A 144,179-nucleotide genomic window follows, 5' to 3' on the forward strand; every position below is an offset into this window, starting at 1 on the left:
CCATTCCTGTTTCCCTCCCCTACCACTGTGCCTGTAAGACTGGCTTGGTAAAGTGGATGCATTAAAAAAAAAAATTGCCTCTTGGAAGCTCATAAAATTATACTAGAAAAAAGTTTTCTGACATTTGATCCACACAGACTGCAGTCATTAGACAACTGGAACCGATAGAATAGAGAGCCCTATCACAGAGCCATGGATAAATAGAAAGAAATAGCTACTTCACATATCTCAATGCTGTTTCTGGAAATCAACAAAGGCAACATATTAAGAGTCTTTATCACTGTCCACGCTGCCGTACATATCCGCCAGCTTTTTAAATCGAGGCCCCCAGTCACTGAGGTAATCGTAGTCCTGATCTCCATCCGTAGTCACCGACTCTAAGGAGCTGAGGGATTCTGCCACAGAGCCATTACCTTCATACGCGTAGGTCGCTAACGAGTCATATGGGGGCGCGGTAGGATCGGTATCATTTTCCTTTAACCTTTGGTTAATGAAATCTCTGACATCGGTGTTATCTCGTACCGCTGGAGTCCGGCGCGGCATAAAAAGTGCTTCTGGCACAATGTCTCTGCGTAATTTATTGTCTTCTATGGCTTCAGGATTTCTCAGTGTGCCAATATCAAAAGCCTGGGTGTCTTCCTCTCCACCGCCTTCATCATTGTAACTGACAATGTTGTCTCTGATGTCCTCTTTGGAAATTATCAAAGGTTCTTTCTTCCGCTGCCGTTTCAGAGCTGCAAACAGCACCACTGTAACTGGAAACAAAAATAAAATGGAGAGACGGGGGTGCGGGTGGGAGAGTTAATTTGGCACCCAATTAAAGCCAGAAAGAAATATTGTGCTGCTTGAACTCTAACTTTCAGAAGTTGCACTGCAAAATTGCAAACCGGAATTTGGGGGTTTTCTGATTGTTGCCTGTGATCACTCTGGGAGTTGAGAGTGGGATAAATATTAGAAGAAAGAGGATTTCAAGCTAGCGGGAAGAGCCATATTTTGTCAGTGGTTGCATTTTCCCTTAGACGTGTAGCAACTTTGCTCCTTTGAAATTGCCAGCCTAGTCTCAAGGCAAACCCCTTCCCAAAAATATTGTAATAGAGAGTGCAAATTAGGCTGAACACCTAAAATGCTGCAAAACTTGCTCGAAGGATAAGGCTTGTATCTATTGGGGTGTGATGAAAGGTTAGCAAAGCTGCATATCAAAACTATTTGTTTCAGTAGTTTTTTTTCTTTTCCTGGAAAGAAGTGCAGAACATGGGGAAGGTCCTCAGCTAGTGTAAATAGTCATAGCTCTGTTGACTTCATGGAACATTGACGATTTACATGAGCTGTGGCTCTGTACCCAGAGAACAAGTATTTTTCTTTTTTTATTATTTAATCACCAAAAACCCCCACATAATTTCTCAAACAGCTTTTCCACTTTTTAATGCTTAGGTGTATAATCTTTTTTTGGTTTGTGCCTAAGGCCTTGATACTGCAACAATCTCTAGGTGGGCAGAGTTTTGTACCTGCATACTGTCTCACTAGCATTATTGCAGTTCTGTGGCAGCACGGAGGTCCATTTGCACAGAACTCAGTGCAGCACTGGGGTGTAAGACAAACTTTCCTATTACCTTGTGAAGCCAAACTTTAGTTACTTAGCTTGTCTCTACTTTTCATTTTTTTTTAAATGACATATGAATGTTTATCACTGAAAACCTATCAACAGCAACAATGTGGCACTGGTATTCTTCTTATTTGTATTCTAGGATGCTATCATGGACCAGGGCCCCATTGTGTTAGGTGCTATACAAACACACTACAGAAAGATGGTTCTTGCTACAGTGCTCATAGTGATCTGTTCAAATAACAGATTTTTCAGGTTGTTGGTACTTCTGAAAAATTGGGAAATAATTGTTTGGGTTTGAACAGAACCATTTTTAATTTTAGCAAATCGAAAAATAAAAATAAATTGTTTTGGATCAAATGTTTCATTCAACGCCAAATGAAACTTTTTGATTTCAAGCTTTTTTTTTTTTTTTAAGGTGTTTAATTTTTTTAAAAACAGAATTAAAGGAAATTTGTAAATGGTCATTTTGAATTGAAAAATCAAAACGTGTCAGAAAATGTTAGAACAAAATGTTAGTTTTTTAATTTATCTTTTAATAAATGAACAGTTCAGTGAAATCAACATGAATTTGTGAAATGTTTTGGTGTCACTGAAACAGCTGAAAAAAAATTCTGTTGAAAATTTTTGCCCAGCTCTATTAAATACTACTCCATACAGTCTTCTGGGCCTGGCCCTGAAAACATTTATTGACTCCCAATAGTGTATGCAAGCATTTCAGGGATTCAGCCCTTATTTTGTAGATCATCTCTCAGGCCAGCTGTATTCCAAGATTCTTTACATAGCTAAAGGACATAGTACCAGTGTCTGCTTCTGCAGCCCCTGTGCTAAACTCCCACCAAAGTCAGTGGCAACTCTATCCACAGAACAGGTGCAAATTCCCATTTTTAAAAAATCGCTGTTATGTCTTTGCTGCTTGGGTAACAGAGGATAGCGTCAGCTATGATTTGAAAAGAAATGGGTTAGTTGATGAAGCTGGGAGAAGTGGTGGTGATGGACACTGGTCTAGATGGCAGGAATTACAGGTTCTCACACATGATGATGATGATGATGACTTATTATTTATATTATGGTAGCCCGTGGAGGTCCTAATCCACTTGGAGGGCCCCTCTGTATGTGCCCTAGAAACACCGCCTGAAGGACAGTTCCTGTCCTATAGAATATACAATCTAAGAGACTATGTGGAAGGCTGATGTTTGATGAAAGAGGCAATGCAGGTCTGTGAGGTAGTCTAGAGAAAGCCATGAAGGATTTGAAAAACAAGAAGGTCAGTTTTTTAATGGGATTCAGAAATTCCACTGGCTTTCATTTCAGAAGAGAGGGATAACGTGATCTTGCTTCTTTGTATTTTATGCATGTAATTATTGTTGGGGCATCCTGCTAACAACAATGTTACTCCACAAAGGGATAGCAGAATGATAAATTCATGAACAATAACTAATACTAGGTACTTGATACTCCAAGAATTTTCTTCTATGCTGAACTTTCAAATAAAAATCTCAGGACCAGTTAGATGCAAAAATCAAAGTACAGTCAAGCTATCCAAATCAATCTTATCCAAATCAATTTTCAACATTAACTGGGAGTTTCTAGGAAGTAATATGAGCTTTCTCAAGCTGCAAATAAAATCACCAATCTGGAGGCACCTTTAGTTACTATAAACATTGAAATTGTGATTTGCATCTGCCCAAGTCATTGCATCACGTGGAGTAATGTTTGCACCTACAAACCCTGCAGCTAGATGGAAAACAGAAAATGATATAGTCTAGTTAATTGAAAATCTGCTTATGCTGCATGGTGACATGCGCAATAATTGACACAAAGTGCTGCTGAGAGGAGGAAATCAATTATTTTCAATTGACATTAAACTGGAGATCGTTTAATGTCAGATTGATATTACTGAGCACAGTTATACTAAATGTATGCAAAATGGTTTGCAGCATAGGACAATTTTTTCCTGTTCCATGAGCTGATATTAAGTGGGCTCCCACCCTTAAAAGTAATGACATAAAAAAACCCTGTAATTGCAAATTAAGGGCAAGACTGTCATTTAACAATCTGCCCTGAGTAAGGGGCAGTGCATGTCTGGAGCCACCATGTGGTCTGTGGGTTTCCTCCCATCCTCTTGCTCCAGAAGGGAGTCATTTGCTACTGGTAAACATCATTAGCAGATTACTTCCTTGGCTAAGGTGATTCAGCTGTGCTGCCCAGCATATGTGTGTGTGGGGGGCGGTCCAGCACTGGTGCCACCTACTTCCCACCAACCCCTGCCCATTTTCAGCCCACGTGCATAGGAGTGGGGGTTGCAATACTGCAGAGGCTGCTCTATCCCCTTTTCTGTCCCGTCCCATGCTATTTCCAGGGCATGGGTAGTTGGCTCATGCGAGTGAGGGGGTACTTCATGCCCCCCTTTACTTCCCTGGGCAGGTAGGTAGAGCATCTGACAATGTCTCCCTAAGAGTCAACTTTTTCAAATCGTACCAATTTTCAAAATTCCTCATATTCCCAAAGTGGGCACTGAGTGCAGCGAAAGGCTAAGGGCCAGACTGGGTTTGCATGGGCGTGTACAAGGAAAGGAAAGGGTATGAGGGAAGGTTTTTTTTCTCCCAGCTCTACTGTTTTGCTGGGGGCAGCCAGAATACCAGTCCTCATCTACCCCGAATGGAAGGGAGAGGGGCTGGAGCTTGCCCTGAGGGCTGCATACCCCAAAAGGGCCCCACCCCATTTGTATCTTCTGGTGCTGGAAGGAGAGCTGGAAGGAGAGACCTTTTAAAGGGTGTTGTAGTTGTCCCAACTCAATATGCTTCTCCAGCACCCCCACAGGTGTCTACTTCAGCTAGGGTGACCAGATGTCCTGATTTTATAGGGCCAGTCCTGATATTTGAGGCTTTGTGTTATATAGGCGCCTATAACCTCCCCCCTGCCCCCTCCATCCCGAGTTTTCACACTTGCTGTCTGGTCACCCAAACTTCAGCATGCCTCATAATCTGCAACGTAGCACTGTAAATGCAGCATGACACATCTGGTGGCTTTGGTTTTTATATATTGCCTTGCACCTTGTTTAGTCATTTGCATCTGCCCAAAGTGGGTGTAAAATGCTGCTGCCTATGTGAGTGGAGAATTGTGATCTGGGAGTGTCTTCCACACACTAGGCACTGATTTTATAGACTTCTCCTTTGTTACAGAATAATGCAGGAGAGATCTCTCCAATGTGTCTTTTATGTGTAATGCCCCCTCTTCCTTCCAGCAACCCTGTCACTCCCCCAAGAAAGAAACTCATGTGGGTCTATTACCTAGCAATATAATGATGCAGAGAAGAATGGCAATCAAAGCCCCTGTGCTAAGGCCAGTTGGATGGATTAGGGCTTCTGCATTACAAGACTGCATCTTCCCCCGACGGTCACAGGCGCACACTCGGATTGTCACTGTTTCAGTACTGCTCTGGACTGGGTAGTCACTGTCCGATATCACCACAGGCAGGAGATAAGTACTCATTTCATGTCGGTTATATCTGTTTTTTCTGGTGAAGATCCCTGCTGTGTTGTCTGAAAACACAAAGCAAATGGTACAGGAGTTCTCAACTGAGTGCTGAAAAAAACAAAGAATAAACAACAAAATAAAGTCTTCCTAGGAATTCACCTCTGTTGTCCTGGATTGTAAAGTTTGAGCCACTGGTTGCTTCTGGAGCCAAGGAGAATGAAAACTGGTGTCCACTGAAAGAATCATCTTTATCAACTGCACTTAGAGTCTGTATCAGCTGAAATGATAACAGCAAAATTACCCTTCGATGACTTTGGGCCTGATTCTCATTTACATTAAGGCTGTCGGCTCTAGAACTGTTAAATTGTCTTAAAAAGGGGATAGATATAATTTTTTTCCGCTTTAAGGCCCTTGATGCTGCCAGAGGGGCCTTACCATGAATGAAAATTGGGCCTGTGTGTGTGTGTCACCAAGCTGTCATGCTGCAGCCCTTCAGCCCAATAACTTAATGACTTTGGGCAGTGGCTTGAGAATTCTGCGGAGTTCTGGGGACTGCATGGATTGGTGCCATCCCAAATGGGTGGGAAATCCCCAGTGGGAACAAGCTGCAGAAACGAAGGCTGAGATAACAAAGCTGACTAGGCTATTTAACCACACAAATCCTATTAATTTTAAACAGGAGTTGTGTGGCTGAATCTTCTGGGATATCTGCTGTTTTGAACCATCAAGCAACAGGTCTTGCAGAGCAATGTGAACTAGGAACTAGGCAATGTGGCAGCCTGCAGCTAATTTACAAGGCAGGACTTTTGTTTAGACCTGTAACCGTTCTTCAAGAGAGATGATGGAAGCACCCGGACATACAGATGCAGAATCCCATATTCAAGGGAAGAGAGACGGAACTGAATTGTAGATAGCACGACACACTACAAGAAGCAACCACATTTAACTATGTAAAACACACTGTCACTTCGGATACAAGAATGCTAAATATAATCAGATATGACACAGTCACTGTTTAATTTAATTTAATTTTGCACGGTGACAGCTTGTGGCAACACAAAGCACACCTCCTGATGAGGTGACGCAAGAGTAATGCCTAAACAGAATTCATTTTTAATAGGTTTTTTTTTATTGTGGAGTACAAACAATCAACACACCTGTTCTGCCTTTGCATTTTCACAGACGAAGGTCTCGTAAAACATAGCAAATTCTGGGGCATTGTCATTTACATCCAGAACCTTAATAAACACGGGGACCCGGCTGCTTTGTTTTGGGTTGTCTGTAATGATAAAAATAGAAAGAAAGGGAAAGCTGTATAGTGCGCATAGGACTCAGTGCTGGGGAAGAAAAGGATAGAATAGGGCCCGAATAATTCAAATCTTTATTTATACATGGAGATTTTATTCATGTTCATGCAATCTATTGATGTCAATGGGACTAATTGTGAGGCCACTCCTCATATCTTTATGCATTCCTCATATCTTTATTCACATTTGCATATGTGTAAATGTTTGCAGGATCAGGTCCTATATGTGGATAAATTACTTGGATGAGAAGTGGGTGGTGGGAATGGGCCCAATGTTTATAAAGTGCTTTCATATGAAATGCTACATAAACACCAACTGTTGTTATGACAGATGCTTTCTGACCTTTTGTGGATTGATCTTTGTTTGCTGCTATTCCAGAGTTGACACTAAAACACATCAGCTGAGGAATCTGTAGTGCATTGCTTACTTCTCTCATAGAAGCTGTATAAAGCAGCAAGAGTGATGTACTCTTTTTAAAAAAAATTCTTGAGTTTAAAATTTTTATGGAAATACTGTTTACTTCATAAAAAAGAAGCAATTTGGAAAATTCTCATAAATCCAAATCAACTTCAATGATATAAAAATAAAAGCAAGCAATGAATTTGGCATTTTGAGTTTAAAAAAAAAAACAAAAAAACAAAAAAAACCTTTGTTTTAGTGAGAGCATCATCACAACCAAAATAAAAATCTGCAAATACGGGTTGTCATTTATTTTATTGGGATTTCTCCATTTCCTGGATTGGTTTAAATTGCTCCAAAGAACCATACCCTCCATAATACTGATTCTACAGATTATTAATGAATCTTAAACAAGGGTCAAAGGCAAAAATATTGTAATAAAACAGATGAATAAAATACAGCAATTCTCGAGACTTTTATATATCTAAATGAATTCACTGGAGTGTTTTTGGTAGAATTTGGTTTTAATACTCACCTATTATTTTATTACTTTATATTCACAAAATTGGAACTGCCTGCTCTGTACTGTATTAAAGAACTTAGTGGTTTGGGCCAAATATTGTGCTTTAAACCTCTACAGTTGCATTGAAGTGAATATGATTGAATTGGATATAAAGCATTTTTTTATTTGGGCCATTGGTCTAAATTGATCCCATGTGTAAAATAATACTAAGAGTCTAAGAATAATATAGACCAAGCTGAAATCTACACTAAAAGGTAGATACAAATTTTGAATCTTTATAATGGGCAAAATCCCAGCTGCTAATTTTAGTTTGCATGGCTATGAAGGTTTCACACCTATATGTATTTTCTAGGAATTCACTCAAATATGTGCGAGGGTTTTCCTATCAAGCTTAATTATACTTATTCTGCATGCTGCTTTGTACAAGTAACTACACCTTTTTATTTATTTCTAGCTGGCTCTGAGTCTAAAAAAATTTCAAAACAACAATATAGTAACTAGGAGAACTTCCATGAAAAATATATAATTCCAAGTCTCTCTCTCTCACTTTTTTTCTTCGGAGAGATATAACAGGTATGTAGATCCAATGTACTTATACAAGCTTCACTGCTCTTTCTTTTCTCCTTCCAAACCCTTTTACATTAATGAATAAGAGATGCTTAACTTCTCCTTGTTCACAATCACTTAATTGTTATTAGACTGTCCAGCAAAAAGTGCTACTGTATGGATCTTGGTACATAATGTTAACACATCTCCTTAGTTTTGGATGTAGCTTCTGTCAATCCACAGACTGAAATCCTAAAATTTATCTGATTCTGGTTGTCGAGTGTCTTCTGCAGTACAACATCTACTGTACCTTTCCCAATTTAAATGTAAAGATTTAAACCACCCTCAGAATTTCACTAGGGAGGCAGTATGGTCCAGTGACAGTGAATTGGAAGCATCTGAAGTTCCCATTGACTTCACTTAGAGTTGGAGGTGCTGTGCATCTGTGAACAAGAGGCCCAAAGGCCCAGATCCTCAGAAGTATATAGGTACCTAACTTCCATTGATTTAAATTGGAATTAGGTGCCTAAATACCTTTGAGGATCTGGGTCAAAGTGTTTCCAGGGGAACACCCAAAAACTGAGGCACCCAAACTTACTAGATATTTTAGAAAATGTTGGCCATAACCATTCTGTATCTCCATGGTTTTCCCCCTCTGTAAAATGAGGATAACTATACTCACCATTGTAAAGTGCTTCTCTTTATGAGTTTACAAATGTACTGGTAATTAATGTGAAGGGAGTACACTTCAGTGGGAATGTACTTGCTTACTCTTAATTTGTCTCAATATTTCTTTAGCTTCATTTAGCTTTATTTAGTTCAATGAAATGCATCTGCAATTTGATGGAATAGTCCACGACTAACTCCAATTGCCGAATGGCTTTAGTGGGGGCCGGGCTAAGAAACTATAAAGCTTGCCCATCTTTGAAAGAGCTAGTCCGGCCTTGTAGCCTGGCTTGCACATAGGTTATTTTCAGCTATATATCTACTTATGTACAATATATGAGAAAGTAGGGCCTATAGTTGCTTTATACCAAGTTAAAAAATAAGTGTTCTGAAGCTTCCCAACAGCATCCAAACTTTTGTACATTTATACAGCCAGTGATCCATCCATTCCATCGTGCTTCAATCAAATCCAGCCCTAGCATAAGGGTATGCAACTCCACAGAAATAAATAGCGTGTGCACCCACTGATGCCAGCATTTGCAGCATGCCTCAGGACAGAAAGGAGACATGTGATTAAAATATTAGTATCAAGGGAATGTTTTTATTGAGACTGCCTGTCTCACACAGACCCGGTCTACCTCTCTGGCTGTCTAGCTCGCAAAACAATTAACACACATGGTGTCATCACAGAGAGAGACTCCCTACATCTGGGCCTAAAATAATGGAATGGGTTAGTATCTATGGATGGGAATTTCAAAGGTGCCTAGGGGAGTTAGATGCCTAATTTTCATTGCATGTTAATGGGATTTGGGGACCTTTTGGCTCACTTGAAAATTCCCAGGCTATGCTACAGAATTGATTTTGGCCACACTGTGTGGCCTATTTTCCTACTATCTTGTTTGCTGTATACAATTTTTCAGAAGTCGGCAAATCCTACTGTAATTAAAGAATGGCTATGAGCATTTTTCCAGGCAGGTTGATTCAGAAACACCTAAGCATTAACTTTCCGCCTGTTCAGATACAGAAGTTGTCTCTTCATAAGCTGTAATCCTAGGAAAAAGAAAAGGAAGTGCAGAGCATCTTTTTCAGCCTTTCCCTTGCTTGATTAGTATCGAGCGGGCCCATCCATACAGCCTGACATCTTCCCAGCAGTGGTTTACACACACTCAGCTAGAAGGCTAAATTCATTACATCAGGGACAGCGGTGGTATTTAGGTTTGACTTACTGATCTCTGCTGCTATTACTGTAATGTTGTGCCATAGCAATGTTTCCCGGTCAAGGGGTTTTGAAGTAAATATTGAACCATTTCCGGAATTGATGTTGAATACTCTGTCCATATCAGTGTGCCGATCTACGGAATATCTGAAAATACAGAGACCATGGTTAGAAAAAATGCCTTTACTTTAATTTCTGTTTTGAAACTGTTTCCTAAGACTAGACATCAAATACCTAGTAAATGAGCTGCCTTTTTGTTTTCAGTGCAGACTTCGGCATCTTGATATATTCATACAAAGAGTCTGTTCTGAGCTGTTGGATAATGACATATTGGAGGGTTTGATTTAGAAGGTGGGGCATTGTCACTGAATAAATGAATTACTGTAGAATTTACATACTTCTGAGAAGCATCAAAGGTTTGCCTTTTAGTGAGAAATGTGGAGTCTGTATCTTGAAAGATATGACATTCATTTATTTTAAGGCTTAATTGGCTTTCCCATTATAAATCCCTCTTTTCATAGTTTGATATCTCAACTGTTTCAAATCACTTTTGATACAAAATTTGTCAGATGGGGTGCAATTTTTGCCTTCACTCCCTCCCAAAATTGTATTGGTTAAAAAAAAAAATAACAAAAAGATACAGAGATCAGTGTAGTTGATGATTCATTCCATGGTAAATGCCATGTAAATGTATGTTCTAGCACATTAAAGGATAATCCAACTTGTTTCCTTGGTAATATGTACAGATGGATCTGAACTTTGGGAGCATTCAGAATCTGAATATGGATTTGAAATTCTTATCTAGCCTCTCTCCTTTTTCATACTGAGCTGAATTTAAGCCTTGGAGATGAATGTCCCTGATTCCTGTGAGGGAGTTCTGACATCCAGATCCAAATGTTGCTGCTCAGGTCCATCTCTTGTTAAAATGAAATTGCCACAGAACAAAGGTGTGGCGAAAAAACGCCACTCATATCACTCTTGCAGAACTAGACTATTATTCTGCTCCTGCTCTGGGCTCAGTCATGAGCTGACCTATATGCCTGTGCAGGTGAGTGAAGAGGTCTAAAGTGCTTCCTTACTCTCCTGTGTGGGCTACTTGCATCACAGGTCATCATAATCCAAGGAGAGCAGCCATTGCGGTATCTCCTGTGCGGCTTGGTGGGTAGAAGTGGGGAGTGGGCAGAGCCTAGTTGAGCCAGCATGTTGAGGGAAGTAAGTTATGGCTGGTGAAGTTTACTTCCCCCAGAGATTCAGAATTTCCATCCCACAGAAAATGTTGACTCTTTCATGCTGATTTGGAATGAAAAGAAATTTCAAAAGATTGGAATTTCACACAGAATAGAAACTCCCTTTTCTTACCAGCTCTAGTAACATGGCGCTGGTTCAGTAAGATTCTTAAGCATGTGCCTAGCTTTAAGCAGTTTGTAGTGCATTTATTTCCTACCTCACCCCCCACGATTACTCATGCTTAAAGTTTGGCATGTTCTTAAATACCTTGCCCAATTGGGGCTTTAGTGTTGTGGGACACTGAGATTGTAGTCCTTACTCTAGCAAAACTCCCAGGATTTAGCCCTACATGTGATAACAGTGTCTGGGAACAATGGAGAAACCTTTTGTATCCAATTTTTGAGCTTTTCTGAGTTTATCACAGCCATACCATTGAGGCTTCCTTCAATATATTAATATTTATTATTTCAAAATATGAGCTGTCACAAGTCTCTATGCACATTAGGTCATTTGTACAGCAGGATGTTGAACTCAATAAAGCAATAATAGAGAACAGTGTCTTGATGAAATACTAATTTTATTTCTTCATATTCAAGCGAAAATACATACAAGATCAGTGCAGTTACAATTGTATTCTAATTATACCATTAACCCTGACCTAGAAGGATGCTTTTAATAAGCTAGACTGTCATTTCTGTCTCAGTTTATATAATCCTGGGTCTCTTTAGATCAAGGACTGCTAATTATGTGGAATTGGTGGTGATTCTAATTTATGGATCATAGCCTACTACGAATTAAGCAGACAACATCAAACTTGTTTTTACATTTCTTTAATGAAATTACTGGTGCGTATATGTCAGATTTCAGGACTTTATACCCTTCAAACCCTGGGTAATTGACAAGCTAGAAAGTTAATGAATATATGTATATTCCACTGTGCCCTTAAACATAACTATAAGGGGGGAGGGGAAGGAGAGAGAAGTAAGTTGTCAGTAAAATACACAAACAAAATAAAGTCTTGCATTTATTTGCAGATTATTTTCATCTGGGATACTTTAGATAAATCAGCCACAGCAGGGAGGCAGTTCCAATAAATGATGAACTACAGTATGCCTCTGAGGAGTTACAATAGCAAAAAACTCAACTAGAGATTTAAAGAAGGATCTGATAATGCCAGAAGCAGCACAATTTATTTTTTTACATGGGAAGAATTCAGAGGTTCAGCATATTATCTGTTTACTCTGAATGTCAGCATTGTGCAAACAACACATTTTCACTAACAACTGGATGGTGGAGTGTTATTTAACACTCTAGTGATATTGGCTGTGTATCAGCATTTGTATATCCATGCATACATTAATTGTACAATTTTGTCCTTTCTTAAGGTTGTTCTGCAGCTAGGAGACCTATTGGTCAGGTCTAGGCTGATGAAATGTGGTTCCACTGATATTGTGTACATGGTGATCAGTTTATTTCTGGCTATGGCAGATATTTCTGCAAAGTTCACTTCTTAGTCTTCTTTTGCTTCATTGTCTTCTGATACTCATCAGCTTGCTGTCTAATGCAAGCACAAGTCAAACAGATTTGTGGGTCAGGAAGGGATGTGCATGTGAATTTTTCATAATGCATTTTCATAATGATATTATGAAGGATTCTGTAATGGAAGATCAAAGGGTCTTTCAGCTAACTGAGTTAGGGCTCATTTTATTAAAAAGGAAAAATCTGCACTTAAGTGGGAAAAAATAGAAGATTTTCACTGTAACGTCAAGTGTCTAAAGATTTTATTTCTGACTGTCAAGGGCAATTGACAAGTAAGTGACAAATCATACACATACAGTCTAATTGCATCCTCCCCCAAGCTCAAAGTGGAAGTCAGATTTAGCATCTACACTTGTCATGGGAAAAAAAATCACCCTGTCAAGAATATGGAACCTCATACTGTTCGCCCACATCCTGGGAGATCCCACAAGATACCGGCACCATAAAAGCCCCATTAGGATCACAATTTATTGGCAGGCCCACATCTCATAGGCTAGTGGTTCCTTGGTTTCCTCTTTCCCCTTGCTCTTCTTCCTGTTCCCCTGTCACTTCCTTCCAGTGTCTCAATCTCTTCCTCGTTTCTCTCTTTTTCCTCTTTTGGTTTTCATTTTGGACAAATCAATAAGATGTTAATTGATTTTTATTACCCTGTTCTCAAATAAGGGGATTTCCCTCACCATGCAAATTAAATGCTGTTTCCTCTAAATAATAGCAACCACCTTGGACTGCCCTGTAACTATAAATATTTCCCTTTGATGTTTTCAATCCATTGTTATGTTTGCACATAGTATTAGTGAGTCAGATCCTCTGCTGGTATGAGTCAATTCCCTTTGTATGGGCTCTGTCCCATCCGATCTTTCTGGGGCAAATCATGGCCTGGCTTGCATGGCTGTACAAGGAAGTAAGGAGGTGTCTGATGCCTCCTTATGTAGATTACTCATACCATGGTGTTACAAGAATGTGTTATAGATAGATAGTTATAGATAAGGTAGATAGGGCTCAAAACTATACAGCATAGTTCCTGGTTTTTGAAGGGCAAATAAAACTTGTTGGTGTGTGCTGCATGTGGCTTCTTGTGTACAGCTTTTAACGTACAGGAAGCAGGATCCACAGAGGCACTACATTCCCTGCCCCTCCTGTGCCACTGGGTGGGAGATGGTTGGAGGAGATGGGGACTGGGTGGGGCCTTCCACGAGCCAGCATGTCTGTGTGCTGACATGCTGGAGAATATACACTGTGCCAGGTATAGACACAGTGAAGTTTATTTTCTCACAGGGTTCCTCCAGGACCAGCACAAGTGCGTGCTGCCCCCTTACAACAGGCAGATTAGATAGTTACACTCTAGTCTTCTGGAAACTTGTATACTGTAAGATTTTGTAAAAACAAAATAAAACCTTTATTTAAAAAAAAATTGGATCTGCCAACATGGCACTAGAGGCCATGGCACAACATGGCGATAGAGGACAAACAGCCTATGCGGTACCATTCTTTCATCATGAGGTTGTGCTGATGAGAGATTTTTTTCTCTAGTAAATTTTTATTTTTTTCTTCTTTTACTTTGTCATTTTATTCTCCTTGGACAAAATTCAGGAAAAAAGAAAGATATATTAGAATTGTAGAAGATACCGAGAAGGGTAACAAATATGATATGGGGTATGGAACAGCTTCCATATGAGGAGAGATTAAAAAAACTGTGACTGTTCAGCTTGGAAAAGAGAGAACTAAGGTGGGATATGATAGTGATCTATAAAATCATGACTGGTGTGGAGAAAGTGAATAAGAGAATTGTTATTTACCCCCTCATGTAACACAAGAACCAGGGGGTCACCCAATTAAATTAATAGTAAGAGAGTTTAAAACAAACATAAGGAAGTACTTCTTCACACAATGCACAGTCAATCTGTGGAACTCATTGCCAAGGGATGTTGTGAAGGCCAAAAGTATAAGTGGGTTCAAAAAAGAATTAGATAGTTTCATGGAGGATAGGTCCATCAATGGCTATTAGCTAAGATGGTCAGGGATGTAATTCCATGTTCTGGGTGTCCCTAAGCCTCTGACTGCCAGATGCTGGGACTTGATGACAGGGGCTTGATCACTCGATAATTGCCCTGCTATGTTCACTCTCTCTGAAGCATCTGGCATTGGCCACTGTCTTAAGACAGGATACTGGGCTAGATGGACCATTGGTCTGACCCAGTATGGCCATTCTTATGTTCTTATGTAAAATTTGTCATATGACAGAAAGATTGTTTGGGAGGCTAAAACAAAAGTGTGGGAAGCAGCCTCAGACACAGGATTATTATTTTACTTATTATTATTTATTTGTATTGCAGTAGCACCTAGGGACTCCAACACAAAGCAGGATCCCCTTGTGCTAGGTGCTGTACAAATACAGAACAAAAAGATCTTACAATCTTTTTTGCCTTAGGTAAATATTATCTCCATTTTACTGATGAGGAAACTATCTCACAAGGTGGGTTGAAACTTATTAATGTTTTAACAGCACTTTGAGATGTGTTGATGGATGGTACTTTGTAGAAGTGCAGTGTATTACCAATAAACCTTAATTTTATGACCTCTGATTTTATCAAACTCCCTTTTCTCCTTTGTATTTCCCCCTCCCGCACCCCCTGCTTTAGGAAAGCTTTGAGTGCTCCCACCCATGACTGCTATAAAATCAAGATGCACCTGTATTTTAAATGCTGGTGGCAATGTACCTTGCTATTGCATGTAACTACACTGCATATTTTCCATGTCCCATTCTGACTGGTGACCTGTTATAATGCATTAACAAGAGGGTGTCACACTGTAAGATTCTTCTCCTGTTCAGTGTAAAAGAAGAGTCTCATACATTTAAAAAAACAACACCACTTTTTGATCACTTTTCTTAGAAAGACCTTCATAGTCTAAACCACACTGTAGTTGTGTTCTTGCTCATATCATTTGCTAGTTCATGAAAAACAGGGGCTCAACTTTAATGACTCTGAATTTCAAAATTTCCTCTAAAAAATAATTGCCTAGTGACTTACATAATTTACAACGTCTGTGGGGCTGATTGTAAACTTGCTTTCACCACTGAATAACTTCACTGAAGTGAATGGAATTGCACTAATATAAATGAGCTCACATTCTGTGACTGTGTGTGTGAATCTGAGTTTGTACCCATAGTGTACCAGAACTATTCAGTTTTGCCTTTCTGCAACTAGAAAATGTAACTGTGGTATTCTTTAAGATTCTCTTCTTGTTAGTTAGTGTAGCTAATGCCTAAGGAGTAGTGAGTAGTTACAAAAGCAACTGAAATGCAAATCGAGTTATATGTAATGAGCATGCGCACACACACTCATGTATGTACAATGTGTACATGTGTATATGTTTATACCATATACAGTATATAACATACACTTCAATATTAAAAGGGAATTTTTTTTGCATGCAGATGTTCAAATAGAAACAAATATAAAGTAGAGTGGTAGAGGTGAGCTGAAATAGTCTATGCTTACTTGACAGGATTTTTCGCAACATCAGGGTCCTGGGCTGTTACAGTTCCTATAATACTGTTTATGGGCACATCTTCTTTCACTTCTAGTATGTATGCTGGTCTGCTGAACACCGGGGGCTCATCCACATCCTCCACCAGAATTCTGACCGTAGTGGAGTCCTTGAATGGCCCCAAGTAGAGGAATCGGGGATCCACATGAGTGTTGGTAGCCTCCACTTTCAGAGTATACAGCTTTTTCTTTTCAAAATCCAAAGCCTTGGAAAATAAATAAGAGTCATGTAACAAAACAAAACAAAAAATAATGAGAGGTTTCTGGGGGCCGACCATTTAAAGCCACTTCAGGCAGCATTTTCATGTACCGAATGAACTGATGATGTACTGAAGGGGGCTTGGAGAGCTAATGGACCCCCCTTCTTAATAATCTATTACTAGGGAATGGTATGGGGTTTTTACTCCCTGCTACTTCTGGAGTGTACTACAAAAACGTCACGGGCCAGAGAGGCATACTATGCCTGAGACTCATACAAACTTATGCTGAGCCAATACAAAACACTGGCATCGTACTAGATTGAGCCAGCTGTCACAGGTATTTTCAAATCAATTCCAGGAGGATGCCCCGAGTCTCATGTCTGATTAATGGTCTCTCTCTGTCTCTCCTACGCACACCCCTTTTCAAATTAAGCTCTTTGCGGCAGTGACTGCGTCTTCTTGTATGTTTGTATAAGACCCAACAGAAGGGAGCCATGATCCTGACTGGGACCTCTGAGTGCTGCCACCAGAAAATAAGTTATAACATGATAATAGTACTGCACTGCATATAGTTATACCTCAATATTTTTTTATTGTGGTAGCTCCCAAAAGCCCCAGTCAGGTTGTGGCACATTGTGTTAGAAGCTGGGAGTAGACACAGTCTTGCCCTGAAGCACGTACTATCTAAGATTCAGATTCTCAGCTGGTGTAAATAGGTGTAGTTCCATTGAAATCAACAGGAGTAATCAGTGGAAGCAACAGAGTAATGCTGATTTACACTAGCTGAGAATCTAGCCCTTAATATTTGTCAGGAAGAGTGCACTTAACATACACCTTTTTGCCAAAATGAATTTGCCTCCTTGGACCGTTCTCGTTATGAGACATAATTATTGGAAAACAAATTCCTCACTCTGGAACTGCCTCAACACCTTTACTGTCTTTCCCCTCCTGTCCCTGCTCCCTAAGTACCACAGGCTCAGGGGAAAAGTCTTTGTGAGAGCCCTGTGCTAAAATATTGGCTGCCCATTACTGAAATGTAACATTGTGTCATGTGGTGTCAAAAGTGATTTAGGGTGACTCATCAAATAGGGTATCATGCTATGATAGGTTGTGACTACATCATACAGTTCTAATACCCTCTTAAAAATACAGAAGAAACAACATTTGGGGGACTGTGCGCATACACACATACTTATAGTAACATAGGCAGAGAGTAGTCACCCCATTTTTTTTTTTTCATTTTGTTGAACAAGACTAACAGGAACAAAGTTGCTGTTAGAAGCAGACAGGAACATGAACAGAATTAGACTGATGTCAATGATCATACCCTACAAGGCGTTTCTTAAGGAACAAGTAATGACGGGTGTCGTACTGATATCAACAAGCAAAGTGTATGTTTTGAAAATCCACACAATGTCTGTTTCATGTTGACTAAACTTGAACTGATGGAAGTTGATATCTATAACCTTATCACGCTTGCTTGATAACTCACTATTAACAAGATTATCCAAATCCTTTCCGACAGCCAAAGTGCAATCTATTAGATGATGCACATTCTGATCTAATAAGGCACAGTGATTTTTTTTTTTTAAAAGTGAATGTACACTAATGGGTTTATTAATTACATTATATGGAAAATGTACATCAATAAATCGTGTGCTTTGATTTACTAGAGCATATATAATTCCACACCTTCTGAGAGGTCAAAGGTAATTTAAATAGGCAAAATGGTACAGGGACACTGATTATTTCTGTTGACTAACCTAGCACTTTCCTAATAAGTACAGCAAATCTTTTTTTTATTTTTTTACTCACATTAGGGACAAAAAGCACAGCTGAAGGGCACTTCTCCAGCCTTTGCGATGAATCTTCTGAGGCAGTAGAACTTTCTCTCAGACCTGTCCCTCTTTATGGGCTAAATGCTGTTCCTTCCCATTCAAAGTCTGTGCAAGCAGGTTTTATGAAGTGGTTCTAAGAGGGAACAGGATTGGGGAGGGTGGGAAGGGGAAGGAATCCTAACTGATTTGGTAAAAGGGCTTTGTACAGAGGATTTGGAGGAGATTCCTAATAAATAATGTGTAAATCACTGAACAGTGTCAACTGTATGACAAATTAAATGTACATTATGTAAGGCTCTTAAAGGACTCTAAACGTTGGAATTAAGTTTATTAAAATGTGTACCTTTTTGACTGTTATAATTCCTTCCTGTGTGTCCTTGTCAGTGATAACCCCAAACATGTCTGATCCATCTCCTTCAGTGATGCTGTATTCGATCTCGGCGTTTTCACCCACATCGGCATCATTCGCTTTTATCCTGCCAATCGGTGATTCAGGTGGAGCAGATTCAGGTGTTTTGAACTGGTATGTACCTACAGTAAATGAGAGAGCAGTTTTGGTCAGCCAGGACCATGGTATTTTGGAGTCTGAATATAAAAGCTGTATTTGCTTGCCAGACATAGATGCACCAATATTCTGATCAGTAGATTTAAGAAGTTGCTGATCTCCAGGTCTTTAGCAAGAAATAAACCTCACCCCATGCCTTAGTTTCGTAACAACAGAAGTCAGTGATTCCCTGACAAGACCCTAGTATGACCATGAACTTTTTTTTTCTTTCTACCTGCAAGTGATGTCAGACAACATCTTGGGTCCCTTTTGGCCAGCTGAAGATGGAATAGGAAAAGAAAAAACAACCTCTAGATGTTAAAAGATGCCCAAAATATAGAGAACTGCCAGTAGCCTGTGTGATATAATGACATTAAAACCAAATCTAGGCCAGTCTTTAGCGCAAATGTGCTGCACTGCAAACTGCTCCCAACACCCCCAAGAAAAGTTACTTGGGGAATGTTGGCATTGTGTTGATGCATCGTTGATTCAGGCAATAAGAGATGCTCATGCGCAAAGGTGTATAATAGACTTTATGGGGCAGAGAGTTACATTTCAATTTAAATCCACCAATTTAAATGGGAGCTGTTGGCCCACAGCCAAGGGCAGACTTTGGACCTAAATGACAAGTTGCTTTCAATAACATTTTTGGTGATTTAACAGTCAAAGCTTTCATATTTGTCTGATAGTATCTAGAATCTCAAACAGCTGCTACTGTTCTTGGCTCAAATGGCAAGGGTTAGATAAAGCAAAAAAATGGTGTGGGAGATTTTTAATCAGTTTACGCCCAGAATCAGTCAATAATGCAAAGGACTGTTGCTTCTAAGGGCTTGTCTACACAGATGGGTAATGCGCTTTATCGTGGTGTAATTTCTAAAGCGCACTACCATCTTGCACATTAATTGGTTCGTGTAGACCTTGCTGGTGCACGCTAAACATTTCCTAGTGCATTTTCACATAGTGCTATTTCAAACAGCACTATGTTGAAGCACACCAGCAGGGAAATTCCATTGATTTCAATGGAATTACTCCAGGGACAGATCTGACTCATTTAAATTAGTATATTTCAAAACACAGACATTAGAACAAAGCAGAAATTGTTCTAAAAATAATTGCAGACACATGCTAACACAAAGAGTGTGATAGGAGGTCCCCAGCAGTACCATTTAATGAGAAGAAAAAATAAAGATGCTTTCTGTTTAGTAATGTTCATCTCAGACTAACTCTAGCAAAGCAGTGAAAACATTACAAAAAATGTACATTTCCATCCACTGGAGTTAAGCACTAGTATCAAGCTACTGCTCACTCACTCTGTGGAAGCCTGATACGCATGACAGCAGAAATAACTGGGGAGAAAAAATATTAATTTCTATCTAGACTTCCTTAAAGACTTTCAAAGAAACAAACATGTTCCGCACTCTGTGGGAATCGTGGTGGATTGTCATTGACGTCAGTCAGTGTGATGTTCACCGTGGTGGTTCCTGAGAGTCCACCCATCTGTCCACCCATGTCCTTGGCCTGGATGACCACTTGGTACTGCTCCCTGTTTTCTCGGTCCATGTTGAGCAAAGCAGTTTTGATAATACCTGGGAAGGTGAGAATTAAGGAGGGGAACATAGTTGGTAGTGTACTGACAGAAATGCTTATTTTTTTTAAAAAAAGACAGTCTCTCTGTAATCAGTAAACTTTGCCCAGTATAAATATTTACTGTTATAAGATGGCATATTAAATTGCAGACTTGTCATATTGTATCTCAGGCTGCTGCCTGTGTGACAGACACAATATTAACGACATCCCCAGAAAAACGTTAAAGCGATTTGCATGCATTGTTATTTTATATGACTATTTATCCCCCTTTAACTCTGTGTGAAAGTCTCTTGTTGAACTGGAAGAAGGGTTGTCTCTCATTATAAGGTACTTCAGTTATTTTCCCCATCCCATCAACTTTTTATTTTGACAGACATGGCAAAAACAAGCAAACTTCAGCAAGGCATCATTAAGAGGCAGTACAGCAACATTAAATGGCAGGGAAATTAATTAAGAAAGCAGCAAGCACCCAAGCATATGATATCTATTTCTATTTATACAGTGATTGAAATTCTCCTCCTAAATACTTTCTTATTCAAAGGCATAAATGTCAGTTAGGCACCTAACTCCCACTGAAATTCAATAATTTATATTTATAATAAAGCAAAATGTTTATATTTATCTATATGCAGACACACCAACTCAAAGCAGCACCAGATCCTGCCAGAACAACAGATGGAAAACCTGCAGGCAGATCTCCACTGCTACAATGATCAATGCCCCACACAACACACCTTTCAAGATCCATGGATCCTACATATGCCTATCACAATGTGTGGTGTACCTCATCCAGTGCACTAATAATGACTATGTAGGTGAGACCAGACAATCACTATGCTCTCGAATCAACTCACACAGGATAATGATGAAAGACAAAAACATCCTATCACCTGTGGGTGAACGCTTTTCACAAAGTGACCACTCTATATCTGACCTATCAGTTCTCATCCTCAAAGGAAACTTGCACAACATTTTCAAAAGATGAGCCTGGGAGCTTAAATTCATAACTCTGCTAGACACTGAAAATCATGGACAGAACAGAGACACTGGATTTATGAGTTATTACAAGAATCTGTAACCCACTAACTCCCTCTTTTTGTCCTATTACTGCAGAGGTGTTAATGGGCCACTCTACCTTGAATGGCCCCTATAATATGTGCTAACTACTTATGCTAAACAATCTGTCCCACCTTGCATTTAGCTGGGACCAGGGGTCAGCAACGTGTCCGCGGTAAAAATGTTGAGGTCTGTGATCAATTTTTCAAAAAATTGAATGACTGAATGACATAACCCCCTCCCCCCCCAGGTCCGTCACTAAGTGTGGTAATTTTGTCAAGTGTCCATCGCGCAACATGGTGGTGCCAACCCCTGGCTGGGACACTGGGAGTTCCTTTCCCAGACCTGAAGGGGAGCTCTGTGTGGCTTGAAAGTTTGTGCTCTCATCAAAAGAAGTTGGTCCAATAAAAGATATTACCTCACCAACCTTGTGTCGCTATATTTATCTGGTCTCTTAAGTGGTCAGTAGGAATGAAATTCTGGTCCCACTGAAATCCCTAGTTTTGCTGCTGAGTTCAGTGGGACCAGGATCAAACCTTTGCTGTATCTATTTTTTTATCCCAAACACTCTCTGCTAAGAAACCATTGCACTACCAGCTACAGCATATGATCCCTCATCCTTATTATCCCTTTGGATAGAAGAATGTAAGATGTACTCTGCCAGACCAGAACCGTTGGTCCATCAAGAGAAGAATCCTACCTCCTTCAGTAGCCAGTACCTTATGCTTCAGAGGAAGGTGAACCCACACCCTCCTATAACCTATAACAGAAGCTATTGGACATATGATTATCCAAACCTCAACAACAACAAAATCAGCCATGTTACAGGGGTATAGACAACTTTTTTTTTAATTTTTGTGTGTCTAGAGTTAAAAATAATAAACAAGCTGTTGAATATCACTTTAATGAGTAATTTTGTACCATGAGTAAACTCATCCACTTTTCATAAAGTGAGATTAAACGAGTTTTTGTTCCAAACTCGGTGTTTCCTTTATTTATTAATGCAATCCCTAAATCCTCCCCTCCCCCCAGTCCTATGTGATTTACCCCCATGCACTATCTGACTTGATGCCCTTCTGAGGACAGAATTAGGGCTGGCCAGAAAACAAGAATTCCATTTTATGAACAGTTTTGAGGCTTCAAAATTTGTTTGTGTTACACATTGGAATGATACCAAAACCTTTCAGAAAACGAGAAAGACCCTTGCTAGAATATCCAATAGCCCACTGGTTACAGCACTCACTTGGGTCTCCCACTAACCCCGGGCTACTCTGTGTGTGTGTGTGTGTGTTTGTGTCTCTCGCGCTCTCCTGAAATTCCATCTTGGACCTGAGAAACCTTCCTAACAAAAGTTTCATTGATACAGATACATTGCCACAAAAAGTTTCAGTTTTGAGAAATCAATATTTTCTGATGAAAATCTCCCCAACAGCCCTAGACAGAACTCAAAAAGGTTGGATCCTGAGAGATGTTATATTGAGTGGGGCAGAGCCAAATGCACCTCTTCTATCATGATTCGAAATGAAGATTTCCCCCCAGAAGATTAACATAAAAATATCTCTCTACATTGCAGATGTACAGAAAAATAATTTTAATCATTTTATTGGCACAAGTTTTAAATAAACACCAAGAAGAAGAAAAGAAAACTCAGCTTAATTCAGCTGTTATGATGATCCATGAGTAATCTTTCCACCCGCCTTCCCGTCTCCTTTCCTCACTGGAGCCAAACTACTGAACTGAGCAACACTTGGTTTAACTTAAGGCTCTGCAAAAGGTCCGCGCCCACTGCTTGTTGAAAATGATTGAAAACTAGTTCACATCCAGTTCTAATTATATTTATTAGGCTTTGATGTTAAGCTTAAAATAATGTAGGTGTCATGTTTACAGATGTATCGCTCGATTGGGTTTGTCAGATTTTGCACTGAGTAAAATGTAATCTCTTTGAAGTTTTTGTTTAATATGTCCTAGCTTGGCTTAACATGTCATTTTAAATTACAGACACTGTCAGAGAATGACAGATATAAGGTCTCCTGACCTGACTCAGACTCCACTGAGAAATACGGTTGTCCCTGGAGAATGCTGTACAGAACTTTAGCACTGTTTCCATAGGTAGGATCATCGGCATCGGTCGCAGTGACTTGCACAACAAATGTACCTGCAATAATAAATAAAAACCTGTACTCTTTTGTCGGTGGACAGAGCAATTTATAGTATAGTTGCTTGTGCATTTATCCAGCTGGACGTGCTTTAATGTTCCTGCTCTTTTCGTAGTTAGATCGCTACTCTGACGGGGCCAAAAATGCTTTTAAATGATTTCAACAAACAGCAGTTTGTGTGGGTGAAAAATATTCTTTCCTTGTACTTGCCGTTTGCTTGCTTATTTATAGAAAACATTTGGTTTGAATAAAGTATGGTTACTGCAATTCACAAACAAGAACAGTACTGTGATATTGGCCTTTCAGAAATCCGTCTCCCTGCCCACGCGCGCGTTAACAGACAGTTAAAGTAATTTGTCTCTTCCATTAAGGAGATGGGGTACTGTGCATATAAATCTTGTCTTTCCAAGTTGGACTGGAATAATCAGTCACTTCTGTGGCTCCCCTGTGTGTGAAGAGGACTTGGGAGTGGGTGCGGGAAGACCTCTGTGGCTAATCTTCTAAAACTAATTCAGCTTTATTCTGTATTATTATTATTATTTTTCTGTGCAAGGGAAATTCCCTTCACGGGAATCCCAGGAGTAGCTTGTAGCTGACCAATTCCTAGTGCTATATTGCCAGGGAGCCATGGAGGGCCCTGATTTGGATGGGTTTGCACAAATGGCCCTGTGCCTCAGGGGAAACCTGTGAGATCTACAAAGCTTAGGGACTGGAGTGCTGGTGACAAATGCTATGTCCTCAATGAAATAATTTTGGGAAACTGAATAAGGCCTTTTAAATACCCGCTTGTGGGTATTTTAATTGGTAGCCAAAATATCAAGCCCCACTGCATTTAATCTATTAATCATGAAGCACTGAACAGCTCCGTCTTTATTGACAACACATCTGCGATCCAGAATAGACTGTTTAATTTAGTCCTGGAGGAATCTCATCAAGTCCAGAGTTTGGATGTTTATTATAACTAGCTGGGTATCTTAGGTTTGGAAAACTGCTCTGGGAATTCAAGAACCAGCCTCTATTTGTGGCAGTTCTCCTTTCAGTCCTAGTGGGAACCTGGGAGTGCGGCAATTTGGAAAGAAAAAAAAAAGGAAAGACAAAAAGTAAATTTTTAAACACAGCTGAAGCTTTTTGGATTTAAAGAAAATGCAGTTCTGGTTAAATTCAAGTTTTGGGCAAAGCTTAAGCTACATTCTTATTTCATCTAAGCTGCTTTGCCCATTCCTCTCTTTAAAGGACACCAGCCCAATACTGTAGGGAAAGACAAACTCCAGCTGCTGTTGGAGCAAAAAAAAGGTCAATAGTCTAGACTCTAGAGGAAAGTTAAATTCTGTTTCATATTTTCTATAAAATGTATAGTTGTACCAAAACCCAAGGATCGGAACACCCCCATGCTGGTGGGTATTTAAAATCTGAACCCAAGTCAAGAACTGAATTTTTCAGTGTCTCATCTTTGTAATGGGTCAAATCGAAACCTTGGATCTGAACAAGCCTGGAATTTGAGGGCTGTATCCAAATTTGAAATCTTGAATCCATCTAAAAAAAATCAGGGCCGCCCAGAGGATTCAGGGGGCCTGGGGCAAAGCAATTTCAGGGGCCCCTTCCATATAAAAAGGTTGCAATACTATAGAATACTATATTCTCGTGGGGGCCTGGGGCAAATTGCCCCACTTGCCCCCCCCTCTGGGCAGCCCTGAGAAAAATAACCCCTGTTCAGTTCTGAATTAAGTGTTTGTTGTACCAAAAACAGTGTTGGTTTGGGGACTGAGAAGAGATTTTTTTGAACAAAGTATCCACTCCACAGATTAAATAACGCCGTGTCCTAATGTAAAATGTTAGGGGGATGCTCTGACTTTGATGGGGGTAAGGTTTCATTCAAATGACAAACCCCATGAATGAGCTGAGAGAAGATGCCTATTAGTCCTTTTTTGCATATTGCTTGAGGTTTATTTTAATCCTTTACTTGGTGCTGTTTAATTAATGCTTCTCTCACTGGACATTGTTTCAGATTACAAATGAGCTGTGTTGCTATTCAATCTCCCAGCTCTCTCTAAAAAGAAACAAGGGACAAAGAAATGTGAACCTGTGAAACCCTCTAAACAGGGGCCCTCTAAATCTCCAAAGGTGAATTTTTAATCCATTCATTTCAAATCTGATTTTTATGTTTTTTTATTGATTCTGAGGGCCTTATCCAAAGCCCAGTGAAGTGAGTGGAAAGATATGGCTTCACTTCAATGGGCAATGGAGAACTCCCTTTGTCCTCAATGAAAAACAAAAGATTATGGAGGGACAAAGGAAATTTAACAATGTATCCCAAAATCAGGGAAGAGCTGAGAGATACGCTGACTTTCTCTTGTGGGCGGTTCATGCTCCCTCCCCCACCTTTTTCCAGTTTGTTTCTGTCCTAAACCATAAACAAGCAGAGCTGAACAGCATTAGGACTTCTGTTCCAGGTCCAGCCCATATGCTAGGGATCTGATTTTCAGAGATGCTGAATGCTCCACAACTCCAAATGAACTCAATGGCAGGTATCTGCCCCGCACCTCTGAATAATGGATGCTGATGCAAATCCCCCAAAAGAACCCAGATCAGACAGTGAATTACTGAGCTGACACCTACCGACATCCGACATTTCCGGAACACTGGCGTTGTAAACATCCTTTGTAAACATTGGCTCATTGTCATTGATGTCATGGATCTTAATGATGAACTCAGACTCTGGTTCCACTGGTCGTCCAGTCCTCCTGTTTATAGCCTGGGCACGAAGTATATAAACAGGCTTCTCTTCCCTGTCTAGTCTCTTTGTAGCCTGTATGTCTCCAGTGTTTTCATTGATAATGAAGAGGTCTCCTGCTCCATCTCCAGAAAGGATGTACTTAAGTGAGCCATCTCCTCTGTCCTGGTCTGAATGCAGCTAGTAGTGAAATGGGAATAATAAAAAAAGGAAAAATAAAATTGAGACGCCGTTCTAAGGTCTATATCTGTCGTCATGATGCATGATTTACTGATATTCATTCCAAGTCATAATGGTCTACCTGACTTTTGTATTGTATTATTCATTTGTATCCCCTCTAGTCCTTTCTCCATAAAGCAATAAGCAGTGTCTCAGATCAGCCAACTTTCAGTAGGGTGATCTTTATTTTGAAGAGAATTATCCTAAAAAGAAGGTGGCCAGTGCACCTTCCAAGGAAATGCATAACTGCTGAAAAGCAGGACAACGTCACAGAAACGTCACATGGAAACAAACTAGCTTCCCTTTAGCTGAAGGTGAGCGATACAAATTCAGGGAGTTTTCACTGTGCAGGTTACAGCATGACCAAGCAAGCTGCAGTAATGCACCATCAGTGCACACGGTGCAAGGAGACTCCAGCTTCAGATGGGAATTAGGGAGCCAGATGCACTGCTGCTTTGAATTCAACTGGGTTGAATAGAATTTAACACAGCAGTGAATTTGGCCCAATTTCTTAACTATCGTTATCTGTATACAGTGACACCACTAAGCACCTGGGACCAAACTGTACTTTTCCCGAAGAAATACCCACGGCAGGATGACAATTGGCCAAGGAACTCTCCTGTAGTTTGAAAAGATTCCTTCCAGCCTTCCCATCAAAGAATGTTGGAGGGCTGCGGAAGAGGCAAGAAATCCTCTGGGAAGGAAATTCCCCAACCTCTGACACTCAGCCCTGCTTCCCCCCCCCTTTGGTACCAGGATATCTCTGCTGCTCCTGTGGTCCTTCTCTCAGAAGCCATGCTGCTATTGGCCCTCCAACCCATGCCATTGCAAGATCCTCTCTTTCTGAGGGATGTTCAGGTGCAGAATCTAATTTAACAGTGTTTTTAATGTCATAGCATTAACTGGGGATTTCCTAACCAGTGCTAGTGGAAAGAAAGAATACTCTGTGGTATTGCAGGAGGATCAGAGGAGTAGGATGATGCAACAGTGGAAGAACGATCATACATTGCTGCCTACTTATTTCTCAGCATCTTCAGATTTGTACAGCCTACAGCACTATAGGAAACTTTCTGGGGAAGCCCCAGAACTTGAAGCCACAGCTCCATCACCAAAAGGCTTCAAAACAATGGCAAGCTAAGCACAGGTCAAACTGAATTGTGTCCTTGCTGGTAAGTGGACCTAGAGTCCAAACAAACAAACAAAAAACATTCACTGCACCATCTCTTTGAAGAGGAATACCTTAATGCAAACTAGGAACCTTTTAGTTCATGCCCACAGCATCCAAACAGGGGTGTTATCGCACAGCACCTTGGTGTGCACTGCTATTTGCATTCCCCTAGGCCAAAGCGCGGGGCATTGTAGACGAGCCCTAAGACCATACATAATGCACAGCAAAGCAGTATGCTAAATTCAACAAGGAGAAGCAACAAATAACAAGAAATCAGCACACATGGCAGTCCGAGCACCAAGGCAGCTGGGGTCATTGGAGGATGCCAATATAAGAGGCCAGCAGTGGCAATTCCAACATCTTTACCTGAAGAGAAATAAGACCTCTAGACCCTCGGAGGATCATGGGGTGATGGCAGATGGTCAGTGCACATAGCATGAACTACTATTGTCTAAACCCTCCTCTTTTTTTCCCTAGAGTCTCCTCCTACCTTTCCAGTCAGATGATGAACACTACAAACCTTCTCCCCTCCCCAGTGCTACCACCAGTTCAGCTGAATCGTTGATAGTGCTAGGAGGAGCCTTAAAGCAGACAAGGCTCCCTGAACCAGTCTCATTTTTATTATCGTGTTAATTAAGCCTGGTTTCAGCTAATATCATGGTAAAAATAAGTCCAGTCATGGAAAACTTGTCTACACTTGGGCTCCCACCATTCCAGTGGGAATTTTTTCATAACATTCCCTAGTATGGATATAGCCTATAATGACTGAAGAACTAATGGAAGTAGGATATTCCCAATAACTAAGAGAGTGAAAATTAGCAGGTAACAAGATTGATGGATTTTTTTTATCACAGTTTAATTTTTTTATTTGTGTGTGGGTTTTTGTTGTTGTTAATACTTATAATGATATGCTCATTTTGAGTATGTTATTCACCTACTAGATATCTTGGTTTACTGTAAAGAGATCCAGATCAGATGCAGTCCCTACTGCACAAGAGAAGATAAAGCAAACTTATTTTTTGTTCTTGTCACTGGTTGTTTAGTTTTCTTAAATAAATGTCTCCTGTTTAAGATGGACTGTGATTCCATACATTGGAACAACACATATTTGACTTCAATAATTAATTAACATCTTTGCATGTTTTAGTTAAAGATTCAGTACCTCCACCCCTTCAGCTAAAGGATTAAAGCTCAAAATGAACATGTTCTGAAACTGCCAACAGGTTGTCCAGCAAAGCTAGGGAAGATAAGACCAGCTGTGACATTCCTGTTACTTCCAAGGTAACAAAACAAGTGTGAAAAAGAAAAATCTTTGATCATGTAAATAACAGACATTCTATTCTATTCAGGCTTTTGTGCAGTAAGCAAACTGACCAACATAAGTTAAAGATGAAATATTTCAAAAGTCTTGTTTTTTTTTTTTTTAAACACACATTTATAGCTAAACCAGATTTGTAATTGCATCCAGTCTTACAACTTTACCAAAGACCTGAGCGAATATATTAAGTGACACCAGTTTGTTGGAAAAGCAGTAAGTAAATTATTTATTTATTACATGACTGAGAAGTGCAGCAGATCACTGTCCATGCAACAACACATATTGCATAGACCTGAGACTAGCTGTTATCCTTATCTTGCATGCAACTACTGAAGATAGAGCTTGCTATTATGAGTAGTCTCCTTGAATCTGAATCATAAAAATTCTAAAAAGGTTCTATAGGAGTCTGTTTAATTCAGTACATTGGGATATTTCCCCAAAACCTTGATAATAGGAATTTGAGGGATGTGTCTGTAAAATAAGTCTTGCATCAATTTTCTCACATCTGTCAGGATCCTGGGTGAAGGAAGACAGGACTAGTGGCAGGATTTTGGGAGTCAGGAACTGAAGCCAGGGGTCAGACCCAGTATCAGGGTCAGAGCCAAGCTGAGGATCAAGCCAGAATCAGAATCAGGTATCAAGCTGAGTGTTAGAGATGGAGATAGAGTCAGGAATCAGGTTGAGGGTCAATACCAGGTATCAGATTCGGTATTGAGATCCCAGGGGTTGATCAGGAGTCAGAATCCAAGTCAGAGCCAAAGTCAATATTGGGGGTTCAGAAACAGAGAAGCGGGACAGTCATGGCAGCTAGCTAAGGATCTACATTGTTGCCTGGGCACTTTGTACTATGCCCCATGAGCTTCTATAGGATCAAGGAGCTAATCAGGGATTGCTAAAACAACTGCCAATCAGATCACTCAAGAAGGGATGTCTCGTGGCATGCATCCACTGTAGATTGTGGGTTGCATAGAGCAGCCAGGTTATGGCAGTGTGGGGCTGTCAACTGCCTGGTAGCCATGCAAACCTGGCTTCAAGATCTGACGATCCTTAGTGCATCAGAACAGAATCTTAAATATGTAGTTTTGAGTTTGTTCCTTTTTTTTTAATAACATACACTTGTATACATTAGAAAAAAATCAGAAATTAACTATCTCTGCAGAGGATAAATTTGTAACATTCTCCTGTGAGGAGAATGTCTGAAAACCTGATCTGTTATTCTAGATTCTATTATCTACATTTGTCCTTGACTATTTTTTTGCCTGAATAAAACTTCTGTACCAAACAATCTGTTTCTTTTTTTTCTTATGTGTCAAGATGTCCTAGCAGCGATATGCTGTTTATGTGACCTATATGAGGAGGGAAATTGCCACTGTAACCACATAGAAGAGTTGTAAAAATAAAACTTAAAGGAAAACCAAAGTATTAGTCCTGAAGATAGTTAAAAATAAACAGATAGTGTTGTATTCTGTGCCCGCATGGTGCCTAGCACAATGGCTGGTATGTCGAATAAAATCAATAAATAGTAATAATAAAATATCCCTCTTAATGTGAAGTCATTTCCCCCATATAGAAGCCTCATTATAGGAGGAAGTTCACTATAACCAGATGTGCCCATTCATCATCATCAAACACACATTGTACCAGCATCGTACCAGGCATCAGAGAGTGAAGTTCCCAGTTCTGGCTTAATCCTGAGAATCCATGAATCTCTGGGGTGCTCCTACCAATGCCTCCAGATATGATCCAAGCATGCACCACTTTGTGTGTTGATGGAGAGTTTGAGGTATGGCATGCTGGGGTGTTTTTGTCCATCCTGGCAACATGGCTAAAGCGAATGCAAAGCTGCTTTTGAATGTAGTGAGTGATTGGATGAAGGCCAGATCTCTGTGACGTTGTGTCATTTTGCACAAAACTGAAACACTTTATGTTCAGAATTTGGCACCTATAGCACATAGAGAGGTGCTGCTGGAGTGACCAATTGGGGTCCAGAAAGGCCACATAAAAGGAAGCAGCAGCGGCAGAGCAGTCAGTTGCTGCCTGGAGCTTGAAGAAGAAGTGGGTGCCTGGAAGAGCAGCAGGACCATGGACAGGTCAGTGCAGGCAGGCTGAGACCAGGGGACTGAGCCCAGAACCTAGCCAGACTGGGTGAGGATAGCGGGATGGGCCCTGCTGGTCTGGTTGAAGACTGAGCCCAGGAAAGGCTGCTGAAAGGACACCAACTGAGGGTACCAAGATGGACCCCTGTTGGACTGTTAAAGAAGGCAGTATTTCCAGGAAGGAAACCTTGGTGCTACAGCCCCAAGCAGGGCTGTGAGAAAGAACTAGAGACTGTATATCCTGGAAGAGGGAACAGTGTGTGTCACTTGGCCGGAGGGCTGATTCGCTGAACACCTGAACAGAAAGGGGGCACCCACAGGAAGTAGGTGCTACCCCTGTTCAAAACTGAGTGATTGCAGGCACACATCGGCCAAAAGGGGGGCGCTCATGAGAGGTGGGTGCTGACCCTGTTATACTGCCCTTTTCAGAACAGTTGATGCAGGCCAGTGCTCATTGGTTCCTAGGCACTCTTGAGCAGCTAAAGTGGAATATCCTCAGGACCAGTAGCATATCCATTCCATAACTTTTGGATGTCTTTTTGTACTTCCACTAGTAATGGAAGATCAGTGTCCATCCCTGGGTCTGCAAAGTCATGTAGCTCTAGACCCTCATCAGCAGGTGCATGGTTCATTACACTTTCATAATGTGTTTTCTATCTGTTCAGGACCTCATCCATTGATGAGCAGGGAGAGAATGTTAGAAGGCTGCTCATGGCTGCCAGGCAGGCACATGATCGTTCTGGAGGAAGTGCACAGATTGTTGCGCTTTAGGCTGTCATCTGCTTCATTGACCACAGAGTTGATGTAGATCACATGATCACATTTTGCCATGGCCTGGGAAATGCCTTTCAACTGTTTGTTCTTGGACATATCCCTGCATCTGTCTTTTTTGCTAATATATCAAAGGGTCTTCAGAAAGCCAGTGTTTCTTGTGCGACCATCTGAAGCTGATTGTTTCAGTAGCCGTGTGTGATATAGCGTTATGTATACCACTCCATGCAATCTCTGTCATCAGAGTGGGTACCAAAGTTATATATGAGATCCTCGATAGCTTGTGTATATTTCAACAGGATCCACAGAAAGACGCTGCACACTGTACTGCCGATGACCATCTGGCTTGTGAGGAGTTGGAAGATGCCGTGAGAACTGAGTGGCAACTAGTCTATGGTCTGAGTTTCCTGGAGCTACTGCGCCACCAGAGACCCAGTGAGATTTCACTATAGAGCGATTTTTGATAAGAATGTGGACAGTTTTTTTCATGGCACATCCATTATTTGAAATCCAGGTCCAACGATGGCTATTGAGGCACCTGAACCAGAAGCCCATGACAGACAAACTGTCAGTGACACACAATGTCAAAAGCTGAGTGGTGGTGTCATTTGGGGAACGCAAACCAAAGGGGCCTATCATGGTTTCATACACAGTTCAATCAGAGCTGGTCACGGCATTGAAATCTCTGAGCACTAGCAATGTGGCTAGCTGGTGGTATAACTAGCACTGCAGTGCACTATAGCATTCTCGCAAGAAGACAGATCCTCGGCTGGTGCAAATTGCCATAGCTCCATTCAATGTGATGACTTCAATGGAGCTGGGACAATTTATACCCACCAAAGATCTGCCCCTAGAAGAGAATGTGCATCAGCAGTTGTGCACGTTACGGTACACTAGAAGAATTTGGGAAGAATTTTGCTTCACTATGAATTGGACTGTGTGAAGTGCTGAGTGCCCCCTGGGAGCTGCTGTTCAGCACGTTCAATGAAGTCAGTAGGAGTTGAGGTTGCTCAGCTCCTCCCAAAGCTGGGCCTTATAAATGCAATTTTACCATATCCAGGTTCATTTTAAGGGTTATGCTGTATTAGCTTACTCTAAAGTTTCCTAGGTAAGTGGAAAAGAACCCAGAATTTGTCATCATCTCACTGCACGGTTTATCACTGCATGGTTAATCCTTCTCATTTCAGCTTAATATTCTGTCATCTCTTATGTCCACTGGTCCAGTTTCTAAGAGGACATGTATATCTATGTAAGCCCAAACACAATGGAAAAACTTCTGTTGGTCCCATACAAGATATTACCTCACCCAGCTTGTCTCTCTAATATCCTGGGTCCAACATTATTTCAACAACATTGAATATTTCTGTTGTGTCAGACAGCCCTGCATATAAGGCTGCTTGGGATGTTCTAGGCTCTGTCCTTAGCTAGCAGTCTGGTTTATACTGACTGCTCTGTGGGATTCTATGCCTCCATGCATGTCATGGTGGACTCTCTGGCACACTGGGGAGGGGAGGGTGTGAAAGTTAGGGGTGGGATGGCAAAGGAGTTGTGGAGTCATGCATCACATGAAGAGCTAAGTCACACGTTGGAAGAGTGTGTTCATTATTTCCCCCAGACCCTTCTCAGCTATGCTGTATCTCATTATTGTTTCTTTAGTGCACAGCCATTTCAGTCCAAGCCCTTCGTAACTTCTCTTCCTCTACAGGACGAATATACCTTTTTTACAGGAACTCAATGTTATTCAACAGTATTCACTTCTCAGGTCAAATGAACTGAATATGACAAAGGAAGCCAAGGGGGGAGAAGCCGAGTGCTGTTGCTATGGAAAGTGAATGCAGAAGCAATTATATCATACTCCTATTACAGTAAATTAATTTGCTTAATATTAAAAAAATTAATTGGAATTGTTTCTGCTAAATCATCAGTCACTGGAAAAGACTGAGGCTGAACAACAAATAAAAGATTTTAGGCATACTTTTACCTAATTTCACTTTACTACCATGGTTAAATTTAACCATCTGGTTCACTTTTAATGATTCACTGTCAAATAAAAACTATTCAGTTGTTCCTTTCATCTTCCCCAGAATTGTCCAGGGCCAAAAAGTTCAAATGTGGGTGCTTAAAGTGAGGCTCTTAGATCCAGATTTAGCCACCCCAATTAGAGAATTCTATAGTTGGTTAAATATGGATTTAGGAGCCTAAGTTTAAGCACCTACATTTGACTTTTTTTCCTTGTGAGATGAATAACTATTTAAAAAGTAGTACCGCTTCAAAACTGCCTGCAATCTGAGATAACTTAATAGCTTCCTCCTTAGAAATGTCATTGGCAATATTGCCCTAAAGCAAAAGTAATGACAGTGACATATGCACAGAGATACAAAGAATGCAAGAAAGAAAAAGACATAAGGAAAAGTTTTGGCCAAAGTATCTGTACTTTTTTTTTTTCAGGTGCATGAATATATTTACAGCTTGTCTATTTATCTTGAATAAATAATTTCACTTAACACAAAAATGCCAGCAAATTTTTACTGAGATTTTAAAAACAAAAAAATTAATCCATAGAGCACAAATGGAAAATATTCCAGCAAAGTATGCAGAAAGAGTTTAAATGTGCCTTTCACATACTTTCGGGAATAAGATAATACTAATCTAATATGTAAAACTGCTCTTCATGTGGCTCTGTGGAAGTGCATTTCAGTAGTGCCAACCCTAAACATTCAACAGCCATGTGACAAACCCCCCAAAATCATGAGACTAGCCTGAGCTGCCAGGATCTTTCTGCTCCCTCCCCCCACCTGTGAGAATGGTGTTGGCTGCTCCCTATTCCCCCATCTCCTGCTTAAAAACTCTTCTGTCTCTTGCAAGTAAGGGGGAAAACTCTGCCTGGCCCCTGCAGCAGCTCTGATTGGCTGCTCTTTCTGAGGAGGCAGGGGAGTGGGGAAGGCAGCCAATCAAAGGGTGGTTACCCCCTTCATGAGAGGGTTGTAGCATCTATCATCATCATGAGACTAGCTGCAGTCCTGTCTGAAATCACACGACTCACCAGGAAATTGTGAGAAATGGAAACACTGACACTTTCTTTAAAATGTCATTTTGATGGGCAATGGCAATAATTTTTAAGGGCAACCTCTCTAATTAGGAGAAAATGTTCAGTGAAAGTGAGAACCTCATCTAGAACACCAGTGAATTCAAGGAGAATATTCTCACTTATTTCAATGGGAATTAGATCAGGCTCTACGTGTTTGGCATATATTTTATAGGACTATGTAATAAAGAGCACTTATTTGCAGTAGGGAGCTAGAGAGTGTGGGCTTTACATAACATTTTGTTAAGTATTATTATTAGTATTTGTATTATTAGGGTAGCCCCTAGGAGCCCCAGACATGGACCCAGACACTATTGTGCTTGCTGCTGTATGAACACAAAACAAAAGGACGGTCCTTGCCCCAAAGAGCTTAAATCCCATGCTAATGGCATATTCAGACATGGAGCAGCAAACAACTTTTGCCACACTCTGTTCTGAACAGTGTAACTAAGCACATTTTTAAAATGGCTTTGGATTGCATGGCAGCTTCCTGTTTAGTTGTCACTATTGCCATAGACCTCTTTACATTGCCTGAGAACTTTATGGGTAATGTTGTTTCCCACCCAACAGTCTAAATTCCATTTCATATTACAAATAGAACAGTCTATTCATTGAATTTCAGAGCAGTTACTGCACTTCTTGACAAGCCAAAATCAGTCTCTCTTGGATAACACCACCTTATAATAAGCCAGAAATATATATTGCTGATTATGTCTTATTACTTACTTGTATTTATGAGGTATAGTTATTATTGTAGTTCTGCTGTGATCTAATTTTTTGTCTTTCTACTAACTTGATAGTGAAGATGTGCCCAACTGTTTGAAATATTAAATAGACAATAAGTAGGCAGATGGCAGATAGAAGCATTGGTTCACTCCTGGCAGGACCTGGAGTCACTTGTGCACTTGCTTTTCCAGCTAATACCTTCATTTCAAACTGGATATTCACAGACCAACAGACTGCTGACTAGCTATGAACTGATTCAGTCCTTTGTGTAACCTGAGGTTAAGTGGTACTCAGAAAATTCCAAACACTCAAAGTGAGATCTGCCAGCACTATAGAATTATACCTGCTTTCTATTTAAAAAACATAAACCCTTCCCAACATTCCCTTGGCCCATTGAGGCTTGGCACTCCAGACAGCATTAACTCATCCCTTCCATAAATCGCCCCAGCCAGCATCAGTCCTTTCCCTCCAACTGGCAGTGCCAGATTTAGGGGAGAAAAAGGATCTACTAAATCCATGAAGTCCCAAATATGCTTCTGTATTGCCTGCCAAACACATGCAAAAACTTATATAAAAATCCTGCATCAGCACTGCAAAAACACACACAAATATTTGATTCCAAACCATATAAGATTAATTCCACCTACTAAAGTGGGGTTTTCCCCTTTTCAGAGCATAGGGCCACTAGGCTCCTGTGTTCTGGGTAATCTTGACCCAACTGTTACTGGAGTCAGGAAATAAGCTCATGCTCTTTTCATCACATAGTTACTGGAAAAAAACTATGGCCAATATTTAAAAAAAACAGGTGCTTACAGATTGGGGGGCTAAGAAGCTGCTGAGTATTCAGCAGTTTTGAAAATCAGGCTATATATTTAGGTGACTATATATAAACTTAGGAGTCTATCTGCAGGCACACAGTTTTGAAAATTTTGGCTTAAATCTTCAGCAAAAATAGAATGGCTGGCATGGATCCTGGCAAAGAATGGGAGGAAGTGGCTGCTCTGCTTCCAAATTTTCCTGGAAGCAAATAGCATTGCAGAGAAGCCACACTGGGGTGTCCCCCACGCTGCAATATGTGGCAGGTGCTGAAGCATTAGACAGCTGCAGTGCATTCCCATGGGAGCTGCAGGAACAGGGGTTTGAAGTAAACAGGACTCAAGTACTACCCATTTCCACATTAATTTTTGTTTTTTGACAAGCTCAAATGAGAAACGCAAAATGACACAACCTTATAAGAGCTTGAGAAAGTAATTTTAGATGGATGGTCATCAGAAAAAGCTCAGGTACTTCCAAACATAAAAATGGGACTATAGAGATGAGATTTCTGCATATGATGGGTGTGACAGGGTGGCTGGCCCCTTTTAAGAGGATGTTGGGTCCCGTGCACCTGTGACTAGTCAGCTACTTCCTAACTGGGTTTTAAGAGAGGGCATCTGGGCCATATAGATGGGAAAGCGTGACAACAGAATAGATCAGTCAGGAGACTGACAGGTGAGAGCCAGAGATCTGGGAACTGGAAAAGGTCTTGGCGGGAAGCTGCAGCGACAAGAAAACTCCACAGGTTTGTAACCTGTCCTTTAAATCGGCTTCGGTACCCAATGACTGGAAGTTAGCTAATGTAACGCCAATATTTAAAAAGGGCTCTAGGGGTGATCCCGGCAATTACAGACCGGTAAGTCTAACGTCGGTACCGGGCAAATTAGTTGAAACAATAGTAAAGAACAAAATTGTCAGACACATAGAAAAACATAAACTCTTGAGCAATAGTCAACATGGTTTCTGTAAAGGGAAATCGTGTCTTACTAATCTATTAGAGTTCTTTGAAGGGGTCAACAAACATGTGGACAAGGGGGATCCGGTGGACATAGTGTACTTAGATTTCCAGAAAGCCTTTGACAAGGTCCCTCACCAAAGGCTCTTACGTAAATTAAGCTGTCATGGGATAAAAGGGAAGGTCCTTTCATGGATTGAGAACTGGTTAAAGGACAGGGAACAAAGGGTAGGAATTAATGGTAAATTCTCAGAATGGAGAGGGGTAACTAGTGGTGTTCCCCAAGGGTCAGTCCTAGGACCTATCCTATTCAATTTATTCATAAATGATCTGGAGAAAGGGGTAAACAGTGAGGTGGCAAAGTTTGCAGATGATACTAAACTACTCAAGATAGTTAAGACCAAAGCAGATTGTGAAGAACTTCAAAAAGATCTCACAAAACTAAGTGATTGGGCAACAAAATGGCAAATGAAATTTAATGTGGATAAATGTAAAGTAATGCACATTGGAAAAAATAACCCCAACTATACATACAACATGATGGGGGCTAATTTAGCTACAACGAGTCAGGAAAAAGATCTTGGCGTCATCGTGGATAGTTCTCTAAAGATGTCCACGCAGTGTGCAGAGGCGGTCAAAAAAGCAAACAGGATGTTAGGAATCATTAAAAAGGGGATAGAGAATAAGACTGAGAATATATTATTGCCCTTATATAAATCCATGGTTCGCCCACATCTCGAATACTGTGTACAGATGTGGTCTCCTCACCTCAAAAAAGATATTCTAGCACTAGAAAAGGTTCAGAAAAGAGCAACTAAAATGATTAAGGGTTTAGAGAGGGTCCCATATGAGGAAAGATTAAAGAGGCTAGGACTCTTCAGTTTGGAAAAGAGAAGACTAAGGGGGGACATGATAGAGGTATATAAAATCATGAGTGATGTTGAGAAAGTGGATAAGGAAAAGTTATTTACTTATTCCCATAATACAAGAACTAGGGGTCACCAAAAGAAATTAATAGGCAGCAGGTTTAAAACAAATAAAAGGAAGTTCTTCTTCACGCAGCGCACAGTCAACTTGTGGAACTCCTTACCTGAGGAGGTTGTGAAGGCTAGGACTATAACAATGTTTAAAAGGGGACTGGATAAATTCATGGTGGCTAAGTCCATAAATGGCTATTAGCCAGGATGGGTAAGAATGGTGTCCCTAGCCTCTGTTCGTCAGAGGATGGAGATGGATGGCAGGAGAGAGATCACTTGATCATTGCCTGTTAGTTTCACTCCCTCTGGGGCACCTGGCATTGGCCACTGTCGGTAGACAGATACTGGGCTAGATGGACCTTTGGTCTGACCCAGTACGGCCTTTCTTATGTTCTTATGTTCTCACTGAGGGAGAAATTGTCAGGAAGCCAGTGGGCCTTCCTGAGCAGGAGAGCCAATGCTGGAGGCTGAAAAGGACTGAGTTGTTGGACTGTGTTTGGGTAGAAGAGTCATGAAACTGGTCACTCTCAGTGGCTTGAATGGCTTGGAGAGTGGTGCCCTGGAACAAGGGCAGAAAGGAACTGGGCACCACATGCTGATGGATTCCTGGGTGGTTGACATAGAAGTGAAGTCTCTGGAGAGAGGAACAGAAAATTTCTGTATTTTGAAATGTTTTTACTGTGAAATAGAAAATCACCTTTTATCATGATGGTTCAGTAGATTATTGCATCTGTACATGAATAAATCATGTCCAGAGGCAGGCCTTTGAATTGGACAGTAAGAGAATACTCTTTTTATAGCTGGACCAAAGGGAAACTGAGGCAGGCACACCTGTTGTGCGACAGCCTGCTGCAGGAGGGCTCTCGGGGGGAGGGGAGACTGCTCTATGACAATGGGCTTCTGTACCCTCTCCCCCCCCAAAAAAAGCCATCTTGTCATAATACCACACGGCATGATGTCAGAAAGGTTAAAGGTATTTGACAGTGCTCATGTGGGTATTGAGATGTATAAAAACTGAGCCCAAAATGTACTATTCTGGCCAGGTCTGAATATTACTATTGAGAATAAGGGTTGTATTTGTGAATTCTGTAATAAATAAAATAAACGGAATGCAAAGAAAACAATGAGACCATATAATACTCCTGTTCGCTCTTGGTGCAAGTTTGACATGGATCTGTTTGAAGTTAACAGAAAAGATTATGTCTTATTTGTGAACTAGTGCTCAATTTTGTTGTGTTTAAACTGACCTGCTGCCCAGCAAATCAAGTAGTAAGATTAACAACTCACTGTAACTCTCAGATTGTTCACCAGTGGATGCCAAGTGAATTCCATTAACAGAGAATGACCCACCATTCATAAGTGGCTCATTCTGGCAAGTCTGAAGCACACCACATCAAACTCTGACTTTGTAGAGTCAGGTAGGTTAACAGAAAAATCAGTGCAAAAACTAAACTAAAGAAAACAAACAGCAGGGAAAGAAAAGAAGTTCTCTATAATTCAATATATAGCACTGTTGGAATATTACAATACAACTCAAAATGCTTTAGTAGGATCACCACTTCAGAGAGCAATAGTCTGAGGGAAAAAAATTACCAAGAAGTAAGAAGCAAAAAATGACAGAACAACCTCAGCGATTGAACAGTCCAGAGCAGAAAGATAGCCACTTCTGAGTCTCAAAACTATGTGATCAGAAGGCAAACTGAGGATCAAAGATGGTGGCATTTGATTTTCAAAAGAAAGAAAGTGGAAGAAAAACAGGGAGTTGTAATAATAGCCATTTGGTGTCAGAAGTGCTCATGACTTCTGCCATGTGCTAGGGATAGTAGTTCTGTCATGTGATTGGGGCCAGGAAATAAAGATCAGTCTCTCAGAGCCCAGATTTGTTATATCTTCTGGGCACACTGCAAAGCCTATCTTCTTTACCTCTTTGTTAAGGCCACTGAGGAGGTTGAGGACTGAGATAGAAAAGGGTAAGGGCAGTTCTTTTGTTTATAATGTGATTTGTAGGGTTACCAACTTTCTAATCGCAGAAAACCAAACACCCTTGCCCTGCCACCTGCCCCGCCCCTTCCCCAAGGTGATGCCCCTACCCCACCGCTTCTCAAAGGCCCTGCCCTCCACTTACTCCATCCCCCCTTCTTCTGTCACTCGCTCTCCCCCACCCTTGCTCATTTGCTCATTTTCACCAGGCTGGGGCAGGGGGTTGCGGTGTGGGAGGGGGTGAGGGCTCTGGCTGGGGGTGCAGGCTCTGGGGTGGGGCTGGGGATGAGCGGTTTGGGGTGCAGGAGGCTGGAGCTGAGGGGTTCAGAGAGCAGGAGGGGGGTCAGAGCTGGGGCAGGGGGTTGGGGTGAGGGAGGGGCTGAGATGAGCAGGCTCCAGGAGGTGCTTACCTCAGGCGACTCTTGGGAAGCAGGGACATGTCCCTCTGGCTCCTAGGCAGAGGCGCGGCCAGGGGGCTCTGCGTACTGCCCCCGCCCACAGGCGTCGCCCCCACAGTTCCCATTGGCTGCGGTTCCCAGCCAATGGGAGCTGCGGAGCCAGTGCTTGGGGTGGGGGAAGTGCGCGGAGCCTAGGGACTGCAGGGATATGCCAGCTGCTTCCAGGAGCCATGTGGAGTCAGGGCAGGCAGGGAGCCTACTTTAGCTCCACTGCGCTGCCAACCAGACTTTTTACGGCCTGGTCAGCGGTGCTGATCAGAACTGCCAGGATCCCTTTTCGACTGGTGTTCCATTCAAAAAGTGGAGACTTGGCAATCCTATGCGATTGACAATTTATGGGATAGGTCCACAGAGCACTGGATGGGCACCTATACGTCTGCTTAAAAATTTGAATCAATCAATAAATATCAGTACTGTGGTGTGTCACACCTTTATCAGACCCATCCTTCACAATCACAGCAGCAAATGGGCCTCAACCCTCTTCCTATCCATGGATATGTGAAATCAAACCCATACATGCATTTCAGTGTGAATTTTGCCATTCATATTTCTAAAAATTATAAAACTTCAACTTACTGTGTCAAAGTCATCCCTAGTGTTACTGAGTTTAATGGAACTATACCCAGAATGAATCTGACCAATTTTGTTTCCCTTGAGTTTACGCTTCCTTTTCTTTTCTATTTTCCCTTCCTTCTGCTGTATATGTTCGGGGATTGCTCCTGGCTTTTTCAGTGTGTTTTTCTTCAGTCAATAATCTTTTCAAGGTAAAATAACAATACTTAGCTCTTAAATAATGCTTTATATCTTCAGCCTCAAAGTGCAGTGCAAACATTAACTAATCCTCACATCTCCCACACAAAGGAGGCAGGTATTATTCAGACAAGTTTGTTTTCTCCTTAAGACCATTCTTCCTTCATGTTGCCTTTCTCTCCAAATGCTCTTCTCTTTTACGATTCTGCCCACCCCCAGCACAACCCCCAGGTTCCTTGTTTCCCACTATCTATCTTTCAATATTTTGTTTTTTCCTATTGGATATCACTTTCATTTTCTTCTCTTTATCACACTTCTTCCTTTGGCATTACATTTCACTCCCCTTGCACCATCTTCCTTTCCTTTTTTTGCTTTCCCTTTCTGTGCCACCCTAAATCTTTCCCTTTGTCACATCACATCCCTTTCCATTCGTGCCTCTACCTTCATCCTGTCTTCCTCCTCTCTCCCCTACTCATCTCTTTCTCTCTCCCCTACTATGTTTCCTCTCTTATCACCATGCAGCCTCCTTTGTTCACCCTATGACCCTGGAATGCTCTGTCCTGATAGGTATTAAATTGCGAAGCAGGATGGTCTGGTGGTTAGGGTTCAATTCCCTGCTCTGCCACAGACTTCATGTGTCACCTTGGGCAAGTCACTTAATCCCCTGTACCTCAGGTCCCTTACCTCACAGAGTATTGTTAGGATACATACATTAGGTGTTCCAATACAGTGGTAATGGGTGTGTGTGTGTGTGTTATTATATAAGTACCTTAGATAGATTATTTTTCTCTTGGGGATACTGTTCTTGATTTGATGGGCAACTGTTGTTCTTTCAACCCCTCCACCCAATTAGTGGTAGTTGCAGGTGTTTTCATCCCTTCTCCCATGGAGGGTTGTGCGTAGGTGAGGAGGAGCTACCTGCCTCCCAATTCTTCCTGGTTATTTCCTATGCAGAGAATAGTTTGCGATCCACATGGTGCTGCATGGAATTCTTCTAAACCTACACTCTGCAATGAGTATGTCATGATTCCTTAGGTTGCAGCAACCCATCCTGTCTTTTCATCATTTACTGTGCTCTTGAGCGTCCATCTCTGCCCAGAAAGTTCAACAGCTAATCCGCTTTACTGGGATAGGGCAAGAAAGCAATTGGAAGGTGTCAGCACTCTCACTTCCTAGAGTCTGCTACCTTTTCTCTCTCTTGGACTCCGCAGCTGGTGTGGTTTAAGCAGGGATAGTGGCCCAGGAGTTTCTGTTCGGCACAGCACAGTGCTGGTCCTGTGCTCATATGTAACCCATGACTGATGTGACTATACAGGTCTTACATTCTTATTGGCTGCCTCTACTGAGCCAGATCCTCACCTGTACACAAAGGATGTTTGGCACAGCTGAAGTCTGACACACAAAGGTTCCTTTGTGCTCTCCTGATCCTACGTCTGCTTTGTGCTGGTGCACTCCCCTGTCACAGGCTATTGTAATCTGCTCCAGTTGCCAACGGCCCTAAGGAGCTATTGCAATGGCCAGGGATAAGTGGGTTATCCCAGCCATGCCCTATAGGCCCCGGCATTGAGTGGCCCTATCCCATCCAGGGTTTCAAACGTTGTAAGATCAGAAGGGATTGTTATCATCTAGTCTGACTGCTTGCATGCACAGGCCATAGAATTTCACCTAGTAATACTTATATCACGACAAAAACTACTGACTGAGCTAAGACATATTTTTTAGGAAGACATCCATCTTCATTTAGAGACTGCAAGTGACAGTGAGTCCACCACATCTTTAGGTAAGTTGTTCCAATGGCTAATTACCATCACTTCAAAAAAATTGCACCTTATTTCTAGTCTGAATTTGTCTAGCTTCAGCTTTCCAGCCACTGGCTGTTGTTATGCCTTTGTTTGCTAGCTTAAACAGCCCTCTACTATTATAAACCTTCTTCTCTTGAAGATACCTATAGATCATGATGAAATCACCTCTTAATCTTCTCTTAGATAAACTGAATAGATTGAGCTTCTTCTACAGTATTACTGTAGCTTCCAGGAGACCTAGCCATGGATCAGAACCGCACTGTGCTAGGCACTGTACAAGTGAATGAGGGAGGCTGACATCGTGGGCCAATCAAAGGGTGCAGTTGACTCCTTGATACTGAATGAGGAATGATAGGTAGGGTAGGGGTAAGTCATGAAGGGTCCTGAAAGTGAAGACAAGTAGCTTATGTTTGATGCAACAGAGGTGGTAGAGCGATGGAAAGAGAGGGTGGCCTGGTCGGAGCAATGGGCTAGGGAAATGATCTTTGCAGCAAAGGGTGCTCATATAATAGTCCTGGGTTCAATTGCCTTCTCTGCCACAGACTTCCTTTGCGACCTTGGACAAGTTACTTAATCCCTCTGTACCTCAGGTCTCTTATTTCACAGGGGTATGTGTGGGACAGGATTGTATTTGTCACAGCTGGAAAGAAGGATGTTGCAGTAACCGAGGCGTGAGATGATGACAGCCTTGATGAGATGTTTTGCTGTCTGGATGGATAAGAAAGGCTATATCATGGAGTTGTTATGTAGAAAGAATTGACAGGATTTAGATATAGCCTAGATGTGAGGACCTTGAAAGAGATCCGAGATGATGGGCAGGTTACTGAGCTGTGTGACAGGCAGGATGATGGTGTTGCCCACGGTGATCAAGAAAGGAGCTAATGGGGAAGGGCTTTTGGGGGGGGGAGGGAGAGATGTAGAGTTCTCTTTTAGCCATGTTGAGCTTGAGCTGATGGCTAGACATCCACAAGGTGATGTCAAAGTGACAGACTGAGGTTGTAATTTGGACAGCAGGAAACAGATATGGGCTAGAGAGGTAGATTTTCTGTTTGTGGATGATATTACCCAGAGATAATATGTAGAGGGAGAAGAAAAAAGAACCTAGGACAGAACCCCATAGAACTGCCACAGAAGTTGGAGGGCAGATGAGGAGTATCCTCCGAAGAATACATTGAACCTGAGATTGAGCAGTAGGAGGAGAACCAGGAGAGGACAGAGCCATGGAAGCCCAAGAGGACAAGATTTCAAAAAAAGCTTTGTTGATGATGTGGAAGGTGGCTGACAGGTCAAGAAGGGATGAGGATGGAGTACCGATTCTGAGCTTTGGCTAGAAAGAGATGCAATTCACGTTGTTCAAATGAGCTCAGTTTACCATGTGATCCTGATTGCTCTAGTGTGTAAAACTGACCTTTTATCATTATTTACTATTCCATCAATTTTTGGATCATCTGCAAACCTTAGCAGCAATGATTTTATATTTTCTTTTAGATTATTGATAAAGATTATTGAATAGCACTGGGCATAACTGAATCATATTGAGTGGGATTCAACTTGAAACAACCCCATAGGATGATGATTCCCTATTTACAGTCACTTTTGGAGATCTATCAATTAGCCAGTTTTTAATCCCCGGATTCAGGAGAGCTCCTCCAGGACATGGATCCACCAGGTTTAGCAATGCTTTGCACTGCTAATCAGAAAGAGTGTGGGCCAGGACCAGGGCTACTATATTTAAATGTCTGACATGTATTTCAACACTTTATGCTCTATGGCTGTTTATTTCATGTGACTTGGCATGTCACTGTAATTTTGACTGACATCCCTTTTTCATTTTTCATACTGTGTTTGTATAAATAGTACATATTATAGATGGGTTTTAGTAAAGGCATCTGTGTTCACTTGCTAAAAATGTATAAGAGCAGAACTATGATGTTACCCCTGAACTCATGAAACAAAATTTGACTATTAAGTATTCTCTCAATTATAGATATATATGAGAGGGAAGAAAGGGAGAGATTAAAAATTATTTTATTACATAGTGTATACACTTCAGTGGTCAGGAATTAAAATCCAAGTCTCTGAAGACTTGAAAGCCACAAAAAAGCATACAAATCATTTGTTATAGGAGACTTTTCATTTGTTATAGGAGATTTTCCCCATCATGCAAATTTGGCGTCACAATCCAACAGTCAGATAGTGCATTCAAGTATGATTCTTCAAGGCTAACTAGGAAAATTAGTTCGAAATATCACTGATTATTTGTCTGTTAACAACAAAACCACACATACGGAATGAAGCACATTTATATATGTCTCCGTGACAGAATACGAAGTATATAAGGGGAAGGATAAGCTTAGAGCTAAAATAGAGGACTGGCAGCGTTTATTACTGGCTGGGGTGCTGGAACAATTTTTATAGTGAGGGTGCTGATGGTGGAAACCATATATTTGGTGTTTCTTATTACTACTTCAAGCCAGGGGGTGCAGCAGCACACCCAGCACCCCTAGTTCCAGCACCACTGCCTGCATGACCTTGGGCAAATCACTTGTCATAGTGCCTCTATTTCTGTTTCTGTAAAATGAGGATAATTAGTAGTGCCGAACTCACAGAGGTGCTGTATTAATGTTTGTTAAGTTATGAAAGCCTTAGCTGGAAGGGGCACTGTTTGAGTTTGTGGAAAGAATACTTGCATGACCAGGTTGTAGGACTGGACTACAGATTAGTAAGGGCTGAACTGTGGCTTTGACACAACCCCATGCATGGGGCAATGAGTAGTTTTGCTGCCCCAAGAGCAGGTCAGGAAACAGACTGTGACTCTATGAGTCACAAGCTGCCTCAGTTTTCTTCCTGCTCCGAGAGGAACACACCCTCTAACAGCCCTATACGGTGCACAGAGTACAGGGGCTACAGTGTGGTCTAGTGGAGAGAATAACAGACTGCGATACAAGAGACCCAGGCTCTATTTATGGCTCTGCTACTGGTCTGCTGGGTGACTGTGGGCTAGTCACTTCAGCTCCTGGTGCCTCCATTTTCCCTTCTGTAAAATGGGCATAATGATACTGATTTCTCATGTAAAGTGCTTTGAGATCTACAGATGAAAAGCATTATATAAGAGCTAGGTATTATTATTATTATTTTTATTTATTTTATTTTATTTTATTTTATTCCTCTTGGCATGTCAGCAAAGCTGTGCTAGCCAGCACATTGGAGTAGTGCCGTCAAGTCTCCACCCATTCCCCATCTGTGCAAGAGGGATATTAGAAGACCTGTGAAGACTGCTTCTTCCCTGTTCTACAGCCAGCCAGCCCAAAGCAGTAAGGAAGCACCTTGCAGCTACTCACTCACCTGTGGCAGAGCCACTAGATGAATATCACTCTGGCTTTGCATTACATAAACCTCCTGCATGCCATTTAGGAATGGAAGCTCCATTACTTAAATAATTTAAAACTAGCCTGAACAAATTACTGCAGGAAAATTTGCTACTCTGACAATCTGGAGGATGGACAAGATATGAGCTAATAGATTGTCCATGGCTCAATCCTAGCGTTTGTAATTTGGTCATTTTTGTATTTATTGGATTTTGAGAAACATGCGCAATATGCAGTGCTTCAGTCCTACAAAGAGATGTGCCGGAACACACTTCCATCCTGACAGAAGAGATTCTGGTAATGACAGTACTAGAAGTACTGGGATGCCATTGCAGTTCCCCAACCAAGTGCCAGAATGGCATTCTGGAGTGTTCCAGCATGACTTGGGCTCTGATAATACGGATCATTACTAAATCAGACAAATGCCCTCAGGGAGATTTTTTTGACAACACGGTGACTGGCTAGGAGATTATCCCAAAGTCAGTGCTCAAGGCATAGGAGGCAAAATGTGTGCCCAGAGTTACAAAGAAAGAAATGAATACAAGTGTGTATCTGGGGCCTGTTGTACACTAAGGGGAAGATTTTTTTCCAAGGCACAAGTGACAGTTAATTGCCTAACTCCCAAAGACCTTTAATGGGAATTCAAAGGTGCCAAACCACCATTTCGGCCTTGGAAAATCTCTCCCTTAAATCCACAGGTACTGCTTCAATGGGCACTGTGCATACAGCGCAAGAATGCCTAGCTTTTATATTCCATTTTTCCAAACCAGAGCACAAATAGTCCATATATATTAACATCTTTGTATAACTCAAAGGCAAGCATGCACAAGAAGAAATATCTAACTGGATGGTAATATTTATATTTAATATGCCTCTGCTGCATAAATATATTTATTAATTGCACTCCATTGTTCTCTCCATTAGATACCCCACTAGATAAAAGGCACAGGTAGCATATCCCTTCATTTTTAAAATCCCACAGAAGCAGAAACAAACTGACCAGGTTTAAATGTATACCAAAGCATCACTTCTACATTTTACAGCATAGTACTTTGTGGGTTTGATCCAAAGCTCACTGCATTAAATGGAATGTCTCCCACTGACCTCATTGGGTTTTATGTCTGGCCCTGTATTATCCAATCAAAAGGGGGCTTATTAACACAAGCTGTGGCATAAGCCAGGAAGTAGTAGTAAGAAATTGTTTCCTTAAGAAATGAGTGTCTTCCTTTAGCCGCCAATCCTGCAAATGATTATCCACACAACTAACTAATAAATGTATCCCGAGTCTGGCGCTCAACATTCTAATTAAATATAACTGGCAAAAGCAATTTCTGTAGTGTAGACCAGGCCATGGGCATACAGTACAGTTAGGTCGACGTAAGCTGCCTTACGTCGACCTAATTATGTCAGTGTCTATACTACAGCCTTGCTCCTGCCAATGTAAGTGCCCTAATACACCGACATAGTAACTCCACCTCCATGAGAGACATAGGGCTTGTGTCGGTGTAGGTAGGGTGATGCAGTGTCTGTGTAGACACTGTGCTGCCCCTGGGCTCCGAACTGGGCTGCTGCCCGGGCTCCCAGTTCCCTGCTTTGAGCTGGGTTGCTGCATAGGCTTCCTGCTGGGAGCCCGGCTGCCCCCTGGGCTCTCGGTTCCCCTCCAGGAGCCTGGCAGCCACCTTGCAGGGAACTCCACACCCAGAGCCAGGGCTGCAGCCGGACTCCCAGCAGGGAACTCTGTGTCGAGCTGAGAGCCCGGGCTCTCAGCCCCTCACACTGCCCCTCTTAAGTCAGTGGAAGCGCTCCTGGTGACATCACTGACAGAAGGAGGGCAGTGTGGACATGAAAAACCACCGTAATTAATGTGGTGGCTGTAAGTTGACCTAACATAGGTCAACTTAAGTTTGTCGTGTAGACATGCCCTTACGCTGGCAGGAGCCAGGCTGTAGTGGAGACACTGACATAATTAGGTCAACGTAAGACAACTTACGTCGACCTAACTCTGCAGTGTAGACCAGGCCTTCGACTGTTCTGCTGTCTCAACACACTTACCTGGGAAACTTTTCAGTGTTTATCAGGTGTCAAAATTGTTCTTCAAATCGTTCACTTTAAATAACTTTTGCTTGATTTATTTAATTCCAAAATAATATTAGTTTTGCTTGTGAATTCCCCATTCTCTGAAAAAGCCCCAACAATCAGTCAAACAATGGGGAAATATAGTGCCCTAGCTTTAAATACTACTGCATCAACTATGATCTTACTTCTCTATGGCTTCAGGGGGTTAGATGAAATATAGATTAACTGAGAACTGCTGTCCTCATGGGGAGACCCACTCATAAAGATGAACTATAAATAAAAAGCAATCCCTTGGTCTTATCCAGAAATGTTTTTACTGGGAGATGGTTGAATAAAACATTATGCTTCTTCAGCAGGTAACAGCCTCTTACTACTCCCTGATGGATGCGCTTGAAAGCAAACTCTCAGCCTTTGCTTATTGTCAAAGGTGACCCCTTGATAGTCTGAATGCTTGATGCTGACAATCATGTCCAGCTGTATGTGTGTGCGCTTTATATAATATATAAACACAGAGATGGAGCCAAACAAGTGAGGATGTATGTTTAGATTCAAATCCAACCTTTCCCAGTGTTGGGAGAGAGGGGGGGATGTTCAGATCCCCAATTCTGGTTCACTCTAATCTCTAATGTCTCTATTTACATAAACATACCTTGCACCAGATCTAAGGGAGGGGAAGTCTGGGGGAGGAAATTTCTGCAAGGGTTCCCTTGTGAAAATTCCCCCATAACGTCATAGTCCACAATATTGTCCCCTAGCGGAAAAAGCTGCAGGGCCCATCCCCAAACTGGACAGATCCCTAGGGCTCTACAGGGACCTATGGCTGTCCTCAAAGGAGGCCCTGTACTTCCACTTAAACTCTGGTCCCTGACGTTCCCCTGCCCAGGAAAGTGGCTCCATTGGGGCCATGTTAACAGGGATTCTCCTGGCCAACACTGCCCTTTGTTACATTCTCCCACCTACCAAATATTCCCAAATTACATTAGTCAGAGTGCAGGATAAGTGATATTTGGTCCTAGGCTACTGACAGTTTAGGATCCAATATTTCATGAACTAGGAATGAGTAGGGTTACCATATTTAACAAATAAAAAAAGAGGACCCTCCACGGGGCCCTGGCCCCGCCCATTTCCCACCCCAACCCTGCCCCAACTCCGCCCCTTCCCCGCCCTAACTCTGCCTCCTCCTCCCTCTCACTCCCAGCCACGCGAAAAGGGCTGCCCGAGTGCTACCGGCTTCACGGTTTGCCGGGCAGCCCCCAGACCCTGAGCCCCCGGCCAGCGCTTCCCCAGCGCAGCTGGAGCCCAGGAGGGGAAGCGCCCAGCCGGGGCTCAGGCTTCGGGCAGCCCCCATGCCTCCGGACCCCAGCCGCCGGCCGGGCACTTCCCCTCCTGGGCTCCGGCGGCGCAGGGGGCATGGGGGCTGCCCGAAGCCCGTAGCGCTCGGCTCTTAAACAGAGCCGAAGAGTCAGGGGAGGAGCAGAGCAGCCGCGGGAGGGGAAGTGCCCGGCCGGCATTTTCCCGGACATGTTCGGCTTTTTAGCAATCCCCCCCGGACAGGGGTTTGATTACCAAAAAGCCGGACATGTCCGGGAAAAAACGGACGTATGGTAACCCTAGGAATGAGGGTTTACTTCCACCGAAAACCCAGGAATCTTTCCCAACCTTCCCAGTGGGACAGCAGCATTTGTGTCTAGCCCTGCTGGGTGGTGCAGTATCCAGTACTGGGCTTCATTATATTATTCTGTATAATACATTTTTGGAGGTGCTTAATGTTTATGAGCTATACTTGTTCTCTGCCTCTGAAGTCTGTATGTTGGATCAATAGAAAACCACCCATAAAGCACCCTAAATATTTTTTTAAGAAACTAACTAGTCTTCTGTAAAATATTTTCCAGAAGGAGAATAATACATGATGGCATGAGGCAATGAAAAGTTCTTATCAGAGCTCGTTTGGAATGATCTGCATAACTCACTAGGGGTTTCATTACCCAGGAGTAATGCAGCCAGGCACAAACTCATGCTAACAAAAAACTATAGCGCAGACAATACCATCTTGTATTTACCAGAGTTTCTCTGGACAGGGAGTTTGACCCCCACCATTATGCCTCTTGAGAGTTGCTGACTCCCACCTGCAAGAAGACAAATCTGATATGAAATCAGCAGGGGACCATGCTGCGGAAAGTAGCTATGACTGCTCCCCACTACAATCTCTCCTGTTCCAGGCCCTTTAGATCCGTGGAAGCCCAACTCTATAGGGCTCCGGTGGAGTGGTTTCCAAGGGGTCCCAGCTAGGAGGAAATATGGCATGGGCCACCGGTTCTAGCTATTTTGCCCTCCCCCATATACTGCTGGAAGAGGAGGGGAGAACGTAATCTTTTATTCAGATGCGGATTTAGAGTTAGTGAGGCCCTGTGCACAGCTTCATTCCTCCCCCCCACCCCCCCGCGGGACCCAGCCAAGAAAAAGAACATTCTCTCTTATCTCCCTCCCCTGTTTTTCATTCTTTTTTCTTCATCCTCCTCTTATATTATAAGTAATGGGAAGTAAATGAAAATAAAGTGAGGTACCTTGATTGGGGCAGGAGGGGCTGCAGGGACTGGGCTCTGGGAGGGAGTTTGGGTGCTGGGTGCAGGCTCTGGGCTGGAGCAGGGGGTTAGGGTGTGGGAGGGCATGAGGGCTGCGGGCTCTGGGAGGAAGTTTGGGTGGAGGGTGTGGGCTCTGGGCTGGAGCAGGGGGTTAGAGTGTGGGAGGGGGTGAGGGGTACGGGCTCTGGAAGGAAGTTTGGGTGCAGGGTGCGGGCTCTGGGCTGGGGTAGGAGGTTGGGGTGTGGGAGGGGGTGAGGGGTATGGGCTCTGGGAGGAAGTTTGGGTACAGGGTGCAGGCTCTGGGCTGGGGCAGGAGGTTGGAATGCAGGAGGGGGGCAGCGGGGTGGTGCTTACCTTGGGCAACATGACTTCCAAAGCGACCGGCACACCCCCCCCTCCGGCAGCAGCTCCTAGGCGGGGGAGACCGGGGGTCTCCACACGCCGCTGCCCTCAGGCGCTGACTGGTGCTCCCTCCACCACTATCCGGCCAATGGGAACTGCAGAGTCGGCACTCAGGGCGGGGCCGCAGGGACATGACGGTGGCCACTTCCGGGAGTGGTGCGGTGCGGAAGAAGGGAGACAGTGGGCAGGGAGCCGCCTTAGCGCTGCTCGCATGTCTCTGCACGCCCCTTGGGGAAATGGGGGCAGCAGGTCTCTGTGCGCTGCAGTGCGCAGAGCTGCCTTCCCCCAACAGAGGCGCACAGAGACCTGCCAGCACCCAGCCGCTTCCAGGAGTGGCGTGGGGCCAATGGCCACGGCATGCAGGCAGCCTGCCTGCCTGAGCCCTGCTGCACCACCGGCAGAGACTCGGGGGCTGGTTGTCAGATGAGATTTGTCCTGCATTTTGTTTCATGGTAAATCCACTCCTGCTTTTATTACTAATACATCTGCTACATTCTATTTAGCCACACACAAAGGATATTACAAGTTACTTTGCTTGACTTCCTTTTGCCCTCCAGCATAAAGAGATAAAATGGGCCAGGCTGGAAGGACATCCCAAAAGAGACTCTGGGCAGATTATGTGAACATGAGTGAGTGCATGGCTAATGGCAGCAGTAAATAGCCTCTTCCTTCCAACAGACATCTCCTGGTGAATGACAACACCTGCAGTTCAGTGAAGGGAGATGGTGGGGCTCACATCCTACAGGGCTGAGGGCTCTAAAAGTATTAGATTGGTAGAGATCATTCTCATGTGCAGTAACCAATCCAGCAAGGCTCCTGTAGCGTATTCTGGGTCATACTCCTCAGTAAGACACCATGACAAACTTTGATCCCGGTGTTTCACAAGCAAGTCTGGGTGTGGAAGGGTTGCGGTTATCTTTTGGATGGTGTTACTCAAAAATCAGGGCCGGCTCCAGGCACCAGCTGAGCAAGCTGGTGCTTGGGGCGGCAGATTGTTCGAGGCGGCATTCTGCCCAATCCTAGGGCGGCACGGCCGCTTTTTTGTTGTTGTTGTTCCGCTCCGGCAGCCCTGTAGGGGGCGGCGGCGCGGAGGACCGGAGCACCCTGCAGGGCAGTCCTCTTCCTTCCCTCCCCGCCGACCGGAGCGGAGCCCTCGCGGCAGGCGGCGGCGCAGTGGGAGGGGCCGCGTGGCAGCGCCCCTGCTGTAGCCCTGGTCGCCCCCTTCTCTCTCTCCCGCCCACTCCCTCCCCCTCTCCCTCCCCCCCCCCCCCAGCCGGTCCCCCTGTACCCGCGCTCCGGCTGCGCCACAGGGTTTTTTTTTTTTTTGCTTTGCCGTTCTGGCCGCCCCGTTTTTTTTTTTTTTTTTGCTTGGGGCGGCCAAAAAGCCAGAGCCGGCCCTGTCAAGAATGCACTTGTTCTATGAACAGTGAAACCAAAGCAGAGTGAGTGTTGGTTCCCGCAACCACTGTTCCCACTCCTCTGCAAATCTGACTTACATCTTTACCCCTTAGCCCCAACTAGCAATTTACTCCTTCACAACCTTTGTTGCTGTTGTTTTTCCATGAGATTAAAAAAACAGAGCAAGGGGACTGGGGCTCCCTCCACCACTATCCAGAAGGGGATTCTTCACTTTCCTTCATCTGCCATCTCAGATTCTCCCTAGAAATACAAGCTCCGTTGAACACTGAAACACATGTAGTGCATGCTGAGGTTTCTGTTTCACCACACGAAAGCAAAAAGGAGTCGCTGGTCGGCAAGCTGCAGTCTGCATTAGTGCACTGAGATTGACAGCGGCTAGTCACATTACAGCACATTTTTCAAGTTTGTGTTTTGAAATGTTATGCTGACTGGCCAGAGCTCTCAATCTACTGTTGACCCCGTGTGAACCAAGGTCCCCAAAGGAGGAAAACAGGAACAACAAAAGTAAAGGATGTAGCTGGAAATGCTGGGACTTCATTTTTAAAACAAAGTTTCCCTAAACCTCATGGTTCAATATTCCTTGAGAATAAATTACAGCCACTAACAGTGGAATAACAGTTGAACAATGGAGGGAACTTTGAGCCTGAAATGAGGGACTCTTTACAGGTTAGTAACCATGCTCTCTGCGTGTACTGCACTGATGACATTATGATCATTAATAATTTATTATTTGCATTGTGGTGGTGCCCAGGAGACCTATCATGGAGCAAGATGCCAGTGTGCTCGGTGCTGTACAAACACAGAACAACAAGATGGCTCCTTCCCCAAAGAAATTACAAACGAAATAATCTAAGACTTTGATTTCACCTGCAGGCATGCAGTTTTTCCATGCACTGTATGATGCTGTGTACCAGGGAAAATATTAATGCATTTTTAGCTGTCTTTTAAGGCATTTTTGAGGCTGGAATTCTAGAGGAGAAGCAGCACCATATGTCGGGCCCTACTAAATTCACGGCCATGAAAAACACATCACAGACCATAAAATCTGATCTCCTCCCATGAAATCTGGTCCTTTGTGTGCTTTTACCCTATACTATACAGATTTCACAGGGGGGACACCAGCGTTTCTCAAATTGGGGGTTCTGACCAAAAAGGTAGTTGCAGGAGAGTCAAGGTTATTTTAGGGGGAGTTGTGGTATTGCCACCCTTATGTCTGCGCTGCCTTCAGAGCTGGGCAGCTGGAGAGCAGCGGCTGTTGGCCTGGCGCCCATCTCTGAAGGCAGCGCCCCATCAGCAGCAGCGCAGAAGTAAGGGTGGCAATACCATAGTAGGCCATCTTTACTTCTGTGCTGCTGCCGGCCCTCAGAGTGGGGCTCCCGGCCAGCAGCCACCGCTTTCCAGTTGCCCAGCTGTGAAGACAGCACTGCTGCCATCAGCAGCACAGAAGTAAGGGTAGCAGTACCGCAACAACCCCTATAATAACCTTGTGACACCCCCCCCCCAACTCCTTTGTGGGTCAGGACTTCTACAATTACAACACTGTGAAATTTCAGATTTAAATAGCTGAAATCATGCAATTTACGATTTTTAAAATCCTATGATCATGAAATTGACCAAAATGGAACTGAATTTGGTAGGGTCCTAACCATATGACAAGCCAGCTCAATGCAAAACACCAGCAAGAGGGAGGCAGAATTCTAGTGGTTAGGGGATTTAGGAACCTCCAATTTAATTCCCTGTTCTGCCACAAACCTCCTATGTGACCCTGGGCAAGTCACTCTAGGGTGAGCAGTGCTTAATGTGTGTGCCAGGGCTTGCCAGGGCTGAGCTCCGGCACCTCTAAGCTTGGCAATTCATAGCCCTGGCACCTCTGTGCTTGCTGCATCAGTTATGAATGTAAAACATTGCTTGAGCCCTGGCACCTCTTTCATTACAAATTAAGCACTGAGGGTGAGATTCACAAAGGTACTTAAGCATCTAACTCCTATTCAAAGTGATGGGAGTTAGATGCCTAAATACCGTTGTGAATCCCAACCTAGTCTCTCTGTGTTTCCATTCCCTATCTACGTCCCTATCTAACAAGGGTGTTGAGAGGATAAGAACATCAAAGAGTGTGAGGTGCTACAGTAATGGGGCCACCTAGGTACCTAAAAGATCTAGATAGAGATACTCTGCACACTACCAGTAGCCCATGAACAACAGTTTGAACATCTTTGCTATATATGATTCATGGCAATGCTATAGCACTTTTGCAGGAAGCAGGGCCCAGAAGGAGATTTTTAGGAACCTCTTCTGATGACTAGGATGTGCCCCCAAATGTGAGTAATGGAATGGGTGGCTCATTAGCAAGGTACAGGTAGCAAGGTACAGGTAGAAATAATTTAGTTCAAAGATAAAAAGTCAGTAATGGGGAGGTGGTGTTGGGAAATGCTGTTTGGAGTTGGAGGAGATATGGTTTGGTGAGTCCTCATAATGTATTGAATTTGCTTTTTTAGAATGCTGTAATGCACCTAGAATCTAGGATGGCTGCAGTACACAAATTGACATAGATCAATAACAAGGAGGATCAGATATAGTGAAGGATCTTCATTTCCTGCCCTGTCATTTTCTGAACCATATTTCCACCTGCCCCACCCTTTTTCTCATTATTCACTTTCTTAGCACAACTGGGACAGTCTGAAATTTGCAAACTGTTTCTAGATTCTTTGCCTAGGCCTCCAACCTCTCAATTGTCCCTTATTTCAAAAGTTCTCTCTATTCCACAGGAGCCGACAATGCAGAGAGCTTCCATCGTCACGAGTAAATCTTTCAAAGAGGAATATACGTCAAAGGTGCGTACGTGTGTATATGTACGATTCAATGTGGGAATGAAGGGCAGTTGGGAAAGTCAAATGGAACATAAAATATGAATGATGGAGAGGAAGAATAAAGGAAGTGCAGAAGTGTTCATGGCATTTGTTCTACCTCTGCTCAGCCTGTTGAAGCAAAACACAGGCACGCAAGCCTGAATAAAAGCATCAGCAGCTAGGAACTCCTAACTTCTAACCCTGGTTCTGCTGCTCATTTGTACCATGGTTGTAGGCAAGTCAGTTAGCCTCTCTGTGAATCAGTTTCCCTTTTGGAAAAAGGCTGATGGTAATACTTACTTCACAAGGGCCTCATACATATTACTGTAATTAACGAACATTTGTACGCTGCTTTGAAAAGCACATAAAACCCAACGGGTGAGATTCTCACCAGGTAAAAAGGTTAGAGAGGCATAAAGAGGCCTGAAAACCCCTGTATCCAGACATGGGAGGATTCCCCCAGTGGAGGCACAGGAGTAGACAGTCATGAGGCTTCATTCCAAGGATCCCACCTCCATCCTCCCTTGCAAGGACTGATATAGGTGGTGTTCAGGGGCTGATGGTGGGAGGGATGTGTCATAGGTGGAGCCACAGCACTATGGAGATTCCAGGCAGCTCTGTGGCCCGTAAGGTAGCCCCAGGGAGGCTACCATAACATAGGCAGGCTCCAAGTGCTGTCCAGGTTACATTGGGGGCCTTTCCATCTCCCGGAACAGCTCCCTCTTCCTGGGTTGTGAGTTCTGTGCTTCACCTCTGAGAGCCTTTTGTGTGTGCTCACAGTAATCATTGTTTTGCTTTTTAAATATGGCTTAAATGCCACTTGTAATGTGGTTTGGATACATCAGCTGTTGTAAACTTTGCCTCTCCTTCCAGTTCAGCAAATAAGTCTTGAGCTTTTGGAACTGGATCCTGATCCTTCTCCAATCAGAAGATTATGCTGGCTGCTACAAAGTCCAGGAAAAATTTACACTTCCACCATTTTTGGAAACACACAGTTCGGGCAGCACATTTCTTTGGTGTGTGTAAGGATGAAATTCCCTGCTTTTGAAATTCTAACTGGCTTTCTGTGGATTATTGCAAAACATAATGGTCAGGTACAAGACTTCAGGGGAACATGCTATTCCAATTGCCTCTGAAAGAGACACAACCAAAGGTAAACTCATTGTAGTATCTCTCCTTCTTTCCTAGAGGTCCTTCCTATTACAGCCAAGGAGGTAGAAATTGACCTAAACAAAAAGATTCTTGTTTTGGCCAAAGTAATGCAATAGATTCTTTCTCCATTGTAAAACCACATAGTAGAGGAGAGACTTTGACTTTATTTTTCTAGAAAAATAGAGTTGTCAGCAGCAGATGATTGTTTATGATGGGGTGTACAGGTAGTAACATCTAATAGCTTACAGGCAAACATGCTGCTTGAATTAGATGAACATCAATAAGACATAGTGATGATGAAAAGCAAGGCTAGAAGTTCTTTTGGGTGCCAGACTGCCAGAATGTGACAACACAGTTCTAGAATTGTCCTCCATGTTATCAAAAATCCAACCAGTGCTGGAAGCTATTCCTTGGTGGACAAATAAGGTTTAAGATTTGTTCAGATATTTCTTCAGTCAAAAAGAAGAGGCATCCTATTCCCTTATTGGACAACAACTTGCAAGTGTATGCTTTACCAAACCTACTTATCCTGGCAATGAATGGACATATGTTGCAGATGTTATTTTTGGTGGACATCATGTAGCCCATGACACTGTCTTGTTAAAGGCATAAACCATGTACAAATTGTACACAGTATCCATATGTTATCTCCATGCTCATCCTCTACTTCAGTCTTAACAAAATGTATATTTCCATGACTGCACCCACACTCCAACTTCCCCCTGGAATTTAAAGGAGCATTTCCACTAACGCTACTAAGTCTCACTAAGGAGGTACCTTTTTAAGCCTAACTCAGATTTACGCTGATTTATGCTTTAGGTTGTAAAGTGGCACTGGGCACATCTGTATTTTATGCCCACATACTCCTTGTATTTTATTTTGGGACTGAGTCCCTGCCAAGTGTCATAATTCTTGAACCAGAAGAAAAGACATCTTCAGGTTAAAGTGTCACCCTACCCATCAATCACACTCCAGCATATAGCCACAGCTTGCAAGTTAGTCAGCAGCACAATGAATAATTCCAGCCCAGAACTTTTCTAAAAGTTCCTTCTGTGATTATGTCTAGGACTAATCTATAGTGGAGACTTTTGTTTTTTTAAGTCTTCATTTCTTGACTATACAGGAATGAAACACAGACGTGCAGTAACTGGATAATAAGAACCATGGAGCTGAGCATACAGCCACCACATACAAGCAACACCCACTGATGTCAATGGGAATTGGGTGTACTCAGCACTTGCAAAATTACACCCTGTGCGATATGAAAGCTTTGGAGGGCTCATTGTCAAGTGCTCAGCACACAAAACTGGGGCCCAACTTCGAAAAGAGCTCCATGCTCTTTCAGGCACCTAAATACGGAACATATTTTCAAAAGTATTTAGATTGTAAGCTCTTTGGGGCAGGGACAATATGTTTGTACAATGCCTAGCACAAGGAGGTCCTGGTATATGCCTAGGGCTCCACAATACAAACCATAATAATAACCAGCACTAGGCAGCTGAAATTGTGACACTAACAGCCAGATTTTCACAAGAGCTCAGCATCCACCATCGGGGCAGGTTTTTAAAAGTGCTTAACTCCCACCTCGTCACCAAAACCTGCCCCTGATGGTGGATGCTGAGCTCTTGTGAAAATCTGGACCCAAACTAGTCTATAATGTCCTTCCTGCTCCCCAAGCCCTACTGTCCCCCACTCTCACACTTAGACCTTTATCTTAAAAGTGAATTTACTGCTCCTCAATGATGGCGCATTGACAGACCCAGAGAATGAGGGGGAATCCATTCCTGACTCACTGAATTCAGTGGCAAAATCCCTTGGCAGGATTTCATCCTACATATTTGATTGATTCATGGAATAGGCAAAGCATGGTTAGAGGCAGTGCATACTTCCTCCTACCCGTCTCATATGTCTTAACATGTTCTTGGAAGGACCACATCTGTGTTCCTTTCCAAAAGCAGCCACGGTCAGTTAACAGCTAGAGATAAATTAATGTCTTCCAGTTTCCCTTGACCTCTCCTCCACTGGACCCAGATGGGCCTACCCGGGATAGAGGGCTCAGTAACAGCAGCTGGGAGGAGGCTTCACAGCCTCCTGGTAAAATCAACGCTGAAATTTGGGGTCTGGATATATTTTCCCCATGTTTGTTGTGTTACCATTGGTGATTGGGTTTCCCTTCATCTTGCCCCTCTCCTACCACCTCCACCTTTAGCTACCCAGCCTCACTCTCAATATTCTTTCCCCTTTCTGACTCCTTCCTCTGTTTTTCTCTTTTACTTCAAGATTCCTTTCCCCTCTCCCACTTCAATCCCAAGTGATCCCCACCCTTTTGCCCACAAAACCACTCTCCTCCTATAATGATGATCTTGTAGCATATACAGATAAATGAAGGGGCAGAGGTGTGGAATCTTTAATGTAGACAGCTTTTCTCCTAGCTTTTTATTCAGGTGTTTGAGTTAAATAGAGGTTAAACAAAAAAGAGGTTTTCAAATAATCTGAGTAAAACCATTTTTTCCTCCCAGTTAAATCAGTTTTCATGTGTCTGATGTCTCTTATGTCAAAGTCCAACCAGTTCCCCAGCCATCTGTAGTTTCCCAGAAATACAGAGTAGACACAATAGAATTTCTAACATAAAATACGAGCCAAATTCTCCCCTATACACACTGTGTGATTGTTGTCTTTATACAGCATAAAGAAGCAAAACATTTTACCCTATTTTTTTTCACCTTTGCAGGTCACCAGTTAAGGCTCACACCCTTTGAGACAAAACATGCTAAATAAAAGTAAGTTTGTTAATCTTCATTTATCCACAGCAGTCAAATTTAATTGTTCACTAAAACTGCCTGGTTACCTTGTCTGTAGCCATTCAGCTATTTCTATCCTTTACCCTTACTCAAACACACAACTATGTCTGATAACAAATGGCTGCTCTTTCATGCCTCTTGGCTAATTGTTCAACGACAAGGGTGTGAGCAGCTCTGGCACTCAAAGGATGTGTGAAAGGCCACTTCTGAACAGCCCAGGGACACGGAATCAATGACATTTATATATCATGTGTCATTTCCATGCTTTGCCACAGTAAGTATAGTAAATTGCCAGTTCCAGACAGAAGAGTAACTCTAAAAATAACATTCTGGCCCTCCACATTTATTCTCTGTCAGTGACTCCACATCAGACTCGCTTGGTTTATGGGTCCAAAGAGGCTTTTTTTGTGACTGCCACTCTGCAAACTCATCCTGCAGTCCTATTCTTTCCCAGTACAGGATGGAAGTCAATGACATTTACCTGAATTCTACACTGGGGAGAAGAGGGCTATTGGGATTTGTGTGGGCTTGATGTCAGAACTTACAGTTCAAAGGGCAGTATGTAGAACCTGCCCCTACTCTATCCATATATACAATGTGTATTTATATAGATGGGTTTCTTCCACAACCTTATGACTCTATTAACAAAAAAGCTTAATGTTTCCCTTGGATTTTTCTTTTGTTCTTGTCCCCTTTCTCACTGTCTCATCTTTAGTCTTTTCAGTTTTTGTTCTGTCTATGGGTAACTTCTCTTTCCCAACTCTAAATTTTTGTCCCATTCATTTGCTCCCCGTCTTCATCTCTAAACTTCCTTCTCATTCTCTCTCCTCTTGATTCCTTCTTCCCCCAAGCTTCCTCCTTTCTTCCTAGCTCTCCTCTATCCTGGCTTCTTTATTCCCCCCCCTCCTCCTTCCCCTCCCACCCCTTCCGACCACTCACTCCGTTTGGCTGACTCCTATATAGCCTAGTTGGGAGCACTTTTCATGAATGCGGATTATCCTAGTTGGAGCAATACTGCAGCAGGTGATCTTCCTTTACTAGAATCATGACTTTCAGCTGGTTGTGGGATGTCATATCCACCTCTGGCTGAACAGCTGATCAACAAGCATCAGGAGCAGGCACTTACTCTGATGGGAATGATCTAAGCTCTGAGGAGGGAGATCAAAATACAAGCCCCCACGGTCTGCTGACTTGTCCAGGATTCCTGAGAGGAAGCTAGACCAGGCACATCCCCACCTTGGATCAGAAAATGAAACTGTGTTCTTTCTGCCTCGTTTATCATTAGCTTTTGCATTCAGGGCTTAGCTGGCAATTTTATAGATTCTATATTGCTGTAGGCACCATCAATCGTGCTCTTCCATAACTGGGTTAGCTCTATAGTCTCAGTGAAGGGAACAGATGTGACTCTACAGCACACGGGGAGCAGATATAGTCAGGAAGAAGGGGCTAACTATCACCATACTTTGATCACAGAAAACGTTTGAATTGTTTTGTTGCTTCCTAACATGCCGAGTTTGTCGTGTCAAATGCTCTTCCAGTAGTGCCCTACGTACTGCGTGTGCCACAGCAAGTCATTGAGATTTCAGTGGAGCTTCCCAACACCGTAAGAAAATAGCAGCAGCAGAGAAGCTGAAGTGGGGAATGAGCAGTGAAAGGGTTACTTTTGGACAAGTGGAAAGAACTCTTGTCAAAATAAGGGCACTTCAAGGGTATAGTGCTCTCTAGTTTGAGCCTCTTTATTTATAATCTTGACACAGGTGTTGGCTCACTTCACAGAGACCGCACATACATTCATTATACATATAGTTAAAATATCTTGGACCAGATACACATTTGGTGTACATTGGAATAACTCCATTAAAGTCAATGGAGAGATGGCAGATTACATCAGCTGAGAATCTGGCCCAGAATTTCCTAATACAAATGCTTTCCATTCCTTATTTTAAGACCAAAAAAAAAAAAAAAAAATCGAAAGCTCTAGAATAAACACATATGAATGGCTGTGGGCCTAATTTGTGAGATCGGAGCATTTTCATTTCTCGGTATTGTTTTTAGGGTAGCTCAGCTTCACGTTGCAATCGTCTCACCTGAACTGCTCATCATAACAAAGTGATCAGAGAAGAAGCAGCACCTGGAAATGTACAGTGCATCATTCCTGCCCATTCACAACAACTGGCTTCCTAAAGCTTTCAAAATCAGAACATAATTTTGTATAAAAGACTCCTACCTTTCCAACATATTGATAATCAGAGCCTGTGTATTCCTCCAAGAGAAAGAACTGATTCCACATCCAGCTCCTTTTGGAACGAGTAAACTCCTTCCTGTTATTTCCAGACAGTTCCAAAACCTTTTCCTTTTCCGGAAAGCCCCTAGTCCTTTTGGATAACGGAGATGAAAAACTTTGGTGAGGCTGACCAACCCAGAACAGCAGCCAGAAGCAATGGTAAGTTAACATCATGACAGCACAAACGGGTCTACGCAGTGATTTCTTTCTTGGCCTCAAAGCAATCTACTTTACTGCACAGAATCCAGGTTCATTCCTTCTTCCTTTTTTAATGTTCTTTGCAGTCTCAAAGGATCTCTGGAAGGAAAAATGACAACATATCAAGCATTTGCAGAGGTACTTAACATTCAGAGCTAGAGCAAATAAGCCAAAAAGGTAGATCAGTAATTGTAATTGCTGAAAAGCTCTAAGCTGCTTTCAGTTCTAAAAGGTTGCAAGTGGTCCTTCAAATAAACTGAATGTAATATCTGATCTGAGAAGGAGGAAGCAGCTCTGCTACTTATTTTCTCTCTTTCTTCCATTACTTAAAAATACTAGTTTGGGGTTATTGTCTTGATGAGATGACGTGGGTTACTTCACTGTCTCTTTCATGTCTGGATTTCAGGATTCAGCTGATTTTGGTGGTCTCGGTCAGATCACACAGCATGTGAGAGGTACTGGTTACATCACAAAATATACTACTGGAAGGGGTACAGAAACCGTGGTGATGGATGTGTTTGAGGAACCTGATTAGGACAGAATTACTATATTAGAGGTGAAATCCCGGTCACATTAAAGTCAATGGGAGTTTTGCCATTAATTTCAGTTGTGCCAGATTTCACCCCAGGGTACCAGACCAGGTGAAAGGGTTAGTTGGATAAGTTGGCACAGTTGTCAATCTCTCCTGAGTACTAGACATGTGTGAAACTCAGTGATTTTGCTTTTCAGGGCATTTGCTGAATATTTTGATTGACCAGGTATTTTATCGCCTAATTTTCATTTTGAGTTTTAGGTCCAAACTAGAGCTAGTTAAATAGTTAAATACCTATATCTATCTATGAATAAAAGCATGGAGATGGTTCACTATGATTTGTGGGGTCTTAATAGTCATTATTTGGTATTATCCTTGTTATTCCTTAGTTGGCCACCCACTGAGTAGTTGTGAAAATTATCACAAACCCTACAAAGTTCATGAATTTCAGCATGAATAAATACGTGTTCCCCAAAAATGTGTTCCACAAGTTTGTTATTTGCAATTTGCCTCTTTTATTTTTTAAAAAGTTTCAGACATCCAATCCGGGAGCAGAAGTGATATCACGTGACATGAGTAATGAACAGGGAACATTTAGGAATACTGAACACAAATGAGAAAGACATTTCCTACAAAATGTTTTTTGTAGTGACTAATTTGCCTAGTTCGAGCCCAAACAAATCCTGAACAAAACGTGGATGAAATGGCTGAGTTTCACCTGGTTTTGCAAAGAAACTGCAACAATTTATTTTGTTCAGTCTCAATACAAAACCACAAATGATTCTGAGTTTGCTTAAAATTCAGCGTATCATCTCTCAAAATGTTTGCAAAGGAAGATTTTTATGATGATGGTTCAATATTGTATCAAAATCTAAAACAAGGAGAGAATAAGGTTTTGGGGTTTTGTTGTAAACATTTCACAAAGCTCTATTCAGGAAATGACATCTATTAAGGATCAGATGCTGCCCTGAATTGAAGTCTCTTTGCTTCCAAAGATGTAAGTCAGGCAGAATTTGGTCCTTGAGATGCAGTAACTGAGTTGGATGGGAAACCATGCACTATGTCTGGTGTTAGCCACTGTTTTCAGTCTATAAACTTCACAAAATAACTCCAAATCTCTTACATTTCTTTTTGATTAAACCCTTTTCTATATATATATAAAAAAATACCATTTAGCTATTTTAGAGGAATATCTGGTAATGGAGCAAGCCTGTTTAAAATAATGCCCTTTTACTGTTCTGCAAGGTAACATACAATAAATAGTTAACCTGTGAAAAGTCTGTGTTGTGCTAAGACATTTTTAACAGGAGGAATGAAAAGGGAATGTTTGATACTGAGACGCAGTGTCTAGTCCCCTCTTGATGCATTGGGGATTTTTGCATTTAACTCTTATTAACATTCATTAGACAAACAGGAACACTTCAGCCCTGCTGTCCATGGGAGTTGTCTACTTAGGCCTGGGCTGAATTTGCCCCATCAATCACAGATGTAGCAATCAGAAAATATACCCGCTGAACATATGTACCCTCTCTCCAATTGTAAAGAGAGATGTCCCACTGATTGGAGGAATAGACAGTGAGAAAGAGAAATAATCATGTGTCTTAAGTTCTGGAATGTAAGGCATTTGAATGTATAATGGTAAGTGCAATACTAATATAAATGCCGAGGCAGGAAGCTAGGCAGACAGAGACTGAAACTGGTATAACTTATACCTTCTTCCAGTCCGCACAATGTGTATGTTACACCACCTTAAATGCCCTCTAGACTCACTATAGATATATCTGTGCTGCAGCTGAAGGTGTGATTGCAGCTCAGGTACCTTTAATCTACCTAGAATGGCTAAAATAACAGGGAAGACATGGCAGCACGGGCTTCAGTGCATACTAAGAATGCAAGTATGTTCCCAGCATTCTGGGTGGGCCTGTATAGCCTGTGCTTAAGCCTTGGCCACCACAGTGTCACTCCTATTTTTAGGTGCACTAGCTAGATTAAAGCTGGTGTTAGTATGCCTACCTGAGCTATAATCGCCCCATCGACTGCAGCACAGATATACCCTAAGACTCCCCCTACTCACCACTGTTCCAATGTACACTCCTACTCATGCACGACCTCTGAGTTTGGTCCATTTCTCCGGTGTGGTGTGAGATAGAGTATTCCATCTCCCACGGCGTTTGCAATTCTCATTTTCTGGTCAGGAGTCTTCCAGGCAGCAAGCTTTAGAGTGTGATTGCAAATTCCACAGGTGAGTTAATTAGTACCGTGGCTGTTTGCAGCTCTGGCAAGCTGCCATTTGACAGCATGCTTGTCATGATATTTGCTCCGAGTACAGATGTAAAATGACTGATGATAAGTTAGATCTGTCTGTGTGCACATGGGTCCCCTTATTGGGGAGGAAGGGTCTGAGATATGGAGCACAGCATATGAGTAAACCTATTATTTAGCCATTAGTGCAGTCTGGATGTGCCACTGGGGCACAGGATGGTGGAAATCATCATTTTGTCAGGCATCCCCATCATTCTTTTCATTACCCCTGTGGACAAATCCTGCAGAGGGGCATTATCTCCATGCTCCTGTACATAACACTTCCTCAGCAGTGCTGGCAAGGGCAGAACAACATGGACAGGGCTCGCACCAGCCATTTAAAGGAACAGTCCTCTGTCAATTGCCAGGAAACAATTATTCCTGAGGGGGAGTTTTCTGCACTTGAAGCCAGTTATATTTCACAGCTGTGATGTCATGGGAGAGGTTTTATAGCAGCTTTTGGTGAAATATAGCTTGTGAGGATGATATCACAGCTGTGAAATACAGCTTTTTATTTTTCCCAGCTGAGATGTTCCAGAAATGCTGCAGTAAGGGTATGATCCTGAAAGGATCTATCTAGCTATCTATACTTTGTATATCTCAGCCCCTATTGACTTCTGTATTGGTGGCAAGTACTCAGCAGTACCTTTAGAATCAGGCCTCACATGTGGAATCTATTTAAGTAACTTAAATCCAGGGCCTTTTTGCCCTAGAGATGCTATAGTTTCAGATTTATCCAGTGCTAGTGCTCTCTTACAGACCAGGTCATAGTGATGTAACTCGCTAAGTAACTGAAGTAAGATGTGATCATTCTCCGTTCTCTATGCTGCACTTTTAAATACAGATGAGTATCAATGCTGGTGGTTGTGAGGCAGCTGACATTTTGTCTTTCAGTTCCAATGCAGAATGTTCCAGTCACTGTGTTCTGACTTTCTTTCCCTCATGAGATTTTATAGTTATACTTTCTTTTGTTTATTGTTTCTTTAATCCAAAAAATCAGTCCTTCAGGCCGAGGAATATTTTGCTTTGTGGGTGTTGTAAGAAAATATAAGTCACATGATCCTTTCTCTGTTTTCCTTATTTTTTTTTCAAAATAATACAAAAACAGACAACAAAACAATAAGCAAGACATTTAAAGTGACCCTTTCTCAACCTCCAGCTGATCAGGTGTTTGGGAACTCAGTGTATTAATTAGCTAAAATATCAGTGCAGAACTATCTGATATGACTATCTGAAACAACTGGATTTGCTCTGTGAGACCAAATGTATAGTAAGTGAAGCTGGGATTTTCATAGGTGCCTTCAAGGAGGTAGGTGCCTAAGCCCTGAAAATCCAGAAATCTAAAAATTGGTGGGAGCACTCTCATGAATGCAGTGTCACTGCACATGGAGTACAGTCTTCAGAGAGACTACGCACACACTTAAAGTTAAGCACATGCGTAACATGCAGGATCGAAACCTTAGACAATTACTTAATTGCTAAAAATGCCAACTTAATTCAAAATTACCTCTCCCTGGTAATGATATTCATAAACAATCTTTTAATTTACACACATACCAATGCATCAACTGTGAAACCTTACATATATAGATAATGTCTTTAAGCTACCTATGCTATAGATCAGGGGTCGGCAACCTTTCAGAAGTGATGTGCCGAGTCTTCATTTTTCATTCTAATTTAAGGTTTCGCGTGCCAGTAATACATTTTAATGTTTTTAGAAGGCCTCTCTGTCTAAGTCTATAATATATAACTAAACTATTGTTGTATGTAAAGTAAATAAGGTTTTTAAAATGTTTAAGAAGCTTCATTTAAAATTAAATTAAAATGCAGAGCCCCCCCGGACTGGTGGCCAGGACCCGGGCAATGTGAGTGCCACTGAAAATCAGCTCACGTGCCACCTTCGGAACGCGTGCCATAGGTTGCCTACCCCTGCTATAGATATATGCACATATTTACATACTTCCTGGGAAGTATTTAATTAATGGAGCCGTCACCTAATGAAAGAAAGTATATGCACCGGAGTCACTGGCATTCATCATGGATAGCTGGCATGGGGATGGATTCCTCAGCTCAGACTTTCGGTGGCTGGTTCTGGAGATAACAAGTTCAGCTTGTTTCAGCAGGTTTCATCTCCGGTGGTATTTACAGCTGTGTTAAAGGAGATTGAAACATGGAGTGGAGTTCTCACCAGACCAGTCAGGGAAGAGTGGGAGTTGTGCTCCTCCCATCTCCCCTTTGCTTTAACCACAGCTGACTGAGTGGTCCCCCTTAAACAGGACTTCGGAAGGAGTAAGCTTTATGAGTTCCTTATTCATTTTTTCCACACCATTCAGATGTCTGTAAAATCATGAATGGTCTGGAGAAAGTGAGTAAGGAAGTGTTATTTACCCCTTCACGTAACACAAGAATCAGAGGTCACCTGATGAAATTAGTAGACAGTAGGTTTAAAACATAAGGAAGTACTTCTTTATACAATGCATAATCTGTGGAAATTGTTGCGAGGGGCCCAAAGTGTAATGATTCAATAAAGAATCTGGTAAATTCATGGAGGATAGAGGCATCAATGGCTATTAGGCAAGATTGTCAGGGATGCAAGCCCATGCTCTGGGTATCCCTAAACCAGGGGTTCTCACAACAAATTTTTGGTGGCCTCAGAGTGCGGCCACCAATTCTTGCTAGTGACCACTCTGACAATTTTTCCTAAAATACCTAATTAAATTTGTTTTTCCTAAACAAGTAGCACATATATTGTTCAAATCACTGTAATTTCTTTATGTAGGGTTGTGGGGTTTTTTTGAAAACTCAAAAATAAAGTACAGTTGTCTCTATTCTTTACTGGACCAAAACAGAATAGAAACACAAATAAGGTGCTTTGCACGTTCTTGTCTTTTGTTTTTGCTTCTTTCACTTTTTGGTTGCTCTTTCTTTAGTAGACTTGCTAACTAGTAAGTCTGCTGCTGTGAAAAGTGATATTTGTATGTTTGTTAATATCTCTTTTCACAGAAGCAGACTTGCTAGCTAGCGGGGAGGCAATGAAAAGCTATATTAACAAACATACAGATATCACTTTTCACAGTAGATTTGCTCAATCCCGTCAAGTTGAGGGACAAATTAAGCTCTAGATGGGGAGCTGGGTAGGGAGGCAGCAAGGGCCAGGGGCAATGGGGGTGGGTGGGTGGCGAGCCCTGGGCCGGAGCCCGAAATCCAAAGCCCTGCGGACAGGGACTGGAGCCTGCCACTGCGCAGCCAAAGCCCGGGCCATAGGACACAGTGGGGGCCAAGGACAATGGGGGGTAGGGGTGAGCCTGGAGCTGGAGCCCAAAGCCCCATGGCTGGAGCCTAATGCCCGCTACCATGTGGCCGGAGCCTAAAGCCCCACAGCCGGAGCCTGCCGCCCATCACCCAGGGCAGAAGCTGGAAGCCTGAGCCCCCCTTTCCCCGGGAAGGTGGGAAACTCACACTGGATTGCCTGCTCCTCCAGCATTTGTGGCTCCAGAGTTGGGACAGGGCCCTGCTGGCGGCCCTGGGGAGGGGCTGCTTCCCCCTCCCCCCCCCAATCACTGCCTAGTAGGCTGTGGCCGCAAGAAAAGTCCCTGGTGGCTGCATGTGGACACGGTGGCTGCATTTGAGAAATGCTGCCCTAAACCTACAACGGCTAGAAGCTGGGACTGGACAAAAGGGGATGGATCACTCGATAATTGCCCTGTTTTGTTCATTTCCTTTGAAGCATCTGGCACCAGTTACTGTCAGAAGACAGGATACTGGGCTAGATGGACCATCAGTCTGACTCAGTATGGCCGTTCTTTTGAGCTATTCAATGTTACCGCACCCCAGGTCCTTTTAGCTTGGCCATTAATCCTTCCATATCCCATGCTCCCATGCTTCTCACTCTCTCTCTCTCTCAGATGCTTTGGCTTGATGATGATTTGGCTTTGAAATTCAGGAAGCAATGCCCTGGTGTTTTGGACTTGCAAGTAATATTTTGGTGTTTACTTCTCTGTTACTTTCCCCGATGGCATCTCCTTCATGGTCCCTTGACAAATTGACATTGGGCCCAGTTTGGAGACATTTGATACAGGCCAATAGGAATCTAGATATGGTCATTTTCCAGAAAAACACAGAATCTCCCAGATTAGCAGGATAGGTCAGCACTTCTAAGTGTGTCAGCAACCATCAGCATTCTAAAGCTTCTGGAGCCAGATGTGACCCCCTCTTTAGACGCTTGCTGACCTCGCCATTCGTGACCACATATTCATATAGATTGTGTGTGTGTGTGTTTGTGTGTGTTCGCATGCACGCGTGCGCGCAAACACACACATACACAACTGGTCACAAGTCTGGGTCCAACACAGCAAACATGTCCATTATGAGTCTGTACCTAAGCAATTTTAGTAGAGACTCTTGCAGCAGTTTCACTTCCGCATTTCACATGACAGCTTATTCCCCTCTAATCGCTTCTTCACTGTCCCAAAACTGGGTCCAAGCCATACACATTAAATCTATGATACACATTCATTAATCCCTATTAATGATTAATGTTATTCATATTCCCAGCGATTGGTGAACCCCAATTGTTCTCACGGTAGAAAAGCAAATGGGTAGAATGCTTGGCATGCTGCCGTGTGGGTGTAAGCTGGGGAGCAGTGCACAGGGCATTGATATAAATGTGCTGTTGGAGTACTGTAGAGTGGGTCTGAATCCACCCTTGAATTAATAGTTTTTCTTTTTTAGATTTTGTTTTTTGTGTGAAACAAATGGAAACATTTCCCCCTGTTATTTCAATCAGCAGGGCCATTGCTCAGCCTTTGTTAGGAAAAAAATGCTGGCATTCTGCTCCGGCTGTTTAATTCAAGAAGTAAATGCTCTGTATATGTGTCTGTGTGCAGGTCTGTCTGACCCCACCATCCCTGTTGCAAGAATGAGGCAAATCGCCCCCATGCATCAATGACAGCTGCATCACCTGGAGAAGACAGCAACCTGCCATCCACTGCCCTCCCGCTGGGTTCTACCAGGGCAACTTTAATTTATATCTGAGACCTCATAGGAGATGCACAGTGGGATACTGCACTGGGGATAACCTGAATTAGCACATCTACTAGGTGCCCTGGCCATGCCCCTTTTCTAGACAACACCAATTTGCGGAGCAGGGGTTCTGGGTATTTAGCGAAACTGGGTCACTTGGGTGTGGAAAATCCACCACATTCCTGGGTTACACCGGCAGAAGCTGGTGTAATCAAAGTTTGAATATAACCTATGCTATTTATAGATCTTGATAAATCTTGTGGGGCACATCCTTAGCTGGTATAAACTGATGTAGGATGATTTATACCAGTTGAGGATTTGGTCCTATACTTGCTCAGATGTATAAGTCCAGTTCTTATAAGGCCATAAGGAAGGGACAGTGCCCTTCAGTGATCAGAGCCCTAACCAGTTCAGGACGCACAAATATATAGAAAACCACTTAGAAGTTGCACATGCACACAACAATTACCTATTTCTACTAAAACCAACTTCAGATACAAAGAAAAGGCCTCAACAGAACTACCCCTTTATGAGAGAGAAAGGGGTGAAGCAGCAATCACTGAAGCAAAAGGGAGGTATTGCAGCTCTTCTGAGAAAATGGAGGTCTCCAAATATGTCATTTTCATGTGTATTAAAGAATTCTTTGATAGGTAGTTTGGGTAATGGCTAAATTTCAGTTGTTCAGGTGCTCTTGCAGACTTGTCCATAAAGGACTTGGACTTAAATGGCAGTGGTTGAGTTTTAGCCCACTTTAGAACTTACGAGCTGTTAGATCTGAAAGGCGCCACCTGATAATTTTCTTGTGTGAATTAGCTTTTACAGCTCTGAAATCCAAATGCCTTTTCCTTTCATTCTCTATCCTTTGTAAATAACAACCACAAATAAGGAAAGCATCATTTTCTTTTAGAGAGCAGATATCTTGTTGAAAGTTTAATCTTTGCAATGTTCACCTATGTTATGAGACCTTGGTAATACAAATCCCTATGATGTAGTGTCAGGTTTATTCCAGATACACACTGAAATCATGACACAGGACAGGGCTAAGAGAGAATGAAAACCCAAAGGTGTGTGTGTTTTAAATGATAGGTGCATTGTCAAGACCTTGAACACACAATGTCATTGCAGCCATCAATGGTTGTCTTTCAAAGGAATTTTTTTACTCAGTTCACTCAGCAGGAAGAAGGTACAGAACTGCTATGAAAATAAATCAATGCACCAGAACAACCACAGCTCCACATCCTTCCTCAGGATCTGCTAGCCTGGACTCCCTGACCCCAGGAGAAGTCCTGTTGGCTTAACGCTAGTGATCCTGAACACATGCTAGAGCTCCTCTAGTCCTAATGCGAAAACACACGTAAAAGAAAAACAGTGAGAAAAAAACAACAAGTTTCCTTGGTGATTGTTGGGGTGGGGTTGGTGGGGAGACAATCACATGACCAGGAAATCTTTGGATATGAGAACATGAAGTGGTTCATAAGTGGATCAAATGGCGATGGTGCTCTTAAAATATTTTCAACATTCCAATTGGCTTTTAAATAATGTTATTATTCATAATAATTATTTTATTTTGTGTCTAAAGATCCCATTGTGTGAGGCATGGTACATACACATCATGATACACAGTGTCTGCCCTGAGAAGCCTACAATCTAAGTAGACAAGATAGACAGAGGAAGTGTTATTCCCATTGTACAGAAGGGAAACTGAGGCAGAGTTATTAAGTGACTTGCCCAAGGTCACACAAGAATGTCTGAGGCAGAAAAGGGACTTGAACCTGAGTCACCATCCACTACCTTAATCATAAAGCAATTGTTCCTTCCTAAGAAACAGTGTGCCATCCAAGACATAATATTTGTGTCTAGTCAATGCAATTCTACTTGACTGCATGTGCTAGGCACGATTCTGTCTGCATACTGGAGGGCAGTGTTGTAGGGTCCCCAGGAGGAGTTAATGGGATGCTTGGATATGCAGACCAGAGCAGTAGCTCCACCACCTTATGGGGAGTATAGTGTGCTATTCATTCTGTATACCGGTCAGTGAAGGGGGAGAGGGGGCGGCGCAGACTATGGCACTTCCCAACTATCACCTGATCCCATCCTGCTTCCTGTCAGAGAGCTAGCTCTGCATAGCTCTAGTAGGAAGAAGGAGCTGGATTTACCAAAGGATTTTTGCCAAACCCTGTGCAGCAGAGCCAACCTCTTGTGCAATCCATGTCACACCATTGTGCCCTTGCACCAGGAACTACCAGAATCTGTCCTACTAATGTTAGCAGTGTTGTCTGATGCAATGTTTCCTAAATGCATCATAAACTAAAACAGAGACTGTTATGTGACTAATATGTAATAAAGAGGAATCCTTTAAATAACATTAGCCCGTCCTTTGATAGAGAGTAGGCTAAAAGAGTACAGGAATCAACTATGTTTAATGGAAAAACAAATCAGTAGTACTTATAGAACTGGATATATCTAGTGCGTGTGTCTTTTATCTTCAATCAACACCGCTAGTCAGACAGCAGCAGATGTGGGTGAAATAAGGTCTGGCTTTCAATTTGCAAAAGGTTTGCAGCAGGATGAAAAAAAGATCCTTGAAGTGATATGAATGCTGCAGGGGAAAAAAAAAAAAAAAAAAACCCATGCTGCATTTCATGAAAATTTGCAGCTTTGTCATCACTGTGTGAATAGTACACCCATTTTCAGACATGCGATAAACAACCACAGTACTTACATATCTCTTGTAAAGGGTTGGCTTTTTCTCTCTCATTTCTTTGACAATATAGTGCAAAATCAGTGAGTTGGCTTTAAAGAAGCAGGAGGTCCAGCCTGCCTCAGGACCTGTGGATACCTTGTGCTTCTATGTGATCTCTGGTGTCCTATGCCCCCACAGCAACAGGCCCTAGCTAAGATTTCCAAAAGTGACTAGTGATTTTGTGTGCCTCAATTTTTAGGTGATGGACTTGAGCCACCATAAAGGGACTTGATATTTGGAGAGTGCTCAGCTCCGATCTTCTGAAAATCAGGCCCTTTAAGGTCTTTTAAATTGGGGACCAAATGATTGAAACACCCCAAATCACGAGTCACTTTTGGAAATTTTGGCCAGGAGCCTTTTGCAGATTCCCTGCTGAGCATTTCCAGCAGGACCAAGGAGACCTATAGGCAGCAGGTCTCCTCCATGTGCAAACTGGTCTTACAGTTGTTTCAGCTGTTCCTTCTGAAGCAGCCTCAATGTGATAATGAAAACAAAGGCTAGAACATCAGGTACATGTCTGACCAATAGAACACCAGGACAGAAGACAAGGTTCTTATTTCCATAGGAAGAAGAGATTTTCCTATCAAAGCCTAACAACTTTGACTCCAGTAGATATCTGGTTCACCAACATACAGACAAAAAAGTAGTTAAAAGTAACTTCTTTGATAAGAATATAGCAGCTATAGTCCTTGAATGGCCATTTTGTATTTATCATCTTATGTTTGCATCCTTCTCTTTGCCAACTGGTTAGTACTCATTGTGTTTTTCTTTTCTTATTGTTAAGGGGAAATAGTACATTCTCTTAGTGATGTTTATTGAGCACAATAGGCAGAGGGAGCATGAGTCATCAAATTGGTGAAGAACAAGGATAGTCCTTCACGTTGGCTCAGTGCCTGATATGGCTTTTACTTTGTGGAGTCACTTACATCAGTGAAAATGGATTTAGAATGCTATCAAGTCAGATTACACCACCTACACCAGGAGTAGCATTTTGCACACACGTTGTTGAGGTGTAGGTGACCAAACAATAGCACACAAGGGAAAATTAGGATGGCCTCTTGAAAATTTAGCTCCATTGCAAATATAGTATTAAAAATTATAAGACCTACATTAGCAGTACTTCATTTATTAGTTCAAACACTCTTTATGAGATCAGGGCCTTATTTCTCTGACGCCAGCACTAACTGGCTGTACTAGAAGGCTGTGGTTTTTGGGAAAGTCTCCTTACAATGCTCTAACAATGATATAGCTCCATGGAATGACCACTAATGTAGACCAGCTGCCTCTGTTTTCTCTTTTTAACCACCATGTCCTATAACCAAGCACAAAGTAGGGCTAGATCCCATGGGGGTAAAAACACCTGTGGGTAATCTTCACTGGTGTGCCCACAATGGCGAGTGCAAATGAACCTGCAGCAGTGTTACAGATGGTGTGAAAGTTTCCTAAAAACCTCAGTGTAGGCAGCTCTAAATAGCAAATAGTAAGTGGGGATGAGCCACACACGTTGTTCATAGAGAGTGACTACATACAATCCTATTCAACCAAGTGTGTTCTAGGGGTCTAAACACAGCAATTAAATCCAGGAAGTATTAAGCTCTAATGGAAGTTTACACTATAATTCTCTTGGAGACTTTGGTCAAGTTACTTAACCCTGCTGTGTCAGTTTCTAAATCAGTTGATAATGACTTACCTGCCTAATGGAAGTGTTGTGAAGAGCGATTGATTAATGTTTCTGAAGCTCTTTAAAGGTAAGTGTGAAGTATTATTTAATGTAATACTTGTATATTTGCTTTCCAAAGTACTTATTACTTTACCTTTTTAGATATTTGTTATTTCATATTTGTTAAAGTTTGGAAATCTACAGAAGAATAAGAATAAGAACAACATTACTTCTTGGCAAATAACCTTTTGAGGTGAAATAAGCAGTATTATTAAATGCTAGTACATTTAGAAATACTGAGAAAATCTAATACAGTGTGTGGTTTCTCTCTTTCTCTGTGTGGGTGGCTTTGTGTAGTTATACACATATAGACAAAAACATAGGAAAGGTTACTTGACCTAGGTAACTAATTCTATATGCTTGTATCTGTAATCAGATAGTGGTTCTCTACAGGGGTGTGTGTACCCCTGGGTGTACACAGAGGTCTTTTGGGGGTACATCAACTCATCTAGAAATTTGCCTTGTTTTACAACAGGCTACATAAAAAGCACTAGCAAAGTCAGTACAAACTAAGATTTCATACAGGAAAAAATGAGAAAGTAAGCAATGTTTCAGTAATAGTGAGCTGTGACACTTTTGTATTTTTATGTCTGATTTTTGTAAGCAAGTAGCTTTTAAGTGAGGTGAAACTTGGGGGGTACACAAGACAAATCCGACACCGGAAAGGGGTACAATAGACAGGCTGAGAACCACTGAGATTAGGCAGAGGATCATGCCCTTTGAAGCCCAATGGGAAGTTCCTATTTGCTTTGATGCAGGACCAGGCCCTCGTTAACAGTTTGATTCATCTTGGGACCAGGGTGGACTATCAGCTCCCCGCTCCCCTACGTTCCCTGTGTGGCAGACCCCAGCAAGCTATCAATTGCCAGGCAGTTCAGGTGTTCCTCCTCCCACTGCCATGTGCTGCTCCTGCCCTCTGTCTTGGAACTGCTCCTGGGAGCCTCCTACTTGCTGTGCAGGTGTGTGTGGGTGGAGAAGAGGGGTGTTGATATCAGGGTGTTCCCCTCTCCCGCTCCTGTACCTCAGCTCCACAGAGCAAGGGGGGGGACACAACAGGGCTCAGGACAGAGGGAGCTTGCTGGCAGTGCTGCTATCTCAACTTGCTGATCTACTTAAAAAGGCAGTGTACTTAGAGTGGGGTCAGCGTACTTAAAGGGGCAATATGTCTCTCTCACTCACACACACGGTGTGTGTCTCTGTCTCTCATGCTCGCTCGCGCTCTCTCTCTCACTCACACACACACACACACACTATGTGTGTCTCTGTCTCACACACACATATATGCACCCCCAGGCACTTTGGAAAGTGGAGGGAATGGTGCGCTCCAGTGGGATAGCGTGGGTTCATCATCATCACATTCATTTTTGCAGGGAATATTTGCAGCAACTGCCATGCATCTATTGTATCTCCTCCCTCCATTTGTGCTGCCTTGTAGAGTGTGAGGCTACATTAACTATGTGTTAACCTTGAGGGCTCAGCCGAGTGCTAGTTCATCATTTAGCAGCAAGGCATTCCCTGGGAAATATTCCACCCTCTGACTCCACCACCAACCAAGCTTCACAATCATCATTGCTGTGTGCAATATTAACTTGTTTGATTAAAACTTATACGGTGTATATATATGTGTGTGTGTATATATAAAATGTAGTCTTTTGTCTAGCTAAAAAAAAGGACTCGTTTTTCTAATATTACAGACACTATGCTAGATTCTGATCTCAGTTTTACTGGGCTGTAATCAGAATATTACTTGTTTTGTTTTCAGTAGCATCTGCAATATGTTTGGTGTGTATGCTCATTTGCAAATTTGGGGGCAGAGCAAAGAGAGAATAACTTCAGTGGAATTACTATGGATTTTTTCCTTGTGTAATTGAGACCAGAATCCAGCCCTGCCTCTTTAAATCTAATACACCAGACTCCCTGCTGAATGTTCTTGATGGGAAAAATTGAGTAATATGGCAACTTTCTTAATGCTAAATAACTATGTGCACATCACATGCAGCAAACTGGGGATTAGGCACTTCCAAGACAAGCTCTACTCTTATGTTTCAGACATCTGAAGAAGCTTATCCTAAGTCCTCAAAGTACGTGATGCAAGTGGTTGCTCTCTGCTCAGGACTTAGAGGCACATTAGTCCATGTAAACCACCAAAGACTGGGAAATTGGCCTTCTTAGCTCAAGGGAGGGATGTTTTTGATTCTGAATTAATTCAGTAAAATAGACAGGGTGGCCAAGCAAGATCAAAGAAATTGCTGAAGCAGTTTGGAGGCCCAAAATAAAAGAAATTCTATTCCTGCATAACTTCACTCCAGTAAACAGAGCTTTTTATTCTTAAAGAACAACAACATTAATCTGGATGAGGAGGACTTTTTTCTGGCTTAAGAAACTCTTTAGTGTAAAGGGTTTTCTGCTATAATGCACCAGTTTATAAAGTTGTCACTTGCAAAGCAAATCCTTAATCAAAGGGGAAACTAACTCAGAATGTCATTTAATCCTACAGTTTGCCATTAGAATCACAGGTGTAGCTAGCTCTCTAGAACAGTAACTCCATAAAGCAATATAACTTGACCTACAAAGGTGTGTTTAATGGAATTCCATGCAGCTGCTCTTTTTCCCCCATAAAAGGGAAAACGCTGGTCTGTCATTTTTTCCCCCCATTGTGACAGACTAACCTGAATGTCTGTCTATCTTTAAAAATTCAGAATCTCTTTAATTGCTTGAGCCAAACTGAAATTTCTGAGTTTCTCTTGAATGCTATTCACTCACACTAGAGTTCTCGTGAGAAATTCTGGCCCCACTGAAGTCAATAAGAGTTTTGTCATTGACTTTGATTGAGCACAGACTTCACCACTAGTATTTTTATCGGGTATTGTTGCTTCTAGTAGCTTCCATTCTTTCCCCCGCATCAGAACTTAATATTTTTCCCCCATAGTAATTTTTTTCCTGTATTCGTAGAGGCAGGCCAGTTAATAAAGAGATTTCCTAGAGAAAATGTGTAAGCCTTGTCAATTTGTTACTAATCTCTTACTGCATATATTTGCAATAAATTGGGGTTTGGGGGGAGTCTTAAAGGGTAAGGTCTAGCATGAAGCATAACAGAATTTGTTCTACTTAAAGTTAGAGAATGTAACACAATGAAGAGATTTCCCTTTGTGCTCAATGAGCAATTCATCAGGGAAATCTTTTATTAAGACTGTTTGGTGAGTGGGATGAAAAGGAGACAGCTAACTGACATGTACTCTTTCTAAAATAGTGGGATTTTTTTGGGGGGGGAGAACTAGAACAATAAACAGACTAACAATTCAAGTTAAGAAATTTGGAAGATGTTCTTTGAGAGATTGTGACCAGATTAATTTCTTTTCTGCCTCTTTCTATGCCAAGCTGTGAGTTCAATTCTGGGGTGTTTTTGTTGTTTTTGTAGTCCAAGGTAACTGCACTGCAGCAGCAAACCCTGAAGGACAGGTGATCATATATATAAAATATATATATTTTATATATATATATAAAATATTAAGTTCCGATGCTGGGGAAAGAATGGAAGCTACTAGAAGCAGCAATACCCGATAAAAATACTAGTGGTGAAGTCTGTGCTCGATCAAAGTCAATGACAAAACTCTTATTGACTTATATATATTTTAATTGCCAAAATCTCAGTGAAATATTTTCATGGGGGATGGGGGGGATAATTGTGCTTTCTCTCCACACAACACTGCCCAGTGGGAATTATGGCTGAGTCAGCTAGAATGTCTCCTAGAGCTAGCTGTGTGTGCATGTTGCAGAAGCAGCTCCATCACCGATTGTCATGGGTGCAGCATAAACTCCTCAGACCTCATCAGCTGGGACACAGCACATCCTGCTCCTCATCCCTTCCTAGTGGGTAGCCTTGGCAGCAGTACTAGTAAGGAGCAGAGCCTGAGTCCCAGTCTCTAACCAGCGGGTTGGTGAGACTCCTGGTGCCTCCTTTCTACCCCCTCATGCAGATGTACAGAGTCAGGCATAATTTGGACCATTGTGTTTTGGTTTTTTTTGTTTTTTTTCCTGGATGACTTAAAGCTGCACTTGAAGCCACTGTATCAATTTTTTGTTTCACTCTCCCAGGGAAGAACAAATCTCATGGGGGTAGGATAAATATTTTCAGATTTATTTATTTTTAATAAAAAAGGTCTCTAACTGCTATCTGTAAATCTTACGCTAGCCGTAAACCTTTTATTTATAGGATTGATCTCCCCTTCCCACCCACCCCCACCAAACTGCACTAAACCTTAATGAGAAAATCCTTTTAGAAAAAGATTGTAACTAATAAATAGTTGCAGGCACATTACTCTTTGCTATTGTTTCCCTTTCTTTGTTGGTGACTTTCTAGCGGACGATTGATTGGATCAGAGTTATCAGGCTTTGTGGTCACATAATTAGACATGGGCTATATGCAGATTTCTCTAATTCAACAATACAAGGTGGCATAAAAGCCACATTCAGATTCAATGACTGCTATAGATGTGCTCAGTAAAGGAAGAGATGTAACTACACAAATAACCTTTGCTAAGCTGCAGAGTGCGGGAGAACTCCTGAAATGTTTGCTTCACTGCCGCAGTTTTCATTCTCTCTGCTGGTTGTGAATGAACACAAATTAAGGAGAAGATCCTGCTTCAAGATAATAGACCACTACTGTACAAATATCTTAAAAGCGTAGTTAGCCTTAGGAATAAAGGACTGCTGCCTCTTTAAAAGTGTGTGTCTGTCTGATGAGAATCACAATAAAATGGTGATGTTGGATTTCTTTTAAAGCCTCCGATCCTGGAGACAAGTGGTTATGTGAAAATCTCAGCTTTCATTTAAGAAATAAAAAAGCAACTTTCTAGCTCACTGATTGCAAGGGAAAGCTTGAAAGTGTGACCTGAGTACATTCGAAAGTCTCAAAAAACAGAAGGCAATTAAAGAATTCAAAATGTCTTAAAAAAAATCCTCATGACTTTTAAAGCAAGTCTCATGATTTTTGGGGCCTGTTGTTTTTGGGGGTGGTCAACACTAAGTTTATGTGCGGGACCTCAGAGGAATTGATAAAAATGGAAGGGCAGAAGGAAGGAGCTGTGTGATGGACCATAATACGGGTGAGAAAGTTAGGAAAATTCAGCTGACCTCTAGAAGAACAATAGAAAAGAATATTTGCTAACTACCTACCCAAAAGGAGCAAAGGCAAGTATAGGGGGACACATGACAGATAGAGAAGAGTTACTATCATTCCTTCTGAGTTGAGAAAATAGCTTCCTAGAGAGATTGGTTTGCTTAACACTAGGATTTAAGAGTCCACTTTATTGTCACTCTGAAACTGCTCAGATGAAAAGGTTAAAGTGAATTGCTGGCACTGCAGTTGTGTGTTTTTTTTTTAATTTATGACAACCTTCCCTTGCTCGTGTGCACACAAGGTCTCCGGTCCACCAGACACCTTCAGTCCAATGCTGGCTCCCTTATTTTTTTCCTTTGCCCCTGTGATTACCATAGGTTTTGTTCCATCTGATCTTCTCCTTTCTGCTGCTCTACCCTCAGTCCTGTTCTCACTCACACAAACCGCCCTCAATCCCAGGCTGTCTTCCGGACCTCTACACCTGGTTGACATTCCACCGACTCCTCTCACCAACCATCTCCTCGACTCTGTGCTGTTTAAGGAGTCCCTCCTACTCCTTATTCTACACCCAAGGAAAGTGGTTGTGGTTCAAATGCTTAGGAGCTGGGCAGAATTTGAGGATCCATTCCAGACCTTTGCACCTGTTTATTTCTCTGAAAATGATAATTTTATGGAGGTCCCTGCATGCCACAGAGCTCTGGCAAATGAGGTCACTGCAAGGAGTTTACATCCTTTAGATAAGTACTCTGGTGAAGTTTTGACATCCTTTGAAAAATCACCTTGGCAAGATCAGTTTTAAATTGCTGCAAAAAGAAATGGACTTTCCACTACAGGTTTTGAGCTTGTTTTAATGCGCCTTTAAAGTAACAGTATTTTGGCTCCATGCCAACCATACTGAGGACAAATGGAACAGAATCTCTCTTGCCATATTAAACATTACACACTGGATTAAGGATAATTAAACAATGTTTGTTTTTAAAGGGACATTCATGTCAAGAGCTTTTTCTACAGCCTTTGTGTTTGTCATACCATATAATTTCAGTAATCGTCTCTTAAAGGCAATGAAATATTTTGCAGTTTTGGCCCTGATCCTGCGGCTACTGAAATCAAATGGATTTTTCACCATTGACTTTGTTAGGAGCATGATTGAGCTCTTGAACAATTTTCACTTAACAACTATTTATTTTCCCCTTCCTACTTCTTCCTCCCACCTTTTATTTCTTATGGTGCACACATCACCTTGGCACTGGGTTGCAACAAATTCTCACCACTAGCTGAAATGGATGCAGCTTCATTTAAATCAATGGATTTGCATCTGCTGACACTATGTAGGTAAATCTAGCTCCTTTTTTCTCCCAAGCATAATTGATAATACAATTTGGCAGAGGTCTGGGAAGAAGTTTTAGTAGTTAGTTTTCAACTCATCCTATCGAGCGAATACAGCAGGGAAAAAAAGTTATTGCATTAACTTGGTTAATTTGCATGGTTATTGCATGTCTTAATATGTTGATGACTGAGGGTAATAATACCTAGCTCTTATATAGCACTTTTCATCAGTAGGAAGTCAGTACAATTTTCCCCATTTTACAAGTGGGAAAACTGAGGCACATGGAAGGAAGTGACTGGCCCAAGGTGACCGAGGCTAGGAGCAGAGAAGAGGGGCATAGAATTGAAAAGTGATGCTTAAAGACTTGTATCAGCTGGTGCAACAATTCTTGAGAGGGCAAATTCAGGGCCTGAATTTGCTGACTTTGAACCATTGCCGTCACAGGCCACATTGAACTCACCAAATAGCACTGACATCTATTACTGGAAGCTCCTGCACTCTTTTACTCCATGCAAAGTGTGTGTGTGAGAAACTAACATTTTCTGCACCTCTGCTCCCTGTTTTGCTCTGCTGCATCTCTTCGGGTGTGTGTGTGGGGGGAGAACCTCTGCTTCCTAGACTATCTTGCTTCCTCCTGGGGAGGGGGGAGATGTTCCTCATCTTTCTCTGCTATAGCCACTAGATTATACTTCCTCTCAGGGAACATCAGTGACTAAAAATAACAGGAGTACTTGTGGCACCTTAGAGACTAAGTACTCCTGTTATTTTTGAGGATACAGACTAACACGGCTGCTACTCTGAAATCAGTGACTAAGACGTTCTCTTTTGTTCACTGTTGTCACTATTTATTATTTGTATTGCAGTAGCCCCAGTCATGGAATAGGACCCTGTTGTGCTCGGAGATGTACAAATACATAACAAAAAACGAAGGGGCTTCATTGCATCTTGTGTTGCTAGGTATCAAGTTAACGTTTTCATTTCTAATATATATTTCTTCTCTAATTGGCTCTGCTTATCCAGTAGATTAGTTCTGTTTAAGGCTACAGCTACATTGCATGCCTTTTGTAGCAGCATGTAGGGTATGTGTAACTACGTTCAGCAGTGCAAAGCGAAGTCTTTCCTGCTGCAGAGAGAGGCTCCTGCTGCAGGGTGCTGCCAGCCAGAAGAAGGGGGCTCCTGGAGTCCTTTTCCTGACATGGCTCCAGGCTGCTACTCCCACTCCTGTCTGCTTTCCTTCCCCCCCTCCCCCCCCTAAACAGGTTGATGGAGTTTTGGTTCCTCACCACTAGTGCACTAGCCAGCAAAACTGAACCAGCACAGAGGGGGAAGTAAGTTGTCCTAGGAAAAGAGCTGGTGTATCTTACATCCCTCATGCAGCATGCGGATCCAACTATCTGAGAATCTCTGTTCCTGTTCATGATTACCAGGTGTGGATTGTACAGTGCCAATCTAGCCCTTAATGTCTAATAATAAAATAAAAAGTCCAATTACTGCTAGATGATGGGTCCCATTAGAGGTTAATGGAGCAGTCTGATAAACAAGATGCGGCATTCTATATTCTCATTGACAAATGACCACTTTATCAAACATGTACATTTCCCCAATTTCTTTGTATAATCTTTTATCTGTAGTGTGTTGATTTGTACATTTAATCTGCCATCTCTTTGAAGATAGCAAATCAGAAAGAATGAGCCCTGTTAGTTTAACAAAAAGACCTCCTGTTGTCTTACAACCATGTCTCTTGCTTCAGTCACACAGAAACCAATGAAATAGGGACTGAGCTAATCACAATGCCAAAGATGTGTGGAGCCCAGGGGATTCCGCACCCTCTCAGTATATAACATGTACACTAAGGAGACTTGAAAATGAATGTGTTTGATGGCACAGCACTCTGTCTGCTCATCATTAAAATTTCATGGTTACCTTCTATGTGAATATATCCCCTTCTACCTGAGGAGTTAAGAGCACTGAGTGAGGCCTTTCAGCTAGGTATTCTCCCCATTTTAAAGATGGGGAAACAGCGGTACAGAGGGTCAGATTTACAAGGTATAAAAGTGCCTAAAGATGCCTGGGAGCTAGGTGTTTCCTAAATTTACAAAAAAAGAAGCTTGTTAAATTGTGCCTTGTTTTTAATCTTTTCACCCTGCAAATCCTCCAAACGGATTGCCTGCAATCCATAGCTGTACACAGCAAGAGCAAGGGAACAAAACAGATGCAATAGGACTGAGTGATGCTGGCTTGTTATTTGCATGCACACTCTTCTACTAGTATTTTCAGAGGTGTCTAAGGTGCTGATTTAACAAAGCACTTAAGCACCTACTTAACCTGAAATATATGAGTAGTCCCGTTGGCGTCAATGGGTATGCCTAAATTTAAGCATATGCTTGAGTGCATTGCTGAACTGAAGTCTCCGTTGGTACAAATCTCTCTTCTCTGAATATCATAACAGAGGAGAATCTACTCCTCATCCAATGAATGAGTGAGGAGATGACATGACACTGGTGGAAAGATTTTTTTTGTTTGTTTTCCTCCCCCTCCCCCCCCCCCCACACACACATACAAGCAGTGGGGATTGCAAGTGATTAGCAATCTTATCTCTCACTCCTTGAAATGAATGGCCACATTTTTTTAAATTAGTTTATTTTATGTATGGCCAAATACCCATTCTGCATTTTATTCAGATACTGAAGACTGTGAATGAGGATTGCTGTTTATCCTGAAAATTGCAGGATGGCCCTCATTTTTGGTTTAGGTGCCCCCAAATAAATCACCCCAGTAAATGATTTTACAGTAAAAAATATCAGTTGCTCAGATTTATCTCTGATCATCTACACTTGTGATGTTTGGGAGGGAATATGTAGGCAGCAAATCCTAGTCCCTCTTGAAAGCACCCTTCCCTCCCCTCCATAAATCCAATTGTCCTGCAATATGGCTTAAAAGAAGAAGCGGCTCCATCACAACTAGTGGTGTGAAACTTGGCTGGATTGAGTCCCAGGATTTTGTGGGAATTTTCCCTTACGTTATGTGGGTTTTGCCTTGACCTTCTGGTTTGAACCAAGTCAAAAACTTTGAAATGATGCAGTTTAAGCAAACTGTCTTTCAGACAACCAAAGTTATAATTGTTCATAAAGGTATGCAGATAAACTATTTCAGAACTGAGGACACTGAACATACAGATTTGATAAGGTGTTATTTTTAACCAAAAAAGAAAAACAGAATAAGCTATGCTGTTTACAACACTGATTCCATACTCGCTCCAGGTTTTTAGAAACCATCTGGAGCAAAGCAAAGGCAGTAACAGAGGGCAGTGTTGCTAGACTGTAATGTGAGTTACATCAGGACCTCTTCCTAGATGCAGGTGTTGGGCAGCAAACCTGAAATTAAATCCCACTGTGATGTTCTTTTTCTTATTCCATGGAAACAAATGGAATGGCAGCTCGCAGCTGACTCCCTCTCCAAGTGTGGTCTATGACAGTAATCTTGGAAACAGGTCTGTGAGCAGAGCAGTCCTGTTCCTGTTCTGAAGGGCTCTAGCAGATTAAAAACAGTGAGCTGGAGAGTGAGCGGTTGCTGAGTATTTAATGGCCCTAGAACTGGGAGATTGCATGTTGTGATGAACATTGCCACCGTTCGTGACCTTGCTTGGCACATGCAGTGCTGATTATACCAAAGAATCAAGCAGATGTGAAGGAAAATTGAGCTTCATCTCCTCCCAGCTATCACAACTCCTTTTTGGTAAGTGGAGGATTATGATACTTTAGGGGAATAATGTACATATCTGTGTGTGGCTGCAGTAATGATGGATTTTTTTTTTTCTTCAGCTGAAGAAACCATGATTGATGCAGCTGGCTGCAACCTCTAAAGAACACTGAGGTTAATTGGAGCCAAAGGCACAGCAGTCGTTGAGTAGTATTATTTTGTGGTTCACTCATGTTCTGTCATTAATTTTCCTATTTGTTTGACTTGCAAAAACATAAACCAGCTAGAAGAAAAAAAGCAAAGGGGTCAATTATGCCTCTTATGAGACAGAGCTGCACTGCAGATGGAGAGGAGCTGCATTGGCCAAGTGCTTGGGGGCAATATGCTTTTTAAAGGCAAGACTCCTCCAGGAGAACTAGGGGAAGCATACTGTGCAGTGGCATTTGCTGCATGTGGGCTTGTTGCAACAAGCTGTCCCTGTAATGCTTTCCTCTGTTCTCGCTGGTGTGTGGGAGATTCAGCCCTAGTGTGTCACCCCACTGACACACTCAGGCCATTATTGCTTATTTCTGTTACAGCAGTGATCAGCCTGAGTCAGGGTTTGGACCTCATTGTGCTGGGCATTGTACATAAATAACATGGAAATAGGTGAAGCTGTGGTCCATCTAATCCTGTGTCCTGTCTGTGACAGTGGCTAGCACCAATGATTTAGAGCAGTGGCTCTCAACCTTATTTGATCAGGTGCCCCTTCTTTGTGTCTGTAGTTGTTTACAGCCCTTTCCCCTCACAAGTATGTATATCGCTACCCAGCTCTGAAGGCAGAATGGAGAGTGGTGGCTGCTGGCCAGGCCCCAGCTCTGAAGCTGAAGCTCTGAAGACAGCACCGCAGCAGCAGCAGCGCAGAATTCAGGAAGGCAATATGAAAAGTGATATTTGTCAATATCCTGGGCTGTGTCCCGGTGAGGGATTTGGGAATGGGGTTGGTGAGCCTGGTTGGCAGGGCTCTCATTGTCCCTTTTTTCCCTGCCTCCTGGGTGTGTACACGGGCTGACAGCCAGAGCTCTTAAAATTTATTTTAAAAAAAAAAAAAAAAAAGAAGAGAAGGCACACAGCTCGTGCCTTCCTTACTACATTCCCAGGCCTCCCTTTGGAGGCCTGCCCCATAATGTGAGAACTGCTGATTTAGAAGAAGAGGCAAGAAACCCCTCTCCTCTATCCAGGGGCGGCTCCAGGCACCAGCTCACCAAGCGCATGCCTGGGGCAGCAAGCCGCAGGGGGCGGCCTGCCAGTCGCCGTGAGGGCGGCAGTCAGGCTGCTTTTGGCGGCATGCTGCGGGAGGTCCGCCGGTCCCACTGTTTCGGTGGCAATTTGGCGACGGGTACGCCGAAGGCACGGGACCAGCGGACCTCCTGCAGACCTCCTGCAAACATGCCACCGAATCCGCGTTACCAGCGGACTTCCCGCAGGCATGCTGCCGAAGGCTGCCTGACTGCCATGCTTGTGGCGGCAAAATACATAGAGCCGCCCCAGCCTCTATCTCCATGTAGGTTTCATCCTAACCATAACAGAAATGAGCTTGAAGCATGAGGTTTGATATCCCTTCCAATGTTTCTTTTTCTAATATTCCCTATTACATCTGATTATATTTGCTATCCATGTACATGTCCAATCCTTCTTTGAATTTTGCTAAGTTCATGGTCTCGGCGACATCCTGCAGCAATGGGTTCCACAGTCTAATTACAGGTTGTATGGAAAAACTACATCCTCTTTATCAGTTCTGATAAACCTTCAAAGCTGCATTATCCAGTTCTGTGTTGCGGGAGCAATGCAAAGCTGCCATAACACAGGGCTTTGTAGGTAGATCAACGACAATGAAATTGAATAAGGCTGAGTATTGACAGATCATATATATCTGGAGGGTGGTTTTGTATATGCTTTTTCATTCGGTTAAAAGGAATAACTGATTTTTTTTTATTCATTAGGTGTGGATAAGAAAGGCAGGTTTTCATGCACACCAGGAGAAATGGCAAAAAAAATGTTACATGGCTGCATTATTGTGTGTGTACTGCACATCAGAGTTATTACATTAGCTTTCTTGAAGATTTCTCTAAACCTTTGTGATCATTTTATTCTGTACATAAAAAGATACATCAAGATCACTCTCAGGTGTTATGACTGCCACAAACAGCCATCCACACCTTTGATTTTTGTTTTTTGGCATATTTGTATTGAAATATGTATTTCACAGCACCAATAAGTCTTTCTTTCAGCTCAATCTACAGATAGAATCTATAAATATATAGGAAAATGAGTGATTATTTAGACTTTTCTAGCAACTTTGAAAACAATGAATTGTGTATCTTTTTGGGTTCACTTTTTCAAAAGGGAAGGATCCAATCACTCATCCACTCAGAAAACTTGACACCCTGCCACCCAGCCCACTATCTGCATGGGAGATTAACAGGGTGATCAATAACTTGTCACTGTCATTCCAGATAAGTAGGAAAAGATGGGGGGGGGGGTGTAAATAAAATTCTGAGTATTTTGGAATGTACTTCACATTCACAGTTTTACATATTCATTAAAAGACATTGCAGTGACTGACAGAAATGCAACATTTTCCCCATGGACCTGGAAAGCCAATCAATGTATTAAATTACTGAATGGTGATTTAGTGAAAGTGTAATAGAAGAATAGAAATAACAGGGGCCCATTTTGAAACATCATGTTTTTTAGATCCTTATTTTTATGCAATAAAAGATGCCATCTATCTGTTCATCATTTGGAGTAGTGGAGTCAATATACAACATAGTATATATCCCCTATGTGTGTGTGTGGGGGGGGGAGGAGGATACATTCCGCTTATTTTAATTGTATAAAATTCCCAAAGATTTCGATGGCCATTTTCTTTTAACAAAGTAAGCATGCTCTCATGAAATAAACACTATGGATGCTGATGCATTCAGAGCAGTGGCTGAAGAGCAGGGGACACAGCCTGTGGAGGATGGACGGGTGCAAAAGTGGCTGAGCCATTTTAATGGACCCCAGTTCATGGATCTGTCTCTCACAGCCAGATCAAAACTTAGAGTAGCCTCAAGGCAGCTGTGGTACATGAGGGTAAAAGGACACTTTTATACCATGCCTTCATCTCCCTGCATTGACTGCAGAGAAGGAGAGCGGTGTAAGAACTGCAATGATGGCTCTCTGCCACCTGACAATTTATGGACAGGTGGAAGTGCCTAAAGGCTGGGTACTGGTGGTAGAGGGCAGGGAGGGAAGGAAGAGGTATTGAAATGGTGCCATGCTAATCTAACAAGGGCAGGACTTGTCCCTGTAAGCAGAATAACAATAGCAAAATTAGTGAAATAAGGCTGAAGTGTGATTAGATAACACGTATCTGACTGGTGGTTTGGTACATGCTTTTTCACTTATTTAAAATGATCTGCTACTTATTCCGGATCAATTATGGTTACTTAGCAATAAAATGATATGGCCCAAATGGTTTATTCTGTTGTGTACCAAGCCAGTGAATGAAAAGGTGTAAAGTGAACTGCTTGGTAGGAAAAGATGGGCAAAATAGCAGCACTGTTACCTTGCCCGTGGGCATAATGTAGTGAGAACAGTCCAGGGCCTCAGCTGCATTCTGGCCATGTGCAGCACTAAGAAAGCAGGAAGGGCCAGAGGAAAAGGTGTGGCTAGAGGAAAACTGGCTATGCTCTGTGCTTCAATGCATGTTTCAGAACAGAGTGCTCTGTAATGAGGCGAACAGAGCATGAACTGAAGCAGCCAGAGGCAACTTAAGAGAGAGCACCACTTTGTTGGATGTGTTTGAAAGAGGGATGCTGGAATGCTTGGAGCAAGAGTAGGTGCTATCAACATTTGTCCTTGTGACTCCCTGTGCTTGCTGCCTGCATGAAGCTTTCTGTTCACCAGAGAGTCCTTATATGCTGGTCTTTCCCTGTATCCTATACATGGTACTGACATCTGTGGCCTGTGGTCAGGGACCTTCATGCCCTCAGCCAGGGTGATAAGGCATCTGATACACGTGTGTAGCTGGTTCTGTGTCACCACAGCTGCTGTTGTATACTAGCATTAGGAGTGTTGATGTTGAGTGTCCCGTGCCCTTGGGTGCTGTTGTGGTGTTTTCATGCCCCTACCTCTACAGTGTGCTATCATTTTAGCACACCAGAATCTTCTTGTACACCCACAGGATATGGTAAGTCATGTAAATCACATGGGAAGACGCCACAGTCACCCATGGGATTTTTATGTTCTTTACTCCATGTTCTGTTTGTTTCCTGGGCCATTCGTGGTTGGCAATGCCCTTCGCTTTGCCACCTACACGGCATTCATACTTCTCCCTCCCAGGCTTTGCTCTGTAGGCTGGACATGGCTACATATTGCTGAGAACCCAGGGGTCTGAATCTCAGTGCCTCCACAGGACGAGTAACACCAACTAAATAGCCTAGGGGAGTTGTTAATATCCTGTTTGGGAGAAATTCAGGAGTGGGTATTCTTCCTTTCTCATGCTGGTTTCTAGGTCGAACCATGCTGCAGTTTTCACTGTCTGGATTGACAACCCTACAGTCTTTAATACCCTGTGTATATACTACCTACCACGGATGCACTGGTAGAACCTGTATTTCTCTAAACTCCCCTCTTCTCTCTTGTACTTCTTCATTGAAATATACAGAGCATGCATGTTTGGGTGGGGGAGAATATATTAAATACAGAAATAAACTAGCAAAGAAATCAATTTTTTTTATTAAAAAACAGTGAAGAAGTAAAAGGAAAACCCACCACATTTTATAATGACAGCATCTCTTTAGTTTGTGTGTAAGTGCAAAAGGAGAACCTCTCTAAGTTTAATTTCCTTGTGCAAAGCTTTAGGCATGTTGCTAGAAGCATTTTCCCACTGAGTAAGAGGACAGATAGAGGCTTCTGTTCATTAAGGCACAATCACCAACATTTGTCCACTTGAGGGAGCTCGAGGCTTTCCAAACAGCTACGCTCAAAGGACAAGGCTTCTAGTCAGAGCCTGTCCATGGCCATTTCAAGAATCGGAGCTTTAGCGGGGCACACAGATACACAAATAATTTGATTATGGATGTGAAATGACTGTCAATCTTAAATAAAGAATTGGATCCCTCACTGAGATATAATATAACACTTAAATGTGACAGCACGTTTCATTTTTTTTTAGTTATGTATTTAATTGTGAACAAAAAAGCTTTTTGAGCACTTCAAACAACTCAGCTGGAAGCACAGAAATTAGCATGAAGTGAAATATTTATGGGAGCTTAGTACTGCTTAAGACTCATTATTTTCCCTGCCGTAAGACACCCAGGCCAATTAACTATTTCCAATTAAGTAGCCTAAAACAAAAGTGAGCAGCCAGAAATAACTGATAAATGGAAATGAGTGGACTCTGAAAAGCAGAAAAATTGATCTTTGGTGTCAAAGTCGATAATTTTAAGAGGCCAGAACACAAGTTACTATACGATGAAAAGGCAGCTATAGCAGAAGAGAATCAAGAGGATAAATTATATTTACAAAAAGTAACTTTAGCATGACATGAGGTACTTTTCTATTCCTGTTTGTCTAGTTACATGTGTATCTTGTATATTTCTGCTACACTTTCTTTCTTGTTTAATGCATATGAAATGCATACCTTCCTCTTTACATGGCATGTTCCAAAGGTCAGCCATTTTTGAGTTATCTATCAGAGGAAAAAAAGACGTCAGTAAGTTTAACAGTGGGAAAAGAAATTTATTGTCTTTTGGTCTTGCATGATGCAAAAATCACATCTGCACCGGGGCTGTCAGATAGTCAAGTTTTGCATTTCCTGACTTGTTTTTTAAATTACATTGTACAACCTTAACACTGACTGACCTAGTACTCTGCATTTGTGTTTTCATTGTTCTTAAAGGAGACATGTGGTTACTATTGTGAGTATTTATCTGATCAGGATTAGGCTCAGAAGTTCACTTTCACTGTGACAAACAGTATGATAGAGGGATGGGAACAGGTTCCGTTTCACTAAAATGAATGAGGCATGGAGTGGACTAATTCATACAGTTGCTTATACTGTTGTTTGGCTGGATGCACTCTGTAAGGTTGGGTTAACAGCGTGACTACCATGATGACCGAAGTGCTGGAAACCTAGAGATATAGGACAGGGCCACAGCACCTCTTTGAATATGTGGTGACTGCACTTTAACAACTAAGAGAGAAACTTAAAATTGTTTTTACAAAATATTCCATAATAGAATGAAAACTATGGAAAGAGCATACAATCCAAAGAGCTGCATTTTTCTATGCTCATGATTTTTTTCCTTTTCCTGATATAACCTTCCGTAAACTGTCCCATCAGTAACAAATAAGGTAGTTATAATGGACAACAGAAGTTGCACTGTGATCTCACATAGAGAGTGGAGAGGGAGGGAAAGATAAGGTATTGAGATCAGCTAAAAATCTTAACGAGTGCCTACAAAGCAAGCCCAGAAGTGATTTCTCAGTTGCTTATAAATTTATTACTAACTAGCAAATTCTTCTCAGGTTTTTATTATGGACATACACCTCAATGTTTAACTGCAATGTTTCAAAGTTCAGCCATTCTTGAACTATCTGCATGGAAAGAAAAGTGGGTGTGTTTGTTTTTTTGTTTGTTTAAGCCTTGCATAATTCAAAAATGACTGAACAGATTCTCCCCAAACCTTTTCATAGTAATTCACCTTTTAGACCCAAATACTACAAATACTTATGCATATAAGTAGTTGCATTGGGACCATTCCTGCAGAAATATCCTTGGGTGCAAGTATTGCAAGATCAGGGCCAGTCATGGTCAAGACTTTTTTGAAAGTTATTTTAAAAAGTTAAATTATAACTGTTTTGCAGCTATAATTGTTTGTTTGCTATCAAATGAATCTGACAACAACATATCTTTGTCCATGCTATAATGCAGTAATATGATGTGTTTGTAACTATAAGTCAAACTTAAATGATTTGCCTTGCTTTGCATATTTCATGGCAAACTAGAGATCTACTCATCTTTCTCATTTCTGGTCTGGTCTGACTCCTATTCAAACTAATAACCAAACATCCACTGGCTTGAAGCATATAGGCTTGTTTTCTGTGTGTCTAGTGTTTCTAAGCCCTAAGACACCTATCACGTTGGTATCTACATCAATAGTGACACTAGCAAACATTCCCTGGAAGAGACATGAGCAATTAAATGTATTAGACCATTCAAAGGAAGCTGAAAGTAGAGGAAAAGTACAATTTTCTCTCATTATAATAAGTATTTTAACAGGTTATCTCTGTGTTAACAAGATGGCTTTAAACATCTTGCCTAAGTTGACATATTCTTTAATTATAATAGTCACACTGCTGAACGTAACTTTACACTGACAAATTCCTCACTGTTAAAGAACACACAGATTCAATCTGCTTCTTATTTCATGGTGATCTTTCCATTCATAATTATTTTTGTTTGCTGCACACATTTCTTTTTAAATGTGGATTTTTCCCTCTCCATACTGTTGTTCCATTTGAAAACATTAGGATTAGCATACAGATATTTTTTTTATCATAGATTTTGTTTTTAAATCATCCCAATTTTGTTCAGCATATTTGTTTTCTTTTACCTTATCTTTGGGTTTTCTTTCTTGATAAATGTATGACCCTAGTCTCCTGGATGTAAACACCTTCTGTTTACCATGGTTTCCTTAAGATTGTGTTTTAGAAAGTTAACTATTTATTTCATCCAGTTAGCATAATACAGACTTTATCTATCCACCTACCTATCTACATCTTGTGTGGTGTATATTTATATGATAGTTTCCATGGTTTTAGGATCGTATCAAGCATAAAAACTTCAGTTTAAAAAGCTTATTGTTTCAGAAAGCTGCGAGTAAAAACAGGGGGTTAGCACAGCAGTAGTTTGCAGCCTAAACTGCACTATCCACTACTACACAGTACATACTGTGGTAAACTTCATCAAATATCACTTGTAGAATTCTCATTTGTAAGTTATACCACTGACAGGACTCTGAATGTCAACATTAGAGCTGGTTGAAAATGTTCCAATTTCTCTATGGTAGAAGAGGACAAAGAAAAGAACCCTCATCCCATTTTTCAATCTGTTCCAGTCAGCTTTCCAGCTACATCATCACATAAAAGTCCAAACTTGTAAGGGTCTGAGCACCCTTGATTCTTATGGATGCTTATGGGAGCAAAGGAGGCTCAGTGTCTTGCAGGATTGGGCCCTACGTAACTCAATGTCAAATGCCCTTTAAACAATGGCCAGCTGAATGGACGGTCAACTACATTGCCAACTTCAAAATCAGCAACATTTGTCTAGGTTGTCTGAATTATAAATACAGAAGAGGATCAGAAGCTCCTTCTCTTATGGTTTTATTAATTTTGTTTTACTGCAAATTTGAACTGTAGCTTTGCTTTAACAAGAAATTCTGATTTGGGGGAAGGGGGTTGTTCTATACTACTGAGTTGGGTTTCTACTGAGTTGGGTTTCTACCGCTACCACTTCTTTACAAATAATAATAATAACTTAATAATCAGCCACACTGGAAGTATACACTAGGGTAGGGGTGGCCAACCTTTGGCTCCGGAGCCACGTGCAGCTCTTCAGAAGTTAATATGCGGCTCCTTATATAGGCACCGACTCCCGGACTGGAGCTATAGGCGCCAAATTTCCAACGTGCTGGGAGGTGCTCACTGCTCAACCCCTGGCTCTGCCACAGGCCCTGCCCCCACTCCACCCCTTCCCGCCCCCTCCCCTGAGCCTGCCATGCCCTCACTCCTCCCTCTCCCCCCCCCCGAGCCTCCTGCATGTCACAAAACGGCTGATGGGGAGGGAGGGGGAGGCACCAGTGGGCGGGAGGCGCTGGAGCGGCTGACTTATTACTGTGGCTCTTTGGCAATGTACATTGGTAAATTCTGGCTCCTACTCAAGCTAAGGTTGGCCACCCCTGCACTAGAGGGTGAGGGATCACTTGTGTGCAATCCTTACCATGAAAAATGTCAAGTTTAAGTTCACTCCAGCCAAATACATCTTAGTCATGTGGGATGTGCAAGCACAAAAATGCTATAGATTTTAGCTCTTGGAGCTGGCCTATTCATCAGTGTTTCCGAAGTCTGTTTAATAACTAGGAGCTCAGCGGCTAATTACCTTTTTCCCTTGTGGTCCATGATGTCACACTTTGTTCCCACTTGTGGCCCTTTTTTACATAGGGGCTTGAGTGCCCTATACTGCTTTCTCCTTTAGAAGCTCTCTGTTCTGCCCTAACCAAGCCTGAAGAAAGGACAAGTCAGCCCAAATTGATCTACAGCAGTCAGTTCAAGTGAAGCTTCTAAAGGAGACAAGGAGCTCATGCTCCCAACTCTTCCATCTGCATTAATGCATGCATCTACTAAGCACTGATTCCTCAGGACACATAGAGGGCAAAGGGATTGTGTAGCTGCATGCTGGATGCAGTGGTTAGTCACAGCCTCTTTGTTTCTAGTCCTCTACCCACTAGTGGGGGAGACCATTACAAAATGATAAATACTTGAGCAGGTCTGCTATTCCAGCCGATAGATCACAAGATAAGTACCTCATACACTGTAATCTGAATCAAATACTACACCATTTTATTGTAGGATTTTAAAATGTTTATATTTTATCAAAGAAGTCTGCCACCATTTCATTTTAATCAGCTACATTTTTAAAAAATGGACACTGAAATGTGGATCATCACTGTAAAGTAAATCTAGAAATCCACTGCAAAGGAGTACTAATTTTTCAAAAAAAAATTTCTTAAAAATCCTAAAACCCATGGAAAAAACTCCACAAATAATGAAGTTTTTAAGAAAAGATTTTTATTTTTAATTTTTTCCATTTCAGGGAGAGCAGAAAATAGTCTCCTACCAGTAACTTGCAATCTGGCTCATTTTATGAAGCTGCTTCCCCTCCTCCCCCCTGCAATCCTAATGTTTATTAGTGTGTTTACCAATTAATTTTTCTGACATCACATTCTTCAAGGAGAAAATACAAGATGACTCCACTAAAGCAATATGAGCAGAGCAGCAGAGATAGGAATTTTATCTTTGTATCCTGAAATGTGCAAGAGAAAATTCCACCACTGCCAGTCAACTTTCTTTAAACACAGGTCCATTTCACAGGGTTCTCTAGCTCCCACCCCTCCTTTGCTTATCAGCATGTAAAAGACTAAGGATACAATTTACTGTTGCCCTACTTGCATCTGAAGAAGTGAGGTTCTTACCCACGAAAGCTTATGCTCCCAATACTTCTGTTAGTCTTAAAGGTGCCACGGGACCCTCTGTTGCTTGTTGCCCTACAGACCTTCTTGCATCAGCTAAACTGGACAAGGGGGCCATAGAGTAGATGCAAAGCCAGGGCCGAGGAGAATAACACTGGGGGGTGGAGGAAGGGGAGGTCTGTGGGCCTGTATGTATATCACTTCCAGAGGAGTCATGGATACAGGGAGCCTTTTGTGTCTAGCCAAGTTACTCCTGTTGGAATCCTGCAACTAAGTGTAGTGCAGGGGCATATCACGGGCAGGAGGAGGTGTGGTCAAGGTAGCCTTGTGCTCCAGTGATTCTGTGCCTCTGCAGCAGTCCACTGAAGTGAGGACACAACATTCCTCAACCAGAGCAGGGATGAATCTGGATTAAAGATGGCCATGGTGGTAGTGCTGTCATGTGTATAAGAGCTTGTCTACACAGTGGGTTAATGCATACTATCAGGGTCTGATTTCTGAAGCACATCAATATGTTGCACTTTAATTAGTCCATGTAGACCCTGCTAGTGCATTCTAATCATTCCCTAATGCAATTTAACATGCACTAGGCAAAACTTGGTGCACACGAGCAGGTTCTACATTGATCAACTGATGTGCAACATGTTACCACACATTACCCCACAGTGTAGACAAGTCCTTAGAGGAGAGGAGTCTTTCAAGCAACACCAAAAACCTCCTGAAACAGGCTGTATTATTTTGTGGTTCTACAGGGAGAAGAGCCTAAACAGTATATAACTGGAGTCAATATTTTACAAGGTGGTCTCAGATCTGATTTTTAACTCTCTACTTGTAGCTGTATCCTACAAATAAGAGGAATATGTTTAATAGAAATGAATGGGATTTCATGCCTTCCTATTAAAATGCAACATAATGAATATATGAAACCCAATTTTACTTTTATGGACAAACTTTCTATACAAGATAAACTTTTTTCTCCACGGGAATTCCACATTACATCTATTGTTACAGGGTTCAAAGAACAGATACAGGGCCAAATTCCCTTCATTTGCACCTTGGCATTTCCCTAGACATATAGGCCAAAGACTTTATTTTTCTTCCAAAAGAGTGGATTTAGGATTATTTATTTGTGAAATGTGCAATTTTTTTCAAATATGAACATGTCATCATTCTAGTAATTATTTGTTTTAAATAAACAAGTCCCTAATAACTTCTCTATAAGAGATCAACACTTATCACTGTTACAGTACATTAAAAATGTCTCTAGTCACCTTTAACATTCTTTCCTCCTAATTAACCATCATTCTTTAGACATTGAACATATCATTATTTTTACATATCATAATTAGCTACTGTTTGAAAAGCACTTGGACTGCGCGGAGCGATGTAAGTACTAAGTGTTATCGTTATTAGCATTCATCTTTCTTTACTGCACTTTCCTCCTTGTTAACTACTTGTGACCATGAAATCCAGATGTCTGGAACACAAGTGTAAATTTACATGCACAAGACTGTGAGGCAATCAAAATGGAGACTGCAAGGTTACAAATTCCTGTATGTAACTAGTCAGTTCAAAGGAAACCTTGCTGTTATACTAAATATGACATAGCCAGGAATTCATCAATGATCAAAACAAATTAATAGGACTGCCAACTGATGTCCTAAAAAATCAGGAGTTAGGCCCTAAAAGACCCCAAATCAAAAGGAACAAAAAAACAACAACAACAACAAACACACCCCTACATCAAGAGATTATTTGTTTTTAAATAATAAAGGTTGGGTTCTTTTTTATTTGCTAGCTTGTAAGGTTCACATTTTCAAGCTTTTCTTCAATCATGAGAGCTAGAAACTTATTTTATTTTAAATGAAAGATAAATCACATCACTCCAGGAGCTGGGGCTTTAAGAAAAACAAATGTTGTGAGACTTGAAATAAAATGGTGAGAGCTGGCAATACTGAATGAAATATGTGTAATGGACTGTAAATGAATAAGAAAAATGAAATCAATGCTTTTGGAAAGTAAAAAAATCTAAGTAAAAATCCCCTCCCCTTATTGTTAATAAGCAATACCTACCTCATACACAGTTGATCTTAAAGCACTTATAAAGGAGATTACTATCACTATCCCCATTTTACTGAAGTCAATGGGTGAAATCCTGGCCCTGTTGAAGTCAGTGGGAATTTTGCCATTGACTTCACTTTGGCCATGATTTTACTCAATGGAGTTACAACAGTGTAAAACTAGTGTTGAGATCAGAATCTAGGCCCAGTGACTTCACCAGAAACTATACATCCCTGACTAGGGGTCAGATCATAGCTTTATAGTCTCCATTTGCTCTTTGCTGTTACACCAGATGACGTGGCCCTAAGGGTGGAATTTAGCTCAATGTAAGGATGCTAGGGCATCTCAGTTAGAGGACAGTGGAAGAAAGCTAAGAAAAGTGTGTGACACCGAGAGAGAGAATTTAGAAATTAGATTCCATTCTATTTAATAGTGTATGCATGCAATGCGATTTTTCTCTCTCCACGGCAGTGCCCCTATAAAATCCCCCACTCCTAGATCTTAAGATAACTGTATTTGAAAACATTAAGATTTGAGCCCACAAAGCTTTCCTCATATGAATAGTTCCGGCTGGCTTCAGTGGAAAAGGAAGCTCCAGCTGCTTCATGTAATTCAACAACTTCTTATGACATGTGAGGGTTTAAAGTGAAAAAATGTCTTTTGTTAGAACAGAACTTGAGTAAGGACCTGCATGATTGAGCGCTACATTATTAGCTCACACTTTCAAAATTGGCCTCTAAGTCTGTGCTTACAAAATCATGACCTGCTGTACCTCCCACCATGAAATCTCACAAGCACATGTTTAAAGGGCACACTTGAAAATGTGCTCCAGCATCCTTGGGTATACTTAGTGCAGGTCTTTCACCTGCATGGCTGGAGAATAGGAAAAGTAAATTTGCTCCTGTGATAGTCTCCTCTTCTGAAATGTAATGAATAAATGGCCCCTTTAAATAACTCCCTGTTCTGAACAGAACCCCAGATATTCAGGAATCTCTCCCTCTCCTGTATCCTTGTAAATCAGAATCTGATCTGGCATCAGCATTTCCCCCCCCCCCCCAGTACTGATGTAATGATTGTGCAGTGTAGCAGACTGACAGCCCTGGGGATTGAAGACCTCTATTTATGTTTCCTCACATTAGCTTGCCTAGGTGCCACCCTGTTCTGCAGGAGTGTGTCTGGGGCAAGATGGTAGCTCTGTACCCCACGCCTTTCAGTTTTTATCCTCTCTGAGACTGCCCCCAAAAGGTGCTAATTAAAGGCATTTGTGATATGGACACTTCTGCATTAAGAAATAGATTGAAACCACTACTTGCTTTCACATAATCCCCTGAACAGACATCAGCTGGTAGTGGCTTTTGGTCATCTGCATCTGAACTGGGCTGCATGTGAGCAGGGGACTTGTTGGTAAAATGCCTTGTGTAGACTCTTCCTACTCCCCATGTTGATATTAGTATATTAAATAATGCAAAATGCCAGCCAGCAAGTCAGGTGCTGCCATGTCGCCACTGAGGCTGGCAGAATACAGCCTATTAAAAGAAAAGATTGGCAGGTGAGAGCAGGCTGTGGGGTAAGGATGAGAAACTGCTCCTGAAATGGCTTTTAAACAATGTGGCTGTAAATTTTAACAATGTCATTTAAGAGCCTTTTAAAGTGTGGTGTCCTCCGCTTCCCCCCCACCCCACTCTCCCAGAGGCATCTGCCAATTGACAGCACTATGGGGAAGAAGGAACTGCTCTCTAAAAGCCTTTTTAAAAGACTGTTAAAAAGAAATATAATCACGTTCCTTATAAACCTGTTTAAACAGCCGTTTACTCCTTAGTCCACCCCTACACGTGTTCCCCTGACAGTCTCTTGTATTTTTCCTTCTGTGCTGGCAGACTGAATGGGGACACAGTGGTATGAGACAGGTTGGTGTCATACACTACTCGTGCTGTCAGGTCGAAGAGCCCAGCTCCCGTCTCCAGTAGAGCTGGTGATCCTTTTTTAACTCTTTTAGCTTTTCAAAGGCAAAAACGCAAGTATCCAAAGGTCACACTTCCAGTGTGAGGTTTTCATCCCCCCTCTACCCCACCCCCTGCATTTAGTTATGACACTCAGCTATATATTTAGATAGACTGAGGACCACAGTGGCTAGCCACACTTTTGACTCGGGAGGGAGGGGGAACTGAGCAAAGTTTAACACTTGCACCTTTAAGTACTTGGATTGCACCCCATTTGGGTAGTGCAGCGGGCTCTGAATTCCAGATGTAAACTTCGTTAATCAAAACTGAGCCCACAAAACGAAGTCTGCCACTCTGAAAAATGTATTCTAGAACTTTCTGAGCGTTTTTAGTCAGGAAGAAACGGGGGGGGAGGGGAGAGGAGGGCAAATTTTCCAAATCATCTTCTAACTTTACAATTGTAGGGCCAGATCCTCACTGTGGATTCTTCCAGTGATGTCAATAAAGCTATACACCGAGTTACACCAGCTAAGGATCTAAGGATAATTTTTTTCATGTAATTATCTGCACACTCAATGTGCACAGGTCAACCACTTTTGTAATGGGCAATGGCTGCTTGACTGTGCTAATCTGCAGGCATAAATTTTAAAGATGGATTGAGTCAAATTTTCAGTTTGAGACTTTCTTCTTGTATTTTGATTTCAATTCTCCCTCCCCTCCTGAAAAGTCTGGGATGGTTTGGATCTACGGTTTCCTTTCTGCCCATTATAAAGATCTGATGGGGCTATCTGCATACTTTAGACCCAGGTTCAGATTTTGGTATTTGAAGTTAGGGTTTTGATTCAAGCCCATCTCTAGCTGAGACTCAACTGGAAATCAGGCACATAATATCCCATGTACTCCTTTGAAAATGTGGCCCATATTGGACATTTAAGTGCACTGGTGTATGGTAGAAATAAGTTCACGACCAGTATCCAAAGCTTGAGCTTGGGTCTGTGGAAAGCCAGTGTTCCCAGAATTTTTTATCCAGTAGTTGTTCTGTTGGGAGGGAAGGGGTTGTGTCTGTGACTGCAAAGTGACATGTTATCAGAGTCTGCTGTAGAATGAAGTCAAAATTTGCCACAGGATTCAGTTCTCCTTGATGTAGAAATCAACCAGAGAAAGCTATAAAATACCTAGGGAGGTGGTTTTGAGAAGCCTATTGTCTGATGTGGAATGCGTATCAGTAAAACAGGAATGCAGCCTGGTTTCGAACACTCTGGAGTTTGAGGATTAACAAAATATGGGACATTTTCTAACCTCCGTTCTACCCATGAAGACAATGGAGTGTGTAACTGAGGGCAGAATTTAGCCTGAAGAGCTCTACAGGCACATTTCTTGACCTTCGCACTGTTTCCCAAGGCTCTTTTTATGCGCTTCTTGCTTCTCTCTCATTTTATAGTATACTTCTTGCAATTTTGTGTTCTGCTTTTATCCTGTTTCAGCATGATTTCCTTACACTGGGGTTGATCCTGCAGCTCTCCGCATCAGGAATTCTCATACACTGCTACAAGCGTGTTATGTACTTTGGGTCATGCCTTATTAAAGGGAACCTACAATCCCCCTGTGTGTGAAAATCCCATTGACTTCCGTTGGGAGTTTCACAGTGCAGAGATTTTCTGAATCAGGCCCATTAAGAAGGAATTAACTGAAGTACATAATGTATTTGTAAAAATAAATGCATTTCAAATTGACCAAGGCATGTACAACATATGTTGCTTACAAGCTACAATTAAACAACAGTTAGTTTAGCCAGTCTTTTTCTAATAACATTTTCTGGTCAGCTAATAATCTCTGAACCAAACTCTATTTCTGTGATCATATTTGCCACCTCTTTGGGCCAGAGACTATTTTCCTAGTCCACTGCCATACACAATTATGTGGGCACTAATGTAATATAAATAATAATTATCTGCAGAATAGTTTGGATGAATAATTCATCCTCCAGGTTGATCATAACCTGTTGGCCGAGGCTGTTTGTTCATGTTGTGTGATTGGTCAATGAAGTCCACATGATATTGCTTCTGCTCAACTACTGAGAATTTTTAAACTGGAGAAGGCAGATCAAAAATAAACCATGTGACTAACTTTTTCAAAAAGGACAAAACACTTAACACACTAACGGCAACTAAAATGAAAATGCTATGAATATGCTATGAAATGGTATTGTGAATGGAAGGCAAGTTTCTCCCCAGAATCATGAATGGGAGCCATCACAAATGGGAGGGGAGCTGCCTATGAGACGATCTCTATTAAGATCTGGTCCACATTATGAAAATGGTTGGGAACTTCAACAGTATATAACTTCTATATACATATTTCCTATTGCTGATTTACTTTATGGGCCAGATTCTGAGCTGGTGTAAATCAGCATAGCTCTCTTGAGGTCAGTTGAACTATGTTGATTTACACCAGCTGAGGCTCTAACTCTATAATTTGATAAAAAATTATTCAAACGAACAAGATGAACGAACTCTTGAGCTTTGGTAAATTCTGAATCTAAAGGACTTACTCCTCACAGATATGCTTAAAGTTCCTGATTGCAAAGTACTTGTTTAAGTCCCAATGAAGTCAGTGGGACACAACAACATTTAAGCTTAAATGCATTCCAACGAGGAGAATATTCTGATTGCAATGCATGGAGATAATCACATGACAACTATGAAAGGAGAATACAGACCAAAGAAGACAACAAAAATAGAAGCAGTTAATTGATCACTTTCTGGAAAGCCAGAAATAATATGAGAAATGTCCCTTATAATGTGGTTAATATTCATTTCTTCTTTGAAGAAGAACGAGCCACTTTCAGACCATGGATCTAGTGTTTAGAACTTAAAGCCCTTGAGCTCAAGACAAAACTAAGCTGTTGATTAAAAGAGAAGCTGCAGAGTCAAAGCTAAGAGTTCAATCAGGGCCATGGAAAGCATCAGTGATGCTTAAATAACAGCGTCTCCTTTGAATCTTTTTGTATTTCACTGACTAGTGAGACTCAAGCGAACAAAATATTTTTCTTACTGCAAGCCAATTGAGCTACCAACCTCTAGTGAACACTCTTTTCCCTTAGCACTGCAGGGTATGGCCACTATGTCTAACCCCTAAAATAAACATGAGCATTAAGTCCATTGAAGAATAGACGAGAAGTGGAAATAAATCTTTCTGTGAGGACCTGAATTTGAGGGGGTCTGGGACATGGGGACATTAAGGTCATTTTAAAATAAAGATCTGCAGAACTGGAAATGTAGCATTTTTCTATTTCTATTTGTAGAAATCGATACATAAAAATAGCCTTGAAGCAAATGGGCCAGATTCTGCTATTACACAGCTGCAAATGAGGAGCACCTCCTTTACAACGTACATGGAATTACTTTGGTTTTCTACTGGTGCAAATGAGCACAATTTTGCCTAGTATCTGTTCTGGGATTTATTCCTACTCCCTTTCCAACTCCACCCAGCAGCTGCAGGTCCAGCTCAGTTCCTCCCCACTCCTTCTTCGTAGTGGCAGCAGTGTTCCCCCAAGCAGAGTCTGCCTGGTACCAGGCCAGTCACTGACACAGATCAACTAGTTGTACAGTGTAAATTATGAATCAAAGGAGAAGAGAATTGCTCTCTGGGATTGTCTGCCAAGTAAATTTTAGTCATGTCTGTCTAGATTCCACTCTCTAGAATAACATTTGCTGGATGCAGTCAGTTCTTAGGCATGCAAAACTGGGGCCCAATCCTGGTAGGTGCTGTGCACTTTCAATTCATATTAACTTCAGCAGGGGTGACGTGCTTGGCACCTAGCAGGAGGCAATTCTCATTTTGCAGAATGTGGCTCATCACATGATGGCAGGGCCAATTCTTCTCCGACCCAAGTCCATAGAAGAGCTCTCATTTACTTCAAAATGGGACTGGGATCAGATCCTGAAAGAGCAGTAAAACAAAGTAAAACAATCTGCCTGAAATGCGCAGATGAGTATTTGTTTCGGATGCAGCAGAAAATAAATAATAAATGAAACTGTAAACCTGCATAAGTTCTATGTTTTTCCTAGATGCAAATTAAGATTTAAATATCAAAATGATAGGCTTCTGCTAATCCTTCTTAGGCAGTCATAAATTCTTAATCAGACTCTAGGCAGTGTTGTTTAATACCAACTTTAATAAAATAGCTGCCTGCAGCAGAAAGACAGTTGGGATTCTGACTCTAAAAGTTTGGTAGCCTCTTCCACATTTTTATAGCCTGAGGCTCTCAGACTAACATTGATACCAACCTCTTTGAAATATGCTCATTTTTTAGGCTTCTAAATTATTAAACACCTTATTAGTGGAAAGATTAGATGGGGGGAGGGGAGAGAGTCATTTCTGTATAAAGGAAAATGGATTAGAAAAGGAAGAAAAAGTTGAGGGAATATTTACATTAAAAAATCCAGCTCTGTTGTTGATATACAGAGGTAATTTATAATTCATTGAAGAAATGAACCCATCAAATTATATCACAATGCATGACAAATTGCTATTGTCGAGCTATCCTGCAATACATTACGTAGAATCATTCCTGTCATAGTGAAACTTCTTTGTGATTTAACCTCGTAGTGACATTGCTTTTTTTTATTATTATCCCCCTATTTTCCATAGGACTTGCCTCTCATGAAAAATATCTCTCCCTAACATCATATACTAATGGGGTGGGAAAAGTTTCACCATGTGACATAATCATGATGCCTATCAAAAAGAAGCTGCTCTGAAAATTTAAAAAATGTCTTCCCTTTATTTACTTGTAAGTCAGGTGAACAGATTTTTGCATTTAAAAACAAAAATTCCCTAAGTACAATGCATTTTTGCTCTATGTCCAGAGCTGCTTGTTAGCATGCTAATTGTTTGGTTTAATATGCAACACAAAGCACACTCATTGCTTTGAAGTGCTTATTCATGATGTCACAGATATTAGAGTGTATTTCTTAATTACAAAACAGGACAATTCCCTCCCTCCCTCCCCCCATCACCCCCCCACACACATATTCTGTGGCTCTGACTGGTTTCCGTAACCAGAAGGATAATCATTTTGCCACACAGAAGCAGATAAGAAAAAAAATGTAAACAATTTAAAAAGCCATTTTAATTTAATAACAAATTGGGAGCTGTACTTTGTGCTAAATTAGCACTGTGAGCCTCATATCCACGCATGGCAAGGCTCCTTGTTCATCACTGCTTAATTAATCAGTCATGTTTCCATCTAAATGAAAGTTTTCTATCTCTCCCGGTCATCTCTAATATCTCATTGCTCACAGCACATCAAGTTAATCTTGCTTGCATTAGAAAGTTACTTCTGATGGCCCGACTCTGTTATTTACAATAACTCATTTTAGCCCTGGGCGGATACAAAATTTGTATCGGCCTCCAATCTGCGATCTGCAAAAATGGTCCCCGGACATCCATGGATTTGCAGGGCTCTACTCATCTTATCCCAGCTTGTGGCTGAATCCTGTTTGTTCTGCTCTTGTGAGTCATCCTACTCGAGTCAATGGGCCAGGAGCATGAGAGAGGCAAGCAGTATATGGCCCTTGATGCTCCATGTAAGGACAAGCAGTCTAGTTCTCAACAAGCAGATGTCTAATGAATTTTCAGAGTTGTGACACAGCTGTCCGCTGCAGTGTGTCATCACTTTTGCTTTTTGGGGGCTTGACTGCATCACCAAATACAGGACTTGTTAGGGGGTCATTTAAAATAAAATATCAAACAATAGATAAGCACATAGAGATTTAGGGGAAGAATAGCAACCGGTAAGTAAATGAGAAAAGATGTAGGGAGACAGTGACTGAAAACATGCACCCTAAATGCACTTCATTCCTTCTTAAATCTTTTTTCCCAAAGAAATATTGTGTTCCCTTCAGAGAAGTCAGAGATGGAAAAGACCTGTTAGGTCATCTAGTCTTTTTGGACCATACTGACCTGGCTCCAGTCAAACATAGTGTTATGCTACCCTTTGTGAACCTGCGGTCTCTGACAGCAATCTACAGTACGTGCTGTACATTCACGGACTCAAACTCTAGGGAGTGGTTTGTGCTGCTGAGAGCCCTGAATGCATTCTGAAGCCTGTTCCTGAAGTCTTCCTCCTAGATGGCACCACAGATTAAGGATCCCTCTTGTGTTCTGACCATCAGGGACTGTCCCAGGCCTTTGTAAGATAGCAGACAGACAGTGGGGGGTGAGGGCAGGACACAAATCTACAGCTGAAATGCTGATCTCAGATGGAAAGCTATTTTTAATGTCTGTCTTGTTAAATTTGAATACATCAGTAAACACACACAATATACTTGCCTCTTTAACATTAAAGGAGCAGTCATAACCAGCTATAAGCAACTCCTGAGAAATCCTGCTGTGTAAATTTGCTCTGTTAGGGTTCAGTGTAATATTTCCCCTGAAAATGAAGATGTGTGCTATATTTTAACCTCCTAGATTTGTGACAATCAGCTTCTGACCTCTCATTTACCAGCCTGGTTGAAATTACAACCTGTTGCTAAGGAAAATTATTATACCTTAAAGTGAATGAGATATCTGGCAGCTTGAAGCATATCTGACAAATGGATTACAGTAAATTAATGAGGCACCATTTTAGAAATCCTGCAAAAGACATGCTAAAAGTGTTAAAATATGATAATAAAATTTCATTTCACAGCAGAATAAATTGTGTGTAGACAAGTGGAAGCCTGGATTTTTTTTTTTTTTTTTTTTGCCCTTTCTAGAAATCAAAGGGCACCCTTTTATTTCTGACAGGGAAGCATTGCCTTAAAAGCAGTATACATTTTCAAATAAACCTGAGATTACAGGTGTCTGTGAAATAATGCCATTGCTTGTAAATATTAATAAATAAGATACACTGGGCCCAATTTTGCCTTTGGATGTGTTACTCTTGGGGGAATTCTGCACCACTACACAATGCAGAATTTTGCAGAAATTAATGCAAGCGGAGAACTTCCTTTCCCCTACAGAAATGGGCTGCAGTGCTGCTGGTCACCACTAGGGGCTACTGGACCTGGCAGAGCCCAACTCACACATAGAAGACACTGCCGGGGGCAGGGGGAGGAGGAGGGAGGGAGCTAGAGAGTTCCTGGCAGCTGCAGTTCCCAGCATGCCCTGAGGGAAGGAGATGGCAGCACACAGGAAACTCCTTGAAAACCTGGGACCAAGCATTAGGCTGTTTCTCCCTCTGGATCCATGGGCACTAAGGGGGGGGGGCATGGCTGGGCTCTGGAGGGGCGGAGCGGGTGTCTGGGCTCTGGAGGAGGGGAACGGATGACTGAGGAAAGGGAGTCCCTGTGGCTGGGCTCTGGGGGGGAGGGGTTGTGGGTATCTGCCCCCCCCCCCAGCTGGGCTTTGTGGGGGGGTGGGGGTGGAAGAGACACAGGAACTGGGTTGTCAGGGGTTTCTTTAACTCTCTACTCCTGGGGGAAATTTTGTGTGTGTCTATGTTGTTACAGACATACTTGCTGACAGGCATTTTGAAATCAATTATCAAAATAATTGAAACTGGTGTGATTATGTAGTGTTATTTTGACAAATAAAATTTGCAGAATTTTAAAATATTGTGTGCAGAATTTTAATTTTTTTGGTGCAGAATGACCCAAGGAGTAATGTGTGCACACAGCTTCCATTAAAGTCTAGATGCAGACATGGGCATCTGAAGACCAAATCTGGCCCACTTTGAAGGCTTCATACATCTGTCCAAACCTCTAGCTCTTGAATATGGCTAAATTCTAGAATGGAACCCCTGCTACAGTCAGGCAAACCCTTATAGTATATTGCTCTACCCCCACCCAAATATTCTGTATGTCTTCTATATTTCACTTTCCTGCCCCATCACTGCTAATTAACAAGCGCCACCTCATCCTTGCAGATTTGTGGCGAGGAATCCAACCCCGTGCCGTGCAAGTTGTTCTATGGGTTCATTGTGGGTATCAGATTTAGCAAGGTTTTCAATGAGTGGTGGTGACTGAGCCTCACCCCCATCCCCCATTATTTGTTCTCATTTCTAATTAATTTCCTCCTCCTTCCTGAGTTATTATTTAGTGATACCACGCCTAGTGTTTTGGAGGTCACAATATGGTCACCGTAGAATCAATTGTGGTGCTGTCACACATTGCATTGCAAACTCCTGAGAACCCTCCAGTAAAACAGTGAAGCAAACGAGTAGCCCTGTCAACTTCAGTAGGACTACGGATGTGCTTAAAGTTAAGCATGCGCTTAGTGTTGTTCCAGATCCGGGCCTGGCTGAAAGAGGCCAGAAAGTCCAGCAGCATTAGGAAAAAATTCCTATGTTTACAAAGAAAAAGCTTAATAACCAGCAATGATGGGAAAGGAAAAACAGTAACGGTTACTTACACTTAAAAGGAATTTTGACAAAATATACAATTTTGAAAAATTATTTGGTACAGCTTTGATTGTCTAAAAGAGCAAGGTTGGTGGACTCAAACCTTTCTTCTGCATCTTTTCCCTTGCAGCAGTGACAGCTAAAGTGAGCTCTCATTTCACAAAAGGAAATTGTCATTTCATGAAAGGGATTCTAAATGTGTGTATTCCTCCTCTGTGATCTCGCCGAATGCTATCTGTAACTGTGAAAAGGGGGAAGTGGGCTTTCTCTAGCTCTTATTACTGCAGATCTGTTTGTCTAGTAGGTTGAGCGCACAGTTGAGACAGGTGCTTTTTGGGACTAATCCAGCCCTACCACTGTCCCATTTAATCTGTCTGCATTTACACTACCTTCAGTGCCACAGTACCTGCGTGCTAATGACACACTGGTCCTGGACAAGTAACCTCCCTGTGGCTCAGTTTCCCTGCCTGTGCAATGGAAATAATGCATGTGTGTTGTTGTAGCCATGTCAGTCCCAGGATATTAGACAGACAAGGTGGGTGGAGCAACTTGTGTCAGACCTCTGGTGAGACCTTTGGGGATGATGTTTTGTTTCTTGCATTTGTTCAAGAAGTAGATGTCGCTGTCAAGTTTTTTGCTTCCTGTTTTCTTCATGTTGTGGCATTTCCATTTCAGACGGCTAAATTTTATATCCTTCACTGTTGGCTACAACTTCACTGCACACATGTTGGTCCCAAGATATTAGAGAAACAAAGTGGATGAGGTAATAGCTTTTATTAGACCAACTTCTGAACAACTACCTCCCCACCTTGTTTCTCCCACAGAACTAATAACACAGACCTACGTTACAGGGACGTTAAAGTGTGATTGTCTTGATGTGCAGGGGAGAAAGGGTCATAATGTGACTCCTTGGTCTTCTGCACAGGGTGCCCATAATGTAGCATGGGGGGAAAGAGCAGCCTCTATAGGGCTAATACTTCCTCACCCCACACCACACACACATAGGCAGGAAGTGGGCAAAGCCTTGGCTCCACAACCCAACCTGCTGGCCAGTGCAGCTGAGCCAGTGCAGATGGAGACGTGACCAGTGCCATGTATACGACTGGCTCAGACCTCTACCCCCAAAATGCAAAGAGGGAGTAGATTGTGACTCAGTCGAGTTCCTGGTCTGCTCTAAAGCTGGTCAAAAAACAGGGAACACTTTCTTGGATACATCTTTCACAAAGCTTTCATACGTTTCAGCTAGAATTAGAGCTAGTCCAAAAAAGGCAAGGTGTTTGTTTTTTGTGGGGGGAAAAAAAAGTTAGTCAACCCCCCCACTTTTTAAAAAAAAATTAATTTTGAAATGTTTTGACCAGCTCCAGTTTGCTCCTGGAGCAGCATAAATGAGCAGAAAAGAGAAGATGATCAATTGGGTTAGGGTGCTAGCATGGGATTCAAACCCAAGCTCTGCCCCAGACTTCCTCTATGATCTTGGGCAAGCCCTTAGCTTTTCTATGCCTAAGCATTGCCCATCTCACAGGGATGTTATGAGGATAAACACATTGAAAGATTGTGGGGTGATCAGAGACTATCGTAATGAAGGCAATCTCGAGATAGAACTATGTATTGTCGCAGGACAAAGCCAAAGCTGACTCCTTGGTATCCATACAGCACCGTGAAAATACAAAGCAAACTATTTGCTAGAGGATAGTACTAATTCTCTTTTCTTATATTTATAAAGAAATTACTCATTTTTAATCATTAATACTAGCAAGATTGTACTTATCAGAAACCCTACAATAACAAACCACTGTGCACACAAAAAGAAAAACATCAGTAAGAAAACAGATTTCACTTGCAAGCTTCTGGAGGAAATTAAAGGCAGCAATGTGCTTTTTTAAAATATGATGGAAAAATATCTTGATCCCTTTCAAGATGTAAGTAAGAACATTCCCCCTTAGGCTATAACTTCTGTGTTTGTAGCTGGGCTCAACCTAGTTTAGTCTTAGAATCCTGATTCAAATCCTCTTGATCACAGCAGAGTATAGGCAGCCTAACCCACTTTAATGCAGAACAGATTTTTGTTCCCATCTCCTTATGGAATACAAAGTGGAGGCTCCTTCATAGACAGATATTTGCATCCCAATTTTATTTTTCTTCATGTTAGGTCTTACCCTTCACACTAAAGCCAAGCTCCATGCTAATGATCATGTTGATTGAACAGCATTTGTCGTTTCAGTAGCTATTAACTGCTGGTTGAAGTGCAGCATTTGTGGATTGGAGTCTCTATCTTCCACTCAAATAAGCACACACCTGCAATACCTGTAGAAGCTCGACCAGTGTTTAAGTTCTGTGCTAATTTTCAATCTCCACTGACCCTTCTCCTAGGTCCTCCTGCTCTGGGTCCATCATTAGGTGCAAAAGTGGAAATGCTGGAAAGACACACTACCTATTATCTCTCAAGCAGCTGCAAAACTATGTTGTGGTGTGTCACTAGGGAAGGGTTGGGAGGAGATGGTGGATATTTATATTGCAGTTAAATCTAAATCACATGGCTACAATTAAACACTTTCTGTGTGTATATATAACCTAGCAAGACAACCTCATTAATTCATAAAATATCTGCCCATGCCAAAGCAAAGCCATTATCACACAGGCTACTTAAAACACAGCAAGGTGAGCACAGTTCCTGCATGGGAGCAGATAGAAATGTATATGCTATGCATGTCTGGTAGAAGGGGGGTGTCTGGCATGTGTCTTTCAGGGCTGGGTGTGGGGCAAGGGAATGCAGTATCTGTGTAATCCTGGATCGCTCACCACAGTACTGTCAAGTGTTCTGGCCCCATCACAGTTAAGGCATCAATTCTTTGCTAAAACACCTTTTGGGGGATGCTTTTTGGGAGAGCAGTGGCCTTGCAATAACTCAGAAAGGAGACCTAGGTTCAGACTCTCCATGCTGGGAGGGCTACCCTTGCCAGCTAGAAGACCCATGAGAAGGAAAGACTACTTCAGATCTCTCAGCATTACCCCTTACAGCTGATTTAGAGAGGTTGTGGGTTTCTAAAAGGTAGACCTGCCTGCTCACTCCTCTGACGCAAGAGATGACTGCTAAGATGTAGGCTCCTGAGGGGAAAAAAATGATTGGTGGTGTGGGAAGATCCTTGTGGTTGTAAGAGGCCTCCAGTAAAATGCATTAGGTTTTGGATAGTTTTAATGAACAATCTGTATAATCTGAGACATTCTCATCATGGGACACCCTCTGCAACAAAGTCATATTTCTGTTTATAAACAGCCTTCAACACCCAGTGCTGGACAAGATTTACAAAGGAACCAGTGCTATACCAATCGGCTGAAAAACAGACAATACTGACAATTAGCAGCAACCAGTGTAGAGACAATGGCTCAATTCTGTTGTCAATTAATCCAGTGTAAATTTAAATTAATGGAGCAATGCCGATAAAGGCGTGATCAGTATTAGGCTCAATACTGGCTAACAGGCGAAGGACAAACAGGAGGAATGTCAATGCACTAGAGGAGCTTGTTCTTACGCCCACTGAAGAGAATGGGAGTGCTGCCACTGACTCTAACAGATGTAGGATGGGCCCTAGGAAAGGAGAAGAGACAAGTTTTTAAAATGAGATTTATAATGAAAGTAAAACAGGATGGGGGGGGAACCCCAAAACACAACTTTTTGTATTGTTTTCAGGCAGTGGTTTCTAATCAAGTTCTAATGCAATGTCGCAAACAATACAATTGACAGATAACTATTTCTTCTGCAGTTCCCTTGTTAGCATAATGCTCCTGATGCTTTGCATTTATTATGCATTATTCAATGGGGATTTTTTATTTAACTGAAATAGGGACTGATAATCTGCTTTTGTGCCTTTTTTGTTAGGCAAATAAGGCAGACAGCAGCTGAGATGAAACACTATTTAAAAAGAAAATCCTACATTTCAGACTGAGTCACTTCTCTAGCCGTATAAACGAGGAATCCTGATTTCTCCAGAGCCTCAGAATGGGCTGCCATGACTAAGCAAACCAGCTTCTGCCAGATTTTATCTTGCCCGGAACACATTTCAAACTTCTGAACCAATATTTAAACTGCAAGTCGAATCCTGCACAGAGGCAGCAGAAGAGATGGATTCACCAGCATGCAGAGCTGTTCATCTATTCTAATTCATAGTTTCAGGGACTTATCCTAAAGATGGTAAGGTATACAGCAAAGGAACAATGTATGGCACTGCACAGCAGGGCAGATTAATCCCAGCTGAAGCTAACTGGTTAGTTTTTGAGAGTTGTGTGGCTAAGTGATTACAAAAACTAAAAGCCCTTGAGCAAAGCCGCACAGCTACACTAGCTATCCTAGTCTTCAGGGGGTTAATTTAAAAAATCTGTCAAGGACAATAGCTTCAGTGGTGTAGTCCCTCCATGCTCCCTCTCACGCATAGTAATGGTAATCAAAAGCCACCTTAAACCATTTCTGCTTTATTTTTTGCATCATTGCAGCAGACTCATTGAAGGAATTACCATCATTATGCAACATGCTGTGTACCATCTCAGCAGGCTGCTTGCTCCCAAAGTATTTTACCAACTTTGTTTTTATAGATTTTAGTTGCTTTTCACCTTAGTAATTAGTCATCATTTCTGGTGAGCTTCATAAGCAATTTTTTGAGCATCTTGAGCCTTGGCAGTGGGAAATTGCAAAAGAAACCAAATGTTGTCAATGCAGACAGCACACCAATAAGTCAGGCAAGAGCTGGGCAACACTGTCATTTAAACATGAATAGAATACCAATGCTCTCCTACGCATGGATTATTAAAGCAACCCTGCTACTATCGTGGAGGCAGGCATGGATTAAGTGACCCAACAGAGATCACATCCAAATCTAACCATTCCTCAAGTCTATAACTAGGAGAAAATCAACATGTTGACATCTTCACTCGCAAGATGAAAATAAATTTAATGAACTGAGTGGAAGGAGGATGGGGGAGGCTCAGGACTTGAGGGATGCATCATATCCTTGAGTTGCACATTAACTTCATCACTTGTAGGGGCTGCAGTCTATGTATGTTCTGCTAACCATTCAGAAGTTCTATAAACTGAAACGCAGCACAGAAAAATATTTTTCTTTAATGTGGGTGTTTGCTTTCAATTTCAAAAGGGAAGTCTCTCAATTAAATGAACAGCAGAGTGCAAAATGCAAACTTTACTTTTCAAAAGGGAAGACTATCTTTAGCACCAGGTTACTACTTGCACAGGGGAGCTGTGCAGGTGGGGGAGGCAGAAGTTAGATGCATATTTCTAACAGTGAACAACCTGGTAGAAAATGATGACTGTGCCTATAACTGTAACCTTTAGAGTTCTAGCACTGAACTATATGAGAGCCTGAACTGGTGTGAAAGCTAAAATACCTAGAGCAGCGTTTCTCAACGACCACTCTGTACACCAGCCCTGATCCCTGAGCTCTCCCTGACGTTGTTTAGGAAGGCAGAAAGCCATTCCCTGGTATCAAAAAGGTTGAGAAACACTAAACTTGAGAGACTAATAAATCCCCTACAGGTACCCCAGGTTGCCAGATCCTGAAATGACTGCAAAAATAATTGCAAGGAATTACAGCTAGACTAAATCAGTACCATTTTCCTTGAAAATGTATTGCTGCTTCTGATTATGTTTGCTTTCCCCCGTCTACAAAGTCAATCACAAGCCAGTAGAAATATGTCCAGAAAGATTGCAATGCAGTGTAAAGTCACAAGCATATGAGATTATATTTTTACAGTTGCCCTGGCAGATAACATTGGAGAGGAGAGGGGTGAGGGATTCCCTGAAATATTTATTAGCACATTTGGGCTGTTTAAGGAAACTATCCAATTAGATCTCTGCTGCCAGGCCTATTACAAAAAAAATGTGTTTATATCAGTGAAGAAGGAATCTACTTGATTTAGATCTCCAGCCCTCCACTCTCTTCACACATGCAAACTTATTGACTCAATTGCCTTTAAAAGGATTTTTTTTTAAAATAGCGATACACCATTACCCATAGCATTATACTGCTCATGAGCAGCTGTTAATCAAATTTATGGATTACTTAAAATAATAGGCAAGCACCTGCACATGGAACTTACTGCACACCAGATATTTCACTCTAGAAAATGCATGAAATAAGCCTTTATCTTGATGGGGAGAGTTATGTTTATTTTGATTAAAACTAGAGACTCCTACCCAAACTCCATCCTGAATTATGATATTTCCAAGGTGCTATTAAATATGGTCCCATGAAAGGATGAACAGAAACAATGCTATATATGTATTTGTATAGACGCACAGTACATGGGTGTGTGTATGTGTGTGGTCATTAACTATTCCTGAATTGGCATCCTTTCCCTTCCAGTTTTGTTCCAATAACTGTAAATTAAACAAAGGGCTGACTTTACACTCAGTAAGCAATTTGGCTACCTGATCCTCCTTTAGTGATAGCAAAACCTTAAATCCTAGGTGTCAATAAAAAAGGTGCCTCGTCATCTCTTTTTGGATAAAAGTAGCAGATCTGGCGTCAGGCTGGGCGTAATTTTGGTCATTAAACTTCTTGATCCTTGAATGTCAGCAGGAGTCACTTAGGTGACCATCCACTTGCACTTCCAAAGTACTGCATTTAACTCTCCATAAAATATGGATTTTATTGCAGCAGTGACAGGACTTCTTTCCATAGTCCCTGACCGCTACAGGGACTGCTTAGTTCTTGCTGCAACTCTTTGCACAAGACGCATATCACAGTGTGAGATTTATTTATATATAAAATATGATTTCACTATATAACACACAGAGATAGGGTGACACCAGTTCCTTAGACTCATTTACTACTAGGTATGAATTCAATGTCTTTCTGTAACCATACAACCCCTGTACCTTCCCCACCCCATCATCCCATAAAGAATTTCACGAGTGTCAGTTTCTAGACGGCTCCAGCACGACCCCCATCCCCCGGCCCGACTTATCCTTCTAGGACGCCCCTAATTTCAACCGCGCTCCACGCTCAGTTCTGCTGCGCCTCAGCTCTGCTGCGCCTCAGCTCTGCCTGGCGACCTACAGAGCGTTCTTGCCCCGCGTTCATTGCAATCGCTCACAACCTGCTCTTGGCTCCCGTAGCCTAGGTATCATTTCAGGTACTTTCTCACCAAGCTGCTGCTGCTGCTTCGCCCCGACCCCTTCCCTTCTCCTCCCTCCCTTCCTTTGGCTAAAGTGTTTTGCTAGGGCCATGAATTTGCAGCAAGACGCCGCGTCTCTTTGCCCTACTTAAAATGACACCAAATGCACGCCCCGCTAAACACGTTAATTGCCAGCGATCAGCGGCTGCAGCGCCCGTCCAAACTGTGCCTACCTCCAGCGCGCACACCCAGCGGCCGGGGCGCGCAGGGCCCCCCTCCAGCACCGAGCTGGCAACTTTGCCAAAGAAGTGGCTTTCAGGAGCATTCACACCCGACCAAACAAAAGGGAAGGCAGCTGCTTGCCGGCTGCTCCTCCGTTAAACTTGCCCTGAACCAGTCCAAAGCCTGATCTCCTTACCGGTAAGAAGAGAAGGGAAGAGGACAAGTGCTCAGCCTCGGGCAGTAATACAGTGACCAGCGTGGAAACAGTGCTCTGCTCTGCCTGCTGTCCTCCACGCTGCCTGCTACCTCCACTGCTGGATCTACTCGCGTCTAAGTGGGGCTCGCTCTCTCCCAGCATCACTTTTAACTCTGGCAGGCAGGGAGCCGGAGCCGAAGCCGAGGGGGCTCTCTATCTGATTGGTTTCCATTCAGTGCTCCTGATTAATAAAAAAAAAAAAAGGAAACATCCCTCCCTCACACACACACATACAGTGCTCTGCTGCTGCTTCTGCAGCAGCACTCAGTATGGGAGGGTTAAGGGCTGGGGGAAAGCAGGCACTTCCAGACACACAGTCATTTGCAAGTGAATGCGGTGGGAGGGTACAGGGGGGAGGGCTTTGTTAAAGACACCCCCCCCCCCCATAGACTGACTCTGTTTGAAGCCTAAAGCAATCAGTTCTGTCTAATCTGCTGGTAGTGATAGTAAAAGCAGAAAATAGAAAAGAGGTTAAGACATGCTCATAACTTATATTTGTGTGCATCTGTTTGGGGGGGGGGGGGGAGAAGGGATGTTTAAGCCTGAAATGAAATTTCTGTCTTTTTTTTCATCAAAAATGACTGCATTTTTTTTCCGTGCTATCCTGACTTCCTGGACCTTCAAATCATGAATTCCCAGTGAAATACTACTTTGCATAACAGTACGTAGAGGTGGTGGCGTGTGAGTACATACCTGCAGCTTCTGCCTAGGTTACGTAGACAGCTCATAGAATCATAAAAACGGTCTGCCCTGTGGGGCACAAGGCAGGGGTGTTTGTACTGCACCTAGCACAATGTAGCCCTGAAAGGAGGCTTTGGGTAATAAATATAAATATGACGACAGAAATTAATTGTCAGTTACATTTTGCCTGTCAGGAGCCTAGTGCATCCCCCTTACACATATATCATTGTTCCCTATAATAGTGTTTTTCTCATGCTTTGAACAGTTTCATTGTTAATGTTGCAAGCTGTGCAGCTTCTAACACTTGCTTTGGAGAGGATTCTGTAGCCCAGTGCAGGATTATTATGAATCTTTTCCCTGATTATTCAGCCTATAATTTTGCCTTTCTCAATTTCTCTTTGTTACTCCCAGTTACACCCCGCAGTACAAACCCAAGTTATTTCCCCCCCCATCCTAGGGGAAAATGGTGTGCTGAGTTTCTTGGAGGTGGCCCTCACAGCCCAGGGGAGGTGGGGTTGAAGTGGCCTGAGTTTCAGCAGTCTCTTCAGGCCTGCCATATAGGTCACACCACAGCCTGGAATCTCTACAGTGCTGGGGCCCTGCCCCCAACATGCCCCTCCTGCCTCCAGTCCCAACCCTCCTATGCCAGGCGTTGTGAAGGGATCCTTGAAGACAGCCTTAAGGTGTCTTCCCTCAGTCAGACACGGCTTTTAGGGCCCTTTTAGCTTGGTAAAAAGATGAGAACAGCATAAAGTGGCCAGAGTGAGGTTGAGAATGTCACCCTTAGTCTACCTTTCAAATATTTGCTGTCCATATTTATGCAAAGGAGCGGTAGCAGTCACCGCTTAGCCAAGCTGTACCTGTTTAAGCATTTTAAATTTCCTCATAGATCATTCTTCTCGGTACGTGGATCCTTTTGGTCATTCTTCTTTGAACTTCCTCCAGTTTCCCAATATCTTTTTGTTAATGAAAAGCCCAGGACTAAATGCAATATTCCAGGTTCAGAACTTTCTATGGAGACAATTCTCCCTCCCTGCTTTTTGACAGAATGGATATGCAGCCTCTGTCTTTTGCTGCCATGTCACATTGTAAATGTCTTACAGTGACTCTAAGATCTCTTTTTGGTATTAGTCTTTCCCTCATGCTGAATGGATGTAATCACGTTGTTTTTCCCAGTTTCCTTAGACTGCTTTTCATTTTTCCAAGATGGATTTCTGTGGTGAAAAGTAAGCAATTTCTCATTTGTGTACTCAATGTGTACTCAAAAGAATCTGCATATAGATATGGAATAGCAACTAACAATTGCACTTTCATGGATATGTGAAGAGGTTTTTTTCTTTTTGTTTTCAAGGTGACCTTGTCAAGGTCATGCTCTACCTCCTCGCCATTCATCATTTAAATACCATAATGATATTAGAATTCCCATACTGCATCAGGTCATTAGTCCATGAAGTGTCCTGTACCTGACACCTGAGCTGAGTGAAATGTTCAGCTAGCCTTATAAAAATTACTCCAAAGTCAGCATTGTCTGAAATTGACAGCACTGTTGCGGAGGCCAAGAATTTAGCAAGATTCAAAGAAGGATTGGATGTTTATGTGGCTAACAAGAGTAGCCAGAGTTGTTACAGTTAATGCTCACTAAAAGAGTAGTGGATGGGAGATTAAAAGCTCATTTTTCACATTTTAAACCTATCTCCAGTTATTAAGGATTACGATGAGACCTTCAGGAGAGGGCAGGTTATCCCATATCTGCCTACTGCCGGGTTCTTACATCTTCCTCTAAAGCATCTTGTGTGGGCCACTGTCAGAGACAGGATACTGGAATAGATGGACCATGGTTCTGATCTAGCATGGTAGTTCTTATGTTCCTATGGCTTGAATTTGAATTGTCTATGAATCTGTCATTATCTCTCAAATTTGTTAATCATGGGTTAGCTGTCCTGTGAACTTTCCTCCGCCCAGCTTCTTCCATAGTCAGTGTGCCTGCCAAGCCCCAAGAAATCCTGGCACCCCAATCCAAAAGGAATCTAAGATAAAAAGGTGGGATCTAATGCTGATTTGGGGTGAAGGAGTGTCTCAGGGTAGGCAGAGGCCAGCTATGGTTCTCTGTATGTTCCTGGCCCGGTAAATCAATCTACAGATCTTCATTTGCAAATCCTTATTTGAACTGAATGCTGCAGAATTCTCATTGTTTTACCTGATGAGCAGTTTAATATCTAATATGGGGGTTCTCAAACTGTGGGTCAGGACCCCAAAATGGGGCCCAGGCTGGTGTTGGCCCTGGGCCCTAGCAAGTCTGAAGCCCAAGCCCCACCGCCTGGGGCTGAAGCCCAAGCCCAAGCTCCTCTGCCCAGGGCTAAGGTTACATGCCCCCCATCCAGGGCAGAAGCTCTTGGGCTTTAGCTTTGCGCCCCCCACCCCCACCTCCAGCGGCAGGGCTTGGGCGGGCTTGGTCTTTGGTCCCCCGTCCTGGGGTTGTGTAGTAACTTTTGTTGTCAGAAGGGGGTCATGGTGCAAGGAAGTTTGAGAACCGCTGATCTAATACATCCACTATCCTATGACTGCATCGTGCATTTTTAAGGGGATGGTCTGGATGATTTAATATGCTTTTCCCATCACTATTTTCTGTGATCCTCCAGAGGAAGTCAGAAACCTTCCATAATGCACAGCTCCAGTTTCCTTCAGTGCTGCACAAGAAGGGAAAGAGATTTCTGGCTTAACACTGCAAGCAATCAGCTGATGCCAGGAATTATGAGGCTAGAATAATATTATCTTTGCATTCCATAACTACCAATGTTATTGATGGTCACAAAATTATCTATATCTTTAAAAATCCAGACACGCTGTGTTTGACCCATTGACCTTCTGGTGTAATGAGTTCCACAGGTGGGCTACCCACTGCATAAATATTTCCTTTTGGTTTGCTTACATTTATCACCCCTTACTTTCAAAGAGTGTCTCCTTATTCTTGTGTCGTGGGAGCAAGTGAAAGGAAGCACCTGGCCAGTTTTCACTTTATTTTTAATCATCCTAGGTATCTTAATCAAGTTTGTAATTTTTTCTCCTTCCCAAACTAATTAACCCCAGTCTTTCAAATCTTTAAACCCAATTCTGTAAACAATTATTCATGTGCATATAGCTATTCTCATTTGAAGTCCCGTTGGACTGTATATGGGAATAACAACTTGCACAACTGAACCAAGTATTTTGCATGTGAAACCCACTCAGCATTTTTATTACTCTTTTCTGGACATTTCCGCTTTCTGTTATCTTTCTTGAACAGATGCAACCAAAGTTGGGCACCAAAATTAGTCCAATGAATTATAATGCATCATTCTGTTTTGATATCTTTGGCATTGTCATCCTTTTAGAAGAGAAATATTTAATGTAACACTAAGGATATGTCTACACTACGAAATTAGGTCGATTTTATAGAAGTCGATTTTTAGAAACCGATTTTATACAGTCGATTGCGTATGTCCACACTAAGCGCATTAAGTCGGTGGAGTGCATCCTCACTACCGTGGTTAGCATCGACTTACAGAGCGGTGCACTGTGAGTAGCTATCCCACAGTTCCTGCAGTCTCCACTGCCCATTTGAATTCTGGGTTAAGCTCCCAATGCATGATGGGGCAAAAACATTATTGCAGGTGGTTTTGGGTACATGTCATCAGGCCCCTCTCCCTCCGTCCCTTCATGAAAGCAACGGCATACAATCGTTTCACACCTTTTTTCCTGGGTTACCTGTGCAGACGCCATACCACGGCAAGCATGGAGCCTGCTCAGCTCACCGTACGTCTCCTGGGTGCTGCTGGCAGACGCGGTACTGCATTGCTACACAGCAGCAGCTCCTTGCCTTCGCGGCAGACGGTGCAGTAGGACTGATTGCCATTGTATGTCTCCTGGGTGCTCCTGGAAGACCTCGGTGAGGTCGATTGGGGCACCTGGACAAATATGGCTATCCTCCTCTTAGAGCACCAAATGGGAGCCAGAGACTCCAGGTCATTCTCTTCTTTAAGTTTCGTCTCATGGAGATTCAGTCCTGCCTGGAATATCATGCGAGCTGGAGACTTCTGCCTCAGGCTGCTCTCCCAGCCGGCGGCACCGCACGGTTGCACCTACCCCAGCCTACCCCTTGCTCCCATGGCTCATGAAGCCTGGACAGTAGTAAGGAGCAGTTCGACTATAGGCTGAGCAAGTGCAGAATGGTGATAGAATGTGCCTTTGGACGTTTAAAAGCTCGCTGGTGCTGTTTGCTGACTAGGTCAGACCTCAGCACAACCAGCATTCCCATTGTCATTGCTGCTTGCTGTGTGCTCCATAATATCTGTGAGAGTAAGGGGGAGACGTTTATGGCAGAGTGGGAGGTTGAGGCAAATCACCTGGTGTCCGATTTTGAGCAGCCAGACACCAGGGCGATTAAAAGAGCACAGCAAGGCGCGCTGAGCATCAGAGAGGCTTCGGTGTGACAGTTGTGTGTGTTTCTCTTTGATGCATACCCACCCCATTTGTTGATTTTAATTCCCTGTAAGCCAACCATCCTCCCCTCTTCGAAATAAAGTAACTATTGTTTTGAAACCATGCATTCTTTCTTTATTAATTAAAAAAAGAGATAACGGACAAGGTAGCCCAGGTGGGGTGGGGAGGAGGGAAGGACAAGGCCACATTGCTTATTGTAGACACACTAAAAATGAAACTGTTTGAATGACAGCCTTCTGTTGCTTTGGCCATCCTCTGGAGTGGAATGTCTGGGTGTGCCCAGACCCTCCCCGCACGTTCTTGGGCATCTGGGTGAGGAGGCTATGGAACATGGGGAGGAGGGTAGGCGGTTATACAGTGGATGCAGCAGGGGTCTGTGCTCTTGTTGAATTTCCTGCAGCTCCAACAGACGCTTCATCATGTCCGTTTGCTCCCCCATTAGCCTCAGCATCACGTCCTGCCTTCGCTTTTCGCGCTCACTTAATTCTTTCCTGGCCTCTGCCACTGAATGCCTCCATGCATTAAGCTGTGCCCTATCAGTGCAGGGGGACTGCATGAGCTTGTAAAACATGCGTTTTTCTCGCCTTCTAATCTGCAATAACCTCAGGGACGGAGATGATAGGGGGGAGCGTAGAAACATTCTATGCTCTACGATTCTGGGGGGACTTCATGGTCACCTGTGCTGCTAAGTGCTGCTGAGTTCATCATGCTGACCAAACAGGAAATGAAATTCAAAAGTTCCCGAGGCTTTTCCTGTGTACCTGGCTAGTGCATCGGAGTTCAAAGTGCTGTCCAGAGCGGTCACAATGGAGCACTCTGGGATAGATCCTGGAGGCCAATACCGTGGATTTGCGTCCGCACTATCCCAAATTCGACCCAGCAGGGTCGATTTTAGCGCTACTCCCCTCGCTGGGGAGGAGTACAGAAGTCGATTTTAAGAGCCCTTTAAGTCGACAGAACGGGGTTGGTTGTGTGGACGCATTCATTTTAAAATCAACCTAATGCGGCTAAATTCGACCTAACCCCGTAGTGTAGACCAGAGCTAAATTGTGGCTTACCTACCATGCATCCTACCAAAGCTTCACAGGCCCTTTCTAGTGGTGCCAACACCATTCCGATTGTAGGTATGACTATGTGGTAGACTGGTCAGAAATTTGCCGACGGAACAGTTTTATATTGGAAACTTTACGGAGTTGAAATGTTCTACAAGATCATGTTAATTCCATCAAAACTTCTGATGGAAACCTGCGTGGATCTTCACCCTCCTCAGCTCCCTGAGTCCCCAAGTTCCATGGCTCCCTAGGCTTCCAGGTTCTCCATCTGCATGGTGACTGGCAAGTTTCCAGGCAGCCAGATCCCCAGGGAATCAGGCAGCCTTGAAGCAAGTCAAAACATTCAATTTTGGTTCTCCCAAAATGAATTTAGCTCCTGCAAATTTCAAATTTTTGGCTTTTCATCCTGATTTCAGATTAAATCAAAATTTTTCATGAAGCGAAATTCTGTTTTGTCTGGTTATCTCCAGCACTGATGAGAGTGTGAGTTAGGAGGACAATTGTACCAGAGCCCCAAGCTCAGGAGAATCCCCAAAACATCTGTAATGGCTGTGTGTTAATAAAGTGAAATGAGAGGTAGTGGAGCGCCAGCGAACATGATGATGTATCAGAGCCACAAGTTTTACTTGATGGGCCTGGTCACCTCTGTTATGACTCCCACTGTAGATATTTCTGTGCTGTTTTGTGTACATCTGAAGTGTGCCAAGACATCATGAAATGTATTTATTCATTCATTTATTACATGATTATCACTTAAAAATTGAACAATCCTCATCTGAACATCCCTCCTCCTCACCTCAAATTCTTCCTCTGCCTTCTCATGATGACATTTGTGTAGGGATGGGAAAACCAACCCCAGCCTTTTCATGAAACTCATATTGACTTAGGTATTTTCCAAAAAATGTCACACACCTCTGAATTTCCTGTTTATCCCAATTCCAGTAGTACTGAAATATCACAAGAAAAGTTGTTTTTGTAGTGTTTATCATTCCACTACTACACGATATCTCATGAGAGTACTACCTAAAGAGAGTCTGCTAAGCTTCACATAAACACACACATTTTGGGTTGTTTATCTGAACTAGCATTTGAGGTTCATCCCTCACCAATTTTAAATTTATGTTTATAAGATTTACCTCCATATTCTTACATCTGATTCATTGATCCCAACAGACCCAGGAGAGTGTGGACATCACAAACACAATGGAGCGAAGACATTGGGTGTTTTAGTGCCGAGGCACGTCAATGAAGTTATAATGGCTCTCATCAGCATTCCAACAGCCTGTTGGCATTTCCACTTTCAGTAGAATGGCTCTTAGAATGCAAACAATTTTCTTGCCTTTTAAAACACCATGAAATCAAATAAATCCTTTTAAGTTTGATCTTTAAAATCAAAAGCACCAACTGATCAGGATAAGCAAGGGGCAGATACATCTGCACTAATGGGGTAGTAGCTGGTTGAAGGTCAGATTAAATTCTTCTAGCTAAATAACGATTACAAGTCACAATCAGTTTATGACCAAATTCCACCATAAATCCTTAGAATCTTGGTGGTTTCCCTGTCACTGGTAACATGTTTATCAGTGATCCTCTCATTCTGATGTTATAGTAGCTATTAGTCACGGGCATAAGGACTGAGAGGATGAGCTGGAGATGTCATCCCTTCCTCAGGTAAAACTTTGTTTTCTCCTTGCAAACTTATTTCAATGACGTTAAAGTACAGTGAAATATTGCTAGCTTTGTCAGATGTTGAGAGTTTGGGAACATTTTATGAATTTTTCATTTATTTTCATGAAATGCTTAATTTTCCAGAATGGTCATTTATTGTAAAATACTCAAAATAATACTGCAGAGCTGTTTTGTTGGCTAGGGGGGAGGAAGTGACCCTCTTATTCCCTGAATCCCTGAAGCTAGCAAAAAGCCAAAACATAACTGCTTTGCTTTTGCAGTGCATTTTATTGTGATCATTATTTATTTGTGTTACAATAGTGTCTAAAGGTCCCAACTGAGACCAGAGCCCCATTATGCTAGTCACTCTACAAACATATTGAGGGAGAGAGAGTCACTTCCCCAAAAAGCTAGCGGTCTAAATAGACAAGACAGAAAGCGGTTGGGAGGGGAACCAGAGAAGAGAAGTGACTTACCCATGCTCACACATGGGCGTCAGATGACTGACGGCAGTGTGTATCCAGCAGAGCTCATTGCCTCCCTTCTTTAGTCCTTCCCAAAGTTCTGGGGTTTGTTTGTGTTTTGACAAAGTCTTCCACCTCTCAAATGATATAGCTGAAAAATCAGAATCCCTCATGGGTCCCTCCCCCACCAATTAGATCCTTCCATCTCAAGACTATTACATACTCCAAACTTGTATGGAAAATACTACTAACCTGTGTGTGTACATGAGAGAGAGAGAGAGAGAGAGAGAGAGAGAAGAGATTAGTGTGTATAGACAAGATATTTTAGATCCTTTTGAGTGTTTTCTAATATGTATTTCTTCCATGAGAGATGGACTTTGGGTTATGAATCTGAATCCAAGAAGGAAAAAAAAAAGTGTAACTCCACTGAATTCTGCTGAATTTATCCCATGACAACTAAGAAAACCTGCCTGTGCTGATGGAGAGATATGTAAAATAGTACCAATACAAATTTTAGAAAGTCTGTTAATATATTTCTGAAAGATTTTTTCTGTACAATATGTAGCTATATACAGATCACATGAAGGTGAGGTAGATTTTTATTTGCACTCACTTGAGATGATCTGCAAAATTCACCCATGCTTGGGCCACTTGTGAGGAATAGACATTGAAAATTTATGCCAACATAATCTTTATACCACATCATCAGATATTCTGTATATGCAGGTGTGTGTGTGTGTGTGTGTGTGTGTGTGTCATTTGATTTATTTTTAGTTATGCTGCATATATATTATAATATAAATATATCTGGATTTGTATGCTCCTTCTTTGTGTAACGTTTTGAGGAAAAATTGACTTTTTTGTGAAGGAGAAGAGGCAGACAGATTGTGTTGTAATAAAACTAGTGACTATGCGAAGCTGCTCAGAGATTTGCAGTGTTGAAATGGTCAAAGTTGCATGGTAAAGGCAACATATAACCTGGTTCTACAATTTGTCACCTGGATATCTCCAGCACCTATGCGGTATGTTTATATGCAGAGTCCGTCCACATCATCTAAGATGGACATACCCGGTGCATGTATTTTGAATGTGTATCTATTTATGAATTTAATGCAGTCTGGAAAATCCAAAGTAGTTCATGGGTTGATTTGGAATACATTACAAAAAATGAAAATGGAAGACTTGATCATATGACACGACATATGTTGGACATGCTATGTTTGATTATTTTTTTGTTGGCATTAGGCTCCAGCACAAGGACTGGACAATTCTCTTTTAACATAAAGATGAGAGTTTATATGAGGCATTTTATTTATTCCACAGTTACCTTTCCTCCTTCCTCACCAAGTGACTTTTCTTCTTGGATCCCTTTCACTACCTTATCGATCACATCATCCACCAGCAGCACTGAGATCACAATTAGCTTTGCCTAAAATTCAGGGCTGGCTTAAAACATAGTCACTATGGGCCTGTGGATGTGGCCCCAGGTCCAGGAGTCACATGATGAGATCAGAATCTCAGTTTTCCTTTAATTAAAAAAAAAAAATCTTAGCCTTCATGAATGCAAAGGCCAAATTTCAATGAGAAAGATGTGCTGATTTAAACTGGTTTAGCTAAAAGGGTGCAAAACATTGAGTGGACACTCTTATTTAGCTTTAAGAATATCTTATTATTGACTTAAGCTAAATCAAAATAGGGCAAATTCAATCAATATAAGGCACTCTTAAAATGAAGTACGTGTCTATTCAAGGTGGTTGTACCCATTTAACTGGTTTCTAAGATGACTTAGTTAATAGGTACAGCTTTCTTCTGTATTCAAGGCCAAAAGAAAAAGCCTGAAAATGTGAGAGTGTACTTGATGCTAGGCTGCTGAAACAGCAACCCCAAGAGGTATGCACTAGGGCTGGCCAGAAAACAAGAATTCTTTTTTGCAAAAAACTGAGGATTCAGCATTTGTTTTTGTTCCACATCAGAGTGAAACCAAGACCTTTTGAATTTTTTTGTGAAAAGAGAGAGACGCCCCCTTCCTCAAGAGGGCGCTTCCTTGGGATGTGGGGAAAAAAACAAAAAAAACCCCAACCCCCACATTTACTTTGCTTTTAATGAGAAGGGCCTATGATAGAAAACATGTTGTCAGGACCCCATTTATTTACTTTCACAATTAGTAGCAAACTGTGATCGTTTTCTTGAAAATTACTAACACTCTGTTTTCTGCCATTTCACTGTCTCCTCTCCCTATACTTATTTTAAGAACTGCAACTTTGTGAAATCTACCTAGTTCCCATTAGAAGATGCTGTCTTGATATTGAAGCACAGAAACATTCTCAGCCCCCCCCTTATTCAGGGAGCATACTTTGTAGAATAAGCCATATTGTGAGTAGAGTGGTAGACTCAGGCCTTACAAGAAAAAGAGCATCTTGAATTTGGCTGGCAATATCCAAAATGGCAAAGTACCCATCAAAAAGAAACACCAGACTGAAGCTAAAATAGTGAGCTTTTGGGCTTATTGCAAGGGTCAGTTGTTCACAATCTCGACAGTGAGGCTTCAAGTCCCCGTAGGCATAGGTGCCAACTCTGTGTGCTCCGGAACTACAGCACCCATGGAAAAAAATAGTTGATGCTGAGCACCCACCAGCCACAGCTATTCGGCAGTGCTGTTTGCTGGCGCCACAGATCAGCTAATTGGGAACATGGCCAAACAGCTGATTGGGGACGCTGCCAAATAGCTGATAGGCAGCTCGGGCAGGGTCTTGGGGGAGGGCGGAGACAGCAAACGTCAGGTAGGTGGGGGCCTGGGAGGGGGCGGAGTGGGGGCAGGAAGAGGCGGAGCAAAGGGGGGGTCTTGGGGGAAGGGGCGGAGTTGGGGTAGGGCCTCAGGGCAGTGCAGGGGTGGAGCACCCCCGGGGAAAAGTAAAAGTCAACGCCTATGCCCCATGGGTAATATAAGCTTAAGGTCAAGATTTTTAAACATGGGTGCCTCAGTGCAGACTCCTACACTGATATTTAGAGACGTAAATAAGTGGTGTGATTTTTTTTTTTTCAAAAGTGCTGAACACTCATCAGCTCCCACTGAAATCTTGGCCAAAGTGCTTAAGCCACAATTCAGCAAGTTACTTAAGCACATGCAGGACTCTAAGCACATGAGTAGGTCTGAGTGAAGTCAATGGGACTGCTCACATGCTTAAAATTAGCTATGGGCTCTATATACCTTGCTGAATCAGGGCTTTAGATTTTATGGTAATGGGTGCTATAGTAAATCACAAGATAGGTAAAGAGTTAGAAATTCATTTGCAAGTTCTTCCTTTAAGTAGGTGAAGAAATCATTTCTGGATACACTGGTTTTGTATTATATTTGCAATATTAATTGTCTTGTTTGAATAGTACTATTTTTTCATATCACAACTCATTTTAAGAAACTATTAATTCCTACTATTAATTGAAAGGTCCAGGGGATCCAGTCTGGATATAGTTTGCTATAGATTTTTAGGTTTCTTCTTGAATCATCTATATATTTTATTTACATAAAGGCATACAGATACAATTGTCAGAGAAAAACACAGTTCTCACTCTCTTTTTGGGTGCAGCAAATAATGTATTACTTAGGAATTCAAATCAAATATTCCCTATGCCCTAGATCTTCAGCTGCTGTAAATCACTGAAGTGCCATTAAGTCCAGCTGAGCCTCTGACCCTCTATATTTATAGATACAAAAGAAGTTTGGTGGTATGCCTTTGGTTCTTTGTTACCGTAAACATTCCCCTTTCTGTGTATTCTTCCGCTAGTTCTGTCTTTGATAACATACCAGAGAAAATAATCCACGAACTATTTAGAGACAACACACTGCAAAACTGAATTTCACTCCAAGGTGTGGGCTGTGGAGAGAGCAGAAGCTTCTCCCTTCCCATATTTTATAATTGACCACTGTTTATGATGCAAGAAAGAGAGATTCTGAGTTCAAAGAGGACTTCAAAATGTGAACCTGTCAAAGCTGCTGCATTATATTTGCTTTGGATGGTGCATTAGCATCTCTAACACAGCATATGTTATTTTGAGTGATAGAGGTCCTATTGTGTAGGACTGGGGAAGAAAAAAACTAAAGTTTTGTATTAGTAAGCATGTGACTCAAAAAAGCAATTATCTCATTCTTTAAGGGCTGCAAAGTATAGTTGTAGCTTCTGACGAGAGTAAACTAGATGTGCACAGCTTAAAGGCAAACTGAGGACTTACAGATGAAAAGTTCAAACCTCTCTTCATTCCCCCTCCCTTCTTCACCACCCTTATGATCTCCCAGCAATAGTTTTTGAGAAAAAATCTGGGGCACTTGTTTCTCTTATTTCTTCTGGGTTGCTGTTTTATCTTCATTTTTGGTAGAGCAGTAATGATATCCAGTGGCTGCTTAGATGAATCACTGATGGATATTCCTTAGGGATATCCCAGAAAAATGCATCCCAGCCAAGACTTATTTCCTCAGTTCACAGTGTGAATTTGAAACATATATGCTGCCAACAGTGATCAACTCCTGCTACTGGTCAAGTTCCTATTATTGTTTCCTTCTGGTCCACTTCTTCAACCCTTCTATTTCCTTCATCCCCACTAGCAATTAATCATTGCAATGAATCTCTTGGGGGGGAAAAATACACAAGAATTCTTTTCCACCTTTGCATTTTATGTGCAGAATGTTCCAATTCCTTTACTTCTTATATGGTTGCTGGCTTATGCTGTGTTGATTTTTTTTTAGCATTTATAGGATTTTTTTCTTTCTTTCTTGGGTACTTTTCAAGAGAAAAAGAGGCCACACATTTCACTCTTGAAAATCTGAGAGTAATGGAGGCATAAACCAATGAAAAATAGAGTACAGATGCTCCCTGGGTTACGCAAGACCCAACTTACGCAAATTTGCACTTATGGAAAAAGTTCCATAAGCCAGAAATAGGATTTTTGAGTTACGGAATTTTTTGCGTAACGTACGGGTATACATTTCCAACTTACGCAAAATTTGAGTTATGCAAGATTTCTGGAACGGAACAATTGCGTAAGTCGGGGGGGCGTCTGTACAAGGAAGATTTGTAGGGGAGGAACATGGTGAGGGGAGGGAGAGGAGGAACATGGTGAGGGGATCCATGATCCCTCTTCATGGATTCCAAAATCTTCACATTGAATAGGGTGGGTGCTGTTGTATCTGTTTTTTCCCCCTTTAAAATGTGCAAAGTAATGTCTCCAATTATTGCAGGTAGAGATTGAGCTATTCACTCTTTTCACTTCTAGGGTAGTGTTTTAAATCTGGTTCATCCTGATCATGGCCAAAACTTGTTTCCATCTGTGATCTAGTGGTGATAGAAAAAACTCCAAAGAAGTTCTTCACCAAAAAGCATCTTTTTGTAATCCCTACTACTTCTCCCTACTGCAGAATTGTCCTCTTATACAAAGTTCTTTTTTTTCCTCAGCAAGCCTTTCTCAGGCTGTCCATTTAACACTGTCAGAGCAAAGCAGCTATATCCCAAAGGAAGGCATCACTGGCATTGCATCTTTATGTCTTCTAGCGGATAAGTACATAGAATGTTTTCCCTCTCTTATTGTAGAGATGGCACATTCTCACCCTATATGGTAACCATTCAGCAGCCTTTTAGAAAGTAGTTGCCAGTCTTGGTTAATCATATTGTGGATAACTGAATGTAGTTGCCAGTCTTGGTTAATCATATTGTGGACAACAGCACTACAGCTGGCTCAAAAGGAATTTCCCAATATGGCACAACCACCCATATAGCCCCACCAGTGTATTAGTGTAGCAGGTTACTAGTGTTTCAAGTACCATGTCCTCAAGAACTGCCCCAAGCAGGGTTAGATTATACAGTAATTAAAATGCTATTGAACAAGGCCCACTGAAGCTCTCTCTGTATTTACACTAGTGCTTCTCACTGTTATTAGCAGTCTCAGTAAAGAGGGAGAGGACCAAGTAGTCATGTAGATGGAAACAACATCTCAGTTCTCAGACCACAGACAATCCCTTCAGGTTCAGAGCTGACAAGTACTGGTGAGGAAGCTTATAATGCTGCTGCCTACGCTGCACTTGTGCTGTAGATAAACTGAGAACTTTATTCTTCAGGGGTACTAATCTAGCCCTTCTCACCTGTACAAAATTCACTTTGAAATAAATCAACAGAAGGGGCTAATAACAATATTTCTTTACAAAAAAAGAAAAAAAAATCTTGTCTTTGGGTATTTAATTGGTGACTCAAGTTCATTTTGTAAAAAGAAATCATGCCTCACCAATCTATTAGAATTCTTTGAGGGGGATCAATAAGCACATGGACAAGAGTGATCCAGTGCATATAGTGTACTTGGACTTTCAGAAAGCCTTTGACAAGTTCCTCCACCCAAGGCTCTTAAGCAAAGTAAGCTGTCATGGGATAAGAGAGAAAGTTGTCTCATAGATCAGTAATTTGCTAAAAGATAGGAAACAAAAGGAAGGAATAAATGGACAATACTCAAAGTGGAGATAGGTATATAGCAGGGTCCCCCAAGGATCTGTATGGGACCTGTGCTGCTGAGCATATTCATAAATGATCTGGAAAGGGGGGTAAATTGTGAAGCAGTAAAGTTTGCAGGTGATACAAAATTAATCAAGATAGTTAAGTCTAAACTTGACTGTGAAGAGTTACAAAGGGATCTCATAAAACTGGATGACTGGGCAAGAAAGTGGCAGATAAATGCAAATTAATGCACATTGGAAATCATAGTCCCAACTATAAATACAAAATGATAGGTTTTAAATGAACTGTTACCACTCAAGAAAGAGATCTTGCAGTCATCGTGTGTTGTTCTCTGAAAACATCCACTCAACATGCAGTGGCAGTCAAAAAAAGCTAACAGAATGATAGGAATCATTAGGAAAGGGATAGATAATAAGACAGAAGATATCACAGAAGTGTTATTTACCCCTTCACATAACAGACGAACAAGGGGTCACCCAATGAAATTAATAGGCAGCAGGTTTAAAACCAACATAAGGAAGCACTTCTTCACACAATGCACAGTTAACCTATGGAACTCATTGCCAGGGGTTGTTGTGAAGGCCAAAAGTGTAACTGGGCTCAAAAAAGAAATCGATAAGTTCATGGAAGAGAGGTCCATCGATTCCTATTAGCCAATATGGATGGTCAGGGATGCAATCCCATGCTCTGGGTGTCCCCAAACCTCTGACTACCAGAAACTACAACTGGATGACAGGAGATGAATCACTCGATAATTGCCTTGTTCTGTTCACTCCCTCTGAAGCATCTAGCTCTTGCCCCTGTTGGAAGACAGGATACTGGATGATTTGTCTGACCCAATATGGTCATTCTTATGTCTTTATGGGACTTTGTCTGTTTGCCTGTAATAAATAAAAATGCTAAGTAGATGTAAATTAATATAAACATTTAGATCAAGTTGGACAGATGGGTGCAATGGCAGGTGGGTGCCTAACTGCTCTCTGTGCTTTGAAAAACTCTTTCTTGATTCAGTGTTTGTATTTTGAGAAGTGCATAGTTTTTATAGTGGAGGGATACAGCAAATATTTTGCTCTTCTACTGCAAACAGTATCATGGGACAACCTAATGGAATATGAAAATCCTAATGCGTTTGACAGTCCCATAGCAATACACACATGTGCAAAAATGTTAGCAGACCCCAACTAAGGGTATGTCTACACTACGGGATTAATCTGAATTTACACAATTCGATTTTTGGCAACCGATTGTATAAAGTCAAGTGTATGCGGCCACACTAATCACATTAATTCGGCGGTGTGCGTCCATGTACCGAGGCTAGCGTCGACTTCTGGAGCGTTGCACTGTGGGTAGCTATCCCATAGCTATCCCATAGTTCCCGCAGTCTCCTCCGCCCATTGGAATTCTGGGTTGAGATCCCAATGCCTGATGGGGACAAAAACATTGTCGTGGGTGGTTCTGGGTACATCCTCCCCTCCCTCCGGGAAAGCAATGGCAGACAACCGTTTTGCGCCTTTTTTCCTGGATGAACAGTGCAGACGCCATACCACGGCAAGCATGGAGCCCGCTCAGCTCAAGACAGCAGTCATGAACATTGCACACGTTATCGTGCAGTTTATGCTGAACCAGAACCTGCAAAACCAGGCGAGGAGGAGTCGGCTATGGCAGCGCGGCGACAAGAGTGATGAGGTTATGGACACAGAATTCTATCAAACCGCAGGCCCCGGCACTTTGGAGATCATACTGTTAATGGGGCAGGTTATAGCCATGGAACGCCGATTCTGGGCCCGGGAAACAAGCACAGACTGGTGGGACCACATAGTGTTGCAGGTGTGGGACGATTACCAGTGGCTGCGAAACTTTCGCGTGCGTAAGGGCACTTTCATGGAACTTTGTGACTTGCTTTCCCCTGCCCTGAAGCGCCAGAATACCAAGATGAGAGCAGCCTTCACAGTTGAGAAGCGAGTGGCGATAGCCCTGTGGAAGCTTGCAACGCCAGACAGCTACCCATCAGTCGGGAATCAATTTGGAGTGGGCAAATCTACTGTGGGGGCTGCTGTGATGCAAGTAGCCAAAGCAATCACTGAGCTGCTGCTACCAAAGGTAATGACTCTGGGAAACGTGCAGGTCATAGTGAATGGCTTTGCTGCAATGGGATTCCCTAATTGTGGTGGGGCGATAGATGGAACCCATATCCCTATCTTGGCACCGGAGCACCAGGGCAGCCAGTACATAAACCACAAGGGGTACTTTTCAATGGTGCTGCAAGCACTGGTGGATCACAAGGGACGTTTCACCAACATCAACGTGGGATGGCCGGGAAGGGTTCATGACGCTCGCATCTTCAGGAACACTACTCTGTTTAAATGGCTGCAGCAAGGGATTTACTTCCCAGACCAGAAAATAACCGTTGGGGATGTTCAAATGCCTATAGTTATCCTTGGGGACCCAGCCTACCCCTTAATGCCATGGCTCATGAAGCCATACACAGGCAGCCTGGACAGTAGTCAGGAGCTGTTCAACTACAGGCTGAGCAAGTGCAGAAGGGTGGTAGAATGTGCATTTGGAAGTTTAAAGGGTCGCTGACGCACGTTACTGACTCGCTCAGACCTCAGCCAAACCAATATTCCCATTGTTATTGCTGCTTGCTGTGTGCTCCACGATCTCTGTGAGAGTAAGGGGGAGGCCTTTATGGCGGGGTGGGAGGCTGAGGCAAATCGCCTGACTGCTGATTACGTGCAGCCAGACACCAGGGCGATTAGAAGAGTACACCAGGAAGCGCTGCGCATCAGAGAAGCTTTGAAAACCAGTTTCATGACTGGCCAGGCTATGGTGTGAAAGTTCTGTTTGTTGAAAACCCGCCCCCTTGATTGACCCATTCCCTGTAAGCAAACCACCCTCCCCCCTTCGATCACAGCTTGCTTTCAAAGGAAATAAACTCACTATTGTTTTGTTTAAAAACCATGTATTCTTTATTCATTGATTATAAACATAGGGAGAGAACTGACAAGGTAGCCCAAGTGGGGTTTGGGAGAAGGATAGGAGGGAAGGAAAAGGCCACTAAAAAAGTTCAAAATAATGACAGCCTTTTGCTTGGGCTGTCCACTGGGGTGGAGTGGGCAGGTGCATGGAGCCTCCCCCCCACATTCTTACACATCTGGGTGAGGAGGCTATGGAACATGGTGAGGGGGGAGGGCGGTTATACAGGGGCTGCAGCAGTACTCTGTGATCCTGCTGCCATTCCTGAAGCTCCACCAGACGCCAGAGCACGTCCGTTTGATCACGCAGCAGCCCCAGCGTTGCAGCCTGCCACCTCTCATCTCGAGCGTCCCTCATGGCCTCACGTTCACTGGCATCTTTCCTGTACTTTGATACTGTGTCCTTCCACTCATTCAGATGAGCTCTTTCATTGCAGGTCGATTCCATGATTTCGGAGAACATTTTGTCTCACGTCCTTTTTTTCTGCCGCCTTATCTGAGATAGCCTTCGGGTCGGAGGAGGGAGGCTTGAAAAATTTGCAGCTGGGGGAGGGAGGGAAAAATGTAAAAAAAGATACATTTTACAGAACAATGCTTATACTCTTTCACGGTGAACAACACTATTCACATTACATAGCACATGTGATTTTGGTACAAGGTCGCATTTTGCATCTTAATATTGAGTGTCCGCAGCTTTGGTGTTAGAGATCACAGATGCAGGTCCGGGCAACAGAATTCGGCTTGCATGTGGCCATGGTAAGCCATTGTCTTTTGGCTTCTGCAGCCTTCCTAAAAGCAGCGCCCTCCTTTCCCACATACCAAGCAGAGCCCGTTGAGTGCTGCGGTTTTCCTGTTAACGTGCAGCAGCAGAAACCAAACTAACCCCACCCCCATCCAATTCTCTGGGATGATCGCTTTATCCCTTCCCCCACCGCATGGCTGGTATCAGGGAAGATCCCTGCTAGCCAAATGCAAAAAGCTCAGCCCCAATGATCCCCTGACCCCCCCTCCCCCCACTTGGCTAACTGCAGGGAAGGATTTCTTTTCAGCCACAGGCAAACAGCCCAGTAGGAACGGCCACCTCTCTCCACTTAATTAAATTCCTGTATTTCAACTAGGTTACCATGAACGATATCACTCTCCTGAGGATAACACAGCGAGATAAAGAACGGATGTTGCTTGAATGCCAGCAAACACCGGGACCATACGCTACCAGGCTTTGTCATACAATGATACCAGATTACTTGCTACTAGTGTGGCGTGGTCAAGTGTCCGACCATGGAGGACGGAATAAGGCTGCACTGCCCAGAAACCTTCTGGAAAGGCTTTTGGAGTACCTCCAGGAGAGCTTCATGGAGATGTCCCTGGAGGATTTCCGCTCCATCCCCAGACACGTTATCAGACTTTTCCAGTAGCTGATCTGGCCGCGAATGCATCCCAAGTCCTCAGGGCAAATTAATCATTAAAAAACGCTTGCTTTTAAACCATGTTTTATATTTACAAAGGTACACTCACCAGACGTCCCTTTCATGGCCTCATTTTCTGGGATAACGCCTTGGGAGGGTTGGGAGGGTACTTCAGTCAGGCTGAGAAAAAGTTCCTGGCTGTTGGGGTGAACGGAGTGCTGTGTGCTTTCCGCAAGCTCGTCGTCCTCCTCCTCCTCATCTTCCCTGTCCGCAGAATCCTCAGGCATGGCTGAGATTACCCCCTCCTCGGAATCCATGGTCAGAGGTGGAGTAGTGGTGGCGGCCCCCCCTAGAATTGCATGCAGCTCAGTGTAGAAGCGGCATGTCTGCGGCTCTGACCCGGACCTTCCATTTGCTTCTTTGGTTTTCTGGTACGCTTGTCTGAGCTCCTTAACTTTCACACGGCACTGTAGTGAGTCCCTATTGTGGCCTCTCTCCGTCATGCCCTTGGAGATTTTTTCAAATGTTTTGGCATTTCGTCTTTTGGAACGTAGTTCTGCTAGCATGGAATCCTCTCCCCATGTAGCGATCAGATCCAGTACCTCCCGTACGGTCCATGCTGGTGCTCTTTTTCGATTCTCGGACTGCATGGTTACCTGTGCTGATGAGCTCCGCGTGGTCACCTGTGCTCTCCACGCTGGGCAAACAGGAAATGAAATTCAAAAGTTTGCGGGGCTTTTCCTGTCTACCTGGCCAGTGCATCCGAGTTCAGATTGCTGTCCAGAGCGGTCACAATGGTGCACTGTGGGATAGCTCCCGGAGGCCAATACCGTTGAATTGCAGCCACACTAACCCTAATTCAAAATGGCAATGTTGATTTCGGCGCTACTCCCCTCGTTGGGGAGGAGTTCAGAAATCGATTTTAAGAGCCCTTTATTTCGAAGTAAATGGCTTTGTTGTGTGGACGGGTGCAGGGTTAATTCGATTTAACGCTGCTAAATTCGACCTAAACTCATAGTGTAGACCAGGCCTAAGTAGTTGGCATTGCAGGGGGCTGTGTCATGATCAGAAACTTCCATCTTCCCTATGTAAGAGCAACAATGAGGATCATGTTACGCTCGCCCTGCACACTGCGGATTTTCTCTCTTATGTCTCCTGCTTGAGGCTAAAATGATTGTGAAATGGGAATTCTTTGTCCCAAGGAATGAGCCAAAATGTAAGAATACAGTACAGTGATTTTTGCTTATTTTAATCAACTCTGGACCACTTTAGTTGCTCACCCTTTGAACAAGAGAATTGCTTATCCCATTTTTTCTACCAGAGCTCAAATTAGTATCAACCAGAAAAGAAATAGAAATTGACTAAAATAATAAACAAGTTCATATTTGCTAATATATTTGTAACACCATTGAAATTTCACTACATCAATTAATATTTAGTAGAAGTTCACCCAATGGGTGAAAAATTGTTATTTTTCTTCGTCTCATTTTGGTGTTGTCATTTAAAAACCATCCATCATCAGAATCACTTTGACTCTGTCCAGCCTTATGCAGCTGATGCGCAGAAAGACAAAGGAAAAAGGCTTGTTCTTTCCTTCACCAGCAGTGGATGACATGGTCACAACAAACACGATGCTATCCTTGTCTGTTCTCTCCTCTGATCCCATACAGAGGTCCTTCTGAATGTTAGCAAGAGTCTCAAACTACTCATGACATATGTCCAGAGAGTGCTCAGTTTCCCTCTTTCCCCTCCTCAGCATCTTCCTTAATATTGTCGGATTATGTTGTAATCTTAAAACCGGCATGGTGGCAGGAGCTCTGAACATTTAAGCTTTTGCATGCAGCTTACGAAGTCAGGTCCTTGTCCTTTATTATTTTAATAATCACATGTCAGCACACCATCTTTTTGTATTTTGCCTTCAGATACTGAATTAGCTAAGAGGCTGAATCAGAGATGCGGTGTTGGCAGGCACAAACTGAAAAATACAACTGTGATGTTTCCTAATGGGCTATCCGGCTAGAAGGTCAAGAATGCAAGGAACTTTTCTGTGTTTCCCCTCAATGGCTTGTCCCTGGCTTCCACTCAGGTTATAAGCAGTCATCCATGCTGTTGACTTCATGCTTGTGGTCAACCTGAAGGTGTTCCTAGCCCCTAAACGCGATGGTGTGACTGGTTTTCTAATCACAGGAAGAGCTCAACCTGTCAGTCACTGCCATGTTTGCAGAGAGAAGCACTAGAGTCCATATTTTATTTCTTGTGACTATAAATTACTCTGAAGCAAAATATGCCATGTGAGTCTTTTCTAAAAAACAAACAAACAAAATCAGCTCCAGCTCATTGCTATTGTGTAGAGGTCCCCAAAGCAAAATTATGCCATGTAAGAATCAATGTCAACTTTGTCAACATGGTTACCTTATCCTTGCCCATGTGCACCATGTATGTGTTGTGATTTGAAAGATTACAACCAGCTTTAGACACTAAACCAGAATAGCCCAATTTCTCAGAAATTTTGTGATCCTTTCCTTTGAGAATCTCACGGGAAATTAGCCCCCTGGCACTGCTACACATGGAGAGACAGTATCTTACATCAACATCATTTCCTAATGTTTGTGGTTTGCATTTGTTACTCTGCTAGAGTAGCCTTGAAGAATCATGTTTCTGTTCTTTCACAAGACACTAACAATAGGCTGGTCTAATTTGTAGTGTGCTGCCAATTTGCACTGTACTAAAGATCTTACAGAATAGTGAGTGAAAAAGAACCAAAGGAATACTTTTGTCTTCTCTTTCAATGGCAACCTTTTGTTTAACGTCTCGGTCAACATTTTATGCTTGAAACAGACCCAGGACATGCCTACAGTGTGATTAAGCTTTAGTTCTTAATGAATCTTTGGATTTCCTGGCTGAATGGTCCTGTATACACACACACACACACACACACACACACACACACTTTTTCCATTTAATGTATTGTTTTAAAAAATAAAGCAGAATATACATATGTTCTGTGTTATTTTTTTAAAACAATACATTACGTGGAAAAATATGTGATGATACTGAATCCCTAAAAGTGACTTCGTTCGAAAGCTGTTGAGTGAAATAAAAAGAGTGAGTTTAGCAGTGATCAGATTAAGGGAATGTGACCACAGTACGCAAAAAAGAAAAGAAAAGTCTTATCTATCCACTGAATTACTTATATGGCCCACTTCACTGGAGTATCTGAGCACCTTATATGTTGTGGGCTTTTTCTATTCATAACAGCTTTCTAAGCGGGGGAAGAAATGTGCTGTGTGCTGCAGAGGGAGCAATATCTAGCACACTGGGGGGGGGGGGGTCAGTTGTGCTCCCATTGAAATCTATGCAAATTTTGCCATCTATGGGAGTTGGCTGTTGCCCCAGAATTTTGAATTTAACTAACCTGCAGCCAGATTTTTTGTGGGGGAGGAAGAGAGGTTGGGGTGCGGTTGGTTAACAGGAAGAAAAAATCCCCTAACACCAATAATATTTTAAATTTTCTTTCACAACATGCAAGCTTGCCTCTGTTGGATCTATTCCTGTCATTCCACCCCATTACACAAATCTGAATAGCTCTCAGATCACAATGCTGTTCTCTGGGAGGTGTTTTTTGGGTTCAGAAAAGTATCAGCACTAAATATAGTCGCATCTCAGGAAGCATGAGCAACATCATGCTACTATAGTTAATTGTTGGTTGATGTTTTAGTGTTCGGGGAGCATGGATTGTATTCATTGCCTTCCTCCCCCCCCCCGCTCTTCATTATGCCTGTAACTAGAATGAACTTTGCTCTGAACTAAAAAGCCTATGACAGTGGTATGGAGGAAACATACAGTAAAGCACAGAACGCAGAAAAAATACTATTGAGAAAAACTGCCTAGACAAGGAGGTGTTTTTGAATTTGGCAATATGAAGAGATTTTTCACCTGATGATCATGGTGGCATGCAAGCTGCAGGTAGCTGGCATGCAAGTTTCATAGTGATTCATAGTTCGACCTTCAGCTGAGATAAGGCTTCCTTCCAATAGAAAGCTTATTGATCCCTTGGTGAGCAGAGATAAGGGAGATATTAAACATTAGGAACAAGAATGCTATGCAAACCAGTAACTCACCATTTTCTCCCTTCTTTCCCTCACTAATTACATGAAGTTTCTTTGATTTATCCGGGCCTTTGAGGTTTGTAAAATTGGTCTGGAAATGTCTGTCTGTCTTGTGAGATTTCTGACATTTTCTCTTCCAGCCGAGCATAAGAATGGCTTCTCTTTGTATTTTGGCATCTCCACTTCCAGTTCCAGCTTGGCATCTCCACTTCCAGTCCCAGCTGGAACTAGGAAATCGGCTAGCAAATGAAAATGAACAATAATTAGGACAAGGAAGATTTTTTTTTAAAAAAGTAAGCAGACTTGGAGAAGGTTCATGGGTTGTGTTGTCTGTGTCTTCTTTTTCTGAGCTGGGTCCTGATCTTGCCAACAACACCCCTGTGAGTAATTCCACTGAGGTCAGAGTTACTCGCATGCATAGGTGACCGCAGGGTCTAGGCGATAGTTTGCAGCTCCTGTTTAAAAGGAGATACAATAATGAATTTACCTTGTTCTGAATGCGGCTGGGTTGGGGAAGGTGAGTAGGTAAGGTGGATACCTCACTCTTTTATTGTGTAATGAACAAGTGATCTGCAAGCCTTGTGATTTTTAGACACTATTTTATTGGGGTAGGTTTTTAATCAGACTGGTGAGTTTGGAACTGCTTGTTCTCTAGGAATTCGAGTCCCCATGGGGAAAAGCTCAGAGCAGCTTTAAATCATTCAAATGTTTAAGTGGTATTATTCATGGCATAATACACTACTCTGGTGTGTGCTTCATAGCTCCGCCACTGTATCTTCTGTCAAACAATTTCCAAAAGTCCTGCATCTGCAAATTTATATTCAAGGAAACCACTGTAACATAGTGAAATTAAGTAATAATTGAAGTAGATACTAGCAGTTTCAGCACAAAGGGTCTTATTTGGGTATATTTTTAGCAGTTGGTATACCACATTGATACAATAATACTGAATTACTGAAGAGGGCGGGGGGAGGCAGTGTTGCAGAGGATGTGAGAAGGGAGAAGAACAAAGGGGACTTTTCTCCAATCAAATGCAAATGAAAATGACCCTAAAGATTCTGGGCACACACAGTCTTTCTCCTGACAATGAACATTTTCATGCAGTGAAATCCATTTTTTGAGACTCATTAGCAAGTGCTGTGATCTTGCTTATTTTCTATAGCAGGGTCTGGTTATTTCAAATTGATTAGGAAGTCTCTGATGTATGAGAGCGAATCACTGAATTACTCTAGGTATTTCTGTAATTGGTTACCATGCTTAATTACAAATGTTTCAGCACAACAAATACATTCTGAACTAGATTTTCACTGCCTTTCAATTGTTGCTCTTAGTATATGGTGGTGTATAAAAAAAAAAAAAGAGTGAAGAGAAATTAAACTTCTAGAATGGGTGCTTTTGTTCTAAAAGAGGTGAAGATATACCAATTGATAGATTAATTTAAAATGTAATATCAATAATGATTTTAAAACAGAAGAACTAGACTATCGATCACCTATTTCAAGATAATTGACTACCAATGTTACCAGTCCATTCTGGGTGTAATTAAGTCCCCTTCCACACAGCACCTTTTTAATTGTTCCACTAATTGGTTAGGGCTGTGCTTAGCTAAACAAACAAGGCCTGATTCTCTTCTCATTTAGACTGATATGCCATTTCTGCCCTGGTGTGCATGTCAAACAGTGTAATCCAGACACTAGATGTTGGCAGCAATCTGCAATGTCAGTGATCTCCATGATGGAAAATGGCCACTGTGACTTGTGAGGCAGGGGATTGTGTGGTTTGAGTAGGAAACACCATAATCTTCAGTGGAAGAGGAGGCACTTTAAAGCATGGTCTTGGTATGGGCAACCGCTTCTGCTGAGGGGCTATGGGACAACTTCTGGGAGGCACTGCTAAAAATATAATTAGGCAAGGAGCTATGACACAGTTGTGGATGCAAACTGACCTGTCTAACTTGTTTAAACTGATTGTGCCCTTCACTGATTACAAAAATCACACTTTGAGCTGTAGTGTGGATGGGGGCCTACCTAGAATAGGGAGCTAATTGTTCCAAGTTCTCATCTTTATCACCTTACTCCCAGGCTGGCAGACCTTGGTATACTGAAACAGCTCTTCTCTGGGCTCACCAAACATGATCAGGAGAAGAAAATACAATGTGTTTTGTATACAGTGCTTTTCATACTTAAGATATTGCAAAGCACTTTGAGATATATTGGAACATATTGTAGTGAGGAGGCAAATTGAGCTTAATAATAATATATGGAGATATACCTATCTCATGGAACTGGAAGGGACCTTGAAAGGTCATTGAGTCCAGTTCCCTGCCTTCACTAGCAGGATCAAGTACTATCCCTAATAGTGTTTTTTTGTTTGTTTTGGCCCCAGATCCCTAAATGGCCCCCTCATGGATTGAACTCATAACCCTGGGTTTAGCAGGCCAATGCTCAAACCACTGAGCTATCCCTCCCCCTCCTTCCATTACATGCTCAGCTTAGCTATGCTCATTCATAGTTTTGGACATTAACATCTGTTTAATTGAGGAGGTAAGGTTGTACCATGAGATTTTTTTGTTTGATTTTTACCTCCATAGCTACAACTGGTAGGCAGAATGGTCCTCTTTAATACCTCAGCCAAGTGACAAAAGTTAAAGTGAATTTGGCCCAATATACCTCTCTGACACTACCACCCCTCTGGAGACTCACATGCTTGGATGTCTTTTCGTTAGCTAAGCAATCTGACTAGAGCTGTGTGAAGCCTGCAGGGTGTGGTTTGCTACTGGTTTCACAAAATGAGCTCTGCCAGTTTGTTCTTCCATTGGAAAAGAACCAACTCCTGCAGGTTCACTTGGCAGTTGGACTTCAGTGACCTCCAAATTCTAAAAAGGGGGGGGCTGAGGAGGGGAACATCACCTCCCACTGCAAAGTCCCTTTTTTATTTCCTCCCAACAAGCTCCAGGACCTTATAGTAGATATCTTGTTTTGGGAGGACAATGGCTTTGTTTGTGCAAAGAACAATGGCTTTGTCCTATCCTTGACCTTCCTCTAGGATCTATCATCACCATCTCTCAGTCTTTGGGCTGGGAGAGTCACATGAGGTATGTTAACTTTTAGCAAAGGGTGATCATCCTCTCTCTTGCCTGGTGACTGTGTCAAACCTTTAACTTAGGCTAAGTCAGAGTGGATAGTGACTGTTTCCCCACAGTTCTACATTTGATAGATGATAACATGTAGTTAAGGATATTGGACCCATTTATTAAATACTCTTGCATTGGCCCATGCAGATATCTTTCTTTTGTCATGAATGTGAAGAAGAGAGAAGAAGCCATTATATGTTGCCTTTGATATCAATTGTAAATTGTGGTCATACCAGTGATACTAGCTCACAGACTAGAAAGAACTATAAACCTTAAAAAAAATTCAAAACTTTAAATCAGAGGCTTATGAAAACTTTCATGCAGGCTTTAAAAGAATAAAAACAAGCCCAGAAAGATTCTCTCTAGCAGTAATTTCAGTTCTTGTTGTCCAAAGCATTCCCAGCAGCACTTCAATTAAGCTTGTGTCTACACTAACATTTTCTACAGATAGCCTACCATTGCACCAGCACCGATTCCACTCCCCTTATGGCAGCAATAGTGAAAGGACTAATATAGACCAGCTGCAAGCATTTTAACCACCATATCACCTAACCTTGGTGATGTCACGGAGAGCATTCTACTGGCGACCAATCTATGCTCATGCTACCATTGGTAGAGCTGCACCATTAAAGTAGTAAATTTTCAGGAAAATGCTAAAGGACTCAAGGCCTGTCAATCATATAATCATTTGGCAGATAAAATTAGCTACAAAAAGCACATGTGCATGTGCAAGGAAACATGCCGACCTTGGAGAGATGCTCTATAGGTGAGCAGCACTCGGTGGTGAAAAAACAGGTTAAGAACTACACCTCTACCCGATAGAACGCGACCCGATATAACACAAATTCGGATATAACGCGGTAAAGCACTACAGAAGGGATGTGGACAAATTGGAGAGAATCCAGCGGAGGGCAACAAAAATTATTAGGCGGCTGGAGCACATGACTTATAAGGTCTGAGAGAACTGGGGTTTCTCTTTAGTCTACAAAAGAGAAGAGTGAGGGGAGATTTGATAGCAGCCTTCAACTACCTGAAAGGGGGTTCCAAAGAGGATGAAGCTAGGCTGTTCTTAGTGGTGGCAGATGACAGAACAAGAAACAATGGTCTCAAGTTGCAGTGGGGGTGGTCTAGGTTGGATATCAGGAAACACTATTTCACTAGGAGGGTGGTGAAGCACTGGAATGTGTTACCTAGAGAGGTGGTGGAATCTCCATCCTTAGAGCATTTTAAGGCCCGGCTTGACAAAGCCCAGGCTGGGATGATTTATGGGTGTTGGTCCTGCTTTGAGCAGGGGAATGGACTAGATGACCTCCTGAGTTCTCTTCCAACCCTAATAATCTATGATTCTGTGAGTCAATGGAGTGGTACCCACTTACACCAGTAAAGGTTTTGTCCCCCAGTTCTTAGTTACACTCATAAACTCATGAATTCTTAGAGTTGCAAATGGGTGTACACTGAGATAATCTGGCACTTTAGATGTACTGGAGAATAAAGAAATTATTTGTAACCCTTCTCATTCAAGAAGCATAGCTTCCATGGAGGAATAACTTGATCTAAAACTTTCATATTGGATAGTGGTGCTTCAGAGATACTTCTGAAGTCTAAAGCAGTGCTTCTCAAAGTCGGGCCGCCGCTTATTCAGGGAAAGCCCCTGGCGGTGCGGGCTGGTTTGTTTACCTGCCGCATCCGCAGTTTCGGCCGATCGCGGCTCCCACTGGCCGCAGTTCGCTGCTCCAGGCCAATGGGGGCTGCGGGAAGTGGCGCGGGCCAAGGGATGTGCTGGCCGCCCTTTCCGCAGCCCCCATTGGCTTGGAGTAGCGAACCGTGGCAGATAAACAAACCGGCCCGGACCGCCAGGGGCTTTCCCTGAACAAGTGGTGGACCGACTTTGAGAAGCACTGGTCTAAAGCACACAATATGACAAGGATAGATTTGCTGGATTCTGTTCTTCTCTCTCTAAATGTACATACAACTCAAATGTTAAGGCGAGCTATTCCCATGTAAGAAGAGGACAGACCCCAACATATGACTCCCATTCATGTTAATGGGAGGGGAGGATAGACTCCCTAATGGTCAGCCTTAGGTTTGGCAGGGGGCCTGTACAAATAAACTGAGAAGGGTCCCAGGAAGACTTTGGTAACCCACATAGCAAACTTGAGGTTGAGGAAGGTGACTGAGGTCAGTAACTGGGTGTGTAGGAATCAACTGTGATTATGGGGATGCAGTAAGGTTTCAGCAGCTGGGGTGTAATATGAAAGTGTTGGATAAGGGCATTGGTTACAGAGTAGCTGATGGAGAGGAAGTGGCACCACAGCTCATAGAGTGACAGTTCCTGTGATTCAGGGACCCTGAAGGACTGGGTTCCTACATTCATCTTTCAGATTGTGTATGTTCCTGGTGGGGAGCTCATTGGCTTGTGTAGATGCCCGCTAAGAAGGATGGTGACAGAGTGAATCTGCTTCAAGCACAGGACCCTGCGCAGCCTCACACTTTGCACATGTCTAAGGCTAGCTCTACATGCCAGCATGCTCAGCTTGCTGGAAGTTAATAGGAGTCAACGTTTGGATCAAGGG

General features: G+C 42.3%; 1 protein-coding gene across 5 annotated transcripts; it reads right to left on the reverse strand.

Annotated features, from left to right (window-relative positions):
- Nucleotides 1-264: 264 nt before the first annotated feature.
- On the reverse strand, nt 265-62,391 carry LOC135874673 (cadherin-6). 5 transcript variants are annotated; one of them, XM_065399568.1, is made up of 11 exons: nt 62,161-62,391; nt 26,052-26,346; nt 23,315-23,434; nt 20,055-20,222; nt 18,436-18,623; nt 16,007-16,260; nt 9,751-9,887; nt 6,256-6,362; nt 5,243-5,408; nt 4,897-5,148; nt 265-755 (listed from the first exon to the last, which is right to left on the reverse strand). In XM_065399568.1, exons 1-11 carry the CDS (start codon nt 62,389-62,391, stop codon nt 265-267), a joined length of 2,409 nt encoding a protein of 802 aa, XP_065255640.1. The 5 variants fall into 5 exon arrangements, with proteins under 5 accessions (XP_065255640.1, XP_065255641.1, XP_065255643.1 ...); XM_065399569.1 differs by having other exon boundaries at nt 5,243-5,360; nt 6,241-6,362; XM_065399571.1 differs by having other exon boundaries at nt 265-749; nt 5,243-5,360; nt 6,241-6,362; nt 18,436-18,612; nt 20,044-20,222.
- Nucleotides 62,392-144,179: the final 81,788 nt, after the last annotated feature.

Source organism: Emys orbicularis, chromosome 2, assembly GCF_028017835.1.
Source record: "Emys orbicularis isolate rEmyOrb1 chromosome 2, rEmyOrb1.hap1, whole genome shotgun sequence".
In the NCBI taxonomy this organism is placed as follows: Eukaryota; Metazoa; Chordata; order Testudines; family Emydidae; genus Emys; species Emys orbicularis.

What these genes read in the sequence shown, in the direction of transcription:
- LOC135874673 (XM_065399568.1), bottom strand. Translation starts at nt 62,391, where the DNA reads ATGATGTTAACTTACCATTGCTTCTGGCTGCTGTTCTGGGTTGGTCAG. An exon ending in TCCACCACGATTCCCACAGA is followed by an intron (nt 18,624 to 20,054) that starts GTGCGGAACATG and finishes CATTTACTGTAG; the next exon opens with GTACATACCAGTTCAAAACA. An exon ending in AGTAATAGCAGCAGAGATCA is followed by an intron (nt 6,363 to 9,750) that starts GTAAGTCAAACC and finishes TTATCATTACAG; the next exon opens with ACAACCCAAAACAAAGCAGC.